The sequence below is a fragment of the Sinohyriopsis cumingii genome, chromosome 5, assembly GCF_028554795.1.
Source record: "Sinohyriopsis cumingii isolate HCF-2022 chromosome 5, ASM2855479v2, whole genome shotgun sequence".
Classification (NCBI taxonomy): domain Eukaryota; kingdom Metazoa; phylum Mollusca; class Bivalvia; order Unionida; family Unionidae; genus Sinohyriopsis; species Sinohyriopsis cumingii.
Genome location: NC_142965.1, coordinates 3,223,321 through 3,367,499, shown reverse-complemented (window position 1 = coordinate 3,367,499; position 144,179 = coordinate 3,223,321). Strand labels below are relative to the sequence as shown.

Below are 144,179 nucleotides of genomic sequence, written 5' to 3'. Positions count from 1 at the left end.
AACTCACGATTACCAATCTATAGAGCTACTTACGGAGATGGACTTGGTGATGTTATTCAGGGATTATTTACAAGGATAGCTCCAAAAGTAGCACCTGTAGCAAAACAATTATCGATGAAAGCTATTGATATTGTTCGTGATAAAGCTCCTGGTGCAATTGTCAATGTTGCTGGTAAGGCGTTCTCGGCGATCAAAGAAAGACTAGCACGATTATTGCGACGAAAACAACAACCACCAGTGAAACTGGCAAGTACTGAGGTGATGCCTGCAGATGTTAGTAAAATAATAAATCAAGCTGCAAATCAAAAACTAGCGGCGATATCTGAAGAAGCAGAAAAAAATATAACAGCAAATTTAATAGCAGGAAGCGGTCTTCGTCGACGATGATCATCATTTGAAAAATGGTAACTATAATAAAAATGTTCAGGCGCGAATCAGACCCAGCATTTGATATGGAGGCACCTGTCCTTAAGTACGAATCTGTACGTGATTATCAGTTTTATTCTTATGACGCAAGACTACCAAATCAGCGGGGGAGAATCGAATTACAGGTTCATGATACAAGTAGATATTTCTTGCCCGCTGAAGCGTTTATTGAAGTAGAAGGTAGACTTGTAACGAATGTTGTAGCTAATACGCCATATGCTGCTAATTTACGTGTTGGTTTTGTCAACAACGGGATTATGGCGTTGTTTGATAGCGCCACATACATGATTGATGGAAAAAATATTGAATCAGTTCAGAAGGATGTTGATGTTGCCACAACAATAATTGGTCTAGCGAGATATTCTGACGACTTTACAAGATCGGCTGGTCCAACAATGATGTTTGCCAAGGATATTACCAACAACGCTGATCATGTTCAGTATACCAAAATACGAACACCACAAAATACTGCAGTTAATCCACAACCAGTTGATTTTGAGCACGCAGACACACCAGGTGCTGATTTTGATATTATAGGAAGCGTTAATGCGACTTACAACCTGGGATTTGCAACACGCCGAGCAGCGCTGTCGGGAGATAATAGAAATTTTTCGTGTGCAATTCCATTATCTCACATCTTTGGATTTTGCAGAAATGTTAGAAAAGTCATCTTTGGAGCTAAGCACACAATTGTGCTCGTAAGAAAAGGTGATGATAATGATGCAATCTGGCGAGGTGCTGGTGTTGCTGATGGTAAAGTAAATATATCAAAACTTTCATTGTGGATGCCAGTAATGACTCCATCTATTACTGAGGAACAAAAATTACTATCTTTTATGGATCAAGGCGGTAAATCATTGCTATCATGGTTAACAGTAACCACAGATGCTGCTCAAAGCAATATTAATGGTTTATTTACATGGCATATAGCATCACAACAGGGTGTTTCTGCACCACGACATATTTTTATTGCACTGCAAAATATTGACCGGATAAATGATCAACAACTTTCACATATGATATTTGATAACCTTGGAGTTAATGAAGTTTCCTTACGGATAAATGGACATCAAGAACCGGCTGAGGATATATTGTTAAATTTTGATCAAAATCATGTAGCGCGCGCATATCATCGTTTAATGTCATTCATGGGACGTGATCAAAATATAGATACCGGTTTGCAAATATCACAATTAGATTTTACAGGTCTATATCCGATTTATTATTTTTCACTAGAACATCTTGATTTATCCAAACAATCTGTTGTTGATATACACTTTCGAGCTCATGTTACTACCCCGCCAGGTGGTGGTGCCTTCTACAGAGCGATCGCGGTTATACTTAGCGATAAAGCCATGTTACTTGAAGGTGCTAGTGGTCGAATGAGAGTTGTTGATGCACCAGTGGAAAATCTTTAATTATTCAGAAAAAATATTATTTATATAAAAAATGTCGTACAGTCATGTTAATGTTACTCTGACTCCCGGTCAGGTAAAAAAGCTTCAATCAAAAACCGCCAACAAATGCGGAACTAAAATATCACTAAAACGAGATCAGATTAGTGGTGGTCCAAACAAATTATCGTTGACAAATAATCAGATTAAACATTTCAATAAAGCCCTGGAATCAAAAACTGGAGTTCAATTTCATCTTTCCCCGAGCGCCATCAAAGACATGTTTAAAACAGGTGGTATATTTCCACTTCTCGCGGCCATTCCGGCATTAATAGCTGCAGCTGCTCCAGCCGTAGCAAAAGCAGCCGCGTTAGGTGCTGTTGGAACAGCTGCTGCAATGGCACTAAAGAAAGCAACAGGGCAAGGATACAAAAAAAGGGACGCGGCTTAAGATTGCCAGGATCTCGTTGGGGGAGAGGCCTAAGGTTTCCAGGATTACTTCGTTAGACGTTCCAGCATCAAATTTTGATTTACTTAATGCCGCTAAAAAATTAAAAATAAAAGCCTTTAGAGGTGTTTTTATGCGAGTACAATTACCGAAACAACCAAACAAACTAGAAACAGGTATTATTAATCTTGACGAACGTTCCGGACCCGGTACTCATTGGGTATCATACGCGGTTGATCCACGTGGAATCATTTATTTTGATTCGTACGGGTTAGCTCCACCTGTTGAATTTATCAAGTATGTTGCACCACTTCACGCAACAACCTCTGGTTGTAGAGTTTGGTATTCAACGCTACCCACACAAACAATGACAGATCCGCCAATATGCGGCCGTGAAGTAATTAATGTACTCGACGCTATATCAAAATCATCCAGGCCGCCACATAAAGTCGTGCACGATTATACAAGCAACCGATATGTTGCGCGTAAAGCGTTTTAAACAGATCTTAGATCCGAAGGATCTTATATAATGGTTGATATTTACGGAAGATCTTCTTCACGCGTTAAGAAAAAGCCCGGCTACGTTGATCTGTCGAAGTATGCGACTAAGGATGACCTCGCTGATATTATGAACCTGGCTGGAGTTGACCCAGATGAGGTTGTTATTTTTCAGGATCAACATGGTAAACTAAAAACCAGCAATATCAAATGGGATAATATAGTTCGGCGAGTACTTGGTGCAGTTACGGATAATATTCCCGTGTTTACTGACAACGGCAAAAATCAGAGATTCAAGTATATCGTTTGCAACAATTAGAAATGAAATTACAAAAAGCGTTGCTAATTGTATGAAAAGCACCGGCGACACAATGACGGGTGAACTCAGCATGAACGGAAATAAAATAGTAGTTTTAAGAGATCCAACATCTGACGAAGACGCAGCAAAAAAAAAATACGTTGACAACGTGGATGGTAAATTATCCACGTTACGGGCTGAGTATGACGTTCACGCGGGCGCTTTTGCAAGATTTCGCAGAAACCATCAAAAAACCACAGAAGAATTCTTCGGCACTCCGCTTGTCGTCAACATAAAACTCGTTGATATCAAAACCAACATTGACACGATCAAACAAACACAGCAGGATATCAAGACCAACATTGACACGATCAAACAAACACAGCTAGACATCATAGCGGGAATTCCTGAGATTGTCAATAAAACCAATTTGATTAAAATTCCAGCTGGAATAACTCCCGGGCATATCACAAACATCGTATGCACGGTATCATCGTGATTTGCAACATGGTCGCAGCAAAATAATACTATCAAATATACCGCAACAGTCACTGGCGTGTACAGGCTGTCTGTGTTTAGTGCTGCAAAATTTGAAATATTTACAACGTTTCCATGGCGTCATTCCACCGACAGGTTTTCCGGGGTTGTATCTGTTGTATTAAATAGCGCAAACGAAGAAATATTTATTCTGGAAGCAGCTGATGAGGAATTAACCGCAACATCTTACTGGTGGTGTTTGGAATTTGTAGCTGAAACACCTCAATTGGTTACTGCATAAAAATATATATGGACGGTGCACAATACAGATACAATCAAGCGCGTGAATGGCAGGCGGCGCTAAAAGATCAAGTCGATCAATATACAGTAAAAGTAAAAAAATATCGACGACGATTGGTTATCGTTGATGTGATTGTTTATTCAGTATCCGCTGTTGTTGCCGGAACCGGTGTCATATTATCAGCGTTGACAACGATGGCACCAGTAGCTGTAACTATTTGTATTTCAGCAGCAACAACTATTGCAGGTGTGCTTAATATCATCGCAAAAAAATATGTACTTGCACGAACGAAAAATTATCCGATTACATAATAAAATTACATACAGCGACGGTAGCATACTCGAACTTATCCTCGTTGTTATCAGCGAGTCTCAATGATGGAATTATATCTGATTTCGAATTTTCAATGATAACCAAAATATACGACGAAGGTATCGGTATTAAAGATACAAGTATCAATAATGACACAATTACTCCAGCAGATTGTGACCAACACAACTCCGCCAAAGATAACGATGATCTCGGTAAGTTCAATTAATCCTGAATTTAGTGTTAATTTTCCTACTGCAATTCCAGTAAAAGAAATAGCACTAGCGCAATTACGAGTATATTACAGCTGGCCAAATATCAGATCAAAATCATTTAATGGTACACCAGCAAATAATTCGCTTGTATTTGCTAACAACAACAAACCCGATGGAACACCTGACTGGGTTGTTGTTGGAATACCAACTGGCAGTTACGAGATTGAAGAGATCAGTGAGGAATTTCAACGTAGAATAAAATCAATAACAGGAAAAGAAGCAAAAATATCAATTCATGTTCATGAACCCACCCTGTCCTCGACGATTGAAATAAACTCGCTTGATTATGCCGTTGATATTTATCAATCTTCAATCAGATCCGTGCTAGGATGGCCTGAAATTATCCCGGTGTATGACGGACTACCAGAACCAACGAGGGGTGATTTTACGTCAAAGAACAGTCTTCGTCATGATATTAAAATGAATTCAGAATGGTTAGATTACATAGAAGTAAAACCAGAATGGAGGGGGAGGGCACCTGTATATGATCCTAGAGCTCTTTTTTATAATCTTAATGAACGTGTTATTGCTTTGAATATTGATTCTATATTTGCTTCAATAAACTTAGACCATGAAATACAGGTAAATAATTTACGTGATAGTTTTCAAGAGTATTTATTTGATTCAACATCTGCGCGCGATAATATTATTAGGTACATAGAAGTTTTAAATTATATAGTTAATTCTTCTGAAGTTATCTATAATAGAATTAGAGATATGGTTCTTAAGTCATCAAGCGATTATAAAAAAATCCTTCGCAGCCAAGTACAAAATACCCGAAGCTGACATTGTAACGTTTAAGTTTCCTGATTATAATCCGGTTAAATTAAGAAAATCTGTCAGTGATGTCATTGATGAGTTTTTTCCTAAAATACATGATGCATGGAGAAAACTAGCACCGTATCCAACTGTTCTTAGATATGATAATGATCCACATGGCGGCGGGAGACACGTATCTCCGGGAATCGTTAATATAACACCGACGGTCGCGGTCAATCTGGTTTGTGACGTAATCGATGGCAGCTATCAAATAGATCTCGGAAGATCAAATCAGGCTCAACAAGGATACATCCTGTACACGTTCACACCACAAGTTCCCCCTGGAAGTTTAATCGTGCAAGAACCAACTAATCCTGTGTATTTGCGGTGTCACAATAATATGTTAACACGAATCAATTTTAAGCTCACAGACCACCTTAATCGCTTAATTGACATACGTGGAGAAGAACTTGTAATAAATCTGTATGTGAAATCGTAGATCTTTGATTTTAAAGATCCAGTAATGTACCAGCACGTGAGGGTTTTTATACACTTGAAAACGCGCGTTTTCACAAAACACAGAGCAATTTAGTCATTGATGAACACGGAAACAAGGATTTCTTATTAACACAAGAACAGTTAGATGAACTCCGGCACACTCCTGCATCAAAGTCGAATAAATATATCTGATGAGGTAATTCATCTTTTTTAAAATGTTTTATTTTTTTCTGAAATTTTGATCATTTTCACATAAATCTGAGTACCAACTCACCCATCAAAATTGCAAATTGCATAAATCTGAGTACCAACTCACCCATCAGAGTTATAAATAAATAATAATTCAGAAATAAAATAATAATTCAGAAATAAATAATTTGTAAAATTAAGAAATTTGTACAATTTTGTAAATTTGATGGGATAAATGGTACTCAAATTAAGAAATTTGTACAATTTTGTAAATTTGATGGGGTAAATGGTACTCAAATTAAGAAATTTGTACAATTTTATGTTTTTGATGGGGTAAATGGTAGTCAAAATTAAGAAATTTGTACAATTTTGTTAAATTTCAGTAAAAAAAAAACAAATTAATTCAGTAAATAAATAAATTAATTCAGTAAATAAATAAATTATTCAGAAATAAATAATTTGTAAAATTAAGAAATTTGTACAATTTTATGTTTTTGATGGGGTAAATGGTACTCAAATTAAGAAATTTGTACAATTTTATGTTTTTGATGGGGTAAATGGTACTCAAATTAAGAAATTTGTACAATTTTATGTTTTTGATGGGGTAAATGGTAGTCAAAATTAAGAAATTTGTACAATTTTGTTAAATTTCAGTAAAAAAACAAACAAATTAATTCAGTAAATAAATAAATAAATAAATAAATAATAAATCTGAGTACCAAGTAGCCCATCAAAATTATGAATAAATAAATCTGAGTACCAACTAGCCAATCAGAGTTATAAATTGCATAAATCTAAGTACCAACTAACCCATCAAATTCAGAAATAATATTTCTGATCAAAGATCTCAGTCATCTTCATCGGAATTACTACTTTGGACGGGGTTACTTTCTGACATAATTTTTCTTAATAGTCTTATGCGAGTACTAATCGTTTTCTTTGCCTCATACTCGTGGGATAATAACGATTTAATTTTTTCTACGGCGGCAGAGAGAGGAACGAACTCCTTCACATGATCATCTTCTACGGTAGCTAGCGACTGAAACATTGCCGCCTGAATCCGTTTCATGAGCTTGTATTCAGATGATAGTGTGTGTGTCCCCTGGGTTTTACGTTCTTGTAAAATCTCAAAGTCAGAAACTATTTTTTCAGGATTTAGTTCATCAGATATATTAATTCCATCTTTTTTCAATTTTTTAATAACAACAATTACATCATTGATATTTTCATGGTTCATTATATAATATATAAATCTTTAAAATAAAAAAAAATATCCCTAGAACCCCTATCGAGTGTTTAGCGAGTTCGTCGGGATGTTTCAAGGACAGCACAGCCAAGAACTCGTAGCTTGCCATCGCAATCTACCAAGTTCATTAGGCAAATATTCCCTCTACGAGAGCCCCTAACCCGCCAAACAACGGTCTAGAAGGCCCAAGAGGGAGGACGGCACAATCCTCATTAAACTCGTAGCTTGCCACCGCAATCTACCAAGTTTAGAGGATATACACATAACATATAACTAAGGAAATGGATATATACAATGAAATGGATATATACAATGAAATGGTTATATACAATGAATGAAGAGCCCCTATCGAGTGTATTAGCGAGCTTAGATTATGCATTGGACGGCATAAACATATAACTTAACTAAGGACAGTACAAACATATACGCTCAGCACAAATCCCACCCACAATAATTAATCCAGTGGGTGATACGAAAATATGTATCAACCACAAGTCAATATTGTGGTTGAATTTTGCTGAGCGGGGGGTTTTGCGGTTCCCCCATTATTATAAAAATCGCAATTATGCGCGCACCACCGACAAATTGTCAACCATGGGGATTCGATCCTGGACCGCGAGCGTCACAGTCCAATACCATACTGATTGAGCTATCAAACCTTGTTACGAACATATGTTTCGGAAGTTAATATATAGCCAAGGAACCAATATTTACACTAAAACAGCGGTTTCTGAATGATAACAGTTTCTGTATTTATAACAACAGTTTCTGAATATAAAACAACAGTTTCTGAATAATAACAGTTTCTGTATTTATAACAACAGTTTCTGAATAATAACAGTTTCTGTATTTATAACAACAGTTTCTGAATATAAAACAGCGTTTTTCCTAAGTAGACTGCGAATCAATAATAACAGTGGCATGAACACACCTGCAGATCGATTACCATGACAACGGTTTCTGTTCTGTACCTGTATTACAGCTTCCCTGCTGATCAATAACATTATCATGATTTCTCGTAATGTTGTATGATGGGAAATATTTAAAAACCATAAATAATACTTCTACGAGTAATTAATTACGATGTAATTAGTTAAACTGCCTAATTACAATCATAAAAAATCAAAAATCTACGAAGAAAACTATATATTACAAAGTAATCTCCCTTTATATAATCAAAAATTCAGTAGTATACAATCAGACAGTACTGGGCCCCCTCAAATAATGATATAATTCAATGTGGTGATGATAATTATTGATACTGAAAGGTAATTTTCTGTTTATATTTTTTCGAGAAAGTAGATCTGGTTATATTTTCTGCGACGTATTTTACCACACGCGGGTCAATATCAAAATATTTAGCAGCAGCACGCATGGACTGAAATATAATTTTTTCGCCAGTTTCTGTGTTTGTGGAAATTACCGCCCTTCTAGAAACTGTCTTACATCTTCCTGTATTACCACATGCAGAGTTCACGCTTCGTGTGACAACTCGAAGGTTGTGTAGGGAGTTATTTTGAGTGTCCCCGTCAATATGATCAATAACAAGACCGTCTTTGATCACTCCGAAGAAACATTCGTAGATGAAACGATGACAGAAATAATTTTTCTTTCCCCCCTCGCATGTGAACCTTAGATAACCATGATTATTAATACAACCAACTGATCTCTTCAACTTGCAGTGTCTGATGATACCATTAATATTTGATTCATAGTTTGTTATGACAGAATGTGGGATAAATATATTTTGCTCCATATATGCAATAATATTATTTGTTTAAATCATTGTTTGTCTGAAATCTTGATATATAATCCTCCACGGATTTTATAGCGTTTTCACCGCTATTATTTTTTTTGTCATAATATCTTTTAAGTTCTCTGAACCGTTTTCCGCCGCACTTTCCACATAATTCTGTTTTTCCTCGCACTCCAATACCACACCGCAGACATGGCATTGGTCCTAGACTTCCTCGTCGTATGTTTTGTGAGTGCATCCAACAAAATTCCTTTCTGCAGGATTTGTTGCATCGATTTACTGAGCCGATCATCAACCATCTGCATTGAGACATTGTATATATAATATTTTTTATTTTAAATATTTGTTTTAATTATATGAACGAGTTTGAGAGATTATCCCAAACTAGGCCTGTTAAATATAAATTCAACCTTGACAGATTATCTTCTGACTTGCCAGTGCGAGATTTGGTTGATCCGAAAAATAAAAGTTTGATCTCGAAAATTCACGACGCCAAGAAAGAATTTTACACGGATGGTGCATCTCATACATGGTCAACGTTCAAGATCATACGCCTTGACAAAGTCACGGACGCCACAATGAACGACAAGCGAGCGGCAACTATCATTAACTACATCGCTGAATACGAGGGCAATCAAAAATATTTCTTCAGAGTAAAATTTATTGTATTAACAGAAACAGGTAGTTGGATTATCCGTGACAAATATGATCCTGTCCTTGGCAATAATAAAACTGTCATATTAAGTAAAAATTCCAGACCGGGTCTACTGACGGGTACTGACAAACCGTATTATGAGCGAGCATATCCTGTAACAGCGGTTATTTATGGAATCTATGAGATAAATAAAAAACCCAACGTTGATAAACTAGCGCCGATGAAATTTTCAAGGTTAAATTATGTAGCCGAGCGAGTAATAGAACACTTTACAAACGCGATGCGTGGAAATGGATTAACTGATCTAAGGCGTGAAAAAATAAACTCGTGGGCTGATTCAGTTAAGGATACCGGTGCTACAATAAAAGATGTTGCTGAGTTAGGAAAAATATCAAAATTTCCAATAACCTTAGCGACAATAACGGGAGAAGTACTGTACCAATCGAAATATAAATCGAAAGGAGCTCCAATAAATATTATTGATCACAACGCGCACGCATGGACTAAAGCAGTAACAATATTTCCACGTGATCGAACTGTTAGATTTTACCCCACAGATATGGGGGGAGGTATGTTTGATTTTATTAAAGAAATAAGTAAAAACGATCCTGTATCGGTATGGTTATTTAAAAGTAATGAAGAAGGTGAATTTGATCAGTTTGTCAGACCAAACGGTGAAATATATCGAACAGAATCCCTCCATGACGAGAGGAAAAATCTCGCGACGTTTTTCATGTACAAGCACGCGGAAAATACTGAAAAATTACTAACTAATTGTTTTACCGTTCCATCTGTTGCGGCTCATTTCGCCAGAGAAAGAAATTCATGGAAACCAACACGATTTGATTTACTCGAGGACGTACGCGCAAGTTGCGTCGAATATGGACATGGCGGATTATGGAATACCAAATATAATTACAATGATGTTATTTCGGTTGATATGGTTGCATGTTATCCAGGAAGTTTTCTGGGATACGGAGATTGTTCTGTGTACTTTGAAAGATTTGGTCACCCAACAAACGAGATGACGCGAGTGGCAATTAATGGACCATTACCTGATTTTGATCTGACTGGATTCGCCTGTATTGAATCATTCGAGTTTAACGAAAATCTTCACAAGATTTGTTATGTTTGGTTTGGTAGACATTTTTGTGAAAAACGTTGGGCACCTATAGTTTTGTTACGATATATGCTAGATTGTATGATACTGACATCGTTGGTGGTCAGTGAGGCAATTATATCATATCATGCACAGACCAAAGTTTGGTTGCCCATGTCAGATTCTGAAGTTATTAGCGAGTTTAAGGAAAAATGTCCTGATGTTTCCGAAGATGATATTCCTAATAAACTCAAAACCGCAAAAGATCTCGGCAGAAAAATTATAGGTAAATTTACTCAAGGTGGTGCATATGATTATAAAAGACATCACGCACGATTAATTCTAGATGATGCCGAGTACGATTTTATTACCGCTGACACAACAGCGAAAAATATATTTGTAAATCGAGAAAGTGTTTATTTATCCGACGGAACAAAATTGGGTACGATCGTTAGTTACATAAATGACGTATCCCCGCAATATACTCATCTAAGATCTTCCATGTTGGCTTATGTTTCTATAAATTTATTATCGATGATTAATAGATTTCCTGAGACCGCAGTCAGAGTCGCAACAGACTCATTTTATATTTCAAGTAAATATTTAGAACCTGTTATGAAATTTACAAGTAATGATGAACGATGGGGTTCGTGGAGAATAAAAAAGGAACTATTACACAATTATGCAGAATCAGCAGATGTTCCAATGAGAGATTTTTATCGTAAGGGTAATAAAATATCAGAAATGTCGAAAGCACCATCGTTGAGTGATCCAATAACCAGATATAAGACAGTATATCTCAATGGACCTGGTGGATGCGGCAAAACGACTCGAGCGATTAATGTTTTTAGAAATTCAGATATAATCGTGCTGACACCCACACATAGACTTGCACGTGAGATGAAACAGCGGCAAGTACAATCGTGTACGTATCATAGTTTCTTTCGGTGGCGCGGAGATACATGGACTCCTGAACGGATGGGAGAAAAATATATACCTAAAACAATTATTTGGGATGAGATATGCACGGTCTCATTGGATACATTAAAAAAGTTTCTTGATTGGTTGTTGACGAAAAATACCGCTATAATAATGTGTGGCGATCATGGTCAACCGCCGCCTTTTGTTGGACCATCTCCACATAATTGGTTAAAAAATTTCGTTGATTATTACGAAGAAATAGATGATGATCATAGAGCTCTTGATGCAAATTTGAGGGAGTTTAAAAAATTAATCAGATTACAATCAAACAAAATTCAGTGTGAAATAATACGTGGAGTGATCTCAGAGACCTCAATGAGTGATTTTTTGAAATTATGGAGACCCACCGATTTGATCGTAGCAAGTAGAAAAATAATCAGAGACGCTTTACAACAGCAGTTATTTCAGCTGCATAAAGAAAAATGCTCAGAATTACCCGTACCGTTGTGTTATAGACCATCAGATACACGAAAACAGAATATTAATGTTGATATTCCAGGACAGACAGAGTCAAGGAAACAGAATCTCGTATTAAATGATATTGTCGCCGTTGATATCAGTGTGGTTGAAGATGCATCACACGCTGACAAATCTCCATGGGTGTTGGGATACGCCATGACAATCCACTCGTCTCAGGGATTAACTATTTCTGATACACGAGTCTGGATTGTAGACGATCGCATCGAGTGGTCAAATTTAGTTTATTTAGCGGTATCGAGGGTCAGAAATATATCTCAATTACGTAGAATCATAATTCCTGAAATCGTTGATAAATTTAACATCATCGATGATGATATAATAAGAAAAAAATTAATCGGATACAAACAATCTGATAAAAAAAATAAACACGACTTTGATCTTGATGTTGAATTTATTATTGAGTTAAAACAGCAGCAGAACAATCATTGCGCCAGCTGTAATTGTATAATGTTATGGCGGTATTCGAGTAATGATTCAAGACAATTTACCGTAGATAGAAAAGATAATAGTCGCGGTCATACACGAGAAAATACCATGTTAACCTGTCTTGAGTGTAATCGACGTCGGGGTGCAGGCACCCTTAGCGCCAGCGCCTTGGGTGCTAGTTAAGTGATCGAAATCACTGAAGTGATTTTGGTGGTAGTTGTGTATCCGCGGGAATTATTTGTAGTTGTTCACGTGTAAATCCACGTTGAGGAGCGGCCGAATCTAATCTGTAGATTGCAGGTCTGGAAACGCCTGCGTTTCTCCCAGTGGATCTTGTCACGGTAGATATTTTGTGTGTGGTAACACTCCAAATAGGATCAGTCGCTCTCGCTTTACCACCTTCAAGTTCACCAGGCTCATATAAATATCTGACTGTGACATCACCTAATATTTTTTGTTTTTAACATCTTTTCGTTGTGTTGGTATATTTATTTTTGTAATTGCATTAATGGGTTTCATGTTGGTTGTTCGTGTGATCTCATTATTTAATGCAGCTATCACGCTTGGTAATCTTGCAACCCATTCGCGAGATCTTTTATCTGAATAAATTCCCTCGCGTATTGATATCCAAATAACCGCTCAGCAAGTGTTCGATTAAATCGCTCAACAATTGCCTGATCACGATGAATTGCAGTATGCCCTCGTCGTATTTTGGTATTATGTCGTTTCATCAGCGATGATACTGGACCAAGAAATTCCTTACCAGGATCAACCTGTAGTAGCTGTGGCCATCGTAGACCACCTTGTGGTCCGAGTCCTCGTTGATAAATTCGTTCAAACGCATCGGCTACTTCAGATGATGTTTTCGCTGATAGCGGCTCTGCTTCTTTATATCTACTTGCAACATCAACTACGGTTAGCGCGTATTTGTACGTTTTTCTACGCACAGTATCATGCGGTAAAAACAGAATATCAGCTTGATGAACTTCATTAGGAACACTGACATCGAAATACGCGTACTGAATTCGTTTAGGACGTGGTAGATAAATTTGCCATATTGCTTGTTTGGATAACCACGCTTTAGCAGTAGAATGTTTAACCGCTGCTGCATCAGCGAGTTTACCAATTGCTGCTTTGCCTCTCCAGTATCCAATTGGTGAATAATAAATTAATTCCATTATTAATTACCAGCCCCAAGCGCTAATTTACCTTTCATCGAGGATCTTACTAACCAATTAGCTAATGATTCTCTAATATTTTTTATTTTTTATAGAATTTAATGCATGAATTAATTTCACATCTGCAATATGCCTATCTTGTAGATTTTGACTTTTATAAGCTACATCATGAGCGTGACAAGCTCGATCAATAGCGTTTATTGGCTCCTCGCCTGGTTTTGGTTGATCTTGATTATCGAGCCTGATATCAAGTCTGGTACCAGGACCGCAATAATTATATCCCGGTAGATGTTTTTCTCCGCTGTATTTAGCCCATGGAGCACCTGGAAACTTTGACATCAAATTAGCAATATCAGCACCGCGCCTATTAGGTAAAAACGAAAATTTCTTTCTACCGCATATAGAACATTTTCCACCGTACGCTATTTTTTTATGTTTTGTTGTAACCGTAGCTAAATCAGTAGTTGGAGTTTTAACTTTACAGCGTAAACAATATAGATTCATGTTATAACATATATGGATATAATTGATTTCTCAGCAACTCGGCAGCGAGAGCCAGTTAAGCATCATCCTGCGCTACCGAACTCCATCAGAATGATTATCATAGGACCATCTGGATCGGGTAAGACGCAGTTATTACTTAATCTGATAATGAGATGGTTGAAATGGGATAAATTGTATTTAGTAGCACCATCCGCTGATGATCAACGATGTTATGATGTACTTAAAGATTTCAATGAAAACGCGCGATTACTGGATGAAGATAATGATGTTGTAGAGTTTATAACCGATATTAATGAAGCACCATCCGTAGATTCCATAGACGGATTTATTAATAATTTAGTTGTATACGACGATGTGATGCTAGATAAACAATCAAATCAAGCCAGAATATTTTCCCGAGGGAGACATAAAAATACAGACGTGATCTATGTTACTCAACGATATACACAAATTCCGAAGGTGATCAGAGACAACTGCAACATTTTAGTTGTGTTTAATGGCGTAGACACACACACACTTAGAAATATTCATCAAACTTGGTGTGGTGGTGACATGGATATAATTAAATTCAAAAATTTCTTCTCACGAGCGCAAGCTACTCCACATGGATTTATAACAATAAATTTACATGATCCAAGAACAAGATATCGTGTGGGTCTTGATAAAATATTTGAGTAACAGGGGAGCAGCAGAGAGGGTACCTACCAACGTTGGTCGTCAAAAAAATAAACAAAAATAAATAAACACGTAGAGTACTTTATTTTTTCAGCTACTATTTCGAACTGAGGTTTTATTAGTACAATCGGTCATTACAGAAATAAAACATCTCAAGGAAAAGTTCATTTGTAAAAATCTTGACCTTTCTACGAGATGATTTTATTTGTTTGTTTTATTTGTTTTGTCGGAATTCTATGGTCTGTACACCCTCTTTGCTGCTGCTCTTGCACCAGTTTGTTGAAACTGTTCAAAGTTTTCTCCTGAAGTTGAGTAAATACAAACTCTCCAGCTGCTCCATGCAAGCGTGGAAGTAATTCATCTAATTTCTCTCCTTCAGTCCATTTTCTCCTTTCTGCTACTGCTGTGAAACGATTAATCCACACTTTCCAGTTCTCTTTTCCGGTGAATGCAGGAAGTTTTGCACCATTGGTCTTCATACCAGTAGTTCTGTTTGTTGATGCATGATTTCTACTCAGATCTGATCCAGAAATACCCGAGCCATATCTTTCTTCTTCTAATTCACTCCCATCTGATGAGCTCAAATTACCGTCATCAGCATTGCCTATACTTATCTTTACATTCTAGCCCGTGCTGAAGTCAATGCTCTATCATCTTTTCTTGTCTCAGTCAATGTGTCTCTTGGCGCCCCACCAGGAGTAACTCCTCTTGACGGCTCTGCCCTAGTCGTCATCCCCTGCAACAATATCTCAATATTTTACACGGCCTCATACATCTCTCTTATAATCCCAGTCACAGCTGTGTTTACTGCAGCTGCAACACTTTCTTTTAGATCTGTAGAGTATTGTCTTGCATCTTCATCAACATTAACAGTATCTCCATAATTTTTCGATTTGTCTCCCCTAGTCTGCAACATAGCTGAAGTACCAAATCTTCTTAATCTGTGCTCTCCCTCATCAAAAGACCTACACCTTCCTGCCATTCTACTGGATTCTGCCGCTTCTCTATTATTTATTATTATGTGTGCTTCATCTTCACTCACAGGTAACTCTTCCCCCACTTTCTGGGTGATCTGTCATCCAATGTATAGTCCTTGCCAACTCCACTGTTGCTACTCTCTGACAGTTCCACCACTGGACATCTATGACCAGCATCCATTTCCAATTCAGATGACATCCCATCATCTTGAACCTGGTTCTTGTCCGTTAAAACATGGTCAGCTCCTTGGACTTGGGTTCTCTTCTTACCCATTTTTTATCAGGTAACTCAGGACTTGGTTATGTTGTGTGCAGATCTGATTCAAACTTAACCTCAAACAGCAAAATATTTCCACTGAAAAGTCTTCTCACTGTGTTGTGCTTGTCCTGGGCTTGGGTTCAAATCTCTGGATAGACTCTTTAAATTAAGTAGATCCCACCGCTGCCACCAAATACGTTGTTACGGGGTAGCGTTGGCAGTTAAATTTTCGGTGACCACTCAATGACTCCCGATGTTCTCTATGGCTGATAAGTTCTCATTAGAGTAAAGGCCCAGTTGAACTTAGACCTTAACTCCAAGAGGTTTCTGATTCTCTGATGAAGTGGGGAATCCTTTCAATAAGAATGGGACTAGTGATAAAATGCAGACTCAGATTTAAGTTTCATGTGATTTATTAAGTCACAGACTTGTATGGTTTTTAAAGTTTACGACTGAAACATCAGGTACATCACTTCAAATAATAACTCATTAATTTTTACATCACAGTGGTAGTGTGCAGGTGGACAAACATAAGTAAATTAAGCAACAGTTTTCGTTACAAGTTGTTAATAACATTTATCAATGTCAAAGTTTAGTGTTCAGATGTTATTTTAAAATTATGGTTTGCTTATAGTCTTCGAAGCATTGTCTAACTTTTCACTAAAGTCATATAGGTTAATTTCAAACATAGCTTTGAGAAACACTCAGTGGATGTAACAAAATAACTAACAACATATGTACAAAGCCTTGAGAAACACTCAGCAGCTTTACAGTTTAGCAAATAGCTATTAGAGAACTTTGAGAAACACTCATTTGCTCTCTTTTCAAGCATGCACTTATTATTATTGTTATTATTATTATTATTATTATTATTATTTTATTTGATATCATATTCCTATTGAATTGTAATAAACATCATTATTCAAACAAGGTCTACAAGAAACCCTTGACTTGACCTCACAGGATCATAAAAATACTGTATGAATACTATTTAACTGATAAGCAGATACGTAAGCTGAAGTTGCTGATTTAAAACATGACAATGGATGAATAAATATCCATAAAGGTATTTTGTACACAGATGTAGATTTCAAAACTTAGTTTTCAACAATTTAACAATTTATGTGGGAATATGAAATACACCCGAGAATCATACCAGTCGTCGTTTTGTATTGAATAACAGTAGGTATTGATGAATAAATTAATATTGTCCATCAATGCTGACAACACCCACCCACCTAGCTTTCGATGTCGTAACCCCGTCTACGAAGTAGAGACAATAGTATTAGTACTACCACTCATGCTGCTTTACCACCGAAATCTTTGCGACAAATGAAATTGATTTGTAACTGTTTTAAATAAAAATTGGAGGCTAGATTTCCTTCCCTTTACAATATTTTATCTAGGTCGTTCCAGTGGATGTATCAGTGGGTGAGAGAGGGCACGGTATATATCTTATCTAGGTAGTTCCAATGGATATATCGGTCGGTGAGAAAGAGCACGGTATATATTTTATCTAGGTCGTTCCAGTGGATGTATCGGTCGGTGCTGGTCACAGCCAACGAATTGAATTCACATATACTGTAATAAAAAAATAAATGAATACACACAAAATAATACAGCAGTATTCATATTGAAGATTTCAATGTCGGTCGAAGAACAAACCTGACAGTTTGTTTATAGTAGTATTTGAAGTGGGGCTTTTGCCCTTTGTGTCACTTTTGTGGTCATTTCACCTATCATCGTCTCTACCACCCAGCCCCGATGTGACCCTTGCACGTTAATTTTGTCCTCGGGAATTGAAGCATCCCACCCACGTGACGTGACTGAGGTCATGATGGGTGAGGTAGAGTCTTGTCCAGATGAAAGTGCTCGGAAGGGTTTCAAAATAAAACAGCACAACACGAGCCTGTGATACTATGTTGTGATTGTAGAAACGAAATACCGCAGATCCAAGCAAATGAATAAATGTAATAATTATCAACTAATGTGTTTTCGATCCATACTTGGGATTTTATTCGACTTTCTTTGCCTGCAAATCCTCGCTGTTTCTTATTTGTGCTCGTAGGCATCTGTGATTTTCCATTTCTGCCAGAACTGTTGTGAACTCAGCTGCATTGATTATTTTATTTTCAGTTGCAACCGGGTACAGTTTGCTGATCGTACTGAGACTGCTTTGTGTGGCTGCAAGTACATTGGAGCACACACGTATTCGTTAATACAGTCGCATTGAAATTAATTTACTAACACCAACAGATACACCAGTTAATATCGATATAGGTCCGACAATAATACCGATTGGTGCACCTACGATGGTTGATGTTGTCATTATTCCAGTCACACCAAGACCAACAGTCCTTGTCGCAGCAAGCCCTCAAATAGCTTCTACGACTAAACACGCGCGTTGTATATCGTGATCAGAGCGGTTCCCTTGGAGATTTCATTTCGCAGGTATTGTTCCCCTTCGATTATTTTTTCACGCCTGTAAAAATGATGGTCTGTCGTAATTCTTCTATTAATAATACAACCACATAGTTCAAACTTGTATGACAGGCAGGAGCAGTATGCACATGCACGTCTAACCATTTATTCTATTTTACTGGCACAATTGTCATGCAGCTATAAAACAATCTGCTTCAGGAAGAATTAAACCTCTGGCGATTGTGCGTTCTGGTGGTTTGGCACCCCTAGCGTTCAAAATATACCGATTACGCCTGAATCTTTTACATCTAACGATCGTCCTTGCACAATAACTGTTACAAGAACAAGTGCGTTCCTGTTGAATAGCTGCCTAGATCTTTCTTTCCTTAATTGTGTCAGTTTTGGTTTAAAATTCTCGATGGCGAACGGTACTGGGAAGGACACATCGGTGAATGCCATTTCACCATTGTAGAAACAATCTCGGAGTGTTCTTATACCTGGTGATACAGTCAGCGATTGAGCATTTTCACGTGCACATGCGACAATTCCAAGCTGACATCGAGCTTGAGGTGGTCCAAATAGCAATTTCTACTTCGCCCTTAACAAAATTATGTTCAGATGAGGATTAGGTAAAGCGATTTGATGCACAGTTTTCCTCGAGAAGTGGAGCAAAATTGTTGTCGGTGTTAACATCCGCTGCCATTATGTCCAAAGCCCCGCCGGTAAATACCGCAACCACATCACAGGGGTCCAAATCCATTATGAATAATACTAATGGTACAATTTAATCTTAAACACAACATCAAGACGGTTAAGAACCAACCAGGGAGAAATTTGAGTGCCTCGAATTGAATTTCATTTTCAATACCTAATGATTTTAAAAAGGCTCCAATACAAAATGCCATTTCAGTGCTGTCCGGCCTGGTAATTCGTGATATTTGTATATTATCGCTGCCAAATTACTGCCTATTATTTAAGAAAATTCCCGTTCAAGCACACGTACCTTTACTACTAGTTATGATACACAACTATAATGCAGACTCGTGCACCTTTCAGATAGACTTTTAGGTCTGGCAAAACCATTTCCATCAATATAAGTTAAATTAAGCTGACCATTTGCTAAAGCTCTGTTTCAATTGGTTTTTCTCTTTCTTTCCTTACTAACCCCATAATTACGTTCAAAACCTTACCACGCATGGTGGTACGAGCACCTTAGTGATATGCTGATCCAGGTATTGTTTCATTCTACCATTGCATGTATCAACATATTTCATGAAGCCTATTTGTTATTTCTTCCACATGATCGTGTCCGTGATAAGGTAGTTTACGCACCTACAAATAAGCGTTCAGCATTCTCGATATGGCCAGCATATAGACAGAGCCGCTGACACCAAAAGATTCTGCCAAATCGCAGATGCGCTCGAGCGTAAATTATGCCACTCAGATGGCCACAATTGTTACAAAGGAATCCTGGCAAAGAATTTCTCGGATCCGTGACTGTAATGTTGGCCAATCACCATGTGCGAGTACATCGTAACCAGACTACTGTGAAACGATTTAATTGTTTTCTTGCGGAGTGGTTTTTCGGTCATAAGTACGAACAATAATTCTATATGCGGCTACAGCGGTCGTAGACACTAGAGCGGTCTAAAGAATGGGTAGTACAACTTCAGTTCGTCATAGCAGCATTGAACAGTGAAGTCACACGCAAGACTGGATTTAAACCACCTAATGCGACTCGACAAAAGACTGTTACTGTTAAACAGAGAATGATTTATTTCACAGCCAGAGCTGTTAAAACCACTTGGTGACACGTTTGTTTGGTATTCGTAAGCACCTGGAGAGTTGGAAGGCGGGCAACAACGTCGTGTAACTGATGGTTCGTGTATGTGTTTACAATTTCGGAACGGGTTGATACTCCAAGACAACCTTTACCGATTGGGGCCTTCTTCACCTGGCGGATCATAACATCCCAACAGTCCATTTGTGAGAGAGAAATTGCAAGTCGTTCCAGCAAATACGGACCTGCCGCCAGGATTTGTTGTGACACGTTGATGCATTGCACTAACCAGTATTAATCGTAAGCCGGTTCACAACAGCACGATGACCACACGAGAAATTGGTGATTCCATCAGGAGTATCCATCGTTTGGTATCAAATGGGGACAAACTCAGTTTAGTGCATCGGTATACACGTATGCGATGTTTCTTGGAACGGATCGTATTTGCAATGTGTATAAATTCACGACGGTCTCGAAGACATTCCAGGTGTTTGAGTGTTTTCTTTACACTCACAGTGGAACACCTGTGACCTTTATAATGTTCGTCGGGTCCGACCACAATCGAGTACATTTGCTGTCGCAGTCCTACATTCTCTTCAATTATTTTACCTCAGCATTCGTCTTTGAACTTGCCAACGTCCTTTCTGTTAGCGTTACTAACCAATGTTTGTTTTTTCGGATACTCGCTAGAGTAGAATTCGTTGACCATACATGGTTGTGTCATGATGGTAGTGATATGCATCAGCAAAGACTCACAGACGGTGTACAGCAATCTTGACCCGATCCTGATAAAACGGTTTGATCTTGTCTTAGTAAAATTCTTTCATGAGCAACCTCGACAACTTCAGCGTGGATGAACCAACATTGGTTTTGTCAGCTTGAGTTTTGAATTTTTACTGTTAAAGGCAATAAGCCTACAATCAAAGATTTTCTGGATTCAAAGGCCGGGTCAGCGAAGAGATTTCGATGTCTATACGGCTCACTGTTATCATGTACAAGATAGAAGCGGATTAGTTTGCGTAGATTTTCTTTGTTTTCCGAAACATGAGCTTCAGAACGTCCTTCTCAAAGTCATTGGTGTCCTTTATACGTAGGTCATTGTTCATCTGAATGTACGGAGCCATCCAAACTTGCTAGCGATATCTGCGTACTCGAGGGATCTTGGTGATACGCATACCCAATCGCATGTAATACTGCAGGTTTTGCACGTGCAGTGCATTAGTTGTGTTTGGTCCAAAGACTTGGTACCGATATGGTGCATTCCGTGTATTTGCGGTCAAGCTCATAAATATGATACGGATATCATATCCCGTAGCACTGATACGGGAACAATCACGTATGAGGCACCGACAGCTCCTCTGAGACCACGGATATTCGTTGTGTGCCTCATGTACATGCTCAATATATCCCAGATAAACTTCAATGAAATATCGTTGGCTACTGTTGATATTGTGATCGTGCACGTTGTTTTGTAGATCAATTTGCGCTGGATTGATGCACTGCCCCCCCCCCCCTCAGAAGTGAATGCATCATAGTCCACTTGAAAAGCTATTCGGATGAATACATGATGTAACTGTTGAGGTCAACGGGATCATACCCGTACACGTTTGGGTTGCTGGCACGCGCGTATATGTGCCTTGACGTGGAAATAAGTGATGGCTCGATAAAAAAGATGCTGATCAATCTCAGTTAGCAATTCAAGCTAGATTTGGACAACAATGCATCTCAACCTATACCTAGCGACGAGAAGTAATGGGCGGGATCGAGCTTGTACACGTGCATGGTAGTATCAGAAATTTTTCAAACACATCGGCGAGCAACAACACATCAGTACGCAGATACAGACCGTGCTAGTTGCCTAGGATTTTGCACTCGAATGTTGGCCAATTTTTTTTTCGTGCACGTAATTTTCTTCTCAGATACCTTTACGTGACAACGATGAATAAAACTCTTCCATTAGTGGCAAGTGACCTTCAGCAAATTTGTTACGGTCTTTCAGTTGCTCGTATAGCTAGACACCCTTTTTCGTCTATAGATCTGTATTGGTTTGACACTATCGACCAGTGATTTTAAAGTTTCCCGCATTTTGATGATTCACTAACTTGTCCAAAGACTAATTCATTAACTTATCGAATCGATGTATCGCAATTGTCCAAGCGGAAACGTCATGTATTTTTCCGTGTTGTTGGGGATCACTCTTATCGGTGATTTTGATGCCGCGTTAACTGCTTGCATTATTAAGTATCCATTCTACCCATGCAAGTAATGAAGCACCACATGGATTTTGTGTTTTGGGGTAAATGCTCAACTGCAAATTACATGTTTTGTGTGCTGCACCTTCTGTATTCGCTAGTGATGTGACAGTGACCACGAACTTTGAAACTGGTACTTTTAGTTTCATCGTTGGACGGTCTTTGCTCGTCAGTGAAAGCTTCTTCACATATCCAACAGTAAGTGGCTGTGGAGAGCGTATTCATCTCTGCTGATAAACAGAGCTGCTGCCAAATCCATATTTCCGTAACTTCGATCGATCCGAGAAACACTTGACTGCATTTAACAAGCTAGTACTCTGAGCACGATAAAGAACTGGCTGCTCTCTTTTTCCATTACATCGAACCACTACATGGAGCATGGAATTTGTTCAGCGAGGTTTAATCGATGCCAGACGCATTTGTTTTGGTTTTCTTTTTCTGTTTTTGTTTGTTAACAGAGCTTGCTACTGAAATATTCAAACATTCAAACTCCGTGTAGATGATATACGGGAGTTTCATCTTTCGTTGTACTGTAGTAAATTTAACAGTGCTTTTACCAGGTTCTGACATAATTGTGCGCTGTAGTTTTTCACTAATACCAACGTACGTAGTAAAAGTCATGACTAGTAAGCAGTTCTTGAGTCTTAAATATATCCATGCTACGTATGCAAGGATATTTTTACCCTCGTGCTTGCAGTTTCGGTTAAGTAGCCGAGTAAGATTTTATCCATACATATTGCGATATCGATTCTGTTTCTTTCGTTTTTGTTTCTCTCATTTCACCCAGTAACCTCAAATCAATCTGGGTTCGTCCGTTGCCCATGGGGAGATATGACCAATGCATAAATGCTTTTGTCATCACTGAACACATTAACTGCGATACCTGGGTTACATGTTTCAAATTTGTTCAGTGTAGCTTTGATAACTTGCGCGGGAAATTCAATATCACCAAAGCTAGGTTCACCCAGGTGTTGCTGATATTTTCAGGGCACAGCTTGATCGTCAATGACCGGATATAACGGAGACTAAATTACCAATTCAAAACATGTTGTCAACTTTTTTCAACGTTTATAACTGATCTTGGTGTTACCCAGTCTGGAGTTGGTACGTAACTGGATCCACGAAACGGCTGATACGTTGAGCAATGAATCTCAACTGCCTGTAACTTTTCAAGAGTCCATCCGGATCCTACATTGGTGTATGTTTCCAGAGTTTCGAGAATCTTTTCAATGCATCTGCCAATATCATCATTAATGGCGCTGCTATCTTTGCAGTTCAGGATTACGCTGGCACCTCTGTGAATCCACGGTGTTGTAGCCTTAAATCGATCCTTGTCACGACTAAGTGACACGACCAGATGCGCACTAATGAGAATCTCTGCTTTAACGCCAGTGTCTCCTAAGTTTTGTAACACAGATACATTTCCAGGAGACGTATTTGTCCATAGTTGTCCAGGGTCTTTGCCTGCTATGTATGTGGGTGGGATAACTGCCACCTAATTTACCAACTCGCCACTAAGATTTTGAAATTTGAATCCTCGTACTTGTGATTATTTTGTTTTGTACGAACATACTCGGACGCCTCAGCAAAAATAGCAGATGAAAGAAAATGAGACGGTTTTGTTCATACTCGTCTAGAAGAATGTCGGATTATCTTGCAACATTGGGTATTCGGATACTATGCTCACGTACAAAATGTCTTAGTTCTTTAACCGTTGTTTTATTTGTGGTTTTTGCTGTTCTTGCCGCCGCAGTTTCATCAGGTGGTGGTGGTGGTGATGGTTTCATTATCAATATGGGTTTCAACAGTTCAAGTATATCTGCTTTTTTCATAGGGCTTGATATGTGTAGTCCATGTTGCTGTGAGAGCTGTTTTAGCTGTGGCGTAGTTGGGACGCTTATTCTAAGGGGAGGAGGATGAGACTTTCTAATTGGGAAATTTCGTTGATAGCTTGTTTTATTTTGGTTATTTTGTCAGGATTAGAGATCGCTTCAATCGTAGTTATTATTTCATCTATTACTGTTTTATTGTTGTTTTTGTTGTTGCTGCTGATGCTGTTGTTGTTAGATCTGTTTGTGCGTGGGTAGCCACAGGTGTTTGTGGATTAGATTTATTTATGTGCGCTTTATTGTACTCTCAAACAGATCCACAAGGCTGGCAAAGTTGGTTACCTGATATGACTCCAATTCCGCATTTAAACCAGGGTCCTGCCCCAAATCAGCATGTAATATTTGTGTCTGTGTTTTATAATACACATAGTGGCATGTTCTGCAACATGGTTAATATTTTCCAAAGCAGACAGCTTTGCACTTGTTGCGTCCCAATGCCATACAGCTTCCTAGACATACTTGCCAGAGTTTGATCTGTTTGCAAAACCTTGCTTATAACGCTGCTTATACGACCTTTGGTTACATTTTAGGTTGGATGCCATCACATCATTTTCCTCTTTTGTCAGTGAAAACTCAAGACATGTTATATAAACTGTACTGCACTGTGTAGTATTCCTGTGAAGAAAATTCAATTAAGAGATTTTGTAAATAAAGTTGTTAACTGTTATATTTATTAATTTACCTGCGTCTGTTCGCATTGTACATTACTAGTTACCATAGGGTTGCCTGAATAAGTACATACCTCTGCGGAATTTTCCTTTCTACAATCACAACAGAGTAATATCAAAGGCAGAGGTTTGTCCTTTTTACAACCATGTAGGGGAATTTCATCTGGATGAGTTTCCAACCCTAGTGACTTGCTCACTCACGTTACGTGGGTAGGGTGCTTTCACTCCCGCGGAAAAACTTAACGTGCATTGGTCACATATGGGCTAAACTATCGTCGAGAGTAAAGACGAGGCTGAGATTGCCCCAAAGCTGACGATAATGCAAAAGCCCCACTTGTATACTACTTATACACGTTATAAACGTTTTCGAAGTAAATATGATGATAGTACATTTTCGAATAAATTGAGAGAGAGAGAGAGAGAGAGAGAGAGAGAGCATTTTCTGTCTTTTACACCACGTTGTATACTAGCAGCTGTCTCGCTTGGCGCTCAGGATTAAGAGGTTAGTGTTAGGACTGGTCGACCTGGTGTCAGGATAATGTCACTGGGTGGGACATCATGCTACATGTCTGCGGCATGATGCCCCAGAGCCAGACATCACTATAAACTGTCACAATGCAGACATCGTAGCGACATGACTGAAATTTTTTTTAAAGCTACGTTAACAATCCAAATCACACACACACACACACACACACACACACACACCACGTTGTAGTAACAGATCAACAGTTTTAAATGAGGATTTTATAATCAGATTTTTGATCCTGTGTTTCCCGTAGTCCAATTATTGTTTCCTCCATAACGACCGTAAGAGGTAAATTGTATGCATACATGCAGATCTATTTGTAGCAGACGAGGACAACTTCAGCATTTAAGTTTTAAAGTTTCGTCTTTATTCAAAAAAGTATATATTGTCAGTTATGTTGAGTAAGCTGTTCTGAAACGAGCATAACAAGATAAATTGTGTATATTTATTTGCTGCAAATTGCACAGGTCAGTTCTCGTCCTGCACATACTGTGGGCACGGTAGTGAGCCACATATGGCCTCCACTCTGTGCAGGAGACGACCGTTCTCAACCCAAAAGCCGAAGGGATCCGCCTCTGGAGCCTGGTCCACACATATATAATCCGTGGACGCCTTATGGGCATGATGTCCCGCCATCAGATAGCCGTGATATTCCACATGCCAGTCACCAAAGCAACGATTTATCGCTGGAAGCATAATGGTGGAGGTCCTCAGCCTACTCCGGCAGACGACACATGGCATGTTATGATCAAAGAGTGCTTCGGCATTTGTCCGTTTGAAGAGACTTGGATCCTGGTACTCGGCGCCATACATGAATGAATAATTCTCCAGGCCGGCTGTGTAGGTGCCCCATATTGGTTCATGTGGAAGGCAAAGCGTGTTGCCTGCAGCGCCAGTGTGGTCATACCACGAGCCGGCAGAGATACCTAGATGGAAAAGAAAGCAAAAACTATGGCGTTGAAAATCATGTGTAGTAAATATTATCAATCTAGCTTACGAAATACAGATTGAAGTACAGATTGTACTGACCTGAATAAACTATTTCGATATCGATGTCGTCTGGGCAGGTTGTTCTTCCCCACCGCGTGTATACAGCGCCACCTGTGTATATTAAAGAGAATCAATGACGGCACCAAACATTTCTGGTTGGAATCTTTCTTCACACAGAGTAATAATTTATTTATAGTCTGGAATATTTGTAAATATTACTGTTAGGAGTGCATTCAATGATTACACGAGGTTATTTTTTTTAAATGCGTACATTCATGGTACGGAAATCCTCCAATCATCCATTCTATCTAAATATTTTGAAACCCGTACTGCATGTTTAGCTAAGGTATTGGGCTCACTTATTATCATGAAGTCTTCAACACTGATGTCCCTCCATTTACTTCTATCTGTGACAAAATCACATGAAGATAAGATAATGAGCAATGATCCCCAACCACAAATATGTCCGCTGTGTCATGTGTGATACCTAAAATGCATCGAAGTCCTTAAATTTGTTGCAAGAGAAGAGGAAATGGATATTCATTTACATTGTTAGTTACTAACATTGCCTTTAAATAATTATCAAGAGTAAATATTTTTTGTTTACGAGTGTCAAAATCGTGGGATTTTTAACTAAAATGGAGTACGTGACTAAAACAATTTTGAGAATGCTTTTTCCTGATATGTAGGCCATTAGATTGTCTGAACACATCCTGGTTATGAGCAATTTATTAGTGACAGACCCGAAATAATTCCAGAACTTGATCTTTTCTTGCAGTGATTACTATCAAGTACTGAATGATTAAACAGAAACATGAGCGAAGATGGGAATTCAAATTATGAGCAGCTTCCCCTAACTGATCCCGCCAAATTACAAGAATAGTTTCTGAAACTAAGACGAGGGCTGTTAGATGTAAAACCCAATTCAGGACATTTTGAAAACTGCAATAAGAGGACATAATGTTTTCGTCTTTTTATTTTTATTTTATAACATAGCTGTTTTTTCATTATAGAATTTTTCCTTTGTTTTGTTTTATTCCTTCATTTCTTCTATTTTATTCTCTTGTTGCTGTCGAACATTTGCTCAGTTGCGTGTACATCATATATATTCATAGGCTTAAATCTGGATTAATATAGGAATTCTTTGAAACGTAATCACGTAGAAATTATTAGGTCAGTGTGCCAGTTAATTATTGATTCTGAAAAACAAAGAAATCTTTCCTATCTCCTTGTAACCGGACCATTATTTTTAATATTGCGAGTACCGATTTATGTATGTTTTATTTTCAAAAAAAAATTACCTGTTATTTCGGTCTATAGTACTGATATAGACTGGAAAGATGCTCTGTAACACTGACATAGACTGGATAAAGAGTCTAAAGTACTGCCACAGACTGGTCAGATGGCCAACATTATTGATATAGTCCGAACAGATGGCCTGTAGTATTGATAGAGACTAGACAGATAGCCTGTAGGAATGACATAGACTGGGCAGATGCCCTGTAGCACTGATACAGACTGGACAGATGTCATGTGGTACTGACATAAACTGGAGAGATGGCTTAAAGTACGCATATAGACTGGACAGATTGCCTGTAGTACTGACATAGACTGGACAAATTATCTGTAGTGCTGACAAAGACTGGACATATTGCCTGTAACGCTGACATAGACTGGACAGAATGCCTGTAGTTCTGACATAGACTGGACAGATTGCCTGTAGTACTGACATAGACTGGACAGATTGCATGTAACACTGACATAGACTGGACAGAATGCCTGTAGCACTGATACAAACTGGACATAATGCCTGTAGTTCTGACACAGACTGGACAGATTGCCTGTAGTACTGACATAGACTGAACAGATTGCCTGTAACACTGACATAGACTGAACAGAATGCCTGTAACACTAACATAGACTGGGAAAAGGGTCTAGAGTCCTTTTGTAGACTGGACAGCTGGCCTATATTACTGGTATATCATGGACAGATATCATGTAGTACAAATATAAAATCAACAGACGGCCTGTAGCACTGACATGGACATGATATGGCCTATAGTACTGATATAGACTGGAGAAGATGGTCTATATTAGTGGTATAGACCGGACTGATTTCATGTAGTACTAATATAAAATGAATAGATGACATGTAGCACTGCAATATAATGGACAGATGGCCTGTGGTACTGACATAGGCTGGACAGATGGCCTGTAGCAATTACGTAGACAGGAAAGATGGCCTAAAGTGCTGATATAGATTAGAGACATGGCCTGTAGTACTGACATACAATGGACAGATGACATGTAGTACTGACATAGGCTGGACAGATGGCCTGAGGTACTAACATAGGCTGGACGGATGGCCTGTAGCACTAATGTAGACAGGAAAGGTGACCTAAAGTGCTGATATAGATTAGAGACATGGCCTGTAGTACTGACATATAATGGAAAGATGACCTGTAGCGCTGACATAGACTGGACACGTGGCATAAATTGTTGATATAGACTAGAAAGATGGCCTGTAGTACTGATATGGAGCGGACACATAACCTGTTGTACTCATATAGACCGGACACATGGCCTGTGGTACTTACAAACTAGACAGATGGCCTATAATACTGGTATATACTATACCGGTGGTCTATAGTACGGTTACAGACTAGACCAATGGCTTATAGTACTCATAAAATCTTTTCATTTAATAATAACCCAGTGTAGAGACTGACAGTCTGTAAGCAACAAAAACCATTGAGAAAAAGGGAGAGAAATTTACCATTCCCAGTTGGTGTATGTATATGTTTGTCTTCTTTATTCATGGTAGTGTTCTCTCTTGCTGGATCTATATCATCCACTGCACTGCGGCGGCGTTCTCGTTTTGGGGGCTGAACAAATTAGATTTGACTAGAATTTAATTTATGAAATATGAAGAGTAGCGTAGATTGTATACAAAAATAACCATGCAAAGACATTAATATCATAAAATTAAAATTCAGTGATTATACTTGTTTTTTTTTCCACAGGATATAGCGACTTATTTTGGGACAGTTCGAGAACATGGTTGATTTACGGAAAAATAATCTGTATTATATTCACAAAGTCTGAATGTGTCAGCAGAAAAATGAAAGTCGCACAAGCACATGATATTAATTTAAACAGTTGGTTATTTCGCAATCTGATAATTTACACGATATATATATCATACAATTATCTTATTTGTGACAGACCACAAATTTGCACCAATTCTAGCAACATGCCGCGTACCCGCAATCTCCCAATGTCTTGTCCATATACTGCATTCCTAGCAGAGCCGTAGCTATGATATTTTGCGCCCGGGGACGAACTATAAAATTGGCGCCCCAGCCCCCTCCCCGTTTAATCACATTTTTGAATATTACCCTTGTTTACTTATTATAATGTAACGTTGTAAGCCTCATTTTGGCGCCCCTGTACCTTGGCGCCTGGGGACATATGTACCCCCCTGCCCCCCCCCCCCAGCTACGCCTCTGATTCCTAGACATTCTTCCGCCTCTCCCATTATTGTCCAGATCTTTTTCAACGTTATGCTCCTCATTCCTTTTCATTGCAGCCACGGTAAATCCAAGTTCGTGTAAGTCTTCTAGACTTTTCATTTTGTAGAACAGCCAGACAAACAACCATCGCTAACCCCATAAGGCTAACCAAGCCTCTAATAACAATTATAGACATAAATAATTTGATCTGTTGTATTATATTATTCAGATGTTTTGGAGAAAGAAAAGGAATAAAACAGTTACCAAAGCAGAAAAATACTGAAGTAATGTAGCAGCCAAAAGTGTAAAATGGCCACTGACCCTTTAGAGACTGTTTTCGATTGACTGGGGATGAATAATTCGCTGCTTATGTTGGCCGCTTCCTTATGGATTTGAGCTACATGCATGCCAGGTCATTCGCTACAAACGGAAACATACTATTGTTTTCAAAAATAACAATATAAATGAGTTAGAGCTTATACGTTCTGCATCCTGATAAAACATGTACCACAGATTTAGAAACAAAAAGATTTATGAATTATCTGTTATGATGCAATCATAAAGAATTATTTCATTTCTGTGTAATACAAGCACTTTTTTTAATAGAAAATACTAAATGCTCATTTCAAATATATCTGAAAGAGGAGACGGAGAGAGTGTTAATGTATTTTGAATTTGTTTTATTTAATAAGTTCTAGTTACATGAAAAATCTGTTTTCTGGATTGCAAGAAGAAAGAAAAAAACAGCACCTCAAGCTAAAAACAAATGAATTTAAATTTAACTTTCAAAACATGTTTGCGTGACTATGTATTATTGATGCCATGCAAATCATTCGATCTCTACTAACCATTAGGTATCACGGTACCAATTGTTTTTCCATATACCTCAATGCTAATGTTTTGTGAAATAAATATACTTTCTGTCCTACTTGGGCATGCATGTCACACGCTGTCATATAGAACAATGCTAGATTGTCAATTTGACAATGACATAACCAGGTACTCCATTGCATTTAAGAGAGATAACTCTACTGGAACTAGACAGGGGTAAGAGTTATCTAGTCACAACAAGCACATTTTCAGTCATGTGTACCATATTTTAAAAAAATCATAAAAAATACAAAATATGATCTAGATAGAAATTAACACAAACTCACATGTTGCCAAGAGGCTCAACTTTTTTTTAAGCCAAACAGAAAGTACAAGTCTTACATGATGCACCAATCACAGCTAGTTTTGTTCTTTAATTCTGAATACAATGTTCCATACACCTTAAGCTCCGCCCACCTGGACTTGCGCAATTGGTACCGTTATACCTATAGCAAACCTTAATTTTTCCAATAATCTGTGAAATAGTTCGGGACTGTATAAGTAACAAATATACTTAGTCTCACTTGTGAAAAACAATTTGATGAGGTACTAACCTATGTCTTATATGAATGTGTATAGAAATGTCATTGAGCTGTTTGAACTATTGTTTTCATACTTTTGCTTCACCATCAAAATCATCTTTTGAAATAAAATGAATTCTTTCAACTATGAGTTGTATCTTATTCATATCAGCAATTATTGAACTTCACATAGGTGATATGGGATAAATCACATTTTATCATATTATGTAATAACTAGGTCAAAGGTCAATGTACCAAATAGTATGCACCTGTCCTACTTCAAAATGTACAATTCACCTAAAAGAAAGGAATTTATATTTGTTTGGTAGGTGCAGAACTTAACATCAGAGACAGGTGGACATGACCAAATCTTATTATAAAGTATAAGCTTTGACCACTTTACACTATCTACAGATACAAGAGGTCACTAACCAGCAGTCCTCACACAAAGGTCCACCTACCCATCCTCTTTGTAACACAAATAGTAAGCTTTCCTCCTTTGTAATGTGAATAAAATTGTTTCAATAAGCCAGTCAGTCACCAAATATAGTAAATCGCAGCTTCTAAGTGGTTATGTTTGGATTGGGAGGTGAAATTAGGGGAATAAAATACAGAAAAATGCCAAATATAAACATTAAGTATAGCACATCAAATGGAGTTAAAAACAGGAGGAAAGTGTTTATCTAAAAGGTAGAGGTAGCTTATGATAAAGGAATTAAAGGTGGCAAAATCAGCAATGCGAAAAATGAGAAGTGAAAGTTTGATGACCTTACCTTGGACAAATATATTGGGAAGGGCCCAACAGGTCCAAGGACAGCCCAAAGGCAACTGTGCTATAACATCCCTTACAGGACCCAAATTTCAAGTGAAGTTGTGTTCATTTCCATCTAATATAAAAGGGAGAATAATTTAGATAATATAGATACATATAAAGTATATTTCTTCTACATAAGAATTTAATAATAATTGGCATAAGATAGAGAGAAACTTATCTCAGAGCCAAGCAGAACATACCTTATCAGTTTTTAAACTTGTAAACTTTACTGTGAGAAATTATCAAATTGCTTCTACTTACATTTGCATCAAGATTGAGGGCTAATATAATACTTCACAAATCTTCTCTTTATTTTCATAATCAGTCACTGAAAATGTGAGATTTTATTTCCTTGAAATGTTATGACTGGTGTAAGGGAGATAACTGAATGATATACATAAGGTGTGGTAACCTTGAATACATTATCCATGTAATATAGATGAGTTCATCAACAACCTGTATTAACTTCATTGCAATTAAATTATCTCAAAATACATTACTGACAAAGTGAGAACCTAACATTTAGACTCCTATGTTTAGTGGAGACCTCAAGAGTCATGTAATTTTAATTTCTAAGATGACGCAGCTCTTTCATATCACATAGTTCATATTTTCTACAATGCCGGCATGTAGAGTGCAGCCTTCCATAACCATGCAGATATCATCTCATGCCAATTTGGATTCTTGCAATGGGATGCAAAGTTTCAAGAACAGTGTGGATTTGAATGGAATGAATACGCACTGTGTGACTAAAATGGTTATCATTCTGTAATGTTGGACCAAACATGGAAATTCCACAGGAGCAGCTTGACAGAAAGAAATAGGATTAATTGAAAGTCAATAGTAGATTATAATTGGGCTTATACAAGTGCCAATGGGAAATGCTGACTTAAGGAAACTGTTCTTGTTTGTTGGTATTCACTGCTACTTCAACAAAAGGGAATGCAAGAGAACTGAACTAACTACATGAACAATTTCAAAGCAGGAGAGTGTAAAAAAAAAAGGGACAATTAGAGCAGGACAATTCAAATCAAAATGGGAAGGAATACCAAATCCTTAATAAATTACCTAAAAATTACTCATGCCAGAACATCCCACATGGTACAAGTGATCTATCTACAAGTGTACTTAGAATGTTCTCTATCCTGGTTTATGGCATGCCTTACAAGAACAAGATAGTTGTTTTTGTGCACATGATTTTTCATCTTTTGCAGGTACAATAGCCAATATTTGGCCAAAATCAACTATATTATGTTTACATAACTTATTTTGTTGCATGCATTCCAATCTAGGAGGTAACAGCACATACATAAAGGCATCAGGTAACACAAGTCTATATCTATCATAGCTATAGTTATCAAAAGTCCCCATCCAAAGCCATCTTGTGCTATTTTCTAAAGATTTCATGCATTTTATTCCTAAAGAACTTTCAATATTTGACCAAAAGTGTTCAGCATACATTTGTTTTCCTACATCAAACTAGTATAGTTCATAAATGCCGCCCACATGTATGCGTTTCTATGGAAACACTGTGAGGCTATTCTTTCCTTTAGGTATCACGGTACCAATTGTTTTTCCATATACCTCAATGCTAATGTTTTGTGAAATAAATATACTTTCTGTCCTACTTGGGCATGCATGTCACACGCTGTCATATAGAACATTGCTAGATTGTCAATTTGACAATGACATAACCAGGTACTCCATTGCATTTAAGAGAGATAACTCTACTGGAACTAGACAGGGGTAAGAGTTATCTAGTCACAACAAGCACATTTTCAGTCATGTGTACCATATTTTAAAAAAATCATAAAAAATACAAAATATGATCTAGATAGAAATTAACACAAACTCACATGTTGCCAAGAGGCTCAACTTCTTTTTAAGCCAAACAGAAAGTACAAGTCTTACATGATGCACCAATCACAGCTAGTTTTGTTCTTTAATTCTGAATACAATGTTCCATACACCTTAAGCTCCGCCCACCTGGACTTGCGCAATTGGTACCGTTATACCATTAAGGTTGGAAAACACAAAGTGACAATCATATAGAATTTAAGACCAATACAAAGAAAGAGGTACACACGAATGAAAATTGTCAAATATGACAGCAAATTCACGGATCACTGCCATCTCACCTCTGTCTGCGGCGGTTCGAGTCTAGGATTCAGCCAATGTGGGTATGTGAGAAAGCTTGCCAGTAGCTTCTCGTGGGTCGGTGGTTCTTTCTGGGGTTTTCCCGGGTTCTTCCTCCACCATTAATACTGGCCACCATGTATAGCCTATCGTGTGCTGAAAAATGGCGTTAAGCCCCAAGACAACAACAAAAAAAAAAAACAACAGAAAATTCATAACCATATATGCACTTACGAATCGAGTACGTATCTAACAACTTTCATACCGTATATACTCGCGTATAAAAGTGTAAAAACTGCAAACAACATAGACCCTTATCAGCCCTCCCATAATGGGCTGGCAGATCAGGAATACTCCTAACAAAGTGCTTTGTTCAAAGGCAGATTTTGGTCTTGAAGTTTGCAGCTGAGCTCAACTTATAGGCGAGAATGTACAGTAACAAATAAATAACGGTATTTCTGAGCTTATGTATTTCTCTACATTTTACAAAATGATATTTGCAACTTCTAATGCACATCTAGATTTTAAAAAATAATGAACAGATTAAGAGGGGTACTAATAATATGTACTGATTTAAATTTCCTGTATACCCATAAAAAGCCTTCTACGTCTTTTGGAAAGTCTGAATGCAGTATCAACATTCGTCCTATAATAAGTGCATTGCTTTAACGAATCCAGCAAACCTAAAGCTGAAGAAAGGAAAACGCTATGCATTTTCAAAATATTTGATCACGAAGAAATAGCTATGATGCGTCTAATTTATGGGATTATCAATTGCGTTCTGAAAATACCAACATCAGACGAGTTCTGCGACAGTTCCACGTTCGATGAGAGGATTTTCAATGAGCATAGGTCGACAAGTATCACAAACATTGTATGAACGTTTTTAGGGTCAGCCATGCATCACAAAATGCCCAAACGTCCTTAAGTTCCTCAAGCACAAACATTGGGAGACAAAATATTAGCAAAATTTGTATCTACTAAATTGACAGCATCTTCAAAGAAGATATGGACTTGCAAAACAAGCACGAGTCATTAAGATTTTGAAGAAGTCACAATCTCGTTTAATTTACGCGATTGTCTGTTGAATCATCTGTGCTTTTCCTACAATATGTTTTTCCGTTAAAATACTACGTTTTACATTTTGACGGAAACGACACCAACACAGAAGGAAGCAGAACAAACATAATGGTAGGTAGTCATTTAGTTGACAATGTGCATTATGTATGAAGTTTTGAAGATGAATCATTCTAATATTTGCCTTAAGAAGCCAAACAATACTAATGTACTAATACTAATGTTTGACTTCCCGATCCTCGTGGTGCTTTTCATATTACTATCAAATTCATGCACACTATTACATCTGATCGTTCCTTCAAAACACACAATTACCACATCCATCCTTATTAAACTCCTAGTCTAGTTAACAAGAAATGAAAAAGTTCTTGGACTTGTTTTGCTTTTCGTTTTCTCTCAATCTGGACTACTGCTATTAAAAAGGCAGATCATGAATGCAAGACAAAGTTAAATACAGCTACAGTTATTTTCATTTCGGGAATAGCAGGTATGCATTCCAATATTGAGATATATAGAAAAGGGCATTGAAATTACCTATTTTCCATCGGTGCATGCTAAAATACAGTTGCGATCAGACAGATGTTTATGGGATTAAACACGGTGTATGGTGTAAAGTTGATTAATGTTAAGTCTTGAGTACAACTTAATTTTTTTGAGTGCTGGTTTCCTTTTCCGTAAGTACTCAAGTAAATGGACTGGTTTTGGAAAGTAACACATACATCCGCAGCACTTGCGCCATAGGGTAAACATTAGGGCAACCGAAGGAATCAATAACTTTGAAAATGAAATTAAAAATAGTGTTATATACGAAAAAAATAAGTTCTGTTATTATAATAATAATAATAATAATAATAATAATAATAATGATAATGTATACAACTTTTACTATATTTATTAACATGGCAATCCCAGACTCGGATTGGGGATTTTAGAGAAACGCACTATATGGCAATGTTAAATGCAAGAGATAAGGATTACGATCCCTTTTAAATAAAGAGAAAGTGCTTTCATTTTGCGAAGGGAAAATGTCAGTATCTTTTCCGGTCGACTTAAGAAAAAGAAGGGTCTTTATTCATTTCAACAGGCCAACCGGACTGTAAGGATATACTTTTCAATTAATTGAATTGATTGGCGGACAGTACAATACACAACAAAATAACATCATCTATAATATAGAATACACAACAAAATAGCATCATCTATAACATACAATACACAAAGAAACATTATAAGAAACGAAACTAAATACTATGTAAATGCTGATCAATGCAAATAACGTAAGCAGGTTAATTTACAAACTAAAATATCTCCACAGGAAGAAAAAGATATCTGCAAATGTTAACGTAATAATATGAATCAAAAGAAATATAATTCATATTCTTATTGAAGTAGGCATTAGTCAAATTATGTACATGTGATGTCAATATACGAAGGCATCTCCATGATTAAAAGTTATATAGTTCATATTCTTATTGAAGTAGGCATTAGTCGAATTACTTACGTGTGATATCAATATACGAAGGCATCCCTATGATTAAAAGCTATATAATTTAAGTAGTATAGTGGGGCACTTTAGCGTAAATGGGATTTGAACGTTAAAATATGGGGTTTGCACTTTGGCGTCAATGGGAATTTAACATGGGAATGTCACCTTTGGGTCAATGGGAATTGAACATTGGTGATGTCATGGGGTTTATAGGGTCAAAGCTTTTTATAGGGTGAATTGTATTTGTAGTAACAAAGGGTCGATAGGGTTAAACATAGACATACAGAAACAAACAAATACACATCCAAACACACAGAAAAGAGGACAGAAATGTTCTAAAGAAAGACTTACAGATAGAACAGAGACTCGAAAAATAAATGTCTGTTGTATGGGTTCAAAACATTCATTCAAGTATATACATGGGCTCTCTGGCCTGTGCTTTTGTCTAAGCACTATTCATTTAATACATAAACATTTGGACATGAAACAAACCTATTTACGAGTTATTTAGTTCTTGGCTATAGTAAACTACTGTTTAAAATTAAAGTTCACTCCTTTCTAAAATCACTTCATATGGAACGTATTTACAATTAATGTTCATTTATAAGAAAAAGCTAAAACAAAGCAAGTAACAACCAATCAAATAGGACAAAGTTCATGTTTCTCTCTATATCCGTCTCACACGTTGTTAAAAATCTGGTCAGGTACCATTTGTATCCCAGCGTACATGTTTCCCATCACGTACTCCCTTTCATACGTAAATCTGCTGTTATGTCCATCGTGCTAGGTACACTTATCGGTATGCAGATCAAGTGCAGTCATCATCTTCTTCCCATGGAGGTACAACGTATGCCATATTAATGGTCACTTTTCGAAGTCTTTAAATTTCACCGTGTAGGTGTAAGTTGTCGTCCTATATTTTCTCGAGGTCGCTGTCTGAGTCATTTAGATGCTAATATACTTTTTTAGGTCTACTGAATACTTTCCCTTCTTGGACGTACTTTGCTGTGACGGTATGGTGGTGAAAGAGGTCAATGATGTTTGTTCCTTCTCTTTTTTCATCTGCGTACAGTGATTCATCTTTCTTGTCGCTTGTCCTCGCAATGAAGTGTCGTTCTTGGAAGTCGTCCCTTTTTATACTGAGTGATATTAGTATGCCCATAAGGTAAAGTTTTGCGGCCTGGAAGTTGCACTGGTTGCACGTAGTTTGTCATGGTATTAGTAAATAAACAACTAAGATGTGGTACTGCATTGGCGATGTGATCGTGAGGCATAGGATCACACCTGAGCTTCTCGTTCGATTTGAGTCTTACGCTCGATACTTACTGTTTCAAAAAGATTCATTTTTGTAGATTGACTTTGGTAGTGACAATGAACTATCGGTCTTGCATATAGTACTTTTTATATCCTGACCAATATCGACGTGACCGTACGGCAAAGTGAAGTGGTTGGGAAGCCTCACTCGCTTCTGGTACACGATTTCATACAGGTTTTTCAAGGGTCGACTGGCGATTTGGTGAGTGGGTAAACGTACAATCTTGTTCGGTTCGTGGATTGTCACTTTAAGGTTTCCATCCTCTCCAGACTGCAAGGCTTCTTTCAATACGCAAAAGTTTACCACTTGACTGGTGCGATAACTGAGAGTTAATCCCTTCACTTTACACTCGGTGTGCACTTCTCCTTGTGGGTGCCGGTATTCGTAGCCGTAATTTTTAGGACCGCCACTAGCGAAACTTAGAATCTTGTCGTCGGGGTGTTCGTCTGTCCAGGCTCCTAAACGGTCTCCTTCGATGTCAGTGTGTTGCTGACCCGAGCGATCGATGTAGATGCAACTGTCCGTGTCAAAGTACAGGACGCTATCACCTAACAGTTCTAAAGATTCGTACAATTTTAAGCGAGCATGGGCTGTCACGTAAACCGCAATGATGACATTTCCAAATTCGTAGGCTTCTACAAAGTCCAGATCTTCTTTTTAACTGACTAAGATCAAATCCTCACGAACGACGTCCACGTGTTTCATGTGTTTGGTTTTGTCGTGAATCATCTGGAAGTACCGGGAAGGTTCTGTCAAATATTCCGTCTTAGGTAAACACGGGCGTTGAGCCATTTTACCCCACAAGCAATTTAACATCAGTTTGGTAAACAATCGCCTGCCTTCGTTTTCCTCGATGTGGTCTAAAGTGATGCCTTCCTGCTCCCGGTATTTCTCTTTGAATTTATATTGATCTTCGGGAGTGTGACGCCAAGAAGGATAGCCGCTGACTTTTTGTTTCAATTTCAAAAAGGCATCCACGTAGACTTAGAAAATGCCTTTCTGAATCTCGTCGCCCTTGTGGTATTTTTGTGTTTTGGGAAAGTGGTAAATTTAGTACACCTCTAACAGTTGGTATCCCATGTCCAGAGTTTTGAACAATTCCACGCTGACCCATGTTCCCGTCAAGGCGCGTTCTTCCTGGGTGTGCTGTCAAGGTTGGACTTGGTTACAGGTTTCGGCACAAGTACGGCACAAGGGAAACATCAGTTTTCCTTGGCAATGGTGAGGTAACACGGGATGGTACAAGTCGGTGGGAGGCAAAACTTTGCACTTGATCAAGCCTTCGTATTGTCGAATGTTGTCCAGATCGATGTGTTCCGTCAGCAATTGTTGGTGCCCTGCAGTAAAGCGACACTATTTGCACACGTAAAGATACAGCGAACACACGTCCAAGTATCTGATTTCTTCTCCGCTCTCCTCGTCGGCTTGGTACAACAAACAGGTGGTATTTGTCCTTCCTATGTACAAACTGTCCCTCGGGTTCAGTGGGTCCATCAACTTGTAACTTTCTACGATGCGTTTAAACTCGGGATCGGTTTTCAAACGGTGATCGTACTCGTGTTCCCACATTTCCACCACTTGGAATCCTTGCTGTTCTTACTTCAAGTGACTCCGGCAAGTGGTCTTGTACAAGTCTTACATGGTTCGTTGTAAAAACTGATTTTTAGTGTTACGTTCAGGGTAGCAGAGGAAAAAGCCGTGAAATAAGCAACCGTTAAACTCGTACACGATCTTGGGGTTTTCTAAGTCCCGGCCATCCACCGAATACATTCCAATGGTCTTTTTGCCTCCTCCGTTGCGAGCATGTTGGATCGATTTTTCTTCCTTGTCGCACAAGTAATGTAACCAGCGTAGGGCTTTGACCGAGTATTAACGTTTGACAAAGTTCGTCGTTTGAGGGCTTATGACATGCAAGGTGTTTTCGGTCATGAATCGTAAGGAACACGCTTTGGAGATGGTGCAGGCTTCTTTCAAAGAATCTACCCCTCCGTGTTCTATGAACAGTTCTCGAAATTTTCCACAGCAACGCCGTAAAATGACCACGTCGGAACGACAACACTTTAACATTTTTTCCTGAAAGTCGAAGGGGTCCGAGGCATGAGCCTGGCACCAAGTGTAGAAAGCTTCTCGTTGTTCGATACGCATGTTGTCGGGTCGTAATAGTGAGGCTCAGGCAAAGGGGATAGAACGGCATGTTGATTGGCGTCGGTATTGAAAAAGTGAGGAAAACTCGATGAGCCACGCAGAAATTAGGAATGTGAATGCCGGTCCCTTGCATGCATTCGAAATCGAAAATGATAATATTCCCTTTCTTCTGGTCATCTTCCTCTTGTTGTGTTTGATATTTTTGAATGTTGCATTGGTGTTCCAAGTCCACGATTTGGTGACAAATGTGACATCGTTTCTTTCCTGAATATAATTGTGCCTTGGCATTATTGGCAGTTATGCCTTGTCCACAAGTGGGGCACAATCTCAAGAGTTAACAAGCACTTTCTGCTGTGAACCTTGCGTTTTTAGATGTTGTTGGTAACAGGTAGGGCTGACAAAATTGCGCTGACAAGCTGGACAATACACTCGTGGTTGTCCTTCGTCGAGATAGGGTTGAGAGGCCAAACATCCTGAGCATTTCGTTCCACAATGCTTGTGTTGCTTTCGATTGGTATAGCCATAGTCACATTTCTCACAATAATAACTGTATCCCAGGAATGCAGTGATACTGATAATGGTAGCAAAATTTTCATCGTGATAATAGACGTGAATGTATTTTCCGTCTTAGAAATCTTTGCCTCGAAACAACAGAGGCCCGCGCACTTCTTGAGGGTGCATTTTTAAGGTGTAGCGTGGAGCTAGGACATCTTGCAATTTTTGCATTTCAAGAATGCCACAGGGTCTGTTTATGGACAGGCCGGCTTGTTGTACCAGGAGTTCTGCTTCACTTCGTTGTTTTGCTCTGTCAGAGTGTTGAATAGTTTTCCAGGCTCTTTTCCATTCTATCGTGTCGTTCTTGTCGGCATACGTTCGTCCCACCACAATGGCATGGGCTAAACACATCTGGTCTTGAAGGTTGTTAATGTGGACGAGACTCTTTTTGGTGCTGCGAAGGTCGTCCACCAATAACACCTTTTTGCGTCCTGTCCCTTGAGTAAGAGACACGTGGGTCATAAACGGTGTCGCTTTTCCATCGGTGATGTGAAACTTGTCATTCGAATCTTGCCGATGTCTTCTTTGGAAGGTGTAAATTCTGCTGGGCTGCCAAATTGGATCCAAACGGGTGACTTGAAACTGTCGTCATGAACGGAAAGTCTCAAGCGATCGTCTTCTTTGGCTTCACATTGTCGTTTCAGTGTGGTTAACAAAGAATCCCACACCTCGGTGATGAACCCTTCTGCTTTCTCCGGCGGTACGTCGGCCTTGAAATCTTTCGGGTGATACCGGTGGACTTTGGATTGGAATAGGCTCTCTCTGTCTGATCGCACACGTGGAAGGTGATGGTTCAGGTTCGCTCATGTCTTTGATTTGAGCGAACACTTCTTTTCGTGTGTGAGGCGATACGTCACGTCGCTGCCTCTTATCTTCTTCTTCTCTCTCGCTGAAATCGTGCGATCGTTTCATCTCGATTGCTGATTCAGAAATGATTTAACCAAGTTCGTTCTCTCTGTATATATACCCTCTCTAACTCATGTTGTGACAAGGACTTGATATATTTCACAAAGCCAAGTGAAAGCCAAACAGACTGGAACCCCTGGCTGACTTATGCGAAAGACAATGGTGCGTCTTAAACACTTCACGCATCTTGACGAGCCTTCGATTCAAACCCTACCACGAAATAACAAAATTGCACGAAAAAACCTCAGACAGTTGGTGTCCACAAGAGAACTACAGACGGTACTGTGCCGTTAGGACACGTACGTACTCCGGAAAACCACGCTACTCGGCAGCGATCTTTCCTTCTCTCAGTCAGTTCTGCTTTGTCGCTGACCACGATGTCTACCAACCCTGTTTTAACACACGTTTTTGTTTCATTTGATATGTTTTTAAAAAAAATACTAAACCCATTTTAAAAGAACTACCCTTTTTCAACAGCAGCGACGGCTTCTCCTCCTGCTGTTACCACTGTTGCTGCACAAAGGTGATTTTTCCTAAGACCAAAGTATGAGACAGAGTAAGTAAGTTGTGAAGTTTAGTGGATGCAACTAAACAACAACTTCAAGCCCCTATGTTTCACTTCTGTTTGTGATAATAACTTGTGATACTTCACATTTTCTAAAGTGGAAATGTTTACAAGCCGTACAAAAGTTACATGACTTTGGCTTTTGACACTTGCACAGACTCTTCACTTTACAAGTGTCACGAGAAAAATGTCTATCCAATTTTTTACCATTTTCCAAAATACGCACACACTTGCAACGTGACCAAAAATCTCTACTTCTTTATTTGTGGATATCCCACAGACCCGTCCAAGCATATATAGCTGATTAAGAACGTCCAGAATATCCCCTCAATTCTTCAGAAATATCAAAGCTTTTATGCTTACTTTCCCCTCTTCCACCTTGATTAGTGTTTAGGTATGTTCCAGAAACGAAAAAAGAAACAGAAATGATTTTGAAAAAAAAGAACTTTAAATTGAGGTTCCTCTCTGTTTATACATTTTGATTTTCATGTTGTTGGTGCAGGGCAGATTACATCCGCATACCTTCTCAAAGTGAGAGACATTTCTACACAAGTCATTGCCTTCGTAAATTCGGTTTTATTGGTTAGTCATCGTTAATCTTTAATTTTATTGTTTGATACATTTATTTTTGATGGAAGATTTAAGGCTTTCTATTGTTGTAACGGTATTTATGTCGTTTAGTCTGTTGCTGAAATTATTTATAGCAAAGTGCTTAAGTTTGTTCAGTATTTTATTTCAAACCCTACAAAGGATACCAAGTTTGTCAATTAATCAATCAATTAAAGGATTTAAGTCGCCTACGCAACTAGTACTTTCGCGACTGGTTAAATCTCGAAGGTCGAGATTTTTAATTGATCGGTACTGTAGGAATGGAGCCACTACAGTCCCGCTTTTATGTGCGAATGTCGCACTTTTTAATTCATGAACATGTCCGGCCGAGGAAAGGAGACAAGGGGCCAGCGGGACTCAAGTCCGGTTGTACTAGTGGACAGAAATCTATTCCAATGGTGTGTTTGTCTTGAAAGAGGGTTGAAACTCTAAGTTACACGGACGTGAAGGAAAACACCCCCTCTGTTACTACAGTTAGCTGTCGTCGTGTTCATTCTAATCATGCTTGCCGTATATCTTTGTGTTTTAGAGATCATATTTCTTCTTAAGTAAATACACGCATCAATTGACAGACAGTCTGGGTCATCATCCTTGAGGTTCACTGTACTTCAGTTTATTTACTTCATAAAAACCCCAGAGTCACAATTTTTAAAAACAAAAACAAAAAACAAACAAAAAACCATGCCATTCAAAACTCTAACACTTCTGTCTCCATTGATGTGAGTGTGCTTGTCAAAAAGTTTGAGTGAGATTAAAAACGTTTGTCAGTTTCAAAACGAGAGTCAATACTGTAGCCGTTTAATAATTGATGTGGGAAGAAGAAATGGTACATTACGCAACAAAGGGATTGTAAGTATACACTCCAGTCTGTCTACACTGCAATGGAAACAACGCTCTTGCGTTGGAATCATTTTGCCACACTACCTTAGAAAAAAACAATGCACCAGTCATCATAAACGATTTAATTGGCTATACTTAATTTCTTACCGCGTTTGCTTCGAATTGACTTCAGTAGCTTTTCGCACAGTGACAAGGTCAGACATTTTATTATTATTTTTTTTTTCTGCGGATGGCCGCTACACTACTTGCCCTGAATATTCAACCAAACAATGTGTTACACATTTACACATTGTAAGTGACTTCATTGGATAACCGATATTTTCCACCGCCTTAGCTTCAAATTGGTTTCAGTTGTTATTCGCACGGCGAGATGATTAGACGCGTTTTTCTGTACCTGACCACTAGTCACTTTTCAAACAATAAAACTAACACACAAACGATCACGCCATGGGCGACTCATGAAAATTATATTAGTCTTATTACGAAATACATCACGTCTTGTTTGGATGAACTATTCTGTTATCACTTTTTAATCACATGAGTCTTCAGTTCACTCTTGTGATATTTTTTAATGGTGTATTTTTTATGGATGTGATTATGTTATGTTCTATATGTTCTTTTATGTTTTCAATGATTTTTCTTTATATCTATATTTTAATTTAGATTCATGGACTATGTAGTCTGAAATAAAGAATTCTTATCTTATTTTACGTAAGTGGAATGAGTGTTTCTTTGAAACTTTCATAAGTAAAATATACCATAAAAACAAACGAACATGTGATATTTTTTAAAGTAGGAAATAGATTCTCTCTCACTCTCACTGTCTTCATCGTTGTATTTTTGAGTTATACCCTAATGGAATATGTTCCCGTTTGAAGATACCTCTCCAAAATTGTGGTCAGTAGTCACCATAATTACGCGAACTGTTCCGTTTGTCATGTCATTGTTTTCAAAAGTTTACATTCTAAAAAATTGTAGAACTAATTTTTTTCTTCCATCAGTAAATCTTTGGATGAAATAAAAGCTTGAGCTTGTACAATTCAGGTATCTTAACTTTATCCTATTTTGGCACTGCAATATGTCACGGAATGTTTTTTTCTAACATTAGAAATACAGTTTTCAGAAAAGAAACAATCACACGGCTTTTTCTACAATGACTCAAGTGGCATTGCACTGTATAACCCTGCATATGGTTAACTCTGAATTCTATAGCCAAAACATGGGTTCATAAAAAAATGTAACAGTGTTCGTCCAATAGTCTCTCAGTTTAGACTGTCGATAGAACAAGACGCGTTTTGGTGCTGCTGTTGTTGTTTTCTCGCCCTTAGATTTGGGAAAATTTTGCAACATTCTTGGTAGCGTGTGCTGCGAAAAACAGGACATCTTAAATTTGGGATATACAGGAAAATGTTAAGCAATCAGTCGACAATAAATATCACACTACCTTTTTATGAAATTGATGAATGAATGAAAACAATGAACATTTCTCACATAGAATGTGCGATTGTCTCAATACCTTTGTCCCATAATACCGCAAAAATAACAGACCCAAACATGGTGTCTTACGTTTTTTTTTCTCCCTTCCAAATTTGGACAAAACGTTGAAAAATGCAGCATGCTTTTGCAGAGTTCACAAGCAGTTGCTCTGCAATTAGTGAATATGGAAAGAAACAATGTATTGTTCCTCACTTACCAATGAACTTTCACATTTTTATATTTGAGATGTGCTCCAGCTTGGGCTAAACACAGCTTATGATATTCATAAAAGCCTATGCCGCCATACCTTGACACCATATCAATAATATCTCGCTCATACAAGTCTAGCTCTGGGCGCCTATCGGGATGCGCTTGACATAGGATACTCTTGTAACGCCAAATGCTTGAATAAATTGCGGCGAAGTGACAAAAGAGTTCAAGCGAGGGTCAGTGTTTTCTTTCGAAGATGTAGATGGGTCCCATGTGGTCCGACATAAGAATGGATTAAGAGGGAGGACAGGTTAACGTCGTTACCTACCTGAATTTGTTTACGCAGATTCGGACGCACTCCACGAAAGGCAAGGATTCCGCCGCGTATCCATAGGTCGTTTTAATGAAATTGGCTCTTGTCGATGAAACGATTCTGAGATTATGTTGGGACCATCACTGAATTGATGGAAGTTGTCTTCTCCTTGCGCTGCATTGTTGTCCAAGACGGGAACATCCATCAGCAATGATTCTGCTTTCCCTAAAGAATAGCCTGCCAGATTGGTCCATAATTCCTTCGTATCAATATACCTAGAGCAAATAAAGGAGCGAACACTCTCAGCTAAAGTAGTCATCGTATTTTGCAACGCCAACGCCGTCCTCAACAATCGCGTCACTGTCAAAACATTAGGCTCTGTTAAAGGCACATCCGGTCGCGCATGAGCGAAATTATCTGTTCTGAGAGCCGACAGACTACCATTTTCAATGTTGTTGAACGTTCCAGGAATAAACGAATTAGATGAGATTTCCTTAATTTCGGGCTGAAATTAATGCTTCGACCGTAAAGTTCTTCACTAAGCTTAACCAGAGACCAAATCTTCAGTAATGACACGTCATAGTTGACCGTTGATGGCGATCATCGGCGAGAAATAGGGTCGTCTCTATTATTATGGCGACCTCTTTGATTCCTGTTAGCCATGTTGTTAACATCTTCTAAGTGTGAACTAATAACGGAAACAGTCACAACAGAAATGTGAAATCAACTCAACGTAGATCACAAACTGTAAGATGAGCAGACAATTTGTTTAAACGATACTAAAAACCACCAGATTCAAATCCAGCACAAATCCATACAAATAGTGGATACTGAGTCTCAAAACACGTTGTATGTACTTTAGAAAAGCCAGGAAAGAGAGTCTTCATGATCATGCGATGCTACTTAAAGATTATCTATTTTGGTTGGCTCTCTAGATTCAACTGCCAATGCCAACCAACAGAATACGTTCTGAGCATGCACACAACAAGCCAAGAAAACAGAATGGAGTGTGACTTTTTCTGAACTTGTTACCGCTGGTGAATTACGCACACTTTTGATCGCACTTGCATCGCTGCAAGTGTAGTAAAGTTGGCCGATGAAAACAGCTTGGTGGTCCGCCCACAAACAACTCATTTGAACTTTTTGCAGGCACTGGCGCCACTTGACATAATATTTAACTTCCTGTCGGCCTTGTAGAATCGGCCAATGAAGCAATTCGATCAAGAATCAATTGTTGACCGGCAAAGACACTAAAATTTATATACGAGCCAATGAGCCCACACACGAGAATGTCATCGCGATAAAATCTCCGATTCAATCAATTCTAGATCGACTGCAAAGATTTGTTTCCTCTAGCAGCATCAAAAGCGGTTACTCTACCATCAACATAAACTATGCTACCTGGGGTTGGTAAAATCATTAATGAAGCCGCTCAACAATGATTGTCAGATTGAGTGATTGTAAATCAAGCAAATGGGAAATGGACTACGATTAGGGATATGAGTAGTGAAGCCACCAAAGTCATCATGCAAAAGGTATTATTAGACAAGATCAATAACGTATAAATAATGACTCGGTTCGAAGATATATCTGGTCCTACATTTGATATGAGCGCGCCTCTTTTAAGTATACGAGATTTTCAGTATTATTCATACCCAGCTTGAGACCCCAATCAATTACAAAAAATTTGAAAGTACAGTCACGTCTGTACTTTTCGTTCAATGTGAGGCATTCTTGTTAAATGATGGAAAACTAGTACGTGCCAACAGTGGTAACAATTACGATGCCAATGTCGAACTTAGATTTGTTAGCAATATAATCATGGCTTTATTTAACAGTGCACGTTAATCCATCGATGGAAAGGAAATCGAAAACATTGTTATACGAGAACGTCTGGCCCAATAAGGATCTTTTTTAAACATTCAACTGATAAAGCAGATAGTAGACCCTTTAAATTTGATCAAATTGCACGGGATTCTATTGTGGACACATAACCTGCTGGCATGAATACCAGACTCTTTGATGTCTAGTCCCAACCCAACTTTCAATAATGGATTTGCACAGCGTCATTGTTGATTCATTAAGGTTTTCGTGTGCAATTCCCCTCAGTCACACATTTGGGTCTTTTGAAGAAATATTCTCAAGGTTATTTTGAAGCCATATACACATTCACCTTATTCGGTAAAACAACGTCAGCTATGCCGTTTGCCCCACATATAGTACTGATGGAAAAGTTGAATTGTCAGTATTGACTTTGTTGATGCCTGGTCAAACTCTTTCACTGACTAAATGATCAGGTTTGTTATCGTTTATGCAATTTCGAACTGTCGTCAGCGCTGTCGTTTCTCGCACATACCTCAGACGCACACCCAACAACTGGTATTATGAGACAGTTTACATGGCAGATAAGTATTCATCATGGACTTACCGCATCAGCACTTGTGTTTTTGGCGTTTCAAAATGTAACGCGTGATAATAACCAAGAGCATAACAATATATTATGGCTCATAGGGTCTAGCACTACCAGTTGAAATTATTAATTATTTCATTAAGGTCACTAGCAACCTACGCGGACGACAACCACTGTTTTATTCCACCGAGCGAGTACAAACTCCGTTGGATGATCCCATATGCGGTCATCTTATTGTTGAAGCGCTGCGTGCGCTTAAATGTTTACCAACTCCTCAATTATGTATCGATTCCACATTAAAGTACGTTTAATGCAATGCAAAATGTCTATTAACATTTACAGATGATTCTCAGCCCGAAGACACTGGGTAGATGTGGATGTGAGCAGGTTTACCACTAAAATGAATTGACTGAGTCTACTGTTGTTGTTGACGTTTATCCAGGTGAACTTTAGGTATTTGAAGATCATAGTGCTAAACTTAAAAAGGCCTAATGCTTACATTCAATACATTGTTGTCAAGTTGAAAGGCACTGTCGCAAAGAAAAAGGCTGAAATCAATGGAATCGAGGATGCTGGTATGTCGACTGCTTATATCAGTGAGCAGCAGGGAAGTTATACAGACCAGGTGGCTCAGATAAAATTAACCCTCCCACCAAACATTTCTCCGTAGAAGCCTCAGATTTCAAAAATAAACCCTCCTGCGCAAATTAATCCGCAAAATTTCAACCCAAAGTGCATTTTCAGGCATAAAAAAAAACAGCATTTTTTTGGGGGGGGGTATTGTAAAATTTGTTTGTGATTGTAAATTCGGACTGCGGATATTAATTTTATTTCACAATAAAACAATATAGTTGAAAATAAGATGAGTCGAAAAGTTAGCACAGTTGGAGAGCCTCAATCTGCTAGATTAGCGCGAGATCAATTAGCGGCATTAAAGAAGCTAATTCCGACAAAACGATTATTTAAGAGAAATGTTCGTGGTTACGAAGATATGCAACATGGAATTTCAGAAACTTCGGCAAAATGGTTGAAGCCAGTGACCGGAACAATTGAGCAGGTTGTATATGGCGACGAAAAAGATCCAGATGCTAGAAAACGTGGAATTTTTCCTATGTTGAAAGGTATTGAGGATCAATCACGAACATTACCCGAGCGATTAGCAATAGCAGCAGCGGCGCAACAACTTGCAATTACTGATGGAGGAAAACCTGGAGGAGGACAACCGGGAGGAAGAAAAATCTCAATGATAAAAGGGAAGTTTAATATCGATAATTTAAGAGAAAATTTCACCGATGAGGGATGGGAAATAATATCGCAGCCCCTCTCGACATTGTATAATATAGATGAGATTGGCCAATTTGCGGAGGAATATTTTAGTAGTCGAACTGAATTTTTGACTGCAGTGGGGAAAAAAAGATATGCAACTCGCGATAATTGGTATGATATGGTATATAAAATTTACACACAAACAACATCAATAAGTAAGACAGCGGATCCGCGTTACAGAAGATTTTTAGAAACGGCAAGAGATACACAAAGATATAATAAGCAAGAAGCGGAAGAAAGAAAACAACTGGAGAAAGAAAGAAAACAACAGGAAAAAGAAAGAAAACAACAGGAGAAGAAGGAAAAAACTAAAAAACGAGGGAGAAAAGAAACATCACAGGAAGATATTCAACCACAGGAGCCAATATTTCAACCAGAGGAATTAGGAGCTAGACCAAAAGAAAGAACTCCACCTCAGAAAAAGGAAAGAAAACCAAAAAAGAAAAAAGATCAGAGTGATGAACCGATAATTGTACCCGAATATAAATCATCACCGGCTAGTATTGTGTTTAAAATTGATCCTAGTGTAACAGCGGATAATTATTTGAATACAAGCAGGTTGTATTTACTTGGTAACTATGATTCAGTAGTTCAAATGGCTGCGGATGATTCTACGGAAAATAAAAGATTCTTTTTGCGAAAAGAAATTGATGTTGATAAAGTTAACACACTTGATTGGTATGCGATGATGTATTTTGGTAGTTTAGGAAAACCAGTAAGATATTCTGATGAAGATTTTGGGAAATTTTCATTGGATGTTGGTAATTACAGAATAAAGTTATTAGATGGAAAAGCAAGAGCATCAACTTTAATAACACCTAAAAAAGATAGTCCTGAAAAGTTTAGTCCTAAAAAATTTTATAATCCCACAGAGGAACTTATTTCTAAATTAACATACCCCCCGCGTGTAAAATCACTTGAAGAAGTTTCTATTTTACAACCATATGCTCCTCTTGAAAAGGCTGCTATAAGCCCATATCTTACTATAAAGGATAAATATCCTAAACAAGATAGTCCTATAGGGGATTTGCCACCGAAGTCATCGTCGTCAGGGTTATCGTCGTCAGGGACATCTTCATCGCCGTCAGACGAAATATTTTACTCAACGCCATTGGAATCTCCAGAAACAAAAAAAACAGGAAGTGGATATTCAGTTTGTCCCGACAGTGTTGTCAATGATGTATCTCGCCTCGAAGTATTAATCGGAGGAAAGCGAGCCGGAAATAACTCCCGTGAGATAGTCAACGAAGCATCAGATATTTGTCAGCGATTATTCCGTGGTGGTATCATCGATTCTCACATTTATAAAGAGTTTGTCGATGAACTCATCGATTAAATCAATACAATTGAAATAACATGATTGTTCATAAACATCAACGCAGACCTAATCAGGTCCGCATAGTAAACTCTCGATTGCCAGTATACAAATATATTCACGGCAATGGATTTGGCGATATCATTGGAAGTCTTGTCACGCGAGTAATACCTAAAATTGGACCAATGGTAAAACAACTAGGATTAAAAGCAATAGGAAAGATAGGTGAGACTGCTGTTTCTGGTATCGGTAATTTGGCCAGTAAAGGCTTCAACGCTATCAAAGATAAAATATTAAGTTTAGTACGTAAAAAGCAACCCGTCAAATTACCCATTACCAGCGAAATGCCACCCGAAGTCAGTAAGGCCATAAATGATGCGGCAAATAAAAAAATAAATGATCTAGCACAGGAAGCTGCTATAACAAATCTAGCACAGGAAGTTGCTAAGACAAATCTAGCGCAGGATGTTGCTAGGACAAATCTAGCAAATACAAGTTTTGTTTCAGGCGATGGTCTTCGTTTTAGACGATATTATTAATAATAAATGTTCTCACAAGTGTCAAATGAAGTATTTGACATGGATGAACCAGTAGGTAGGGATACATCAGTGCGAGATTTCCAGTATTTCTCGTACGACACAGTTACACCAAATACTGATAATCGCCTGGAAATTCAAGTTCACGATACAACAAGATATTTTCTTCCATCTGAGGCATATATCGAAGTTACCGGTGAAATTACTAGAGATGACGGCGTTACTCTCTATGGAGCAGATTTTAGAGTCGGATTTGTTAATAACGGTATTATGGCATTATTCAAGAGCGCCACTTACATGATTGATGGAAAAGAGATTGAGTCAATTACCAATGATGTTGATTTAGCAACAACGATAATAGGTCTAGCGAGATACTCGGATGATTTTACCAGATCAGCTGGTCCGGGTATGATGTTTGCCAAAGATAATTCTGATCGTCCCGATAATAGACCGCTTGATATCGGACAACCTAGAGATCGCGCCGCCCCCCCAGTCCTTATTAATACTGTCCAAGATCTTCCCCTCGGCACTAATCCTGATTATAATCTTGGATTTGCCACGAGAAAATCCATGTTGTGGGATATACGTAGAAAATTCTCTTGTGCTATTCCGTTATCTCATATATTTGGATTTTGCAGGCATTTTAGAAAAGTTATTTACGGAGCAAAGCATACCGTAACATTTATTAGAAAAGCAGATAGTAATGATGCTATTTGGCGAGAAGGTGATATCAATTACCAAACGAACGTGGTAGGTGCAAATGATCACACGAATCATGGAGGTAGGGTAAAATTACTAAAATTTACCTTGTGGATGCCAGCGATAACTCCATCATTAATCGTGGAAGAAAAATTATTATCATTTATGAATCAAGGTGGTAAATCTATCATGTCATGGCTAACAACAACAACAGATTCCACAACTACTGATATTGATGGTGATTTTACTTGGCGCATTGCATCGCAGCAAGGTACCTCTGCGCCACGTCATATTTTTGTCGCTTTTTTGCATACACGAAGATATCATCAATTATATAGCCACATGATATTCGATAATATCAGCGCAACAAACGTGTCACTGAGAGTAAATGGCCAACAGGAGCCATCCGAGGAAATATCCATCAATTTTGAAAATTATTCGACAGCTCGCGCATATCATCGATTGTTAAGTTTCATGGGTCGCGATCAAAATATCGATACTGGATTGCAAATATCACAACTAGATTTTAATAAACTTTATCCTATTTATTACTTTTCCTTGGAACATCTCGATTTGATAAAGCAATCCGTCGTCGATATTCATTTCAAAGCTAGAATTCGAACAGGAAATAATTTATATAAGGTATTCGCAGTAATTCTCAGTGATAGAACAATGTTCCTGGAAGGCATCAGCGGTAGAATGAGAGTTATCGATGCACCCGTAGAGAACATGTAATAAATTCTAAATTTAGATTAAGTGATTATTAATATGCCATACGATCACGTCAGCGTAACTCTGACCCCCGGTCAGGTGAAAAAACTTCATGCAGCAACAACAGCACGACGAGGTTTAAGTTTAACCTTAAAAAGTAATCAACTTCACGGTGGACCTAACAAACTATCGTTAACTAAAAATCAACACGGACATTTCACCAGAGCCAGATCAGCAAATACTGGTATTCGCCTAAATCTCTCAATAGGAGCAATCAGAGATATGATCAAAGTAGGTGGTATTTTTCCTTTATTCGCCGCTATTCCAGGATTAATAGCTGCAGCGGCCCCCATGATTGCAAAGGCAGTAGGATTAGGTGCACTTGGTGGGATAGGTTCCGCATTAGGAAGGAAGGTCGTCGGAGGAAGATATCGCAAAAAAAAGGGAGGGATATTCCCTCTTCTCCCCCTTATCACAAAATTATTGCAGCCGCAACAAGGATCAGGCCTTTATCTAAGACGACCCCCGTACGGATCCGGTCTAAGTCGAGCCTACCAGCCTCAAATTTAGATTTAATAAGTGAAGCAAAAAAAAAGAAAATAAAATTTTTCAGAGGCGTATTTATGCGAGATCAACTACCGGATAAACCAAATCCTACCGAGACAGGAATAATAAACCTCGATAAAAATTCCGGCCCTGGCACTCACTGGGTTGCTTACGCGATTAATCCTCGCGAAGTTATTTACTTCGACTCATACGGATTAGCACCGCCAAATGAATTTATCAAATACGTGTCAAAACTAAAACTTCCGGTTTGGTATTCAACACTTCCAACACAAACATTAGCAGATCCACCAATATGCGGTCCAGAGTCAATTAACGTCCTTGATGCAATTTCAAAATCATCCAATCCTTATCGCAAAATTTTATTTGAATATACCGTAGATAAATATCATGGTTGACATTTACGGTAGATCTCTCTTCAGAAAAGAAAAAAAGGGAGCAGTCGACATCGATACATCAAAGTTTGCAACCAAGAGCGATATTAATAATCTTCTATCATTGTCAGAAGTTGATCCTGGTGAAGTTGCTGTTTTTCAAAATACCGAAGGGCGATTACAAACTAGCAACGTTAAAATAACTGATATAATCAAGCGAGACGAATACCGCGATCACATTAGTCAATTTACTCGCCAATCGGAGATGGTATTAAAATCTATTGCTGATATCGCCGATATTATAGCAAAGTTACCCCTGAAGGCCGATAAAGCATTACACGACGATCTTCAGGATAGAATGACAAAAAGACTTAATAGGCTAAATAACGACCTTAAAAAACTTGACGATGTTTTAGATAAATTTAGCAAAAAATTTGACGAGAATATAAAAACATCCAGTGATACTTCCTCCGCCGCAAACGAACTAGCAAATAAGAAAGCCGATCAAGCATCACATGACGATCTTAGCGAGAAAATAAAAAAAATCAACGAGGAAATTACTAATATTCTTGCCGAAATTAACGAAGTAAATATCTCGATGAGTCAGAAAATCGATAAAACATCAATCGACGATCTCAACAAAAAAATAAAAAAAATCAACGAGGAAATTACTAATATTCTTGCCGAAATTAACGAAGTAAATATCTCGATGGGTCAGAAACCATCCATCGACGATCTCAACAAAAAAATCAACGAGGAAATTATTAAACTCGGTAATGTTGTTGTTCCTGAATTTACCAAGGGGATTAACGTGATGCAAGGACAAATAAAATCCATCAACGATGAAATTAACGCGGTACGTGAATTGGTGCGTCAAAAGTTAGATACATCAACGTACGACGAAAAAATTCGAGATTTAAACACGAAACTTCTTGCTGCAACAGCAAAGATTGACCAATCCGTCGATAAAACTGGTCACGCCACTGACGTAAAACAATTAGGTAGGGAAATTATCGAAACAACCACAAAAATTAACAATATCAACACAAAAATATCATCGTTGGATATCCCAATATTGAAGAAATTACATATACCAAATAAATTGATAGATGTAATTACACAATTCGATCCAACATTTGTGTTAATCATAAATGATTCTATCTGGACACCCGATAATGATTCTTTTGAATTTACCGCGCCAATTGCTGGCATATATCGAGCACATATTATCTCCGATATAAAATTTAAGGTACAACCGGATCAGAATAATAAAATTTATGAATTCTGCCCTGGATTTTTTATTATTATTTCGTTAAGTGAATATAGCAAAACAACATTCACGCTAGAACCGCCAGACAGATCAATATTCACGCCAAGAACCAGTATGGGAATTGTGCATTATTCTATAATGTTCGAATATTTATCCGAACATACGCCATATTATCTGCAATTGTTATCGTAAGATACTAATAAATGACCGCATCGGATTACCGCTACAATCAGGCGCGATCATGGCAGGATTCGTTGCGAAAACAACTTGACGATTATCAGATAAAAATAAATAAATACCAGCGCAAATTAGTTATCATTGATGTTGCAGTGTACGCGGTATCTGCTGTGGTCGCTGGTGCAGGAATAATTTTATCCGCGGTAACAATGATAGCGCCAATCGTTGCAACAATAATAATCTCGTCAACAACAACAATTGCCGGTGTTCTTAATATCATCGCGAAAAAAATATCATCGTGCACAAGTGAGAAATTATCATCATACAAAAATAAACTTGCTAAGATCAATGATGCGTACTCGAAGTTATCATTGTTACTTTCTGAAAGTCTCAACGATGGTATTATATCCGATCTAGAATTTTCTTCAATGATTAGTATTTACTCGGAGATTGAACAAATGAATATTAATAATGTCCGAGTTAGCCAAGATCGTGACAAACACGACGCCGCCGACAACAACGTTAATATCGCTAAGTTCAACGAAACCCGAGTTTAGTATTAATTTCTCAACACCAATTAGCGTTAATGAAATTGCGTTAACACAATTGCGCGTCTACAATAGCTGGCCTAATGTTAGATCAAAATCATTCGGTAATTTGATGTCAAATAATTCACTAGTTTTTGCAAATAAGAATAAACCCGATGGAACGCCGGATTGGATCGTTGTTGGTATACCAACGGGCAGTTATGAAATTGATCAGCTGAATAATGAGTTTACCACTAGAATATCAAATTTAACCGGCGATGCTAATCCGGGAATAAAGATATCTGCGCACGAACCAACATTGTCATCGATCATCGAAGTAAAATCGCCGTATATTGTTGATATTTACCAATCGTCGATTAGAACCGTATTAGGTTGGCCCGAGGTTGCACCTCTAGCAGAACCAAAGAAATCGGATGTTATTATTCCAGGTTGGTATGATGAAACCCTTCCAGAAATACCGGAACCAAAAAAGGAAGATTTTACAACCGACGAAGGATGGTATGGAGATATCAAACACAAGCCTCTGATCCACAGCGCCATCAATCTCATGAATAACCACAAATTTAACCTAGTAATGTTCGCTTTCACTTTTATTAACGAAAGAATTCTCTCATGGCTGCCTCTTCCTAAAATCCCCCCAGATGTGAAAATCTTCGACGCTACCCACATTAACAGGATAATAGCCCCCATAGACGGTATCTTGGTAAGAAGAACCCTCGACGAGTTTATTCAAGAACACGAATTACAATTAAATTTATTGCGCGGATCATTTCATGAATGCATCCTAAATAAATCTGGTTCATGTAGCGAAATTATAAAGCACGTGAAAATTTTAAATCAACTTGCGAATGATATTGAATATTATCATGATATGTTTATTCAGGCGATAGTCGACGATATATCAATTGCCGAGTATGTTCTTCCTATTAGCAAATTCGAGTTGATCAAGAACTCGGGTGAGAAACAAAAATTCATGAGAGTATTCGACTTAATCGAGGAAACACTGCCAAATTTCAAATTCCCCAATTCTGATTTTGATGCGATGAGAAAATCCGTCACTGATACCATTGATGATTTATTTCCAAAATTACATGCTTCATGGACCAAAAAAATATATTCAGAATTGATTCTTAAACACAACAATGATCCTTCCAAACTCGGACGACATATATCGCCGGGTATCGTTAATATAACGGAAGTTATCGCGATTTATCTTCACGCGGATGTTGTCGAGGGTAGCTATAATGTTGATTCGTCAATGTCGAATCAAGCGAATCAGGGATTTGTATTGTATTCATTTTCACCTAGCGCATCTCCCGGTTATTTGATAATAAAAGAACCAATGAATCCGTTTTACCTGCGATGTCATAATCGATTATTGACAAGAATAAATTTCAAACTAACGGATCAGAAAGGAAATTTACTTGATATACGAGGAGAAACTGTAAGTATCAATCTTTTGGTGAAATCATAGATTTTTAAATCGCAAGTGAGATTTTCCAAATCTGTCTCCGTGGGAAAAAATGGGCGAAAAAAATAAATAAAATCCAGGGAAAATTTCAAAATTAATCTTTTTTTTTTGTTTTGCGGAGATATTCAATTATTCTTCGTCACTCTCCGAATCAAATATTATTGGTACATAGGAGAATTTGATCCACGAATCAGCATCATAAGAAAATGTTGCGTTGTATTTTCCTTCTGCCACTCGTTTTACTGAATGCGAGTCAATAACGAAATATTTTGCTGCTGCAGACATCGATGTAAACGCGATTTCCTCACCTGTTGCCTGATTTACTGATTTAACAGTCCTCGAATAATTAGGAAATCCACGGTTATTACCAAATCTTGAATTTTCACTCTGGGTTACCGCGCGCAGATTGGAAAGTTTATTGTTAAGTTTATTACCGTCAATGTGGTCGATAACAAGTCCGATCTCTATTGGTCCTTTGTAGCATTCGAACACAAATCTATGATTCGAATAACATTCTGTTCTTTCATTTCTTTTATGGACTGTAAATTTGAGATATCCCGAATTACAAATACTACCAACACGTTTCTTTGTTTTGATGTTTCTGACATTACCATCCTCAGATGCTTCGTAACCTTCGATGATGGGATGCGATTTATACTCGCATGTGATTTTCATTGTGGGAATCGCTGATTTCATTTCCATATATGATATTCTCTTTGTTTAAATCGAAATTTGCTTTGAAACGATTAATATAATCTTCTTCGCATTTTATTACCGAGGAGGATCTTTTTTCATAATATCTCCGTAACTCACGATATTTTTTCCCTCCACAGGAGAAACATAATCTTGTTTTTCCTCGAATACCAACTTGGCAAACTAAACATCGTTGTGGTCCTTTGTTGCCTCGTCGAATTTCGTATATGTGAGCACCACAGTATTCGCCTCTGCAGGATTTATCACATGATTTTGTTGATCCAACTGTTATCCATTTGCATTGCATATTATAATTTAGATATTTGTCTAAAATATAATAATGGATTTATTTGATCTTGATGAGGCAGAATATATCATTCCTGAAGTTGATAGTGCGAAGAAGGAATTTTTTGATGATGGAGCGATTCATGTTTGGTCGACATGGAAAACTAACTTTGTTGATGCTACGATGAATTTGGAGCGAGCGAAAAAGATAATCGAACATATAAAAAACTCACACAAAGAAGAGAGATTTATTTTCGGAATAAAATTTATTGCACAAATACCCGATGACATTTGGATTATTCGTGATAAACGAGATCCGGTACGCGGCGGTAAGAAAAATGTTGTTCTTGATAAAAATTCGAAACCGGGATTGTTATTGGGGATTGATGGTCCTTATTATGCTAGGGCGTATCCTTCTAGTGCTGTTGTTTATGGAATTTATCGGCTGAATAATAATCCTGATGTGAAAAATCTACCTGCGATGAGGGAATCTCCGATGATAAATTGTGTAGCTGAGCGAGTTATCGAACATATGAGGAATGCCCGTCGTGGATCTGGTCTAACTCAATTGAGATTGGATAAAATTAATTCATGGGCAAAGACAGTTGCTGATGGCGCATCAATTGACGATGTTGCTGCGTTAAGTAAGAAACTTAAATTTCCTATTACGGTTAAAACACTATCGGGAGAAATATTATATTCATCGCCGTATAATTCTCGAGGAACACCAATCGAAATTGTTGATCATAATTCACATGCGTGGAGTCAGTCGGTAATGATATTTCCGCGAGATCGTGTTGTTAAGTTTTATCCCGTGGAATCTGGGAATGACAATTCTGATGCAATGTTTAGATATATCAAACTATTAGCCAAGTCCGATCCAATATCGATTTGGTTATTTTCTAGCGAAGAAAGATACGATCAATTTATCTTACCACGCGGAGATATTTACCGAGATGAAATATTGCATGAATCGATGAAAAATATCGCGGAGAAGTATTCGTCAAATCCAGATCAGTTACTGACAAATTGCTTTACTGTTCCGTCTGTTGCTGCTCACGCTGCTAGAGAAAGAAATTCGTGGAAACCTACAAGAAATGAATTTCTCAATGATATTCAACTTAGCTGTATCGAATACGGCCATGGAGGATTATGGAATACCAAATACTATTTCGAAGATATGATTTCCGTTGATATGAGCGCATGCTATCCTGGAAGTTTTCTCGGATATGGCGATTGTGCAAATTACTTTGTTAAATTTGGCCATCCCACCAACGAGATGACGAGAGTGGCAATTAACGGACCGTTACCCGATTTTGTAATGACAGGATTCGCTCATGTTACTTCATTCGAACTTGCTGAAAATTTGCATAAAATTTGTTATATTTGGTTTGGTCGGCATTTATCTCAGCGAAGATGGGTCCCTACGGTATTGTTGAGATATATGCTGGATTCGTCGATGTTAATATCACTGACGGTAAGTGAAGCAATTATATCGTATAGAAAGCAGACCGAGGTGTGGTTGCCGACAGATTGTGAGAACGCGAAAGATATTGGAAGAAAAATAATTGGTAAATTTACTCAAGGAGGATCAGTTGATCATAAGCATAGACACGCTAGGTTATTTATCAATGATGCCGAGATGGATTTTATTATTGCTGATACAGTGTCGCGTGGAATATTTTGCAACAGAGAAAATATTATTATTGATGGAACGAAGTTAGGTACAGTGATCACTTATCTCGATGGAGAATCCGCGCAGTATACTCATTTAAGATCATCAATGCTCGCTTATGTGAGTATTAATTTGCTGTCAATGATAAATAAATTTTCTGATATCGCGGTAAGGGTTGCAACGGATTCATTTTATATCAATAAGAAATTTCAATATAGATTGGAAAATTTAATCACCGATGGTTCCTGGGGAACTTGGAGAATAAAAAACGAGGATATTCTAGATTATTGTGAGGACGCGGATGTGGAAGATTGCGATAAATTTCATAAAGATAAATGCGATGAAGTATCAACAGCAGTATCAGTGTTCGATCCAATTTCACGAAACAAATTCGTTTACCTAAATGGTCCTGGCGGTAGCGGTAAAACAACACGAGCGATAAACTTATTTTCAAAATCTGATATGATCGTGTTGACTCCAACTCACAGGTTAGCGCGAGAAATAAAACAGCGTGGCGTTAGTTCTTGTACTTATCATAGTTATTTCAAGTACAGCGGTGGATTGTGGGATCCGGCTCGAATGGGAAATAAATATATCAACAAGATTATAATATTTGATGAAATTTGCACGGTAAATTTAGTTGTGTTAAAATTATTCCTGGGTTGGCTAGAAGAAAAAAATACCGCTGTAATAATGTGCGGAGATCACGGCCAACCTGATCCTATTGATGGTGAATCTCCTCACAGGTGGCTTAGAAAATTTGTGGATTATTATGAAGAGATTGATGCTGATTATAGATCTAATGATAATTTACTAACTGAGTTTAAAAAAATGATTCGATTGCAACCTAATAAATTTCAATGTGATGTGATGAGAAAAATAATTGACGAAACTTCGATGGATAATTTTCTAAATTTGTGGCGTCCAGATCATTTGATCGTTGCTAGCAGAAAAATTATTCGTGATAATATTCAAGAAATACTATTCAAACTTCACTGTGAGAAATTTCCAACATTGCAGGTGCCGTTGTGTTATAGGCCAACTGATACTAGGAAACAAAATATCAATGTTATTTTGCCATGTGGAGAAGAAAAAATATTAGTTTTGAATGATATTATTTTCGTTGATATTAATCTTGTCAATGATGCAATAAACGCAGAAAGATCGCCATGGAAACTCGGATACGCAGCAACGATACATTCATCACAAGGATTAACAGTAGATGGTCAAGTCTGGATTGTCGATGATAGAATTTCCTGGTCAAATTTAGTTTATCTGGCCGTGTCTCGAGTAAGAAAATTATCTCAGTTAGGTAGAATTAAATTTCACATTAACGACGATGGTGGTAATTGAGTATCCTTTGGTATTATTTGTAATTCTTCTTTGGTAAATCCGCGTTGTGGCGCTAGTGAATCTAGAAAATAAATCGCTGGCCTTCCTGATGATCTTGTTACAGCTGATATTTTATGTGTCGTAACACTCCAGTTTGGATCAGTTGCTCTTTTTCTGCCACCCTCGGCTTCTCCTTCCTTATACAAATACCTTACAATAACGCTACCTAGCACAGGTGGAATAGTAGAATCTCGCTTTAGTGGTATTTTTGTCTTTGTAATTGCAATTGCGGGTTTCATTGATATTGTTCGTGTTACTTCGTTATTTAGCGCATTAATCACGTGAGGTAATCTTGTTACCCAATCGCGAGATCGTTTATCTTGGATAAATTCTCTCGCGTACTGATATCCGAATAATCGTTCTGCAAGAGTTTTATTGAATCTCTCAACGATAGCTTGATTGTGATGAACACCTACAATACCGCGACGGATTTTAACATTATTCTTTTTCATCAGTGAAGTAACCGCGCCAAGAAATTCTCGACCTGGATCAACCTGGAGAAGCTTCGGCCATGTCAACGGGGATCGTGAATAAATTTCGCTAAACGCCTTAGCAATATCTGTTGCTGTTTTATTCGATAACGGTTCCGCTTCCTTGTATCTGCTAGCAATATCAACAACCGTCAGAACATATTTGTATGTAACTCCGTCAACGGTATCGTAAGGAAGAAACATAAGATCAGCCTGATGGACTTCATTAGGGACGCTGACAGAGAAACTCGCATATGATATTTTCTTAGGCGGAGGAAGATAAATTTGCCAGACTGCTTGCCTCGATAGCCACGATTCAGCGACAGATTGCTTTACTTTTGCTGCCTTAGCAAGTTTGGCAATTGCTGATTTTCCTCGCCAAAATCCTCGCGGAGAATAATATATTTGCTCCATTATAAATTACCAGCACCTAGTACTAATTTACCTTTCATCGCGCCTTTTATTAACCAAGTTGCCAATTTCTCTTTGAAATTTTTATCAGGAATAGCATCTATTGCGTGAATTAATTTAATATCAGCGAGATGTCTTTGTTGTAAATCTCCGCTGCGATATGCAAGATCGTGATAGTAGCATGCGTTATCGATAGCGTTTACTGGATCCTCGCCAGGATTTGGTTGATTATTATCGTTAAGTCTTATATCTAGCCTTGTACCAGGTCCGCAGTAATTATATCCTGGTAAATGTTTCTCTCCGGGATATTTCGCCCAGGGAGCTCCAGGCAGATTTGTTAAGGAGGTTGCGATGTCTCCTCCGGTTCTACTTTTTTTTTTACAAATCTAAACTTAATTGTCTTGCAAACTTCACATTCTCCCTTGATTGCATTTCTGTTGTTGCGTGTAACGACTTCGATTGGATTTATCGTAACAGTTCGAGTGCGACACTTAACACAATATGAATCCATAATATTCTAATAACATGAATGTAATTGATTTTTCAGCCACGAAAAAACGCGAGCAAGTAAAGCACACCGAAGCATTACCGAATTCGATAAGAATGATAATTATTGGACCATCTGGTTCTGGAAAAACGCAATTGTTGCTAAATTTGATTATGCGATGGCTAAAATGGGATAAATTGTATTTGATTGCACCATCTGTTGATGATCAGCGATGTTATAAAGTACTAAAGGAATTTAGCGATAATACTGAGGATGGCACAATAGAATTTATAACGGACATTAATGAAGCTCCATCAGTGGAAAATTTAGACGGTGATGCTAATAATCTTGTTGTTTTCGATGATGTGATGCTGGATAAACAAACTAACCCAGCTAGGATATTCTCGCGTGGCCGACACAAGAACACAGATGTGATTTACGTGACACAGCGATATACGCAAATTCCGAAGGTTATTAGAGACAATTGTAATATTTTATCAGTTTTTAATGGCGTTGATACTCACACGCTGAGGAATATTCATCAAACTTGGTGCAATGGCGACATGGATATAAATAAGTTTAAAAATTTCTTCAGTCACGCTCAAGCGACTCCACACGGTTTTGTCACGATTAATCTTCATGATCCTCGTAGTAGGTATCGAGTTGGTCTTGATCAAATTTACTCATAAAATTGCAACCCACCATAATTCATTATGGCACACACAAATTTTACAATACCCCCCCCCAAAAAAATGCTGTTTTTTTTTATGCCTGAAAATGCACTTTGGGTTGAAATTTTGCGGATTAATTTGCGCAGGAGGGTTTATTTTTGAAATCTGAGGCTTCTACGGAGAAATGTTTGGTGGGAGGGTTAATTTTATCTGAGCCACCTGGTCTGTATAACTTCCCTGCTGCTATCAGTGAGTATGTTGATGATACTAATGCAACAACGAATCAGTACGTTGATGAACAAATCGTTAACGTTGCCAGAGATGAAATTCAGTTCGAAGGACTCAATGTTTATCCCGACGGGTACTTAACCGTCTTTGGTGTTTGTTGTTAAGATTTGATTTGTATCATTATTTTATACAAATAATCGATTCTGACCGTGGTGATGAAGTTGCGAAATTCACCGACGGAGTGTTGGCGAAATAGGTGTGTTTTTACATGAAAAAGTATTATACCCACCCACCCACCTCCAGAACGCACAATTGTCGTAAATATAAATATTCTCCAAGAAAAGATTTTCTGTAATTATATGACAGTTGTAGCAGTTTAAAAAAAAGAATAAATGGCTGGAATGTGCGTGTGCATATTACACCTTGTCGTTATGAGTCCAGAGTCTGCCTGTCGTGTACTTGTACTACGCGATTGTTTTATTAATAGAAAAACTAAGATGAACCATCAATGTTACCGACGTGGACAAAATAAGCAAGCAGAGCAAAGGCTGCGGAATGAAATCACCAAGAGAACCAGGATGGACGTAAAACATAAACGCGCGTGTTTGGCTGCAGATGATAATTTTGAACTTGCAGCAGCAACAACTGCTGATCTTTGTGCGGATGTAATCAAGGCAAAAACAACCACCATAACTGCGTTAATCTAATTCTTATCGAGGCTACATCGATAATAACCGGTATATCTAGTGGTGCTATGAAATTAGTTGCATTCATGGGTGGAGTCTATTCAGAACTGTTTGTAGAGGCAGAAGTCAGTCTCAACACGATTAGTAAACTGTATTCAGTGGCTGCCAAGGATAAAATAATTAGCGGGGCTGAAGTCGAGACTTTATTGGCGGGAATGGAAAATCACCGACTATTCCGAGCACAAATAAGGAACCGTGGGAATTTATAGACAATAAAGTTGGGTACTTTTGCTTTTAAAACAAAAAAATTATATAAATGGCAAAAATACAAACATATTTTCCTCCACAAACTGTTAAGGAAATACAACGCCTGTATGTTTCTGTTCCTGCAAAAGAAGTCCAGTAACGATATGAAATAAACTCAACCAGATCATATCTGATATGGAATGCTCTTAAATCATGCCCTTAGGTAAACACATCGGATAAAATATACAGCTTACAATTAATAGCATTAAGACTTATGAACAAGGAACTCTAAGTTATGACATATCTTTAATGATAATGGAATGAATGAAATAAAAAAAGAAATAGAAAATATGGTAAAAGGCATATCACACTTCCTCCAGCTTGTGAATATTACAGCGGTATCGTCGCACTTTGTAATAAAAATAGTAGATTATTCTCTGAAACAACGACATGTTGAAGGAGATGCCATAATGATAGCAGAAGAAATTATGGATAATATCAACAGAATACTTGAGTTACAGAATGATGAGGGTTTTCCGTACAATTGGTAACAAAACAGTAGTAGTGACAATGGCAGTTTTGCTTGAACCACTTCGCTTTCATGGAATAACAATGCTAATCATCCACGGATTGCTTACAGTATGTGACTCGCTTGCCAAATCATGGGAATAGAGGCTCCTCTGACGACTATCAGAACCCAGAAAAGGAAAGAAGGCAAAATCCCAATTATGACACTACTACATGCATGCGTATTTACAGCCGATTGAGGATACGTTCAATATACAAGTAAAGTTCCATGTTTATTCAAGAAAATATATTTTTTCAGTTGCTTTGAATTTTCTGTTTCCAAAAGAGCATAAAAAGAGAAAAAAGTTTATATTTATTTGCTGCAAAGTGCACGTCAGTTCTCGACCCTGCATGTACTGCGGACACGGTAGTGAGCCACATATGGCCTCCACTCTGTATTGGAGACGACCGTACTCAGTCCTAAAGCCAGATGGATCGGCCTCTGGAGCCTAATCCACACATATAATCCGTGGACGCATTATGTGCGTTATATCCCGCCATCAGATAGCCGTGATATTCCACATGCCAGTCACCAAAGCAACGATTTATCGCTGGAAGCATAAAGGTGGAAGTCCTCAGCCTACTCCGGCAGACGACACATGGCATGTTATGATCAAAGAGTGCTTCGGCGTTTGTCTGTTTGAAAAGACTTTGATCGTGGTACTCGGCGCCATACATGAATGCATAATTCTCCAGGCCGTCTGTGTAGGTGCCCCATATTGGATCACGTGGAAGGCAAAGCGTGTTGACTGCAGCGCCTGTATGGTCATGCTACGATCCTCTTGCGATACCTATACGCAAACAAAAAACGAAAAAAAAACTCCCAAAAAACAATGGTTATGAATACGTTGTATAATGAGCAAACAAATTGAACGGCTACCAATGGGAAGAACAGACTGGGGTATTCATAGTTAATTTATCTATATCAAATTTAATATCCCGATGTCAGGTTAGGATGATCGCATGTTAGCAAAACGCTTAGTGCTTAAAAAAAATTTGAAATCTACTTAACCAAATGAATCCCACCCATCGAACAGTTACTACAAATTACTAAAATCTAATCACACATTTTACTGACCTGAATAAACTATTTCTGTCTTGATATCGTCAGGGCAGGTTGTTCTTCCCCACCGTGTGTATACAGCGCCACCTGTGCATATTAAAGAGAATAGATGATGGCACCAAACAATTCTAATTTGAATTCTTCATAATGAGTATAATTAAATTAGACCTTAAATATTTTTTTTTAAAAAAATGCTACTCTTAGGAGTGCAATAAATAATTACAACCGGCTTTTTAAATGCTGCATTCACCGTAAGGAAATCTGACATTCGTCCCATGTGGCTAATTCTTGAGGTATCCATAATGTATGTTTAATAATTGTATAAACCTGGTCTAATACAATAAAGTCTTCAACAGTTTCATGTCAACTATATTCAAAGACACATACCCCACTTGCAGGCTTTACGATCAGTACACACTCATTTCCCTTCAAATGTAATTTGATATGAAGTGTGCGAGAAAATTAGATTAAGTACATACATACATACATACATACATACATTGAAATTTTCTTGAGCAATACTCACCAACAACTAATATACCCGTTATATCAGTTATAAATATTAAATACGTCGATTTTATTACATGTTTTGCAACTTCAAATATGATCATTGTATCAGATATAATTCTTGAAATGCATCAATGTTATTAATTTGCAACTATAAACGTACATTATTTCCGACTACAACTATACCCGTTGTAGCAGGTGTAATTCTTGAAACGCAGCAATGTTATTACATTATCTACATGTAAAGAGGGGACCAGAAAATTAAAATTACCATCGTGAGGAGAAGAACAGATAAAGGTAAAATCCCGAACATTGTCAGTTACTTACATTGTCTTCAAATATGTATCAAGAGTGCACGTTTTGTTTACGAGTGTATGGACTTTATCATTAGAAGGAATACGTGTTTGAGTGACACTATTTTTTCTGATTTATCGACCATTAGATTTTCAGAAAACTGGTTATGTGCAATTTATTAGTGACAGAATCGAAATAATTTCAAAACTGAATCTTCTCTTGAAAGGATTAATCTTCGGCAACGAACAATGAAACAGAAAACCCAAGCGAAGATGAGGTATTCAAATTATGGTGTAGGTCAGAGGCTTCCCCTATCCGATTCCAGAGCTATCTAAAGATGAAACCCCATTTACAAGAATATTTTCTACTGGTTTAGTGGATGACTGGTAAATTTAAAGCCCAGCTCAGTAGGTTTTCAAAAGTGCAATAAGAAGACATATTTGTAGTGTGGGGAGGTCTTTCTTGAACAAATACGACAAATACGATAATCATGTGATCTGAATCTTGTATATAATTATTGGACATTATCAGACGACAAGTTGATTAACCGATTCATTACAAATGGCTGTCAGAATAAAAAAGGAATTGCTTGCTTGTCCATTTTAAAGGATTTTTAAACCCTGTACACACAATATCAAGTTTAATAAGAAGAAGCACAAGAAGTTGTAAAGTGAATCATATTGTACTAGTAAACATACTAGTAACAATACTACATGGTTAATTCCCAAACATATGCATTAACAATACCCTATTTCCCACCACTGATTCTGTGATCTCTAAAACCTGATGTAGCAACAATACTAAATAGCCTTCCACCAAACCCATGTAGTAACAATACCCTATTTCTAGGCATTGATTTGTTTTCTTCAAAATCTGATGTAGTAACAATACTACATAGCCTTCCACCAAACCCATGTAGTAACAATACCCTATTTCTAGGCACTGATTTTGTGATCTCCAAAGCCTGATGTAGTAACAATACTACATAGCCTTCCACCAAACCCATGTAGTAACAATACCCTATTTCTAGGGCACTGGTTTTGCGATTTACAAACCTGATGTAGTAACAATACTACATAGCCTTCCACCAAACCCATGTAGTAACAATACCCTATTTCTAGGGCACTGGTTTTGTGATCTCCAAAGCCTGATGTAGTAACAATACTACATGGCTATCCCCCAAACACATGTAGTAACAATACCCTATTTCTAGGCACTGATTTTGTGATCTCCAAAGCCTGATGTAGTAACAATACTACATAGCTCTCCACCATACCCATGTAGTAACAATACCCTATTTCTAGTGCACTGGTTTTGCGATTTCCAAACCTGATGTAGTAACAATACTACATCGCCTTCCACCAAACCCATGTAGTAACAATACCCTATTTCTAGGGCACTGGTTTTGTGATTTCCAAGCCTGATGTAGTAACAATACTACATAGCATTCCACCAAAACCCATGTAGTAACAGTACACTATTTCTAGGCACTGATTTTGTGATCCCAAAGCCTGATGTAGTAACAATACTACATAGGTCTCCACCAAACCCATCTAGTAATATTACCCTATTTCCATGTGATATTGTAAAGCAGAGTCTGTGATCTCCAAAATATGATGTAGTAACATGCTACATTGTCAATCACCAAATTTGTGTAGTAAGATTACTTTATTTCTAGGTCACATTGTAAAACTGATTGTCTTTATTTCCAAAACTTGATGTAGAGATAATACTACATTGTTCATGTAGTTGTATTACCCTATTTCCATTTAACAGTGTAATACTAACTTATTTGATTTGCAAACCTGGTGTAGTAAAAATACTACATCGTTAATTCCAAAGCACAAATAGCAACATTACCCTATTTCCATGGTAACAGTATACCATTCATTTGGTTGTTTAAAATATCTGATGTAAGATTACTAGATCTATGCCTCACACTGCCTCCAGAATATAAAAATGATGTGTTGTTATTCCTATATGCTTGAACTTTGTGTTTAATATTAGTTGTAAATGCTTATTATTTTATTATATTACTCTACTGAGTATCAAATGTACTACCCTCCCAAGTGGAGACTGCCCATGGTAGTAATAATAGAATCCATCATATGCCTATGTGTAAATTATGAAAATTCCATCCTTGGCTCAGAATTTAAAGTGGTACACAAGGTTGTGCTGAGTGTTTGATGCAGATCTGTAATCCCAAGGGGAAAATTTCTTTCCCAGATCAAAGCACAATGATTATTATTTTCTGACACATTTGAATCAAAATGGGAGTCCATGTCAAAAAGGCATACTGTTAATATTGCAGCAACTTTGAAACTTTCATTACCTAATGATAGAGCTTAAAAAGTTAGATTTACACTGAACTATTCGGTGGAAACTTTCAGTGATGTTCCTTTTAGCTTTCAAAGAACACAAACACAGTAGTTAAATGATACACATATGAAGAGGTCACAAAAATAAGTCCACTTTTATTGATAAGATTAATCAAGATGGACAAAAATAATGACATAGTTCTCATTCAACTTTGAGATACAATTGATTTAGCCTTCAGAAAAGATACAATAAGAATGTATATTTTATAAACAAAACAACATTTACAGCAGCAGCTTTTTTAGCTTAAAATGCTTGTTTATGCTACTGGAAAAATACATTCAGGTGATGATGCAAAAGAAGACATATTTGATATTTTGTGTGCTCCCAGTAAATGTGTATATGAATGTGATAATATCACTATATTGCCAAACATACCATATACCTAATTAAATTTTAATGTGATTCCTGAATATATTTACATATCATTTGATATTTGCTTATACCAAGAGGTGCTAATGTTAAATGTGACTAGTTATAGATTTTATTGTGGAATAATATCTGGATACAAAGAAAGATGTCACCCCTACATCAAGTTTGTCATCCTGAAGATCATGCTAAGCCTTCTTTCTATGATCAGTGCACAGATATATACTTGACAAGTGTGTCACTTTAAACTGAATAATGAACATTTGTTCCAGATAATAAGGGCTGTTCCATTAAAACATACATTGGACAAAGGGAAGGCACTTTGAAAGTGGGGTACTCACCCATAGATGCTATTTAGAAATTTCTTATAATTTTAATATGAACTCGTTGAAATCAAAGTACCATGGCATATATTTTTAAAAACTGCCTTCCCTGGGTACCATGTATGTTTAAATGGAACAGCCCTAATGGTTATAATAGCGCAATCATATCTTTGTAAAGAAGCAAACAGTAACAAGTGTGCACAAAATAGTACAAAATACTTCCTATAGAGATTGTCATAAGTTTAATATTTTAGCATTAAAGATTGAAAAAGTTTGTAAGTTTTGCTCAAAACTGTGATGTCTTGAAAGAATCAAATCGGTCTCAAAAGGAAACTAAATCACACAGATCGTACAGCAATTTACTTCTGTCATATGATTAATATCAATTTTGCAGTTTTGTGCCACAGTGACAAGATTGTTAGACTTATTTTAAATAATTTCTTATTCTAGTTTCCAGCCACTTCTTGTTAATATTTTTCATTGAAATTATATCTTTGGTGACATGTCCAAACAATTTACATGCTAGATAAGCTGTATATATAATATGTTTGCCTTTTTTATCAAGCTTCATTGACATTTTACTGTATGCCAATTTCTCTTTTTGCACTTTTGCTATTGGTTCTTTACAAAATATAAAGTGTTTTCATCTGAAAAAATGGCCAGATACAAAAATTTGTGGGTGTATTCAACAAGAGCTAACTCTTGGTCTGTGCTTTCTGATCCTTTTCCTTCCTGCAATCAAAGATAGAAAAAAAATAATTTGTTACTTCTAATCTAAAACCCAACTGCATAAAATCTGTGAAGATGAAATAATTAAGGATATAATCTTGAGAAACATACACTTTCAAGCATATAAATGTTGAATTTTCGGTCACAAATGTCCTAAAGACAGAAGGCTCATATACCCACTACATGAATGAGTAAACCTCTGTAAACTTTACATCGGCATAAAGATACATATCAAGGGGATAAATGTTAGGCCTTATTGATTTGTATTGAATTGTACAATGGAATTTAATAAAGTTAGTCTGAATCATGCCGAAAAATCACTAACATTTATTTGCAAAAATATAAGCTTAATAATAAGTGTGCATTTGGAATTAAGCTAACAAAGTACACCGCTCCCTCGATAACTCATGCCCTGATAACTTGCAAACCCGCTTATTATTAATTCCAATTAATTAATTCAAAACACGTGATAGGTTGTTGAAACCAGTTGGAACGGTCTTTCATATGTTGGACATTTTGAAAATAAATGTTATTTAAACAGAATAACGAACAACTTCATTAGAAAAAGCACGTTATTAAAAATTAATATCGACATGATTGTAAAATGAGGAATTGGTCAATAAACAGCACAGTTCCATAACGCCGCTCCCCCCCCCCCCAGCTTTCTTGATATCAAAGGGATTTTTTTTCCTCAATTTTTGGAGTTCCCTTGGTAACTCACATCCTACTTATAGTGTGGTCTATGTTTGTGGACCTCGTTATGAAGTAAGGACTTTTATAATCAGTTATCCAATATATATAAAATTGTGTCTTTTGTATTCTTCCTACCAGTGTCCAGTATTCATAGCATATATTGTAGAGGTTCTTTTTTACTTAATTCTCCACAAACGCTTCCAATATGAATAAATATATGGTCGAAGTATTTAACATTACCGGACATGCAACCATGTATCTTTCATAATGACCAAATGGAGAATATCTTCCAACTCTTATTACCCAACCTAATGATGTTATTGTCTTTTAGACTAAAGGTCTGCTTGGGTTATTATTGTGGTACTAGTCATAATACATCAAATTTGTATATAAAATACCTTGAAAGAATATTTACTGATATCTATAAGCTTAAACTCAATCTGCAACTCAGTTAAAGCCAACACATTTTACATACATAACTGATATAGCTAATCACATCTACTGTATAAATTGAAAACAAAAAGTATGACTTGGAAAATCTCATATAAAATATTCATCCATCTTTAAAGGAAAGTAATTTACTAGTTTAGAATTAACCAGTTTGATGTCATTTTGTTTATGGAAATTACATTATATAAGATTAAAAAGTCAACTGAAAATATAACTATCAAATTAAAAGAAATTATTAAATCAATTGTCAAATATCATGACATTGAAAACATACCTTTGCATGTTGTCTGACTGCTATTGCAGATATCTGAAGTATCTTCTTTTCTGTCATCAAGACATCTTTCAAAACAAAAATATTGTCGTTTATTGGACTGGAGGACATGAAGGCTATCATATTTCATATTATCAATGTCAGTTTGTTGGAATCCAATTGACTGTAATTGCTACAAGGAGAAACCTGTTGATATGTGATTCTGCAGCTGTTCCCCTGTAGCTGTGCAAGGTCACCTGAATGGGGAGTTTTCAGAATTAGATTTTGAAAATAAAAACATTTTAACACAATTAAGCAAAAACAATTGAGGAAGACAGATTATATATATATATATATATATATATATATATATATATATATATATATATATATATATATATATATAATTGACCCAATTAGATGTTCAGGACATCATAACTTCATTGTATTTTATACTTTCCACACTTTGTAACACTTTGTACTTGAACATGCTGTCTTACAACAATTCCAAGTACAAGAAATTCACGTATTCTGTCTATATCATTATTGGCTATGTATGTATTTATGTAAATGTGTTGTAACTGTGCAAGGAAAAGACTATATGTATGTATGTATGTATGTATTTATGTATGCGTGTGTGTGTGTGTGTGCGCGTGTGTGTGTGTGTGTATGGATGGATGGATGTGTGTGTGTATATATGTATGGATGGATGGTAGGATGGATGGAAGAATGGATGGATGGATGTATGTATGTATTTGTGTATGTATGGATGGATGGATGGATGGAAGAATGGATGTATATATGTATGTATTTGTGTGTGTATGTATGTATGTATGTATGTGTGTGTGTGTGTGTGTGTGTGTGTGTGTGTGTGTGTGTGTAATTTCACCTAGTAAAGCAACCTATGATAGCTCATTTCATAGGGAATCAGACCCATAATCCTAACATTCAAGCTTTGACAGGCTGGCTCAAGCCAGCATTGGGCTAACCGCTTTGGTGTGTCCTTGGGAAAAGTATTTGGTTATACTGGTTCTGACAAAACCAACAAAAGCAAAACAAAAAATCCGGCTCTGTGGGTCAACAATATAATAACTAATGAAGCAGATTCCAAGAACAAATGCTTACATTAACAAGGAAAACAAAATTAACCTCTGGGTTTTTATCAACTCATTATAGTACCTACCTTGATATATAAAATCAAGTTATTGTATGCCATGCCCTGTCTTATCACTGTGAACTTCATTTCATTGTCAAGATAACTTGTATATGAATTTTTCTACTTCATAATTCTTGTTCCCAATTGCTTCTAGAGATTACTTTTCTAAAAGATTTGCAATGGTAGTTATATTGATTATTCTCTGGCTCATGTAAAGTTACAAATGGTTACATTGTTCAAGACCGCTCTCATGGCCTAGTGGTTAGAGCATCTGCCTTGGATGCGGGAGGTCATGGGTTCGATCCCTGGCCAAGTCATACCAAAGACTTACAAAATTAGTACTAACAGCTGCCTCGCTTGGCACACAGCATTAAGAGGCTAGTGTTAGGACTGGTTGACCTGGTGTCAGGATAATGTGGCTGGGTGGGACATCATGCTACATGTCTGCGTCATGGTGCTGCAGTGCTAGACATCACTATAAACTGCCACACTGCAGACATCATACAGTATAGCGATATGACTGAAAAATTGTTAAAGCTACGTTAAAAATTCAAATCACACACACACATAATTTGTCACACCAGCATAAGTTGTCAGCAGAGTGATATACCATACCTTTATTCAATTCATTGTAATTAATAAACTGCATAGAAAACTGATCATCTTCATTCTATATTCAGAGTGATGCTCTTTTCAAAAGGAGAAGGTTAACATTGGAGGCAGCATGGTTCAAACACTGACTGTTCAACACTGACCCATGGGAATTAGTTAATGAAGATATCCTTGACACGCAGGGTGTTAGGCTGAAAATTATTTCAGCTGTTAGTACAAGTATCAACCACAGTTATCTCTAATCTGTGTTACTAAATATATTTGCTGGTCCTGATTTTCCAGTGATACATAAACCTCTGTTAATTATCAGAGCACCTGCCTTAATTGCATGGCTTTCAAAGTATCAGTGCTTGTAGTTCCCAGTCAGCCTTTGTTTAGAGAAGATGACAATAAAGATCTAAACATAATCAACAATTTCATGTGCAGACTCCCCTACACCTGTGTAAAAGTGTACAATAAATAACAGATTGGAACTTGCTGTTTAGTAAAGGCATTCAAGTAAAAAAAAGTAGAAAAAGCTATCAGAACCATATTGAATTATTTTCAAGCAAGTATGTCAGGCATAACCACTTACATACAGAACCATGTCTAATCTAATATGATTATCATACCAAAATGAATTTCAAGCCAAAAAACATTCAGCCCTCACAAGTTTTGTGTACCCATTCCTCTCTCTCTCTCTCATTGATTTATGCTCCAGTATAAAAAAATAAGCATTGTACTCAAAGCTATAATGCTGTAGCTATTATTTTTTCAAAGTGTATGACATTTTCTGCATCAGTGTGCTTATAGCAAACACTCTTGCAGACAACAATATCTTGCTACAATAAATTATTATGTATAGTAACAATATAGTAATTTTGATTGGTTCAGTTTATTTAATGCAATTACATGTAGCAAACAGTATCTTTTCCTCTAAACAGTGCTGATGTCATAAACTACCCTAACAAATAGGTTTAAGATTGTGTCTTGTCAGTTTTGCAAACAAATCATAGATCATTTCTCTATCCAAATGTAAAAATTATATGAAAATACATCCAAGAAGGTCAGTCTCATGATAGCTTATAACTATGTTTAAAAAAGTGTTTTTTTTTCTGATGCATTTAAAGGTCTGAACCGAAATCTAATCTCAATTTCCTCTAATCTCTCTATCTTGAACCCAAATAACATTCAATTCTAAATGTTTTGGGTTTTGTGATGGCTATTTTATGTCATATGTATTAGTACTGTATCGATTACCTGGAATGACTGCTGATCATTCAGATATTATTGCTAGTCATATAAAAAAATGGTAACAGTGAGTTACCCCTCAACCTTACTTCATAACACTAAGCATATTTAGCTAGCTGTACAAATTGTACATACAGATTGAAAATTTGCATAAAATGTCTCATTCACAGTCTGTATTTCTTCAAAAGCAAGCTTTAAACATGAACTGAAGCAGTCTAACTAATATATCTGCCATGGATAAAGCCAAATGCATTACATGTCCCACTGTCTGCTATTCTTAGATATAATACAGATTAATATTAATACTGTCTTTGTTCATACTGTATGCAGTGGTAACATGATATCTTATGGTTTGTGTCTACTAGTCATTTTAAAACTAGACAGGCACACGTTTTAAAACTTTGCAGTGATTCTGAAAATCACGGTATCATTGTTACTTATTATTGCAAGCAGCAGAGAGACTGAGCCCACCAACTATTCCGTCCAACAGAACACTCTATCGAGAACACTTTTGATAGAGGGTCTTATTTCACAAAATAAACCCTCTATTCAGAAAACTATGATAAATAAACCTTCTCTGCTGACTAGAAGAGTTATTTCATGAAAAATAACTAACTATAAAAATACTTCTTGACTCCCGGGTCTACTAGACGAAACATTCGGTGGCCTAGTCTCTCTGCTGCTAGAAATGTAAATATTCTAGGATTTCTGCTGTGAATTAAAAATTTAAGTTAACAATAATGGCCAACATTGAAGAAGCACATTCTGCTAGACTAGCTCGAGAGCGACTAGAAGCAATAAAAAAATTTATTCCTGTGCGAGACAGTGTAAGACAAAAATTACAAGCGCGGAAACAAGCACAAATTGAATTTGCAACAGGTGCAGAAGAATTATTTAAACCAACCGTTGAACCAACCAAAAAGATCGCTGAAGCCACAACAGCATCACAGCGAGTTATCACGGAATTACCAAAACAGATCGGGGCCCCGAGTGGCCGAGTGGTCTAAAGCGCTCACCGTTACGGATCACTGCCATCTCACCTCTGTCTGCGTGAGTTCGAGTCTCAGCCTCGGCTAACGTTGGTACGTGAGAAAGCCTGCCAGTAGCTTATCGTGGGTCGGTGGTTCTTCCCGGGGTTTTCCAGGGTTCTTCCTCCACCAATTATACTGGCCGCCATGTATAGCCTATCTTGTGCTGAAAAATGGCGTTAAACCCTACAACAACAACAACAACAACCAAAACAGATCAGCGAAGCAATGGAGTCTGCTAACAAAACACGTGCTGAAATCGAAGACGTTAAAAATATTGTCGAGGATCTATCTACTAAACCAGAATTAAAAACTAGATATTTTTCTCAGCAGGGTTATGCAGAAGTTATAGCCAATCCTGTTGCGGTCGCTGCAGCGGGATATCAAATGCGTCATCAGCTTCTAAAGCCAGAATTTCGTAACACTCCAGAACACGAGTGGAACGCAAGGGTATTTCGTGAGTATAAAGATATTTCACAGATCAGCAAAAAATATAAGCGCGAATATGATGAGTTTGTTGATCGAGTTAATGAAATGAAAGGGGGTATTTCAACACCAACGAAGCAGCGATCTCGACCACGAAGACAACCATCGCCTGACCCGAGTGTAACCGGTAGTGGTTTGGGGGGTAATTTTATTCCCTGTCCTGATAACATCATCAATGATGTATCACGGCTAGAAGTTCTCTTAGGAGGAAGGCGTGCCGGAAATAACTCATCAGAAATAATTAATGAAGCGGCTGATATCTGTCAGCGATTATTTCAAGGCGGCATCATGGATACTCACATCTATCGAGAACTTATTGATGAACTCGTGGACAGCGACTGAAAGTCGCCGCGATTGAAAGTCGTCGCGATTAGATAAATAACTAATTAAATAAAATGTTAGTACACAATTCTCATCGTAGACCAGTCATGGTCAGGGTGGTAAATTCACGAGTACCCGTATACAGGATGACTTATGGAAACGGATTTGGCGATGTTGTTCGGGTTTTATTCGCGAGGATGGCTCCTAAAGCAATACCGATCGCAAAACAATTATCGATGAAAGCCATTGATGTTATTAAAGATAAAGCTATTGGCGCTGTTGGTAGCGCTGCCGGTAAAGCATTTATGGCAATCAAGGACAGACTAGCACGACTGATACGTAGAAAACTTCCGCCGGTAAAATTACCAGCCACCGCAGACATGCCTGCAAATGTTAGTAAAGTAATAAATGAAGCCGCAAATCAAAAACTAGCGGCACTGATAAATCCTGAACAAATGAATACAAGTTTGATTGCGGGAAGTGGTCTTCGTTTTAGACGATAACTTCTATAATAAAATGTTTAAACGGGAATCCGACCCAGCATTCGACATAGACGAACCGGTTCTTAAAAATGAATCAGTGCGTGATTATCAGTATTATTCTTATGACGCACGAGAACCAAATAAACGAGGACGAATTGAACTTCAGGTTGAGGATACAAGTAGATATTTCCTGCCCGCTGAAGCATTTATTGAGGTAGAAGGAGAAATTATAAAAACAGATGATACAGAATACGGACCTGATGTTAAAATCGGTTTTGTCAATAACGGAATTATGGCCTTGTTTGATAGTGCTATCTACATGATTGATGGAAAAAATATTGAATCAATTCAGAAGGATGTCGATGTTGCTACAACAATAATTGGTCTAGCAAGATATTCTGATGATTATACAAGATCAGCTGGTCCATCAATGATGTTTGCCAAGGACACTTCTAATTTTCCTAACAGTGATCAGTACAATATTAGACGACCAAGAAACTTCGCCGGAAACGCTGACGCTGATGTGACGCCGGTGGTTCATGGTGCTAATACAGAATTTAATTTAGGTTTCGCTGCACGTAGACAAATGTTGAAAGGTAATCGTAGAAATTTTTCATGTGCCATTCCGCTGTCGCATATCTTTGGATTTTGCAGAGATGTCAGAAAGGTGATTTTTGGAGCAAAACATACAGTCGTGCTTGTTAGAAAAGCCGACGAAAATGATGCTATATGGCGACCTCTAGGTGACGCTGGTAAGGTAAACATAACAAAATTATCACTGTGGATGCCGGTAATGACTCCTGCAATTACTGAAGAACAGCGACTGCTTTCTTTTATGGATCAAGGTGGTAAAGTGTTGTTATCGTGGCTTACAACAACCACAGATAGTATTCAAAGCGCCATCAATGGTTTATTTACATGGCATATAGCATCACAGCAGGGGGTTGCCGCGCCGCGACATATTTTCATTGCTCTTCAGGATGCTGCACGGGTGGGTAATGAAACACGTTCGCATATGATATTTGATCAACTTGGTATCACTGACGTTTCTCTGAGATTAAACGGACATCAAGAACCATCCGAGAACATAATGCTAAATTTTGCTAACAACCATGTTGCACGTGCATATCAACGATTGACAAAATATCTAGCGCGTGATCTAAATATCGACACTGGTTTGCAAATATCACAATTGGATTTTATATCTCATTATCCAATCTATTACTTCTCGCTGGAGCATCTTGATTTAACCAGACAGTCTGTCGTTGATATTCACTTTCGGGCTACCGTGAATAGAGACGCAGGAGTTATAGCTAATTACAGAGCAATCGCGGTCATACTTTCCGATAAAGCAATGTTGCTTGAAGGTGCTGGCGGCCGAATGATACTCGTTGATGCACCAGTAGAAAATATGTAACAATTAGATCAATCTCGTATTAAATAAAATGTCATACAGTCATGTTAATGTCACTCTGACTCCTGGTCAGATCAAGAAATTAAAATCAAAGCAAGCATCAGCGTCAGGAACGTCAATAACACTTAAACATGAACAACTAAGTGGTGGTCAAAATAAGCTATTAGTTACTCAAACACAGCTTAATCAAATCAACAAGGCTAAATCGACAGGAAAAGGAATCAGACTTGATTTTAGTGCCGCAGCAGTTCGTGATATGATTAAATCCGGTGGAATATTTCCACTTATTCCAATAGCACTCTCAGCGTTAGGCGCAGCAGCACCAGCAATAGCAAAAGCTGCAGCGTTAGGCGCAGTCGGAACTGCCGCTGGAATGGCACTAAAGAAAGCAACTAGTGGAAAATATAAGAAACAAGGAGGAAATATACTAGCAGCACTTGCATCAATGCCACCAGGTCAAAAGGTAGCTGTTCCACAACTTAATTTGTCATCGTTGCCGCCTCAACGAGCTGAAATGGCCCAGTTTATATTAAATATGGCAGGAAAAGTGATTCCAACTCTTCCTCACGTTGCAAGATCACTACTAACCAAATCAGGATCTGGATATAGAAAAAAAAACAGGCCGAGGTCTCAGACTTCCAGGAACTCCGCCATCGTGGTACCCAAAAAGGTTTTGAAAACACAAGGTGTTTCTGTTTCACTTCCAGCGTCCAACTTTGATTTACTTGATGCCGCTAAACGATTACGCGTAAAACATTTCAGAGGTGTCTTCATGCGAGATCAATTACCAGCACGACCGAATAATCCAGAAACCGGAATTATTAATCTTGATAACAGCGATGGTCCAGGAACTCACTGGGTTGCTTACGCGATCGATCCACGTGGAATTATCTATTTTGATTCGTACGGGCTAGCACCGCCAATTGAGTTTCTTCGATATACAAAAAACATCCCCCTGACAGGTAAGGTTTGGTATTCAACGTTACCAACACAAACATTAACCGATCCTCCGATATGTGGCTGTGAAGTATTAAATGTTCTTGATGCAATCTCGAAATCAGCGAGTTCTCCTCACAAAGTCGTGCATGAATACACGTTGAAATCACAGATGTGATTTCCAAATTTAAACAACCCCATAACTAATAATGGTTGATATTTACGGAAGATCAAGCAGAACAAAGGAAGAAAAAAAAGATATCGATTTATCAAAGTATGCGACCAAAGATGAAATTGATAATCTTTTAACGTTGACCGGGATAGACCCAGATGAGGTTGTAATTTTTCAAGATCGACATGGCAAGCTAAAAACCAGTAACATTAGGTGGGATGACATAATTCGCAGGGTTATTGGAGCTACCACGGACAACATCGTTGTATTCACTGACAGCGGCAGAATCAGAGATTCGCTGATATCAATCGCGGCGCTTCGAGATGATGCACGAAAAGTCGCAGGGGAACGTGTAGCGAAGACCGGTGATACAATGACAGGTGAACTCAATCTCGGCAACAACAAAATAACCGCGTTAGCGATTCCAACCTCGCCGGAAGATGCCGCAAACAAACAATATGTAGACACCATTGACGGTAAACTAACCACGTTGCGGGCAGAGTATGATGTTCACGTGAGCGCGTTTACAAGACTTCGAAGAAACTTCGCAAAAACTGATGAGGCGGTGGATAAGTTCTTTGGGACTCCTCCAGTCATCGACATGAAACTTTCTGAAATCAAACATAAACTTACTGGTAACGCCAGCGACGTCAATGCGATTAATACCCGGTTAGGTGTAGTCAGAACAGATAAAAGTTTTTCAGATCAAATCGCGTTGATACAAAATAGCATTGACACGATCAAACAAGCAGAGCTGGATATCGTATCGGGTATTCCTGACATCGTTAACAAAACCAGTCTGATTAAAGTCCCAACTGGAGTTACCCCCGGGCATATCACCAACATCGTATACACGGTATCATCGGGATTCGCAACATGGTCCCGACAAAATAATACTATCAAATATACAGCAACAGCCACTGGCGTGTATAGACTGTCTGTATTCAGTGCCGCTAAGTTTGAGATTTTCACAACATATCCCTGGAGACATTCCACTGACAAATATTCCGGGGTTGTGACTATCATACTAAACAAGGAAACCGAAGAAACATTTATACTGGAAGCCGCAGACAAGAAATTAACCGCAACATCTTACTGGTGGTGTTTGGAATTTGTAGCTGAAACGCCTCAATTGGTTACCGCGTAAAATAATAAAATGACAGAGTCATTAAACACTCAACAATACAGATACGATCAAATACGTGAATACCAGTCAGAGTTAAAAAATATCATCAACGAGTGTACGGTAAAAGTAAAAAAATATAAACGTCGAGTAACCGTGTTAGATGTGTTAGTGTATTCTGTTTCTGCGGTTGTTGCATCAACCGGAGTAGTATTATCAGCGTTGACTCCGGTTACAGCAGCAATCGCTGCTACCATTGCTGTTTTAGTTACAACTACGGCTGCCGGAGTTGCTAGCATCATCGCAAAGAAAATATCATCTTGCGCTGGTAACAAACTCCGTGAATACACAACTAAATTAGAGCTTACTCAGCGGGGTTATTCAAAACTTTCTAACGCGTTATCGGAATGTGTCGCTGACAGCAATATATCCACGGCGGAGTTCACCGAGCTCACCACGATATATGAGGATTTAAAAACATCACTGATAAATAATGACAGAACCACTTCAGCATCGAGCTTTACTCGACATAGCCGCAAACACAGCTCCGGTAAAAACATCAATGATAACAATATCTTCGACGCAACCAGAGTTTAATATTAATTTTCCAACTGCAATTCCAGTAAAGGAAATCGCGTTGGCACAATTACGAGTATATCACAGTTGGCCCAACATCAGGTCGACATCATTTCACGGACAGTTGCCAGATAATTCATTTGTATTTTCGTATCAGGATAAACCTGACGGTACCCCCGACTAGAACGTTGTCACGTTACCAACAGGGTCTTATCAGATAGAAGGAATCAACAAAGAAATACAGCGTCAAATAAAGCGTATCACGGGAAAAGAAGCAAAAATATCAATAACCGCCCACGAGCCAACGTTGTCAACGACCATCGAAGTCGCTTCACCGGGTTACGCCGTAGACATTTATAACAGTTCAATCAGAACAGTATTAGGATGGCCTGAAAATCCACCACAGACATCGCCGATACCACCAGAACCTAAAAAGTCTGATTATATCACTGACGCGCAGTCATATCACGGAATTACACCGTCATACAAACAACATCTGGATGATATAAAACGTTCATTGTATGGCCGGATTACCCCCTTTAAAGATGGCGACGATATTGAGTGGTCCTTTGTTATCTCAGAATTTCCAAGGGGGGAAGTACATGAATCATCTCCTCGTCGTCTAAGCGAAATTACTGAATATTTTAAAAGTATTAATATGTCACATAGAGAACAACTAACATGGCTACGGCAACGCTTCCAAGAACATCTTGGAAGCGCATACATTTCCGATATGAGTTCACGCAGCGAAATTATTAAACAAATTGAGATATTAAATCAACTTGCCGCAGATATGGAATATATTAACCAGCGAGCAATTCAGGTAGTAATTTACAGTAACCCCGTCATTAAACAACTATTTTTGAAAAAGTACTCGCTGACCGAAGCTACGTTGCGAATTTTAAATTACCAGGATATGTTTCCCCGGTCATCTTGAAAAAATTTGTTACTGATATCGTCGATGAATACTTCGATGACATACTTGAACACCACAAGCGAATATTGCCATCGCCAACTATCCTCAGACATGATAATTCCACAGCGAGCGATGGCAGACATATTTCTCCGGGAATCGTAAATATCACTGATGTCGTCGCGGTCAATCTTGTGTGTGACGTAATCGATGGCAGTTACAACATAGACACAACAGTATCAAATCAAGCCCAGCAAGGGTTTATACTATATTCATTTACTCCTAAAGATCCACCTGGGTTTATGATTGTACAAGAGCCAATTAATCCAGTATTTCTGCAGTGTTTAAGTCCAATGCTGACAAGGATACATTTTAAAGTCACTGACCAACAGGGTAGACTTTTGGACCTGAGAAACTATTAGTATTAATTTGCTGGTGAAATCGTGAAACGATTTTCAAGTCCTGAAAAATCTTCGATTTTCAAAGGACTTTCAAATCGTGAAACGATTTTCAAATCCTAAAGAAATTTCAATCAATAATATCATATTATAATAATGTCCAAAAAATCTTCGATTTTCAAGTCAAATACTTCCCAGAAATGCAAAGCATTTCCGAAAAAATATGATGATGATGATGAAAATGTGTCTGACAGTGAAACACAAAGTGTTTCCACCGACAGTGATTTTATTGTTAGTGACAGTGATGAAAATGTTTCTGACAGTGATTTTATTGTTAGTGACAGTGATGAAAATGTCTCTGACAGTGACGACACCGACAGTGATGTCGGCAACAATAACAGTGCCATCACCATCAATGACAGCACTGTCACAATAAATTATATTAAATGATAAAAAAATATAGCATGTATCAGCACGTGAAATGTTTCATATACGACAAACAAACACTTGAGGAATATATCAGGAAAATATTCAGCGGAGTGTCGTTGATTTCATCAATGATGAAATTAGGTGAAGTTAAAATAGTTATTGATAAATACGGTAATGATGATTTTTTACTGACAGAATCGCAGTTGAAACAACTACAAGAAAATCATGTCATAGCGATCACATGTTTTCCAGACCAAATCATGAATTATGCTCACTTGTGTTTTTCACGGGATCATCTTGATAAGATACTGCAGTAAAAACGCAAGCACTTTTGAAAATCCTTTAGGATTTTCACTGACAGCGTCCTTGACTTTGTCAACGGGGGAAAAATCACAGAAATCGGACGATTTCACGATAATATTATTTTTTTGTGCAGTAAAAATATTTGAAAATTCTAAAGTATTTTTACTTTATATATATATTTTTTACAACACGGACAATTTTACTGATTTTGATAGGGTATTTGCTAGTAAAAACCAGAGAAATTGTCCAAGTTGCTGATTTTGATAGGGTATCAGCTAGTAAAAACCAGAGAAATTGTCCAAGTTGCTAATCCTGATAGGGTATCAGCTAGTAAAAACCAGAGAAATTGTCCAAATTGCTAATCCTGATAGGGTATTTGCTAGTAAAAACCAATGAAATCGGACAATTGCATAATTTACGCAGAAAAAAATATTACTTTTTTTACTTTCGATTTCACTTCCAAGTATTTGACTTCAATGACGAAATCAAGGTGAGGTATTTACTTCCTCGTCAGTGACGAAGTCAGCGGACATACAATGCTTTAATTTTCTAACCCGATTATTTATTATCTTTTTAGTTTCATATTCGGCTGCCAGTGCCAGCCTGATCTTTTCAATTGCACGAGACAATGGAACAAATTCATTTATTTGTGCTTCTTCTACGCTGGCCAGATTTATACAAATTATTTTGAATCATCTTTATGAATCGATATTGAGCAGGAAGAATATAACGCCCTGCGCATTTAGATTCATATAACGATTCAAAATCAGACAGAATTGTTTCAGGATTTAGTGATAAATTAAATCCTTGTTTTTCTAATTTTTTAATAGCATCAATCACATTATTGATATTTTCGTGATTCATATTTATATTTATTTTTATATATTTAAAATTAAAAAAATAAACAGCAGTCATTGATGAGCGGTTAGTCTTATACTGGCTTATGGGTCTCCACGAGGTCCTTTCAGACTTGAGATTTTTTACTTCCTTGATTTTGTCATTGACTTTGTCAACACTTTGTCAAGGTCATTTTTTTATTTTTCAGATTTTTTTATCTGAGCCTTACAGAGCTTTTCTTATAGCTTCTCTGCAGCCTCGTGATCGGTTCTTTTAGCCATATTTTGTTTTTGACCGTAGAGCTTATGCATCTAATGACTGCTGTTTATTTTTGGGGGCTCCAAGCTAAAGTGAAACTGTCTATGTACATACCCCCCAAATCGAATCCCAGGGGTAAAACGTACCCCCACGATTCGACGTGGAGGAGATATGTACACAAAGCCCCTGCTGGAGCCCCCAACTATTATAAAAAAAACCAAATGGGCCCGTCGAACAATATGTCCGTGACGAGGATTCGAACATGGCATTTGATAGCGTCGGGACGAAAGTCAAACGCGTTACCACTGTGCCACTGTCTAATCTGATAATATAGGATTTAAAAATTATTATATACCGATCTACCTGCTGTGAAATTTATACAGGTGGGTTATTTACTTCCTTGTGCAGAAAATCGTCTGCTCGTTGTGTTACCTGCAAAATAATATACCTCTGTAGTGGTAACAAACAGTTAACAAATTCTGAATTGAATTTCAAACACTGAATTTAAGCTCTGATTTATGAAAATACTGACAAACGCGAGACTGTGACGCAGTGTGTATACAGTTGGATGTAAAAAAAAACCGCACTGGATAAATTTACCTGTCAAGGAGTGTTGCGCAACACTTCCTGACAAGGGAAAATAATTGTATCATTGACTTCAAAAATCCTTCGGATTTTCACACAGTCGCTGTAGAGTTATCTACATAAGAAAATATAATCTTCTGATTATTATATTTTTTTGACAACGCGGATTTATATATTTTTTCTGCGACTTTTCGTACTGAAGCCGCACAAATATCAAAATGCTTACTGGCTGCATTCATCGATTGAAATATTATTGTTCATTCGTATCTAAAGTTATGGAAACAACTGCCCTAGACTCTCTCTTCCCCCCAGTATTACCAGCTTTACAATTTTCGCTCTGCGTCACAGCTCTCAGATTGGATAAATTATTATTATTAAGTTTCTGTCCATCAATGTGATCAGTTACAAGACCATCTTTGATCTCTCCGCGGAAACACTCGTACACGACCCTGTGAATGTGATAACTTTTACCCCCAGAAACCCTAAAATGGAGATAACCAGCATTAGTAACAGCACCAACTGGTTTTTTCAATCTGCAATGTCTCACGATTCCCTCGCGAGATGCTTCATAATTCTTAATTGTTGGATGTCGGACAAATTCTTGATTCATATATACTTCATGTATTTGTCTAATTTATAATTTGTCGGAAAACTTAGTTATATAATCACTCTCGGATTTCAGCGCATTTCCATTATTTTTTTTATTGTAATATCGTTTGAGTTCACGGTATCGTTTCCCCCCGCATCCCGCACATAATTGTGTTTTACCCCTGACACCAATGCCACATCGCAGGCATGGGATAGGTCCTGTGCTTCCTCGTTTGATGCTTTGTATATGTTCACCGCAGAATTCCTTCCTGCAAGGCTTATTACAGACTGTTACGGATCCAACTTTTAACCACTTGCAGTTATTCATTGGATATATATATATATATATATATATATATATATATATATATATATATATATAATATTTCTTATTTAAATATTTGTCTTAAATATAATCTAACTGATCTATTTAATATTATCAGGGATGCCAAAAAAGAATTCCGCGACGACGGTGCTTCTCATGTATGGTTGTCATTTAAAATTATCCGCGATATTGACGAAATCATCGATGACAGCATCGATGTTGACGAAGTCATCGATGCTACAATGACTGATGCCCGAGCAAAAACAATTATTGATTATCTATTTGATATTCATCAAAGCGGTGAACACAGTAAGAAATATTTTTTCAGAATAAAATTTATCGTCAACGTTGAAGACGATGAATGGATTATCCGTAACAAACTCGACCCTGTTCTTGCTAACGGAAAGACCATTCTGTTAAGTAAAGATTCCAAACCAGGAATGCTGACCGGGATCGATAAACCATATTACGCTCGAGCGTATCCTGTAACCGCAGTCGTTTATGGAATCTATCTGGTAAAAAAAAACAAAAATTGATAAACTCGCCCCGATGAAGACGTCATCAAAATCCGAAGGATTTTCAACGCTGAATTGTGTAGCCGAGCGAGTAATGGAACATTTTAAAAACGCAAAGCGAGGAAACGGTTTAACCGATCTGCGACGTGAAAAAATAACAGTATGGGCTGAGCAAGTCAAGGATACTGGGGCAACAATAAATGATGTTGCTGTGCTATCAGGTAAATTAAAATTTTCAATAACAGTAAAAGCACTAACCGGGGAAATATTATATAATTCCAAACATTATAAAAAGTCAGGATCACCAATTTAAATTATTGATCATAACTCTCATGCCTGGACTGATGCAGTTACAATATTTCCACGAGATCGTATTGTCAAACTTTATTCCGGAAACATATTTGATGTTATTTACACACTGAGTAAAACCGACCCTGTGTCAGTGTGGTTATTTAAGAGTTCCGAAGATTCTGAGTATGATCAATTTGTAAAACCCAACGGTGAATTATACCGGACGGAGTCGTTACAACAACAAATGAAAAAAACTCGCAGAGAAATATGTGAGAAACGCAAGCGTTTCTGAAGACATTGATCAGTTATTGGTTAATTGTTTTACAGTTCCAAGTGTTGCTGCTCACGCCGCCAGAGAAAGAAATTCGTGGAGACCAACCCGAAGTCAGCTTCTTTCGGATATACAATTGAGTTGTGTCGAGTATGGACATGACGGGTTGTGGAATACCCGGTATGACTACCGGGATATGATTTCCGTGGATATGATTGCTTGCTACCCAGGAAGCTTTCTCGGGAACGGCGAGTGCAGCGAATACTTTAAGCGATTTGGACATCCCACGAACTCGATGACACGAGTTGCTATAAACGGTCCTTTACCCGATTTTGATTTGACAGGATTTGCTCTTGTGAATTCGTTTGAATTTGCTAAAGGGCTTCATCCGTGCTGTTATGTTTGGTTTGGCAGACACTTCAGTGAAAAGCGCTGGATACCAATAGTGTTACTGCGATATATGCTTGACAGCCGAATACTGGTATCGTTGACTGTCAGTGAAGCAATCATATCATATCAACCGCAGACCTCAGTTTGGTTGCTAACACCGGAGCGTGTCAGTGTAGATGAAGTTGTCGGCGAGTATGCATGAGAGAGTCCAAATACTTCGATGGATGTCATTGTCAGTGAGGTTCCTAAAGTTCTCAAGATCAAACTCAGCAATAGTGAAAAAATAGCAAAAGATCTCGGACGAAGAATAATCGGTAAATTGACTCAGGGTGCAGCATTTGATCATAAAATGCATCACTCGCGACTGATTATCGATGATGCTGAATTGGATTTTATAATTGCTGACGCTGTTGTGAGAAATATATTTTGTAATTCGGAGGATGTGTTCTTGTCCGACGGGAAAAAGTTGGGCACAATTGTAAGTTATATCGACGGAGAATAGCCTCAGTACACACATTTAAGATCTTCAATGCTGGGTTATGTTTCTATAAATTTACTATCAATGATAAATCGATTTCCTGACACCGCAGTTAGAGTTGCAACGGATTCATTTTATATCAATAAAAAATATTCAGAATCACTGGCTCGTTTTACAAGCACTGATGAATCATGGAGTTCGTGGAGAATAAAAGCGGAGATGTTACACGAATATTGTGAATCCGCTGATGTTGCAATTAAGGATGATTATTGTAAATTATCAGAAATGTCAGAAATGTCGAACGCACCATCTGTATATGATCCAATCACTAGACACAAAACCGTTTATTTAAACGGGCCGGGCGGGTCTGGTAAAACAACTCGAGCGATTGAATTATTTGGAAAATCGAATATGATTGTGCTAACACCTACACACAGGCTTGCCAGGGAGATGAAACAACGAGGAGTCAGTTCTTGTACTTGGCACAGCTTTTTCAAATACAGCGGCGGTGTATGGACGTCAGATCGAATGGGAACAAAATATATTCACGAGAAAATAATTTGGGATGAGATACGGTACGGTGCCGCTGGAAACATTAAAAACATTTCTTGATTGGCTGCTAACGAAAAATACTGCAGTGATTATGTGCGGCGATCACGGTCAACCACCTCCGTTTGTCGGCGCATCTCCGCATGATTGGTTAAAAGATTTTGTTGATTATTACGAAGAAGTGTCTGATGATCATAGAGCACTTGATGCAACGTTGAAAGAATTTAAAACATTAATCAGATTACAACCGAATAAAATTCAATGTGAAATTATGCGCGAGATGATTCCTGAAACTTCGATGAGGGACTTTGGGATGTGTGGAAACAAGACGATTTGATAGTAGCAAGTAGAAAGATAGTCAGAGACACACTTCAACAACAGCTATTTCAATTACAACAAGAAAAGTTTCCAATGCTGCCAGTGCCGTTATGTTATAGACCAGATGATACGCGGTTACAAAATATAGATGTTGATATCCCTGGAAAGACAGAGAAACAGAATTTAGTATTGAATGATATTGTGTTAGTTGATATTAATGCTGTCAAAGATGCACTAAAAATTAATAAATCCCCGTGGACGCTAGGATACGCAATGACAATTCATTCATCTCAAGGACTAACTATCAGTGATACAACTGTCTGGATTGTTGATGATCGAATCGAATGGTCGAACTTAGTTTACTTAGCTGTGTCCAGAGTCAGAAGAATATCTCAACTGCGAAGAATTGTCTTGGATGAATCAAACACTGATAAAATTAATAATGAAAACAACAGCGATGGTGATGTAATAAGAAAAAAACTCGCCGGTTACAAGCAGAGTGACAAAAAAACTAATCGCGACTTTGATCTTGATGTTGAATTTATTATTGAGTTAAAACAACAGCAGAATAATCACTGCGCGAGCTGTAATTGTATAATGCTATGGCAGTATTCGAATAAAAATTCAAGACAATTTACCGTAGACAGAAAAGATAACAATCGCGGTCATACACGTGATAATATCATGTTGACCTGTCTTGAGTGTAATCGACGTAGAGGCGCCAGTTAAGTGATCGAAATCACTGAAGTGATTTTGGCGGTAATTGTGTGTCCTCGGGAATTACCTGTAGTTGCTCACGTGTGAATCCACGTTGAGGAGCAGTTGAATCCAACCTATAGATTGCTGGTCTACCAGTGGATCTTGTCACGGTGGATATCTTGTGTGTGGTAACACTCCAGATAGGATCAGCTGCTCTTCGTTTACCACCTTCAAGTTCACCCGGTTCATATAAATATCTAACTGTAACATTACCCAGTATTGGCTGTGCTGAAGAATCACGTCGTACGGGTATATGATTTTTTGTAATTGCATTAATGGGTTTCATGTTGGTTGTTCGAGTTATTTCATTATTTAGCGCAGCTATCACGCTTGGTAATCTTGCAACCCGTTCGCGCGATCTCGTATCCTGAATAAATTCCTTCGCGTATTGATATCCAAATAACCGATCAGCAAGAGTTCGATTTAATCGCTCAACAATTGCCTGATCGCGATGAATTTTAGTATGTCCTCGTCTGATGGTGACGTTATGTTGCTTCATCAACGATGATACTGCACCCTGAAATTCTTTGCCAGGATCAACTTGTAATAGATTTGGCCAACGTAGACCACGTTGATAAATTCGATTAAACGCAGAAGCAACCTCAGATGCTGTTTTAGTCGTTAACGGTTCCGCATCTTTGTATCTACTCGCAACATCAACTACAGTTAACGCGTACTTGTATGTACGTCTTCGGATAGTATCATGTGGCAGAAATAATATATCAGCCTGATGAACCTCATTTGGTACACTAACATCGAAATGCGCAAAGTGAATTTGTTTAGGGCGCGGTAGATAAATTTGCCATATTGCCTGTCGGGATAACCAATTTTTGGCAGCAACTTTTGTAACTTTTGCTGCTTCAGCGAGTTTACTAATTGCTGCGCTACCTCTCCAATACCCGCTTGGGGAATAATAAATCGACTCCATTATATACTAGTACCTAGCGCTAATTTACATTTCATTGCGGATTTTATTAACCAGGATGCTAACCTTTCGCTGAGAGATTTATCAGTGATGGCATTTAACGCATGAATCAATTTCACATCCGCGAGATGGCGCTGTTGTAAATCCTCGCTTCGGTAAGCTACATCATGAGCATGACACGCCTTATCAATAGCGTTTATCGGATACTCACCAGGTTTTGGCTGAACTTGGTCATCAAGTCTGATATCAAGTCGGGTTCCAGGACCACAGTAATTATATCCTGGAAGATGTTTTTCTCCTGGGTATTTAGCCCACGGAGCCCCTGGTAGCTTGGCTAACTTGGCTGCGATATCACCTCCCTTTTTTTATATAATAAATTTGAACTTTTTTGTGCCACATCGTTCACACTTGCCTGTAAGCGCTTGTCGATTATTTTTTGTTGTAATTGTTGTCATATCCGAAGTTGTGGTATATGTTCGGCATTTCACACAATATAAATTCATATTATTTTTATAATATATCTAATGGAGATTACTGACTTTTCTGCGTCAAAGCGACGAGAGCCAATCAAACATAACTCAGTGCTACCAAATTCAATTCGAATGATTATTATAGGCCCATCTGGGTCGGGTAAGACGCAGTTGTTACTTAATTTAATAATGAAGTGGATGAAGTGGGATAAATTATATTTGATAGCACCATCAGTGGACGATCAGCGATGTTATCAGGTATTAAAAGATTTTAACGAAAGTGCAAAATCGATAAGTGAAGAAGATGTTGTTGATTTTATAACTGATATTGATGAAGCACCGAGTATCGATGATATTGATGGGAGTATTAATAATTTAGTTGTGTACGATGATATCATGCTGGACAAACAATCAAACCCTGCCAGGATATTTTCACGCGGCAGGCACAAAAACACTGATGTGATTTATGTAACTCAACGATATACACAAATACCAAAAGTGATCAGAGATAACTGTAACATTCTCGCGGTATTTAACGGCGTTGACGCACACACGTTACAAAATATTCATCGAACTTGGTGCAGCGGTGACATGGACATAAATAAATTCAGAAATTTCTTTAGTCGTGCTCAGGCAAAACCACACGGATTTGTAACGATAAATTTACATGTACCTCGGATACGGTATCGAGTTGGGTTAGATACAATTTTTAGTAAGAAATCCTGAAGGATTAAAAATATTTACATTAAAAATGCTTGCATTTTGAGCAGCAGAGAGACTAGGCCACCAAGTGTTTCGTCTAGTAGACCCCGGAGTCAAGAAGTATTTTTATAGTTAGTTATTTTTCATGAAATAACTCTTCTAGTCAGCAGAGAAGGTTTATTTATCATAGTTTTCTGAATAGAGGGTTTATTTTGTGAAATAAGACCCTCTATCAAAAGTGTTCTCGATAGAGTGTTCTGTTGGACGGAATAGTTGGTGGGCTCAGTCTCTCTGCTGCTTTGCATGCAATGGTGGATAAAACGGCAAACTAATTCTTAGGTATGATACAGAGTAATATTAATAACATTAATAACATATTTGCTCTTACTGTATGCAGTAGTATGTAGTAATATGATATCTTAAGGTTTGTGTGTCTACTAGTCATTTTAAAACTAGACATGCACAAGTGGTATAACTTTGCAGTGATTTTGAAAATCATGGTATCATTGTTACTGATTATTGAATGCAATGGGGGATAAAACGGCGAACTAGTTAAAGGTATTATACATGCCTGAACTTCATGCAAACACAAAAGTATATTACATTTGTGTCAGCAGGAGTAACATATATGTTTCACTTGATTTTAGAAATTGAATTTGCTGTAATTCTCACCATTTCACAGTCTGTACATGTTTTGTAGATTGCAATTAACCGTTTATTGTTTTCTAGTGAATTATGGACTTCCTGTTAAGTAATTTACTGCAAGCTGACTGTTACTCTTAGTACAATGTGACTCACTCTTTACTGCACACTGCTCCGATGGCCTAGTGATAAGAGCATCCGTCTTGGATGCAGGAGGTCATGGGTTCTATCCCCAGCCAAGTCATCCCAAAGACTTACAAGAATGGTTCTAACAGCTGCCTCACTTGGCTCTCAGCATTAAGAGGTTAGTGATAGGACTAGTCGGCCTGGTGTCAGGATAATGTGACATGATGCCCCAGTGCTAGACATCACTATAAACTGCTACACTACAGACATCGTAGCGGTATGACTGGAAAATTGTTAAAGCTACATTAAAAATCCAAATGACACACACACACACACACACACACTTTAGTGCAATGTGACTTTCACTCTTTACTCCAATGTGACTGTCACTCTTTACTTCAAGGAGACTCGCCCTTTACTGCAGTTTGACCATCACTTTTTAATAAGTGTGACTGTCACTTCTGGTGCAATGTGACTGTCACTTTTTACTGCAGTGTGACCCACACTTGGTGCAGTGTGACTGTCACTCTTTACAGCAATGTGACATACACCCATGGTGCAATGTAACTGTCACTCCTTGCTGTAATGTGACTGTCACTCTTTACTGTAGTGTGACTGTCAATCTTTACTGCAATGTGACTGTCACTCTTGGTGAAATGTGAGTGTCACTCTTTACTGCAGTGTGACTGTCACTCTTGGTGAAATGTGAGTGTCACTCTTTACTGTAGTGTGACTGTCAATCTTTACTGCAATGTGACTGTCACTCTTGTTGAAATGTGACTGTAACAGCGATATCGATTTTAAGAAGATTCCAATTTTATTGTAGAACATGGGGTACGGTCATGTTTTGAAAAAGTTAAATTCATTGGTGCATTTCCTCTTTTGGGGGCTGAACGAAATAGAGATGACTAGAAATTGATTTATGATATATGAACAGTAACCATGAGTCTATACGAAAAATAGTCAAGCCAAAACATTTATTTTCTAAAATTAAAATTCACTGATTAAACTTGGATTTTTCCACAAAATATATCAGTTTACCTTAGGACAACTCAAAAGCTTGGATGATTTACGAACAAAATAAACTGTGTTGTATTGCTAGGTCTAAAGGTAGAGATAGTAAAAAGAAAGTCGCACAATCAAGTGCTGTTAGTACAAACAATTACTTTTAAATATACTTTTGTCTATCTTTATACCTCTCTTTCTCCATATGTATGTGTGTCTAGCTATTAATGTTACACTAGTATATTATTATGGGCAGCCCAGAAATTGCACCAATTCTAGCATCATGCCACTTACACGCAATATCTCAATGTCTTCCCCATATACTGCGTCCCTGGACATTTTTCAGCATTTCCCTGTCTTATCCAGATTTTTTTTCAACGTTATACTCTTCTTTCTGTTTCATTGTTGCCAAGGTCAAACCGAGATCTTGTAAGTCTGCCAGACTTTTTATTTGTAGAACAGCCAGACAAGCAACCATCGCTAACACCATAAGGCTAACCAAGCCTCTAATACCAATTTTAGACATAAATAATTTGATCTGTTGTATAATGTTATTCAGAAAGATGTTATGGAGAAAGCAAATGAACAAACAGTTAGCAAACTAGAACAATACTGACCCAATATCGCAGCCAGAATTGTCAAGTGGCCATCGACAGTCTTGAGTTTCTCTTAATGGGCTGGAGCGAACAATTCTTTCTTTAATTTGGGTGCTTTATTGTTGATTTGAGCTACTTACGTGTATGCGATCATACTTCACAAATGGGATGCATTCTTTGCTCAGATTCAACATTTACTTTTGTGTCTAATGATATACTTTCTACAGCCTGAAAAATTAGGTTTTACAAATGGCAGAAATGAAGAATTTGATGACTACGCTGTTATGTTACTATTAAAAAATCATACTTCATTTATGTGTAGTACATGTACACATTGTTATAGAAAGTACTAATTGCTAATTTCAAATGCCTCAGAGTAAGGAGACTGAGAGTGTGATAATATTTGCCTAATTTATTTTATTTAAAAAGTACTAGTTACATGAAAAATCTGCAAAACAAAACCCTTTAAATCAATTCTAATTATTAACTCTTTAAGTTTCAAATCATTTCTGTGTGATTATATATATTGAAGCTCATTTCTATTGATCTCGGGTAAAAGGTTGAAAACCTAACAACCAACTAAGGGTAAAAATAAAAGTGACACTTATACAAATTTCAAAGAGATAGATTTAAAAACAAGATATACAAAGAGCTAAACATGAGTATGGATTTTCATATAAAACAGAATATTCATAACCACGTATGTATTTATAAATCGACTTCGTATCTAATAACTATCATGCCGTATATACTCGCTTATGAGAGTGTCCAACTGCAAACATCATAGACCTTTATCTTCCCTTGCATGATCGCCGGCAGACCAGTGCCTGTGTTATTCGTTCTAATGATTACTCCTAACAAAATCCATTGATCCAGATCTGCGTCTATGCAGTCTGGAGTTATAAGCGAGAATATACAGCAACACAAATAAATAACGGGATTACGTAAGAGTTTTGTAAGTTATGATTGTTCTAATTTGTGAGATAGATAAATGATTATATTAACATCAGACCATTTATGCGACAATTCTACACTCCAGTAGAGAATATTCAACGAATATATGTTGACAAATATCACAACATTAAATAAGTGTTTCTTTTCGAAGTAATGTTGTTAGACAAGTTATTTTTAATCGAGAAGCCATACATCATAAAATACTCAACTCAGTCAACCATAAAATACCCAAAATTAGTCAACCATGAAATACCCAAAATTCCTTAAAGTACGCACAGCTTTTAAGATTAAACCCGCTTTAAATGTGACAGTCTTGCAGACAATGAGACATAACTATGTTTTGTTTTATAAGCTGGCGACATACTTAAAGCACGTAAGTATATGCTAGCCACACAGTCATTTCTGATTTTTAAAGGTACCATACACTTTTACTATAAAGGTTTGAGGCAGTCTCTTAATAATCCTATAGTATATCTTCTTAAATGCTTATATTTACATTTCAACAGAAACGCCGCCAATACAGAATAAATTGTATAAAAAAAATAATCTAAGTAATTCTTTTAACTGACAATGCACCTCATTTATAAAATGAATATTATGAACCTTTCTCAACTGTGTGTCATGGAGCCAACGATAACTACTGTTCGATTTCCTGATCGTCTTGCGTTTTTTCTTTTTTCTTTTTTCATATTACTAAGAAGATGCACTAACACTTTCAAAACAAGATTATTCCTGCCTTCAGTACAGGTAATCAGCAAATGCGTAGTCTTGTTAACAAACAAATTAACTAAAGGTATGAAAGGTTCTTGTCTTTGAACTTTTTTATGAAAGGTTCTTGTCTTTGAACTTTTTTATGAAAGGTTCTTTTCTTTTTCCACTCTGGATTTCTGCTGTAAAACGAGCAGCACATGAACACAAAACAAAGTTTAAAAAATACCACTACATGTATTTTCGTCTTGGGAACAGCATGAGTAATTTTGAACATAGGAATAAATATAAAAAGATTAATTAAATTAGCAATATTTCATGTGCGGACAGTAAAATGCAATTAGGGTCGGCAGCTAATTTTGGAATTGTACGGTATAATGATTAATATTGACACTTGAGTACCATATATATTTTGGAGTACTTCTTTCCTTTTCCTCAAGTACTTCGGTAAGATGTGGAAATGAAATAGACTATCCTATTATATCTTCCTTGTTCTTGATAAAAAATCTACATACATTACATCGTCCATTCTCTGAATGCTAAAAAAAATCTATTTATACATTCAACCACACCAAATTTGCCTATTTGTTTTAAAGAAACATGCATAGAGGCACCATACTGGCGCGCAGAGTAAAAATATAGGCAACATGAAGAATCGATATAATTAAATATGGAAACCCACATTCAGCAATAATAATTAGACAATATCCAAACAATTAGGAGTATATTTATTAATTAAGGCGCTATTCGACTTAGACTGAGTTTTAAGGGAACGTACCGCATGTCTTTGTTAAATGAGACGAATAACGATTACTTGGATCTCTTTTTAAAGATGAAAAAAGTATTTATTTTTCCAAGGGGAATTGTTAATGTCGTTTTTATTAGGCTTAAGTAAAGCTAAACGTTGTAGACTGCAGCCATACACAAAAGTCATAATAGTGGAGACCACACACAATAGTTCTAGCTTGTATATTTCATATCATGGTGTTTAGTATATCTATATTTTTCGCAACCCTCGGTTCATGACTGTATCTATAGTATCTTCATGACTATAAATTGCAATGATCGGGTATAAACTTCTATTTTAAGATATTACGAGTGTAGTTTGCTTAGGATCTATAAATAAATTGTCAGGTTTCTAATAATAAAACCTGCTGACAACTTTGGAGTAATTTCTCATTGGCTGGAGGGTTTAGGTCAGGTGGTTTCTTAGAAGAATTATGTTATTTCTCGTTGGATGGGTTAGGTCACATGAATATGAATTTTGACATATTAGATTAAGTATTAAGAGATGTCACGTGGGTATGTTTCGACACATTGACGTAATATACTCTTGAAGGTGTGTATAAGGAGAGAACTGAACAATAAGATTCATTCCTATTTTGGATTCAATCCTATATCGGATTCTTATTCCATGTGTTGAAATCAGTCTGCAGATGTGTTTGATGTTGTGTTTAGAAAATTTGAGAGGAGACATTTGTTAGAATTATTCATTGGAGCTACAAAGTCCTCATTGGACTAGAATATTCTTATTGGCCTATTGTGAATTATTCAAACGATTTTGGACAATGCCATTGTGATATGTACCTTCGAGGATCCAAAATTTATTCCCAACATTCCATTCATTTGAATATGAATATAACTTTCTTAGGATTATTACGGCTTGACTTCATAATGCTATAAGTTCCTCTTACAGTTTCATTTTATTTCTTTGATAACATTATTTGTTAAGTTTTATAAAACTTGATGTCTTTGCTTCTTTTTATTATTTAGTCTAAGACTATAGAACCGTTACATTTAAAGGAAAACATAAGAAGAATAGAAGATTCCAAAGCCCAAACAAAATACAAGTTCGAGTTTCTTTAATCATCTCAAAATTTCTTCTTTAACCTCATATTCTTCGTATCGTTTCTATTGTTTGGTTTGTAATACTTATTTTTCACAAAACATTCAACAGGCACCAAGTATCAGAATAACAATATTTGCCTCTTTCTAAAACAAGTCTTCCTTTGTCGCTGTGGAAATTCTGAGGCATTATTCAGCCCTTTTAACAAAAAGAAACATTTTTATGTGCATGGTGTGAAAAATAAAGAGAGTTTTTGCATCCTGTCCTGTATCTAACAAAAATATTAATATTACCAGAAATACCAAAACTAGAATAATTAAAACACTCATCTGGTGAAGAAATTGTGACAATGTTAGTGAAACATGGACCTGGGCCTCTCAAATAACTTCCTATGGAGACAAAGCCCGTCCCACAAGGTGCGTGCAATCAAAGTCATGTAAATAACACGGGATCTTCGACTTCATATCAATATTGTACTTAAATACGATTATATATCCTTTCGGATTATCAGCTATCAATGGCCAAAAGTCCACCATAGATTGATTGTCAAAATTTAAAATATGCACTGTCAAGAAGACCTAGTAAAAATGTCTATTTATTTTGAGTTTTTCTAAGATAAACTGGGTCTAGAATGTTAGTCCGACAAATCCAGTTTTACTAATAATCAAACAACTGCCAAAATGATAAAGTTCCATAACCAAAATAATACAAGATCATTTCAAAAATAACATTGAGGATAACACTTAAGCCCCGCAAACGTACATGCACATCAGCCGCAACGTAAGGAAACATAACTAGGGACAATCTAGGGACAATCGGATGGCATGATCTCAGATACATTTGGAATACAAATGTGTTGTCGGATTCATACATCAAAATGACATCTCTCCGTTAATGTTTCTAAGATCTGTATGAAATCAGCTGTATTGCATTAAAAAAAGACGGTTACATTAACAGTGTGTGTGTGTGTGTGTGTGTGTGTGTGTGTTGGATTTTTATCGCAGGTTTAAAAAAACTCAGATCACTATGATGTCTGCAGTATTTTAGTTTTATAGTGATGTCCGACATTTGCGCATCGTGTCCCACCCAATCATTTTATTCTGACACCAGGCCGAGCAGTCCTAATCTCTTTATGCTGAGTGTCAAGCGAGGCAGCTGCTAGTACCATTTTTAAAGTCTTTGGTATAAATCGGCAGAGGTTCGAACCAGGTACATGCCGCATCCAGAAGTGGGCGATGTAACAACATAGGCCACCGGGACAGTCAAATTAACAGAAAGAGAGAGACAGAGAGAGAGGGTGTGTGTGTGTGTGTGTGTGTGTGTGTGTGTGTGTGATTTGGATTTTTAACGTAGCTTTAACAATTTTTCAGTTTTCAGTCGTATCGTTACGATGTCTGCAGTGTGACAGTTTATAGTGATATATAGCACTGGGGCATCATGCCGCAGACATGTAGCATGATGTCCCACCCAAACACATTATCCTGACACCAGGCCGACCAGTCCTAACACTAACCTCTTAATGCTGAGTGCCAAGCGAGGCAGCTGTTAGTACCATTTTTGTAAGTCTTTGGTATGACTCGGCCGGGGATCGAACCCACGACCTCCCGCATCCGAGGCGGACGCTCTAACCACTAGGCCACAGGAGCGGTGAAAGAGAGAGAGAGGATACACATACATACATACATACATACATACATACACATGCATACATACATACATACATACATACACACACACACATGCATACATACATGCATACATACATACATACATACATACATACATACATACATACATACATACAGGCAATTAAAAATTCTCTAACCTGTATGATAGTATTATTTGTATTAAAATATTAATTCTGCCTACTATTATCAAGCATTTTTGTACTGAATCTAGGGATAGCACTTTCTGTTCTGTCTGGTGTACATTTATAATTCTCTATAATTAATTCTATATACCTTGATTTCTTTCATAGGAATCCGGAATGACTGTGTTGATACATGAGAATTAATTGCTAGGTCGTCATGCGAGTGTATCTGCTACACACGAGTGCATATAACACCGACTGAGTAACATCATTTTTGGTGATTTGTGCTAAGTCGTGAGGGAATATAAGCTCGTGTGTGCAGGCAAGGCGATGGGTGTCGTTTACCCGCGGACCTGGGTTCGAATCTCCGTAGAGTACGAATTCAAAATTCTCTAACCTGTATGATACTATTATTCGTATTTGTATCTACTATCTACAATATATATATATATAATTCATTGAAACTACTTGCAAATCCTACATTGTCTTCTTATTTTCGTCTTTGCATGTATAATTTCCATTCGGTCCCGATGCATTATTACATCGATATTACATCGATATAAAGCAGTTCCTAAACATTGCTATAAATTGCAGACAGCGACGTCTTTCCAAATTTACTCTGTATATTTAATGCTTCTAATGGTGCATCAGTCAAATAAATAACTGTATCGTGGGAAAATGTAGACAATTTGACTCTTGTTAACACAATGATACTGTTTGTGGGCGAGAGGGATTGTAGAAACAACACAGAGATGTTGCATCTGACAGACTACACAGCGTAACGTCTTAAAACAAAAATCGTAATGATTGTAAGTTTTCTCGTATGGAATTTCGTTCTTTCTTTTGTTTATATCTAATTTCAAGCATGCAGTCTAGTTTGGAATCAGATAATGCACCCAAATTTTCAGTGCTACTAAGGACGATTTGCAACTAAGGACGATTTATCTATCGTCTTCAAATACGATTATCATGCTTAAAAAAATTACTATTAAAAATGTGTTGCTCAATTATATCACAAGGTTTTTGTTTTCTTACAAATGTGTACCGTATGTGGTTGAATATTACAGATGTAGAATGCTGCATGGGTTTTTGACACATATCAACAGGTAATGTTTTTTAAGTCATTGAGATTTTCCATGATTTATTATTACCAATTATAAAAAGTTCATACTTGATTTCAACTTTGTGTCGTTTGGACCATGTATTCGTGCATTATTAAAGATTACTTCATTGATGCATTAAGCAACGGAAGAATAAGAAAAATGAAATTTTATCTATCTATCTATCTGTGTGTGTATATATATATATATATATATATATATATATATATATATATATATATATATATATATATATATCCTAGAAAGGTAAATTAAAGTATAGTTACAGATACGTTGCATTTAGTTTTCCATATCGTATTATTGAAGGAGTATTATCCTCAGAAAATCAAGTTATTTCTATTAGCATTAGGAGTAGAAGTATACATCCATCTATCCATACATCCGTCCGTACGTACGTACCTACCTATCTACCTACGTACATACGTACATACGTTAGTAAATACATACATAGATACGTTCGCACCTACCTACCTACCTACATACATACATATACGCCGTGGCATATACATAGCTGACATGTAAACAGGACACGTGAAAAATTATCATGTAAAACAAACCTAAACACATGAAAAGACCTAAGTTTACAATTTATGATTAAAACTCTACTATCTACAAAATATACATAAACGTCAAAACTAAACACTTAAATATCTTGGATACAGTAGCCAATCGGTTGTTTCAATTGTCATATTTCAATTCAGCACATCAAAATCCATAATAAATAACATATTTTATCTCTGAAGCAGACGACTTCTAAAAAATTGCAGCCGATCAGTGTTGGCAATCACTGAATTTTGAATATGTTCTTTTGAATTATTAAATGATTAAGTCGCCGAAAACAGATTGGCATCTATAAACACTTACTTACGTGGGTTAGCAACATTTTAACATCTTAAGACCCTGTATTACATGAAATACTGTGCTATTGTTTTAATAACCAGTAGATGCAATAGTTTCATTGCCAATCTATCATCTTCAGCTGTCATTGCCCCTAGCACCTCCATTATATTATCATCATCATAGTCCTTGTTATCATCACAGTCCTCGTTGTAATCATAAGTTTAAAATATATAATTAAGTACAATAATAATCATCAGCATCACTACTATCGTCATGAATTTCTTCGAAGTAGTGGTACACTTAGTGATAGTTGAACAAGTAAAATCGCTGATGATTTATCAAACGCAACAACATAACTCTTCGTTCTCATTATCATCAATCTATTATCTGATGACGATGAGATAATTATTAAAACTGGCATTATTATTATTATTATTATTATTGGAGGGGAAAGAGAACCTTGCTATGATAGGTCAGCCTTCATGGACAGATGCGACATGCTAGCCTGCACGGAACTGATTTATTTTTGCTGTTCTCGCACATAAAGCTGGCATTATTGCAAATACAAGTGATTGTTAACATATCACATCTAATGAGTATATATACAGTCATTTTCAAGTTAAGATTGAACAGATTTATATTTAGTTACAAGGTCCAGTGCATTGTACGACATCGTCACTCTTTTATTTCTTCATCAAAGTTCAACATTCACAAATGTTACGAATCTGTCGTAATAAATTAAGTAAACACAGGTAAAGTAAAGAATTAAAACCAACAAGTTTTGTAAAACTTAAGCACCAGTTTAATTACCAACGTTATGAAATGAAAATATAAGAGAAACTTGCAGTCTTATGAATTTAATCCAAAGAATTCCTGAAAACGTTATATTAAAGTCCAAAAGAATGAAAAGTTCCTTATAAATTTCAGATCCACGAATATACTGGTCCGCCAACAGTCCTGACGTGACAAGATAACGTTGTCCAGAACTCATTTGAATGATTTTCAATAGTCCCAGAATAATATTATGGGTGAGCTCATCAGTTGTGATGTACGTTTAAGAGAGTGACCTATGTAAGGTAAAGCCGTTTGTATTATTGTTTGCAATATGCACACTAGAGAGAATGTTAGCACACCTAAAATATTAATTTCATGTACTGTGTCTGACAATTCTTTGGATATTGTACTTGTGGAAAGTATACATTCTTGATGCTAGAACTTCATAACAGGAGACAAAGATATATTTCTTGTAAATAATTACTTTTTTTTTCTTCACTACTAGTAACTTGATTGTCTGCAGTGTGGCAATTTACAGTGATATCTAACACTGGACATCATGTCCCAGACATGTAGCATCATGTTCCACCCAGTAGCATTATCATGACACTAGACCGACCAGATCTAACGCTAATCTTTTAATACCGATGCCGAGCGGCAGCTGTTAGTAACATTTTTATAAGACTTTGGCATTACTCTCCCGCGACATTCCGCACCCGAAGCGCACGCTCTAGCTTCAAGGCTACCGTAGCGGTTGATGCCAGAATAACATCTGACGGTAAGATAACGTTGAACACTAGAATAACACTGGAAACGATGATAACAGTGGAGACTAGAATAATACTAGAAACTATGATAACACTGGACGCTAAAATAACACTGGACATTATGGTAACATTTGATACTAGAGCAACACTTGGCACGACGATAACAGTGGCGACTAAAACAGCACTTGACACTATGATAACATTGGACACTAGAATAACACTGGACACTAAGATACTATTGGACACTATAATTAGCACTGAACACTGTGACCATCGTTTTCATAATCAGCCTACGAAAACTGACAGCAATTCTGTCTCGTTACCCTACTCATCCTTTCCAACAGTAAAAATCTCACGTGACTGCTTATCTTTTCATTTTTGTTTTCACATTATCCTCCCTTGTCTCGTGTAGCTAACGTTGGATGCTACTACTCCGATAGGGGCTTTTGTTGTTCTTCTATTTGTTTTTTTCTGAGATCAAACTAAAACACACATTAATAAAGAACATATGTTTTCTTTTTCTTCCACAAATTACTTTAAGTATGTCCTCTTCCCATCTTCACAGCATGCATCCTCTTCAGCGAGGTTTTGCCATGATCCGTTGCAGTCATAGAGAGGTTTGCTCATGATCTGTTGCAGAATCATGGCGAGTTTTGCCCATGATCGGTTGTTGAGTCAAAGCGAGTTTAGACCATGAGCTGTTGATGAGTCAAAACGACTTCTGTTCATATTATGTTGCAGAGTCATATCGGGTTTGTCCCTTGATATGTTGCTGAGTCTAAGCGAGTTTTGCCCATGATATGTTGAAGTCATAGAGAGTTTTACACATGATCTGTTGCTGAATGAAGACGAGGTTTGCCCACGATCGGTTGCTGAGTCAAAGCGAGTTTAGACCATGACCTGTTGATGAGTCAAAATGACTGCTGTCCATATTCTGTTGCTGAGTCATTGCGAGTTTGTCCTTTGATATATTGCTCAGCTTGGTCCATGATCTGTTGCTGAATCAATGCGGAGTCCTATGAAACATTTTTTGTTTTTCTGGACTTTGCAAATGTTTAATTTGTATGGCATCTATTTTTTTTTTATCTCAATTTAAAAATCAGTTTCTATACATTTCAACAACTAATCTTCGTAACAAAGCCATGTATAATCAAACATACCTAATACATTCATTGAAAACGCATCGGCATTGATTTTGAAATGAAGACAAGTGTTATATTTTATTTAATTGTTTGTTTGTTAGTTTTAATTATTTTATTTCATGTTATCGTAAGGTAACATTGTTTACTGGACTTGACCTTGTCCAAAACTGAGTTCATTTCTGCTTGACCTGATTGTAATTTTTTATCTTTTTTTTCTATTTCATTTATGTAATCAACTAATAATAGCTAATTATTCACTATGTGTATGAGCTTATTATTAAGGTAAATAAGAAGGACTAAACATTTGATATGGGTCAGGGATTTCAAGATTCCTAAGAGAATTTTATAGGCTATTGTGTTGTAAATAAACAAAGCCTATTAGCTCATTCTAGAAGGTTACTTTCCATTCGGTAATGGTTCTTTTTAGAAATAGCTAATTGTGACCTGACGTCAAGCAGAGAACTATATTATCTTGTGACTGTGAGGATTTTACCAGTCGTGCTTTAAAATCTAGCACCATAAGTTGTATTATGTTGTGACCAGTTTGGGCTGAATTTTATTTTCTTCAATTTGTTGAATTCAAGTGATTATTTTCTCTGGAAGTACAAAAGTGCTCAGACAAAATTCTTGGATAAAGACATTTGTTGCAATTTATACTGAATTCAAACCTGGAATATTATTTCTTTGATTCGCAAGAAACTGTTACCGCTCCGGTGGCCTAGTGGTTAGAGCGTCCGCCTCGAATGCGGGAGGTCGTGGGTTCAATCCCCGGCCAAATCATACCAAAGATTTATAAAAACGATACTAACAGCTGGCTCGCTTGGCGCTCAGCATTATGAGGTTAGTGCTATGAATGGTTGGCCTGTTGTCAGGATAATGTGATTAGGTGGGGCATCATACTAAATGTCTGCGGCATGATGCCCCAGTGCTAGACATCACTATAAACTGCCACACTGCAGACATAGTAGAGATATGACTGAATAATTGTTAAAAGCTACGTTAAAAAAAAAAGTCCGAATCACAATCACAAATTACACAAGAGACTGTTGACACATCAGCCCTTCGTTGACCACAACAGACGCGTCATAGCCTTCAATTCTGGATCTCTTCGATACTTGAACTGAGTTTTATTTAGGACTTTTCATTACTAGAACTTGTGTCTTTAATTCTTGGATTATTTTTTGGATTTAATTCGCAATATAGTAAGTTCTCTTTTGTCATTTTTCACTTTGTATTCAAGGGAAATAAATTATTTATTAAATTTTACAACGTTTTTTTCTGTTACTTATTTTAAGAGCAGAGACTCGTAACACAAGCTTAGTATTGCAAAATATGAAAGACAATAATTTCAAATATCTCAAGTAAACGCTCTATGCACATGTACGTGTTGGTGTACAAAATGTATATCCATTATATACGTGTATATGTTTGTGTTCAAAATACATTTTAATCCGGATCAAAATTGTTCACCGACTTTACAAATATCAAGGACTTGTTTCCTCCCTTCACGTTTTATTCACAGTTACCGTGAGAAATGCCTCGTTATTATTTCATTTTTTGAAAATTCTTCTTTGCCATATCACTTTACATCAGTTATCAAGTATGAGTAATGTCATGTTCTATGAGCCAAACGTCTGTTTGTAATAAAATTTAAGTCTGTACTTAATAGTTTTTCTTTAAAAAGAAGTGTTACGAATATTTAATTTGCTTTGTTTGTTAGTTTTATTTCATCTTATTTCATTACATGCATTGTAACATTTTATGTGGGACTTGACCTTGCCCAAAATTGAGTTCATTTCTGATTGACCCTAATTGACATTTTTATTTTATTCATTGTAAATAACTAATATATAGCTAAACTATTCTCTATATGTATGGGTTCAAAATCATTATTAAAATGAATAGAAGAAGTAAATATGCTTATTTGGGTCTAGGTTTTGGAACTCGCTAAGTGAATTATACATAATTCAGGTTATTGATTTGTAAACATCGGGATAATTACAGAACTTTTTTTTTCATTAAGTAATTGTTTTTTTTCTTTCGAAAATGCTAATTGTGAATTGAGGTCAAGTTGAGAACTATATATACATTGTAGCTAAGAGGATTGTATCAGTTGCTTGTAGATCTAGTACCTTAAAATTGTATTATATGTTGTGACCAGTAATTTTGGGCTGGAATCTTCAATACTTAATTAAAATGTTTGTCTCTCTCTGTTGGGGAAACTCACAGGCTAGAATCTGAATTTGCAATTCTATGATGATTCCCAATCAATGCTAGCTAGACTGATCCCAGCATTACAGTCTATTAGGGGCTGATCCTACCTCAAGTAGAATTGGTGCAAGGCTGGTCACAGATCAAATAAAATCTGTGTTAGGCTGATCCCATCATTCGAGTGTATTCTGGGCGGATCCCATCTTAAGTATGCTAAGCGATAGGCTGTTCCCAGCATAATAGTTTATTCTTGGCTGATCCCATCTTCAAGTATATTTATGCTAGGCTGATTCCAGCATTATTGTGTATTATGGGCTGATCCTAGCTAAAGTATAATTGGTGATAGGCTGATCACAACTTTAGCGTATATTCTGGGCTGATCCCAGCTTCCGTAGACTGTGCTAGGCTGATCCACGATCAAGTAAAATCTGTGCTAGGCTGATCCCAACATACTAGTGTATTCTAAGTTGATCCCATCTTAACTAAATCTATGTTAAGCTGATCCCCGCATACGTGTATTCTGGGGTGATCCCAGAATAGTGGAATAGAGCTATTCTGATCCCAGCATGAAGAAAGTATTATTTTTATCTATTTAAAACTGTAAAAGAAATGTATTAAACAGGCGTGGCCTTTACATATTTTTATAGCACACGAGTATCCTATTGGGAAAATACCAAAATGAATTTGATATCAAAATATATCAAATGAGAGCCCCCAAGAGGATGCAAGTTTGAATGTGAAAATCCATTTGGAATGAATGGTGTCCAAAGTACATGACACTAAATGTAAGTACACAACCGTTCCTGTGCAGTATTAAGTCGGTTAGGGTGAACTCTGATGTAGCGCATATAACATGACGATGCAGTTGTGGCTGATCCATTATGAAAAAATGACCAGAACAGTTTTGAGAATCACAGCCCAGGCTCATCAGCAGGAGCTTCAAGTAAGACAAAAAATGTTTCTACTAAACGGAATTTGCCATGGCATCAACAAATAAAGGAGTATTTGCGCCATGACCTCCAGCCAAAGCTTTCTGCCGCAGCTGAATTAAATAAAGTTCCATACAAGACACGTGACTCAACCGCGAGTTCCTAAAGAATGAAATGTTGACAAAAACTCGAAATAAGTACATTCTTGAAAATGGTAATGTGAGTATGAACATATATTTGTCCGTTGAAAATGTCACATCTTGAATCCTGGGGTAGTTGCATGAGGAAATGTTCTGTAATGATCGAACCATGAATGAAAAAATGCCACCAGACACATGCAAGGCAGCGACCTGTCCGCAGCCGGTGAAAGAACTCTCTCTTGTAACATACCAGACAAGTGCATAACAACCTATATGTAACAAGAAATCTGGGCTTACTATTTGGAATGTTGTTTCTTTTAATCCCAGGAAGTAATCACTTAGCCTGCCGGACTCCTGGAAAGGGTTGCTATGACCAGCTTGTAGGCAATGGAATCTAATTCCTGCAATGTACATATTAATTGTGGAGCACTGCAGCTTCAGCGTGGTGTGACAGTATGTGACGAAAGAAAATCAGAACATATTCTGTAAGGACGAGTAAAGAGTGAGCATCTCGTTCTGAAGTAGAGAAAGAACGTCAACGATAAGGTTATCCATACAAGGTAAATGACGGGCCTGAATAACGAATTGTCCTCTGGCAGTACACCAAATAATTCTTCGAACAAATTTCATTACGATAGGTATTTTGGATCAGCCTTTATTAATGATTTCCACGGTTGCAGAATTGTCACAGTTCACCAGGATTCCTTTCTTTGTCCACTGATTTCCCCATAACACTTCCGAAACTACAATTGGATACAGTTCTAATAGAGCAATAGATGCAGAATTTCCTTGTGGAATGAGAGTTTTAGAAAAATGGCACTGAATCCACTTCCCATTGAAATATCCTCCGAAATCTGTTGGGGTAGCGTCTGTAGAGAATCGAATACTTTCAGCTGGGGTCACTGTGCCATTTAAGAGGAATGAAACCATTCCGTTATAAAATAAAAATAGCGCCCACATTGTCAAGTCTGATCTGCATTATGTAAGACTGGAACATTCGGTGGCAGTGATTCTGCTTCCTCTAAATAATAGCGTGTCGGATTGGTCCGTGCTTCCCCCGTATAAATATTCCAAGAGTGAATCAAGGAGCGAACACTCTCAGCTAAAGTAGCCAACGTATTTTGCAATGCCAACACCGTAGAGTCTCCAAATCCATTGTCTGGACCTTCGAAGGGCCAGAGAAGTGAATGACCACGTGGTACTCTACATGATCTTGCGATGTTACATACAGATTACCTACTTTGGTTGGCTCTTTGAATTCAGCTGCCAATGTCACCAAACTGGAAGATTTCTGAATGTGCACACCACATATGATCCTCCAACAAACTCCATGTAGACAGCGAGTAGAGAGGCTAATAATAGCTTCTTGCACAATTCCCTGTCTGCCTCACAATTTAACAATACATGTACAACACCTCTACGCAAGAGATAGCCAGTGACTGAGCCTCATAATTCGACATGACATCAGCTTACCACACGACCAATTTCTCCCGTAATGGTCATTATCATGACAAAGCCTATTAGAAAAGTGGCAACATGTACCTCAAAAAAGTCAAGTTCATCAAGTTTTGCATAAGCTAAAAATTAATAAATTATAATTTATGAAATTATGAGAAACATACTTAATAAAAATAAACAAATCTCCAGGTCCTGATCGATAACTAACTATCAGCGCACGAATGAAAGGATCTTACGCTCTATTTAACAAAATCTTTGAATCCGCCTCTATTCCTAATTAGTGTGAGAAGAACATTATCTGTCCTTTGTATAAGTGCGTTGACAAGAGTGATGCAAACAATTACAGAGGTATATCTGTTATTAATATTATATGCACGATCTTTTCTGATATACTGAATAATCGTATATACACGTGCTCAGAAGACAATGGTCTAATAAGCGAAACACAACCAGGATTTAGGAAAGATACTCTACGTACGACATTATGTTTATATTCCTAAAACTACCAATAATGCGATTGTGTTAGTTACCCACTTTGAACATCGCATTTGCATGATGTATTAAATACTGGCTGAAGGTTGTAAGGGCGCCTTCAACTCGCTAACCACACAAATGCTATTTAATAATGAAAGACTAGATGAAACAAACCGTGTCACCTGGGCTACCGAAGTTAAAGACTGGGTTTGGGTATATCTGGCTAAATAAAGATGATTGGGTCGAAAAACAATATACCACTTTCGCGTTTCGACATCATACTATTAGAACAACTTGCAATTCATTTTGCACTAATGCCCAACACAAATTCTCACACGGTGTTTGGTCAGCAGCAAATCAACAGATCCGAGAAATAAGTTACCAGGGTCCACTTGTAATAATCATTGCCATGCTAGCAATTAACGTGCATAAATGCTTTCGAGTGCATCTTTGATAATTACGTAATATTTTGGCTTTGCTTGTTTGCATGGGCTAGCAACATCGACTATGGTTAACGCATACTTGTAGGCACGGCCCTTGACACGATCATTTGGAAGAAGTAAGAAATTAGCCTGATTTACCTCATTAGGAGTTTGCACATCAAACCAACCACGTGAAATCTTTATTCAAACTGGTAGGTAAATTTTCCACAGCGCTTGTTTTGATGACCACGTTCAAGCAATCTTATGAGTGACCTAACTCATCCTGGCGGCTTCACGTCTCCAACACCCACTCGGACTGTAGAATATGTTTGATAACGTCCGGGTTTTTGTATCCTTTGAATATTTATATTACTTATAATGTGAGGACTTTTATCCGCGAGAGTTATAGTCTCAATTGAGTGCAATCTGAACCTTCATACCCGATTTAATTATTGATCTTGCTATACTTTCTCCTGCTCCAGTTCTCGCTATCTAAATATAAATCTTGAATGGGATCGACAACAGCGTGTTGACATGCACGAATATCGTGTGATGCCTTATAAGCAAGGTTACGCCGGTAACACTCAGTATCAACACGTTTTACAGATGCTTCACCAGCCTTATGGTGGTTGTTAAGATCAGGTCCTATAGCCATCCGCGTACCGCGTCCACAGTAATTGTATCCATGGAAGTGTGTTCACTGGGACATTTACTCCAAAGGTATTCCTGGTAATTTTGTTAATGCATTTGCGATATATCCTCCTTCTTTATTTTAAACCGGACTCTGTCCGTTTCCATCCACCGATCAGCGTTAATATCTCTGCTCCACATCGAACACATGTACCAGTAATCGCTTCTCGTCCATTACATGCTTAAACTCGAATTGAATTTGCAGTGCGTGTTTTGTGAGACATCGTACATAATATGATGGCATTGTTGTTTTATATGCTGCATTATTTATTCAATAACATCACGAAAATGGAAATTCGCTGAAATTTTCGGTAAAGACAAAACCTTTAAAAGAAATCAAAGATGTCACCGTCATCTACTTCTCTGCAAAGGCAACACCTAAACTGTCCCAGCATGGTGATATATTTCCAAATTCAGTTCTGTCACTGATCATTGGGCTTGAGTCCAGGGTCAATCCTTCACATTTTCATAAGGTCTGCATAATAACACCGATGTCTTTTTTTTTACTCAACCATACACATATGTAATTCGTGTCAACTGTACCATGATGATATTTCCTGGCATTGACGTGCATGGTCCTGGAAATATTTATTGGGCTAGATATGCCGCCGATCACGCGTGGGACGAATTTCAAGTTTACGCGGATCAATAGGGATCAGATTAGTCAGCTCAAGATTTATTTGACTGAAACTTGCAGGGCTAAATATCTTGCGGATCTGGATCCAAATGTGTAGCAAGCGTCAATTTAACAATCGTAACAGTCATATAAAATGTCTGCCAGTGATGTCTTAAAAGAGTATGGAACGCGACGCCGTAAATCTGTTCGTGAATACACGGAACTAGTTCGTAATGTTATAGAGGCACCAAAAACGTCAAAGATATGTTTCTCTCGCTACAGACTACACAAGAAGACCTTACTGTGGGCATTGAACAAACATTTGCAAAGCTGATTAAACCCACAAAGGAAATTGGCAATCGTGCCGAGGATATATAAAGAAGCAGCAGAAGCAACAGCAGAACAAGTAGCAGGGCTAACGGAAGCATAGGAAGATCCGGGTTCAGTACGTAAGATAGCTAAGCGCATCAACGATATAAAAACCACTCAAAAATTATTGCACGCTTGCCAGATATGGTGGCTGAAGTCAAAAAAGAAAAACTTGAAGATCGAGCCATCAAGGACTCTCTTTCATCACCATCCAGGTACAGTCAATGATGCAAACACAACAACAATATTTTATTGAAGAAGGTCGTCAGTGGATCTTTGAAGACCCCATATGTGCGGTTTTGCTTTTATCCCCAACTGGAAAGATTTACTAATCAAAGAACCATCACAAAACATAAAAAGATATTACACTTACAACTGAAACAAGAATATTCCGATCATGCAGCCGCACCTCAACCGAAATGTGTATCAAATATGCCTCCTCTAGTAAACATTATGCAGAACACATATGCAAAAATACTAGAAGAACAACCTACACCTTACATTCGCGTAATGGAAGAAAAAGCAGAATGGATAGACGAACAAAAAAAGGTTGGCAAAGCAACATTTACTACATCGTACATCCACAAACAATGGAGAAGGCCTTGGTGGACAATATGACTCTAACGACCTTGCTGATTGATTGAAAACACTCGTGGTCTCAGTTCATGCGGGCAACAAAGCACCATAAGTCATTAACGAAGCCGCATTGATTTGTCGGCAGTTGCTCACCAATAACATTAAGGACTGAAATACTTATTGTATGTTAATGAATAAACTTGTTGAAGATATCAATGATGTATACGACGAATGAAAGGTCGTAAATCGATGATAAGGTCTGAAACTATTAATACCCTGCGTGTGCTGAGAAATTTTTGCTGCAGTGGAATATGCTGATGTAAATACAACTCTCCTCGATGATTATAATCTCAAAGAAACCAGAATGCAGTGTGACTTTTTCTGCACCTGTTACCGCTTGCGAATTATGCTCACTTGAGATTGCTCTTGCGTCGCTGCAAGCGTATTACAGTTGGCCAGTTGGACACTCTCATAAGCGAGTACATGCGGCATTATAGTTATTAGATATGTACTCGATTCATAAGTGCATAGATGGTTATGAATTTTCGTTCTTATATGAAAATCCTCACTCGTATTTACCTCCTTGAATATCTTGTTCTTAAATCTATCTCTTTGAAATTTGTATAAGTGTCACTTTTATTTTTACTCCTAGCTGGTTGTTAGGTTTTCAATCATTTACCTGAGACCAATTGAAAAAGAGCTCCAATATATATAATCAAACAGAAATGATTTGAAAGTTAAAGAGTTAATAGTTTAGTATTGATTTAAAGGGTTTATTTTGCAGATTTTTCATGTAACTAGCACTTTTTAAATAAAACAAATTAGGCAAATATTATCACACTCTCAGTCTCCTTACTCTGAGGCATTTGAAATTTGCATTTAGTACATTCTATAACAAGGTGTACATGTACTACACATAAATGAAGTATAATTTTTTAATAGTAACATAACAGTGTAGTCATCAATATTTTTTCTCACTTCTGCCATTTGTAAAACCTAATTTTTTAGGCTGTAGAAAGTATAAACTTTGAATTATTGCTCGCTTTATTATTAGACACAAAAGTAAATGTTGAATTTGAGCAAAGAATGCATCCCATTTGTGAAGTATGATTCCATACATGTATGTAGCTCAAATCAAGAATAAAGCACCCAAATTAAAGAACGAATCGTTCACTCCAGCCATTTAAAAGAAACCCAAGATTGTCGATGGACACTTGACATTCTGGCTACGATATTGGTTCAGTATTGTTCTAGTTTTGTCGATTTGCTTTCTCCATAACATCTTTCTGAAAAACATGATACAAAAGTTCGAAATATTTATGCCTAAAATAGGGTTTAGAGGATTAATTATCTATATGGGGTTAGTGATGGTTGTTTGTCTGGCTGTTCTACAAATGAAAAGTCTAGCAGACTTACACGAACTCGGACTGACCGTGGCAGCAATGAAAAAGAAGGAAGAGTATAGTGGGGAAAAAGATTTGGATAAGACAGGGAGATACGGAAAAATGTCCAGGGATGCGGTAATGTACAGAGTCGAGGCCATATGTGGTTCACTTCCCTGTCCACAGTATATGCAGGGGCGAGAACTTACCTGTGCAATTTGCAGCAAATAAATATACACATTTTCTCCTGTTTGAAAACACACACACACACACACACATATATATATATATATATATATATATATATATATATATATATATATATATATATATATATATATATATATATATATATACTTTCCTGTATAAAATTGAACTTTACTTGTATCCTGAACGTCTTCACAATATGTAGTCAATACACATGCATATAGAAGTGTCATAATAAGTATTTTGCAATCATTCCTTTTCTGGATCTTGATTGTCCTCACAACCTCTATTCCCCCATGGCATGGCAAAGAAGCCACATAATATGTGCATGTGTGGATGCTTATTATTATTAATCCACGAAAGTAAAGTGGCTTAAGCGAAAAGGCCTTTGTCGCTACTACAGCTTTGTTACCAATTGTACGGATAACCCTCGTGCTTCTGAAACTCACAGTTCGGTGTTGATATTATTTTTAATTTTCTCTGCTATCCGGTTGCATTCTTCTTCTCCATGTCTCTGCTTTAAATAATATTCTACTAGTTTTATTACAAAGTGATTGGATACCGGTGCAATTTTAGCAAGTTGGAGGAAGTGTGATATGCTTTTTACCATATTTTCTGTCTTCGTTTTAATTTCATTCCATCCCATTATCATTAAAGATATATCATAACTTATAGCCAGAAGAGTTTCTTGTTCGTGAGTCTTAATGCTATTAATTGTAATCTGTAGATCTTTGTTTTATTGATATCCAATATTTTTACCTAAGGGCAATATCTGAGAGCATTCCACATCTGATATGATCTGGATGAGTTGATTCCATATCTTTATTACAGGAACAGAAACAAGCAGGTATTGTATTTCCTTAACAGCTTTCGGCAGAAAGTATGCTAATATTTTTGGTATTTATATATCGTTGTTGTTTAAAAATCAAAAGTACTAAACGTTTATTGTCTAAATCCGCACGGTTCCTTATTTGTGATCAGAGGTGTCGGTGATTTTCTATTTACGCCAACAGAGTCTCGAATTAAGTCCCGCTAATAACTTTAACCTCGATAGCCACTGAATACAGTTCACTGATTGTGTTGAGGCTGATTTGTGTCGCTGCAATAAGGTCTGAATAGATTCATACTCATGAAAGGAATCCTATTGAAATTAATTTCTTAGCAACACCTGAGACGCCGGTTACTATCGATGTAGCCCCGACAATAATTACGATTGACGCACCTACGATGGTTGTTGTTGCCGCGATTCCACCCACGCCACAAGTCAATAAATATCATTTACAGCCAAACACCCTCGTTTGTGTTTCACGCTCATTCCAATTCTCTTGGTAAATTTCAAGTCGCAGCTGTTTTTCTGCTTCGGTCATTATTTTTCTCTTAATAATACAATTGCGTAGACCAATTACATGACACACTGACTCTGTCCCGATTCTTCACTTCAGGTGAATATGCACACGCACATTTTAGCCAATCAATCTTTCTTTTTCTTCTACAATTGTCATACAATTATAAAAAAGTCTCTTGTTGGGTGATATTTAAATTTCCGGCAATTTAAGTTGATGGGGAGGAGTTGTCGCCATTTTTATGTAAAAACACACTGATTTCACCCATAGCTTTTACATCTGGTGATCGTCATTGTCCAACAACTATTACCCAAACAAGTGCATTCTTGTTACATAACAGTCAAGGTCTTAATTTTCTCAACTGAGTCATTGTTGGATTGAAAATATTTGCGGTAATCCTAGCCGTGATCGTATTGTGAATACCCTTTCGCCATTGTATAAATTAAACCCTAATGATTGTACACCTTGTAGTGCAGTCAACGTGTGTGCGTTTTAACGTGCACGTGCGATGATTCCAAGCTTGCCTGAAGTTGGCATTGATACATCAATGTGATTGAAACCACCAATTTCTACTTTCAAGCAGATATTCATGGAAAAAGCAAAATTGTTATCGATGTTAGTATCCGCTGCCAGTTGGTCCAACACCCCGTCGGTAAATTCGGCAACTTCATCACCGCGGTCAGAATCCATTACTTATATAATAATGATAAAAATCTGATCTTAAAGCAAAAGGCCAAAGACGGTTAAGTACCTGTCAGGATAAACACTGAGTGTTTCGAACAGAATTTCATCTCTGGCAACTAACGATGCCTATAATTCAGATGTGTTAAATTCGATAATTGTGCCGCTCTCCCTGTCAATTTGTGATATGACTGACACGAAGTCAAAACCAAGATTCCGCTTGTCAGTAATCAACATTCCCATTTGAATTCCAGTTATGATAAATAAGTATGATCAGAATCGCGCACCTTTCGGATGTGACTTTTAGGTCTATCAAAATTACTTACGCCAGAACTTAAAACAAGCCGAACATTTGCTAAGGTTATGCCATTTTTTTCCCACTCCTTTTTTGATTAATATTCCTTGAATATGGTGTTATGAAGTTGCTACCCATGAGATATGGTGGCACGTGACTGATCTGTTCATCCACGTATTGTTTTGTTCTTGCATTAGTATCAGCAACATTATCACTGATATAATCAATCGATACTCCGGCGTCCCCTATACCACTGATTTCAGTCTGGTTTTTTGTAAAGATGCCCTTCATACTGACAACAAGATTTTGAATTACAGCATTAGGCCTTTTAAGTTTAACACTCTGATCTTCGGAAATCTCAATCTCACCTGGGTCAACGTCAACAACAACAACAGTAAACTCAGTAAAATTCACTTTGGTGGCAAACCTGCTCAGATCCACATTTACGCCATGTCTTATGACTGAGAAACGTGCGCAAATGTTAATAAGCATTTTGTATAATATTAAACGTACTTTAATGTGGAATAAATAAATGTTTGATAGTTGGTAAACATTAAGTGCACGCAACGCTTCAACAATACAATCACCGTTTGTGGGATCATGCAACGGAGTGTGTACTCGTTCAGTGAAATAAAACAGTGGTTGTCGTCCGCGTAGGTTTTTAGTGGCCTTTCAGAAATAATTAACAATTGCAACTGGTAGTGCTAGACCCTATGAGCCAAAATATATTGTTATGCTCTTTTTATGATCTGGCGTTACATTTTGAAACTCCAAAAAGACAAGTGCTGATGCGGTAAGTCCATGTTGAATACTTATCTGCCATGTAAACTGTCCCATAATATCAGTTGCTGGGTCTGCGTCTGTGGTATGTGCAAAAAACGACAACATCGGCTTTGGTTCTGGATTGCATAAACGATAAGAAACATGATTCTATAGTGATTGAAAAGGTCAGGACATGGCATCCAGAAAGTCAATGTTGACAATTCAACTTTTCCATTTATACCGTCTGCACCAACCTGCATCTTTGACATTGTTTTACCGAATATTCTGACTCTGTGTTTGGCTATAAAATAACTTTGAAAAGATCTCTTTAAAAGCCGCAAATGTGTGACTGAGGGGAATTGCGCACGAAGACCTTAATGAATCAAGAATGAGTCGTGACTGATGCTTTTAAATCCATGACAAAAATTTGAGTTAGGCCTAGACATCAATGGGTCGACGGCAGCAGGTGTAACATCTATGCCAGATGGTTGTGGTGGGTCTACAATAGAGCCTGCACAATTTGATGAAATGTATAGAGTCTAATGTCTGCATTAGCAGATGAATCTTTGAAAAAGATCAATGGTGGGCCAGCTGTTCTCGTGTAATCGTGGCTGTATCTTTTGAGTCCAAGAAATGTAGTGGCTATGTTCACGTTTTCAAGAATTTATTCGATTTCCTTTCCATAGATGGAATACCGTGCACCGTAAAACAACGCCATCATTATATTGTTAACAAATCCAGCTTGGACATTGCCCTTGTAATTGCTGCCACTGTCGGCATGTTCCAGTTTCCCCTTAATTTACAAAAATGGCTCACACTGAATGAAGAACCTCGACGTGTCCTGCACATGCAATTCTATTTTTATTGATTGGGGTCTCTAGCTGGGTATGAGTAATACTGAAAATCTCGTATACTAGAAAACGGCGCGCTCATCTCAAAGGCTGAATCAGATATATCTTTCAACCGAGGCATTGTTTATACATTATTGATCTTGTCTAATAATACCTTTAGCGTGACGGTTTTGGTGGCTTCACTACTTACATCCTCAACCGTAACCCACTTCCGATTGCTAGATGTGCAATCACCGAATCAGATCATCGTTATTGCGCGGCTTCATTAATGATTCTACCACTCCGATCACAAATAAGGAACCGTGCGGATTTAGACACTAAACGTTTAGTACTTTTGATTTTTAAACAACAACGATATATAAATGCTGTCAATATTAGCATACTTTCTGCCGAAAACTGTGAAGGAAAGACAACAACTGCATGGTTCTGTTCCTGTAATAACGATATGGAATCAGCTCAACCAGATCATATCAGATGTGGGATGCTCTCAAAAATTGCCCTTAGGTAAAAAATATCGTATATCAATAAAATAAAGATGTAAAGCTTACAATTAATAGCATTAAGACTCACGAACAAGAAACTCTTCTGGCTTTAAGTTATGATATATCTTTAATGATAATGAGATCGAATGAAATTAAAATGAAAATATGGTAAAAAGCCAATCACACTTCCTCCAACTTGCAAAAATTACAGCGGTATCCCATCACTTTGTAATAAAACTCGTATAATATTATTTAAGGCTAAGACATGGAGAAGAAGAAACAACCTGATAGCAGAGGAAATTATAGATAATATGAACACCGAACTGGAGTTTCAGAAGTATGAGGGTTACCTGTACTATTGGTAACAAATGAGTAGTAACGACAATGGCTGCTTGGGTTAGGCCACTTTACTTTCGTGGATTATTAATGATAATTATCCACACCATGCATATACTATGTGGCTTGTTTTTCCAAGTCATGGAGGAATACAGGTTCTGACTACTATCAGGATCTAGAAACGGAAAGATGTCAAAATCACTATTATGACACTTCTATATGCATGTGTATTGACGGCAGATTCAGGAGACGTTCAATATACAAGTAAAGGTCGAATTTTATTCAGGAAAATATGTATGTTTAGTTGCTTTGAGTTTGCTTGCTGTTCTCATACAGGAGAAAATGTGTATATCTATTTGTTGCAAATTGTACAGGTCAGTTCTCGCCCATGCTTATACTGTGGACACGGAAGTGAACATTACATTACATTACATTACTGTACATTAAAACACCGTACTCTGTCCGGAACCCGGAGGGGTCGGCCTCTGGAGCCTCGTCCACACATATATAATCCGGGGACGCCTTATGTGTATGATGTCCGGTCATCAGATAGCCGTGGCATTCCACATGCCAGTCACCAAAGCAACGATTTCTCGCCGGAAGCACAATGGTGGAGGTCCTCAGCCTACTCCGGGAGACGACACATGGCATATTATGGCTTGAAAGTGCCTCGGCATTTGTCAGTTTGAAGAGACTTGGATCGTGGTACTCGGCGCCATACATGAATGCATAATTCTCCAGGTCGTCTGTGTAGGTGCCCCATATTGGATCATGTGGAAGGCAAAGCGTGTTGACTGCAGCGCCTGTATGGTCATAATACGACCCTTCAGCGATACCTATATGAAGACAAAAGAACATAATGGCGATGAATATTTTGTGTAGTGAGCACAATGCCAATAACAATGGGAAGAACAGACTGTAATTTTCATTGCCAAAGATAGGTAATTCTATCTATATCAAATCTAAATAAACGAAATCAGGTTAGATAAGAATGGTCACAGTCAAGTCTTAGAGAAAAGCTTGATACGTGAAAAATTTTCAGTTCTGCTTAACTAATGACTCCCCTCCCACGTACATTTACTGCAAATTACTAACACCTAATCACAAATTTTACTTACCTCAATAAACTATTTCTGTATTGACATCGTCAGGACAGGTTGTTCTTCGCCACCGTGTGTATACAGCGCCAGCTGTGTATATTAATGAGAATAGATGATGATACCAAACAATTCTGATTTGAATTAGTCTTTATAATAATCATAATTTAATTAGACCGTATATATTTATAAAATACTACTGCTAGGAGTAAAATACATAATTACAACAGGTTTGTAAAACGTTACATTCAATGTAAGGAAGTCTTCCACCCATCCCATGTAACTAAACCTTGAGATATCCATGATGTATGTTTGATAATTGTATAAGCCTGATCTAATACAATAAAGTCTTCAACAGTTTTATTTGTCAACTACATTCAATGACACAAATCCCACTTGCATAATCTACATTCAGTACACACTCATTTGCCTCCAAAGTTAATTTGTTTTGAAATCTGCGCAGAAAAAAAGATGATTAAGGCTTCTACATTAAAATGTTATTAAGCAACACTCGCCAACTACAAATACATTCTTATATTAGGCTTAATTTTGAAATGCACCTGAAAATATACCCATTGTGTCATATGTAATTCTTCAAATACATCGATGTTATTACTTTGCAATTATAAGCATACGCATTGTATCGGGTGTAATGCTTCACAAGCATCGATTTTATTAATTCGCAACCTTAATAATACCCATTGTATGAGGTGTAACCTCTTGAAATGCATCGATGTTATTATATTATTTGCATGTGAGGAGGAAGCCCGAAAATAGAAATTCCCATTTTGAGTAGGGGGACCAAAAAAGTGAAATTCTCAGACATTGTCAGTTGCCTACGTTGTCTTCAAATATTTATCAAGAGTATTAGTTTTGTTTACGAGTGTCAAAATGTATGGACTTCATACATACGAAGGAATACGTGTTTAAGATTGTTTTGGAAACACCTTTACTGATATATAGGCAATTAGATTTTCCGAAAACTGGTTATGATCAATATAATAGTGACAGCATAGAAATAATTCCAAAACTAGATCTTCTCTTGAAAGATTAATCTCAAGTAATGAGCAAAGAAACAGAAAACAAGAGTGAATATGAAATATTCAAATTACGGTGTACGTCAGAGGCTTCCCCTATCCGATTCCAGAGATATCTAAATATGAAACCCCATTTACAAGAATATCTTCTCTTTGTTTAGTGGAGGACTGGTAAATTTAAAGCCTAACTCGAGATGTTTTGAAAACTGCAATAAGAAGACATATTTGTATTATGCTGACGTGTTTCTTTTGTATTTTATAATACATTTGTTATATAATGTGGTTGTCTTTCGAATTAATTTTGTTATTTTGGGGTTTTAAAATATGGTATGGTATCGAGGGTCTCACAGTCAGCAATCGGTGAATAAGTAAATAAGGACACTGACTTTCAAAATATTGTCTAATTGTTGATCTTTGTTCTGTATTAATATACATTTAATTTCCAGTTTCAATCAGACGATTGCGGAAAAAGATCTATAAACAGACGCCATGTAGATTCCAGGTTATGCAAGTGGCGTTACTCTGATAGCGGGGTAATATAAAAAAAAAATATTTTTAACGATGACGAACTCTATTCCTAATGTTACAATCTTGATGTATATGCTGCACAAATTGTAAATCACTTTGAAAATTGGATGCCATTTCAATGGCTCTCATTCTTCACATGCACCATCCAACACAGAAACGTATCTGAGAGAATAAAAACAATGCATATGAAACCACTTGTGAAGGGAGATGTGTGGCGCCAGAATTGTCGGTGAGAATGGGCACACCAACATGAGCTTGTAAGTACATGTTGACCACAGACTGTTTAAACAAAACCAGGAGTTACAATGAAAAGTAATAAATTGTGTACAACAAAGTTTTTACGTCAAAACATGTCAATTCAGAAAGCCACCAGAAACCTAGCACATTTATACGCTACTTTAGTTTCGATCTCTTGGTTCTTGACAAATGGGGCAATCATGTGACCTGACTCGACTATACTATCATTGGACATTACCAGACGACAAATTGGTTAACCAATTCGTTACAGTGATATCGATGTTAGAAGAAATAAATTTTAGTGTAGAACATGGATACGATCATGTTTTGAAAAAGTTAAACTCATGAGTGCATTTTTAAAATAGCGTATTCGCCAGCAGTTCCGACATTGTCCCCAAACGAAACTGTGATTCAAAACTAGTAACTTATGTTCATCCATTGTAAATGAGATAAACGCACAATAGTAGGCGATTTGAAGAACATTACCAAAAACATCGAATACCGCGATACTGAAGAACCCACGATACCGTAGGAAGCAATTTGATTAAATCAGATCTCCACTGTCTTACGTGAAGATCTCACAGTTTTGGGGTCATGTTCTCGTGACTTAAGGTCTTACCCTAACGTTAATTTTATCATCGAATCAGAGAAGTCATATCTTTGCGTTTGGGAGATTGAGCAGTATGGCTGAAGAGCATCGATGTGTGACGAACGATTTGATTCACTTTCAAATTTCCGAAAGCTGCATTTCCATTGGCTAATTCAAAGGTTACAATGTGACCCTTAAGTGATAGCTTTCAAATCTTCACGTAGAACAGTGGAGATCTTATTTTGATCAGATTGTCGTAGGAAGTTACCATAATTGCAAAGAAAATTTAATTCAATAGGCCACTTCGACTTGCATGTTGTAGAACAAAGAAATCAGCTCGATAGTATTTAAATTAACATTTCTTTTAATAACGGAAAGTGCAGAGACTAATAGTCGGAGAGCAAGAAGTGCTTACAAGTACCTGTTGTAGATAATCATAAATAAGGCCCATAGCGGGAAGAGGCAAAATGAGAGAGAGAGAGAGAGAGAGAGAGAGAGAGAGATGTACCAGTCCCAGTCGGTGTATGTATATGTTTGTGATCTTTATTCATGGTAGCGTTGTCTATTGCTGGTCCTATTTCATTCACTGCTCGGCGGCGGCGTTAATTTATGAAATATGAATAGTAACCTAGAGTCTATACGAAAATGGATATGCCAAAACATTAATTTATAAAATTAAAATTCATTGATTGAACTTGGATTTTTCCACAGAATAGAGCAGTATATCTTAGGACAGCGCAAAAGCTTGGATGATTTACGGAAAAAGTAATCTACGTTGTACTGATAGGTCTAAAGGTATAGATAGTTGAAAGAAAGTCACATGATCACAAGCTGTTAGTACAAACAATTATGTTTGAATATAATTCTATCTATCTATCTCTTTCCTTCTTCTTCCATGTGTATGTGTGTGTGATTATTAATATTACTCTAGTATATTATTATCGACTGCCCACAAATTGTACCAATTCTAGCATCATGCCACTTACCCGCAATATCGCAATGTCTTCCCCATATACCGCATCCCTGGACATTTTTCCGTATCTCCCTGTCTTATCCAAATCTTTTTCAACATTATACTCTTCTTTCCTTTTCATTGTTGCCACGGTCAGTCCGAGTTCATGTAAGTCTGCTAAACTTTTCATTTGAAGAACAGCCAGACAAACAACCATCACTAACCCCATAATGATAATTAAGCCTCTAAACCCAATTTTAGGAATAAATATTTCGAACTGTTGTATCATGTTATTCAGAAAGATGTTATGGAGAAAACAAACGGACAAAACAGTTAGCAAACTAGAACAATAATGAACCAATATCGCAGCCAGAATGTCAAGTGGCCATCGACAATCTTGGGTTTCTTTTTTTAATTGGCTGGAGTGAACGATTCGTTCTTTAATGTTTGGTGCTTTATTGTTCATTTGTGCTACATAGGTGTATGGATCAAACTTCACAAACGGGTATCATTCTTTGCTCAAATTCAACATTTACTTTTGTGTCTAATAATAACACGAGCAATAATGCAAAGTTATACTTCCTACAGCCTGAAACATAAGGTTTTATAAATGGCAGAAGTGAAAAAAATTGATGACTGCACTGTTATGTTACTGTTGAAAAATTATTCTTCATTCATGTGTAGTACATTTAAACTTTTTTATATAAAGTACTAAAGGCTAATTTCAAATGCCTCAGAGAAAGGAGCCTGTAAGTGTGATAATATTTGCCTAATTTGTTATTTTTTAACAAGTAATAGTTACATGAAAACTCTGCAAAACTAAATCCTTTCAATCAATACTAAACTATTAACTCTTTAAGTTTCAAATCATTTCTTTGTGATTACACACATATATATATATATATATATATATATATATATATATATATATATATATATATATATATATATATATATATAAGCTCTTTTTCAATTGATCTCAGGTAAAAGGTTGAAAACCTAACAACCAGCTAGGAGTTAAAATAAAAGTGACACTTATACAAATTTCAAAGAGATAGATTTAAAAACAAGATATTCAAGGAGGTAAACACGAGTGAGGATTTTCATATAAGAACGAAAATTCATAACCATCTATGCACTTATGAATCGACTACATATCTCATGACTATAATGCCGCATGTACTCGCTTATGAGAGTGTCCAACTGCAAACAACATAGACATATTTTCCCTTGCACGATCGTCGGCAGATCAGTGCCTACATTATTCATTGTAATGATTACTCCTAACAAAATCCATTGATCCAGATCTGCCCACCCATTCTTCGATGACAGATCTGACTCTATGCAGTTTGCAGTTATAAGTAGGAATATACACCAATACAAATGAATAACGGGATTACTTAAGACTTTTGTAAGCTTAATTACTTTTCTACTGCAAAAAAACGATATTTGCCTATTTTGATAGCAATATGTACTAAATTAAATTTGTCGGGAGCTGCTCACCAATAACATCAAGGACTGAAATACTTATTGTACGCTAATGAATGAACTTCTTGAAGATATCAGTGATGTATGCGACGAATGACAGTGATGTATACGACGAATGAAAGGTCGTAAATCGATGATAAGGTCTGAAACTATTAAGACCCTGCGTGTGCTGCGAAATGGTTGCTGCGGTGCAATATGCTGTTGTAAATACAACTCGCCTCGATGATTATCTCAACGAAACCAGAATGCAGTGTGACTTTTTCTGCACCTGTTACCGCTTGTGAATTACTCACACTTGATATTGCTCTTACGTCGCTGCAAGCGTATTACAGTTGGCCTAACATCCGATCACAATGGTTTGATGGTCTGCCCAAAAACAACTCATTTGACCTTAAAGCAATCACTGGCGCCACTTCGAACAATATTGAAATTCCTGCCGCAGCAAACACTCAGACAATGAAGCAATTCGACCAAGAATCAATTGGTGACAGGCGAAGACACTAAAATTTCTATATGTTCCAATGATCACACACTCAGTTCTGTCATCGCAATATAATCTCCGATTCTAGCAGTTAGTGACCCGAGCACCATCAAAAGCGCTTACACTACCATCGACCGACACTACGCCACCTGCGGTTGGTAAAATCATTAATGAAGCCGCGCAACAACAATGATCTGATTCAGTTATTGCACATCTAGCACTGGGAAGTGGATTACGTTTGAGGAAGCAAGTAGTGAAGCCACCAAAGCCGTCACGCTAAAGGTATTATTAGACAAGATCAATAATGTATAAACAATGCCTCGGCTGAAAGATATATCTGATTCAGCCTTTGAGATGAGCGCGCCTTTTTCTAGTATACGAGATTTTCAGTATTACTCATACTCAGCTAGAGACCCCAATCAATTAAAATATAATTGCATCTGCCGAATACGTCCAGGTTCTTCATTCAGTGTGAGGCATCCTTGTAAACTGAGGGAAAACTGGTACATGCCGACAGTGGTAACAATTACAATGGCAATGTCCAAGCTGGATTTGTTAACCATATAATGATGGCGTTGTTTTACAGTGCACGTTATTCCGTCTATGGAAAGGAAATCGAATAAATTCTTGACGACGTCCATATAGCCTCTACATTTCTTGGACTCAAAAGATACAGCCACGATTACACAAGAACAGCTGGCCCAGCAATGATTTTCTTCAAAGATTCATCTGCCCATGCAGACATTAGACCCTATATATTTCATCAAATTGTGCGGGCTCTATTGTAGACCCACCACAACCATATGGCATGGATGTTACACCTGCTGCCGCCGACCCATTGATGTCTAGGCCTAACTCAAATTTTTGTCATGGATTTAAACAGTATCAATCACGACTCATTGTTGATTCATTAAGATCTTCGTGCGCAATTCCCCTCAGTCACATATTTGCGGCTTTTAAAGAGATGTCCTCAAAGTTATTTTGGAGCCAAAAACATAGTCACCTTATTTGGTAAAACAACGTCAAAGATGCAGTTTGGTGCACAGACGATATAAATGGAAAAGTTGAATTGTCAACATTTACTTTCTGGATGCCTGTCCTGACCCTTTCACTCACTATAGAATCACGTTTGTTATCGTGTATGCAATCCAGATCCGCAGTCAACGCTGTCGTTTCTTGCACATACCACAGACGCACACGCACCAACTGGTACTATGGGACAGTTTACATTGCAGATAAGTATTCATCATGGACTTACCGCATCAGCACTTGTGTTTTTGGCGTTTCAAAATGTAACGCGTGATAATAACCAAGAGCATAACAATATATTATGGCTCATAGGGTCTAGCACTACCAGTTGAAATTATTAATTATTTCATTAAGGTCACTAGCAACCTACGCGGACGACAACCACTGTTTTATTTCACTGAACGAGTACACACTCCGTTGCATGATCCCACAAACGGTGATTGTATTGTTGAAGCCTTGCGTGCACTTAATGTTTACCAACTATCAAACATTTATTTATTCCACATTAAAGTACGTTTATTATTATACAAAATGCTTATTAACATTTACGTACGTTTCTCAGTCCTAGGACATGGCGTAAATGTGGATCTGAGCAGGTTTGCCACCAAAGTGAATTTTACTGAGTTTACTGTTGTTGTTGTTGACGTTGACCCAGGTGAGATTGAGATTTCTGAAGATCAGAGTGTTAAACTTAAAAGGCCTAATGCTGTAATTCAAAATCTTGTTGTCAGCATGAAGGGCATCTCTGCAAAGAACCAGACTAAAATCACTAAAATCAGTGGTATAGGGGACGCCGGAGTATCGATTGATTATATCAGTGAGAATGTTGTTGATACTAATGCAAAATCAAAACAATACGTGGATAAACAGATCAGTCACGTGCCACCATTACCATGGGTAGTAACTTCATAACACCATATGCAAGGAATATTAATCAAAAAAGGAGTGGGAAAAAATGGCATAACCTTAGCAAATGTTCGGCTTGTTTTTAGTTCTGGCGTAAATAATTTTGATAGACCTAAAAGTCACATCCGAAAGGTGCGCGATTCTGATCATACTTATTTATCATAACTGGAATTCAAATGGGAATGTTGATTACTGACAAGCGGAATCTTGGTTTTGACTTCGTGTCAGTCATATCACAAATTGACAGGGAGAGCAGCTCAATTATCGAATTTAACACATTTGAATTATAAGCATCGTTAGTTGCCAGAGATGAAATTCTGTTCGAAACACTCAGTGTTTATCCTGACAGGTACTTAACCGTCTTTGGCCTTTTGCTTTAAGATTAGATTTTAATCATTATTATATAAGTAATGGATTCTGACCGCGGTGATGAAGTTGCCGAATTTACCGACGGGGTGTTGGACCAACTGGCAGCGGAAACTAACATAGATAACAATTTTGCTTTTTCCATGAATATCTGCTTGAAAGTAGAAATTGGTGATTTCAATCACATTGATGTATCAATGCCAACTTCAGGCAAGCTTGGAATCATCGCACGTGCACGTTAAAACGCACACACGTTGACTGCACTACAAGGTGCATAATCGTTCGGGTTTAATTTATACAATGGCGAAAGGGTATTCACACTACGATCACGGCTAGGATTACCGCAAATATTTTCAATCCAACAATGACTCAGTTGAGAAAATTAAGACCTTGACTGTTATGTAACAAGAATGCACTTGTTTGGGTAATAGTTGTTGGACAATGACGATCACCAGATGTAAAAGCTATGGGTGAAATCAGTGTGTTTTTACATAAAAATGGCGACAACTCCTTCCCCATCAACTTAAATTGCCGGAAATTTAAATATCACCCAACAAGATATTTTTTATAATTGTATGACAATTGTAGAAGAAAAAGAAAGATTGATTGGCTAAAATGTGCGTGTGCATATTCACCTGAAGTGAAGAATCGGGACAGAGTCAGTGTGTCATGTAATTGGTCTACGCAATTGTATTATTAAGAGAAAAATAAAGACCGAAGCAGAAAAACAGCTGCGACTTGAAATTTACCAAGAGAATTGGAATGAGCGTGAAACACAAACGAGGGTGTTTGGCTGTAAATGACATTTATGGACTTGTGGCGTGGGTGGAATCGCGGCAACAACAACCATCGTAGGTGCGTCAATCGTAATTATTGTCGGGGCTACATCGATAGTAACCGGCGTCTCAGGTGTTGCTAAGAAATTAATTTCAATAGGATTCCTTTCATGAGTATGAATCTATTCAGATATGATTGCAGCGACACAAATCAGCCTCAACACAATCAGTGAACTGTATTCAGTGGCTATCGAGGGTAAAGTTATTAGCGGGACTTAATTCGAGACTCTGTTGGCGTAAATAGAAAATCACCGACACCTCTGATCACAAATAAGGAACCGTGCGGATTTAGACAATAAACGTTTAGTACTTTTGATTTTTAAACAACAACGATATATAAATGCCAAAAATATTAGCATACTTTCTGCCGAAAGCTGTTAAGGAAATACAATACCTGCTTGTTTCTGTTCCTGTAATAACGATATGGAATCAACTCATCCAGATCATATCAGATGTGGAATGCTCTCTGATATTGCCCTTAGGTAAAAATATCGGATATCAATAAAACAAAGATCTACAGATTACAATTAATAGCATTAAGACTCACGAACAAGAAACTCTTCTGGCTATAAGTTATGATATATCTTTAATGATAATGGGATGGAATGAAATTAAAACGAAGATAGAAAATATGGTAAAAAGCATATCACACTTCCTCCAACTTGCTAAAATTGCACCGGTATCCAATCACTTTGTAATAAAACTAGTAGAATATTATTTAAAGCAGAGACATGGAGAAGAAGAATGCAACCAGATAGCAGAGAAAATTAAAGATAATATCAACACCGAACTGGAGTTTCAGAAGCATGAGGGTTATCCGTACAATTGGTAACAAAGCAGTAGTAGCGACAAAGGCCTTTTCGCTTAAGCCACTTTGCTTTCGTGGATTAATAACAATAATCATCCACACATGCATATAGTATGTGGCTTCTTTGCCATGCCATGGGGTAATAGAGGTTGTGAGGACAATCAAGATCCAGAAAAGGAATGATTGCAAAATGCTTGTTATGACACTTCTATATGCATGTGTATTGACGGCAGATTGTGAAGACGTTCAGGATACAAGTAAAGTTCTATTTTATACAGGAAAGTATATATATATATATATATATATATATATATATATATATATATATATATATATATATATGTTTTCAAACAGGAGAAAATGTGTATATTTATTTGCTGCAAATTGCACAGGTAAGTTCTCGCCCCTGCTTATACTGCGGACAGGGAAGTGAACCACATATGGCCTCGACTCTGTACATTAAAACACCGTACTCTGTCCGGAACCCGGAGGGGTCGGCCTCTGGAGCCTCGTCCACACATATATAATCCGGGGACGCCTTATGTGTATGATGTCCGGTCATCAGATAGCCGTGATATTCCACATGCCAGTCACCAAAGCAACGATTTCTCGCTGGAAGCATAAAGGTGGAGGTCCTCAGCCTGCTGCGGCAGACGACACATGGCATATTATGGCTTGAATGTGCCTCGGCATTTGTCAGTTTGAAGAGACTTTCATCGTGGTACTCGGCGCCATACATGAATGCATAATTCTCCAGGTCGTCTGTGTAGGTGCCCCATATTGGATCATGTGGAAGGCAAAGCGTGTTGACTGCAGCGCCTGTATGGTCATAATACGATCCTCCAGCGATACCTATATGAAGACAAAAGAACATAATGGCGATGAATATTTTGTGTAATGAGCACAATGCCAATAACTATGGGAAGAACAGACTGTAATTTTCATTGCCAAAGATAGGTAATTCTATCTATATCAAATCTAAATAAACGAAATCAGGTTAGATAAGAATGGTCACAGTCACATCTTAGAGAAAAGCTTGATACGTGAAAAATGTTCTGTTCTGCAACATCTAATCACAAATTTTACTGACCTGAATAAATTATTTCTGTATTGACATCGTCAGGACAGGTTGTTCTTCCCCACCGCGTTTATACAGCGCCACCTGTGTAAAGAGAACAGATGTTGACACCAAAACAATTCGGATTTGAATTCGTCTTCATAATCATAATTCAATTTGACCTTATATATTTATAAAATACTACTGCTAGGAGTGCAAAAAATAATTACAACAGGTTTTTAAAACGTTACATTCAATGTAAGGAAGTCTTCCACTCATCACATGTAAGTAAATCTTGAGATATCTAGGATGTATGTTTGATAATTGTATAAGCCTGATCTAATACAATAAAGTCTTCAACAGTTTTATTTGTCAACAACATTCAATGATACATATCCCAATGCATAATCTACATTCAGTACACATTCATTTGCCCCAAAATTAATTTCATTTGAAATCTGCGCCGAAAAATAAAGATGATTAAGGTTTGTACATTCAAATGTTCTTGAGCAACACTCGCCGACTGCAAATAGATCCTTCTATCAGGTATACTTTTGAAATGCACCTACAAATATACCAATTGTATTATCTGTAATTCTTGAAATAAATCGATGTTATTACTTTGCAACTATATCCGTTGTATCGGGTTTAATTCTTCAAAAAGCATCGATGTTATTAATTCGCAACCTTAAAAATACCCATTGTTTGAGATGTAATTTCTTGAAATGCCCCAATGTTATTAAATTATTTGCACGTGAGGAGGAAACCCGAAAATAGAAATTCCCATTGCGAGTAGAGGGACCAAAATAGTGAAATTCCCAGATATTGTGTTACTTTCATTGTCTTTTTATATATTTATCAAGAGTATAAGTTTTGTTTACGAGCGTCAAAATGTATGGACTTTTATCATAAGAAAGAATACGTTTTTAACATTGTTTTGTAAACACCTTTACTAATATATAGGTAATTAGATTTTCAGAAAACTGGTTATGAGCAATTTATTAGTGACAGAATCGAAATAATTCCAAAACTGGATCTTCTCTAAGATTAATCTTCAGCCATGAGCAAAGAAACAGAAAAAACGAGGTGAAATTCGCATGATATTGGACATTAGCAGACGACAAAATTGGTTCAAACTTAAGGTCTTACCCTACTCGTTAATTTTATCAGCGAATCAGAAAAGTCATATCTTTGCGTTTGGGCGATTGAGCAGTATGGCTGAAGAGCATCGATGTGTGACGAACGATTTGATTCACTTGCAAATTTCCGAAAGCTGAATTTCCATTAGCTAATTCAAAGGTCACAATGTGACCCCTAAGTGATTGCTGTCAAATCTTCACGTAGAACGGTGGAGATCTTATTTTAATCAGATTGTCATAGCAAGTTACCATAATTGCAAAGAAAATTTTAGTTCAGTAGGCCACTTCGACTTGCATGTTGTAGAACAAAGAAATCTGCTCGATAGCATTTAAATTAACATTTTTTTAATAACGGAAATTGCAGAGACTAATAGTCGGAGAGCAAGAAGTGCTTACAAGTACCTGTTGTAGATAATCATAAATAAGGCATATAGAGAGAAGAGGCAAATTGAGAGAGGGAGAGAGAGAGAAATGTACCAGTCCGAGTCGGTGTATGTATACTTTCGTGATCTTTATTCATGGTACTGTTGTCTATTGCTGGTCCTATATCATCCACTGCTCGGCGGCGGCGTTCCTCTTTTGGCGGCTGAACGAAATAGAGATGACTAGAAATTAATTTATGAAATATGAATAGTAACCTAGAGTCTATACGAAAATGGATATGCCAAAACATTAATTTATAAAATTAAAATTCATTGATTGAACTTGGATTTTTCCACAGAATAGAGCAGTATATCTTAGGACAGCGCAAAAGCTTGGATGATTTACGGAAAAAGTAATCTACGTTGTACTGATAGGTCTAAAGGTATAGATAGTTGAAAGAAAGTCACATGATCACAAGCTGTTAGTACAAACAATTATGTTTGAATATAATTCTATCTATCTATCTCTTTCCTTCTTCTTCCATGTGTATGTGTGTGTGATTATTAATATTACTCTAGTATATTATTATCGACTGCCCACAAATTGTACCAATTCTAGCATCATGCCACTTACCCGCAATATCGCAATGTCTTCCCCATATACCGCATCCCTGGACATTTTTCCGTATCTCCCTGTCTTATCCAAATCTTTTTCAACATTATACTCTTCTTTCCTTTTCATTGTTGCCACGGTCAGTCCGAGTTCATGTAAGTCTGCTAAACTTTTCATTTGAAGAACAGCCAGACAAACAACCATCACTAACCCCATAATGATAATTAAGCCTCTAAACCCAATTTTAGGAATAAATATTTCGAACTGTTGTATCATGTTATTCAGAAAGATGTTATGGAGAAAACAAACGGACAAAACAGTTAGCAAACTAGAACAATAATGAACCAATATCGCAGCCAGAATGTCAAGTGGCCATCGACAATCTTGGGTTTCTTTTTTTAATTGGCTGGAGTGAACGATTCGTTCTTTAATGTTTGGTGCTTTATTGTTCATTTGTGCTACATAGGTGTATGGATCAAACTTCACAAACGGGTATCATTCTTTGCTCAAATTCAACATTTACTTTTGTGTCTAATAATAACACGAGCAATAATGCAAAGTTATACTTCCTACAGCCTGAAACATAAGGTTTTATAAATGGCAGAAGTGAAAAAAATTGATGACTGCACTGTTATGTTACTGTTGAAAAATTATTCTTCATTCATGTGTAGTACATTTAAACTTTTTTATATAAAGTACTAAAGGCTAATTTCAAATGCCTCAGAGAAAGGAGCCTGTAAGTGTGATAATATTTGCCTAATTTGTTATTTTTTAACAAGTAATAGTTACATGAAAACTCTGCAAAACTAAATCCTTTCAATCAATGCTAAACTATTAACTCTTTAAGTTTCAAATCATTTCTTTGTGATTACATATATATATATATATATATATATATATATATATATATATATATATATATATATATATATGTATATAAGCTCTTTTTCAATTGATCTCAGGTAAAAGGTTGAAAACCTAACAACCAGCTAGGAGTTAAAATAAAAGTGACACTTATACAAATTTCAAAGAGATAGATTTAAAAACAAGATATTCAAGGAGGTAAACACGAGTGAGGATTTTCATATAAGAACGAAAATTCATAACCATCTATGCACTTATGAATCGACTACATATCTCATGACTATAATGCCGCATGTACTCGCTTATGAGAGTGTCCAACTGCAAACAACATAGACATATTTTCCCTTGCATGATCGTCGGCAGATCAGTGCCTACATTATTCATTGTAATGATTACTCCTAACAAAATCCATTGATCCAGATCTGCCCACCCATTCTTCGATGACAGATCTGACTCTATGCAGTTTGCAGTTATAAGTAGGAATATACACCAATACAAATGAATAACGGGATTACTTAAGACTTTTGTAAGCTTAATTACTTTTCTACTGCAAAAAAAACGATATTTGCCTATTTTGATAGCAATATGTACTAAATTAAATTTGTCGGGAGCTGCTCACCAATAACATCAAGGACTGAAATACTTATTGTACGCTAATGAATGGACTTCTTGAAGATATCAGTGATGTATGCGACGAATGACAGTGATGTATACGACGAATGAAAGGTCGTAAATCAATGATAAGGTCTGAAACTATTAAGACCCTGCGTGTGCTGCGAAATGGTTGCTGCGGTGCAATATGCTGTTGTAAATACAACTCGCCTCGATGATTATCTCAACGAAACCAGAATGCAGTGTGACTTTTTCTGCACCTGTTACCGCTTGTGAATTACTCACACTTGATATTGCTCTTACGTCGCTGCAAGCGTATTACAGTTGGCCTAACATCCGATCACAATGGTTTGATGGTCTGCCCAAAAACAACTCATTTGACCTTAAAGCAATCACTGGCGCCACTTCGAACAATATTGAAATTCCTGCCGCAGCAAACACTCAGACAATGAAGCAATTCGACCAAGAATCAATTGGTGACAGGCGAAGACACTAAAATTTCTATATGTTCCAATGATCACACACTCAGTTCTGTCATCGCAATATAATCTCCGATTCTAGCAGTTAGTGACCCGAGCACCATCAAAAGCGCTTACACTACCATCGACCGACACTACGCCACCTGCGGTTGGTAAAATCATTAATGAAGCCGCGCAACAACAATGATCTGATTCAGTTATTGCACATCTAGCACTGGGAAGTGGATTACGTTTGAGGAAGTAAGTAGTGAAGCCACCAAAGCCGTCACGCTAAAGGTATTATTAGACAAGATCAATAATGTATAAACAATGCCTCGGCTGAAAGATATATCTGATTCAGCCTTTGAGATGAGCGCGCCTTTTTCTAGTATACGAGATTTTCAGTATTACTCATACCCAGCTAGAGACCCCAATCAATTAAAATATAATTGCATCTGCCGAATACGTCCAGGTTCTTCATTCAGTGTGAGGCATCCTTGTAAACTGAGGGAAAACTGGTACATGCCGACAGTGGTAACAATTACAATGGCAATGTCCAAGCTGGATTTGTTAACAATATAATGATGGCGTTGTTTAACAGTGCACGTTATTCCGTCTATGGAAAGGAAATCGAATAAATTCTTGACGACGTCAAAATAGCTTCTACATTTCTTGGACTCAAAAGATACAGCCACGATTACACAAGAACAGCTGGACAAGCAATGATTTTTTTCAAAGATTCATCTGCCCATGCAGACATTAGACCCTATATATTTCATCAAATTGTGCGGGCTCTATTGTAGACCCACCACAACCATATGGCATGGATGTTACACCTGCTGCCGCCGACCCATTGATGTCTAGGCCTAACTCAAATTTTTGTCATGGATTTAAACAGTATCAATCACGACTCATTGTTGATTCATTAAGATCTTCGTGCGCAATTCCCCTCAGTCACATATTTGCGGCTTTTAAAGAAATGTTCTCAAAGTTATTTTGGATCCAAAAACATAGCCACCTTATTTGGTAAAACAATGTCAAAGATGCAGTTTGGTGCACAGACGATATAAATGGAAAAGTTGAATTGTCAACATTTACTTTCTGGATGCCTGTCCTGACCCTTTCACTCACTATAGAATCACGTTTGTTATCGTGTATGCAATCCAGATCCGCAGTCAACGCTGTCGTTTATTGCACATACCACAGACGCACACGCACCAACTGGTACTATGGGACAGTTTACATTGCAGATAAGTATTCATCATGGACTTACCGCATCAGCACTTGTCTTTTTGGCGTTTCAAAATGTAACGCGTGATAATAACCAAGAGCATAACAATATATTATGGCCCATAGGGTCTAGCACTGCCAGTTGAAATTATTAATTATTTCATTAAGGTCTCTAGCAACCTACGCGGATGACAACCACTGTTTTATTTCACTGAACGAGTACACACTCCGTTGCATGATCCCACAAACGGTGATTGTATTGTTGAAGCGTTGCGTGCACTTAATGTTTACCAACTCATCAAACATTTATTTATTCCACATTAAAATACGTTTAATATTATACAAAATGCTTATTAACATTTGCGTACGTTTCTCAGTCCTAAGACATGGCGTAAATGTGGATCTGAGCAGGTTTGCCACCAAAGTGAATTTTACTGAGTTTACTGTTGTTGTTGTTGACCTTGACCCAGGTGAGATTGAGATTTCCGAAGATCAGAGTGTTAAACTTAAAAGGTCTAATGCTGACATTCAAAATCTTGTTGTCAGTATGAAGGGCATCTTTGCAAAGAACCAGACTGAAATCACTAAAATCAGTGGTATAGGGGACGCCGGAGTATCGATTGATTATATCAGTGAGAATGTTGTTCATACTAATGCAAAATCAAAACAATACGTGGATGAACAGATCAGTCACGTGCCACCATTACCATGGGTAGTAACTTCATAACACCATATGCAAGGAATATTAATCAAAAAAGGAGTGGGAAAAAATGGCATAACCTTAGCAAATGTTCGGCTTGTTTTTAGTTCTGGCGTAAGTAATTTTGATAGACCTAAAAGTCACATCCGAAAGGTGCGCGATTCTGATCATACTTATTTATCATAACTGGAATTCAAATGGGAATGTTGATTACTGACAAGCGGAATCCTGGTTTTGACTTCGTGTCAGTCATATCACAAATTGACAGGGAGAGCAGCACAATTATCGAATTTAACACATTTGAATTATAAGCATCGTTAGTTGCCAGAGATGAAATTCTGTTCGAAACACTCAGTGTTTATCCTGACAGGTACTTAACCGTCTTTGGCCTTTTGCTTTAAGATTAGATTTTTATCATTATTATATAAGTAATGGATTCTGACCGCGGTGATGAAGTTGCCGAATTTACCGACGGGGTGTTGGACCAACTGGTAGCGGATACTAAAATCGATAACAATTTTGCTTTTTCCATGAATATCTGCTTGAAAGTAGAAATTGGCGGTTTCAATCACATTGATGTATCAATGACAACTTCAGGCAAGCTTGGAATCATCGCACGTGCACGTTAAAACGCATAAACGTTGACTGCACTACAAGGTGCACAATCATTCGGGTTTAATTTATACAATGGCGAAAGGGTATTCACACTACGATCACGGCTAGGATTACCGCAAATATTTTCAATCCAACAATGACTCAGTTGAGAAAATTAAGACCTTGACTGTTATGTAACAAGAATGCACTTGTTTGGGTAATAGTTGTTGGACAATGACGATCACCAGATGTAAAAGCTATGGGTGAAATCAGTGTGTTTTTACATAAAAATGGCGACAACTCCTCCCCCATCAACTTAAATTGCCGGAAATTTAAATATCACCCAACAAGATATTTTTTATAATTGTATGACAATTGTAGAAGAAATAAAAGATTAATTGGCTAAAATGTGCGTGTGCATATTCATCTGAAGTGAAGAATCGGGACAGAGTCAGTGTGTCATGTAGTTGGTCTACGCAATTGTATTATTAAGAGAAAAATAATGACCGAAGCAGAAAAACAGCTGCGACTTCAAATTTACCAAGAGAATTGGAATGAGCGTGAAACACAAACGAGGGTGTTTGGCTGTAAATGATATTTATTGACTTGTGGCGTGGGTGGAATCGCGGCAACAACAACCATCGTAGGTGCGTCAATCGTAATTATTGTCGGGGCTACATCGATAGTAACCGGCGTCTCAGGTGTTGCTAAGAAATTAATTTCAATAGATTCCTTTCATGAGTATGAATCTATTCAGACCTGATTGCAGCGACACAAATCAGCCTCAACACAATCAGTGAACTGTATTCAGTGGCTATCGAGGGTAAAGTTATTAGCGGGACTTAATTCGAGACTGTTGGCGTAAATAGAAAATCACCGACACCTCTGATCACAAATAAGGAACCGTGCGGATTTAGACAATAAACGTTTAGTACTTTTGATTTTTAAACAACAACGATATATAAATGCCAAAAATATTAGCATACTTTCTGCCTAAAGCTGTTAAGGAAATACAATACCTGCTTGTTTCTGTTCCTGTAATAACGATATGGAATCAACTCATCCAGATCATATCAGATGTGGAATGCTCTCAGATATTGCCCTTAGGTAAAAATATCGGATATCAATAAAACAAAGATCTACAGATTACAATTAATAGCATTAAGACTCACGAACAAGAAACTCTTCTGGCTATAAGTTATGATATATCTTTAATGATAATGGGATGGAATGAAATTAAAACGAAGATAGAAAATATGGTAAAAAGCATATCACACTTCCTCCAACTTGCTAAAATTGCACCGATATCCAATCACTTTGTAATAAAACTAGTAGAATATTATTTAAAGCAGAGACATGGAGAAGAAGAATGCAACCAGATAGCAGAGAAAATTAAAAATAATATCAACACCGAACTGGAGTTTCAGAAGCACGAGGGTTATCCGTACAATTGGTAACAAAGCAGTAGTAGCGACAAAGGCCTTTTCGCTTAAGCCACTTTACTTTCGTGGATTAATAATAATAAGCATCCACACATGCATATATTATGTGGCTTCTTTGCCATGCCATGGGGGAATAGAGGTTGTGAGGACAATCAAGATCCAGAAAAGGAATGATTGCAAAATACTTATTATGACACTTTTATATGCATGTGTATTGACGGCAGATTGTGAAGACGTTCAGGATACAAGTAAAGTTCTATTTTATACAGGAACGTATATATATATATATATATATATATATATATATATATATATATATATATATATATGTTTTCAAACACACACACAGGTAAGTTCTCGCCCCTGCATATACTGTGGACAGGGATGTGAACCACATATGGCCTCGACTCTGTACATTAAAACACCGTACTCTGTCCGGATCCCGGAGGGGTCGGCCTCTGGAGCCTCGTCCACACATGTGTATGATGTCCGGTCATCAGATAGCCGTGATATTCCACATGCCAGTCACCAAAGCAACGATTTCTCGCTGGAAGCATAAAGGTGAAGGTCCTCATCCTGCTGCGGCAGACGACACATGGCATATTATGGCTTGAAAGTGCCTCGGCATTTGTCAGTTTGAAAAGACTTGGATCCTGGTACTCGGCGCCATACATGAATGCATAATTCTCCAGGTCGTCTGTGTAGGTGCCCCATATTGGATCATGTGGAAGGCAAAGCGTGTTGACTGCAGCACCAGTATGGTCATACTACGACCCTCCAGCGATACCTATATGAAGACAAAAGAACATAATGGCGATGAATAATTTGTGCAATGAGCACAATGCCAATAACAATGGGAAGAACAGACTGTAATTTTCATTGCCAAAGATAGGTAATTCTATCTATATCAAATCTAAATAAACGAAATCAGGTTAGATAAGAATGGTCACAGTCACATCTTAGAGAAAAGCTTGATACGTGAAAAATGTTCTGCTCTGCAACATCTAATCACAAATTTTACTGACCTGAATAAATTATTTCTGTATTGACATCGTCAGGACAGGTTGTTCTTCCCCACCGCGTGTATACAGCGCCACCTGTGTAAAGAGAACAGATGTTGACACCAAAACAATTCGGATTTGAATTCGTCTTCATAATCATAACTCAATTTGACCTTATATATTTATAAAATACTACTTCTAGGAGTGCAAAAAATAATTACAACAGGTTTTTAAAACGTTACATTCAATGTACGGAAGTCTTCCACTCATCACATGTAAGTAAATCTTGAGATATCTAGGATGTATGTTTGATAATTTTATAAGCCTGATCTAATAAATAAAGTCGTCAACAGTTTTATTTGTCAACTTCATTCAATGACACATATCCCACTTGCATAATCTACATTCAGTACACATTCATTTGCCTCCAAAATGAATTTGATTTGAAATCTACGCCGAAAAATAAAGATGATTAAGGTTTGTACATTCAAATGTTCTTGAGCATCACTCGCCGACTGCAAATAGATCCTTCTATCAGGTATACTTTTGAAATGCACCTACAAATATACCAATTGTATTATCCGTAATTCTTGAAATAAATCGATGTTATTACTTTGCAACTATATCCGTTGTATCGGGTTTAATTCTTCAAAAAGCGTCGATGTTATTAATTCGCAACCTTAAAAATACCCATTGTTTGAGATGTAATTTCTTGAAATGCCCCAATGTTATTAAATTATTTGCACGTGAGGAGGAAACCTGAAAATAGAAATTCCCATTGCGAGTAGAGGGACCAAAATAGTGAAATTCCCAGATATTGTGTTACTATCATTGTCTTTTTATATATTTATCAAGAGCATAAGTTTTGTTTACGAGCGTCAAAATGTATCGACTTTTATCATAAGAAGGAATACGTTTTTAACATTGTTTTGTAAACACCTTCACTAATATATAGGTAATTAGATTTTCAGAAAACTTGTTATGAGCAATTTATTAGTGACATAATCGAAATAATTCCAAAACTGGATCTTCTCTAAGATTAATCTTCAGCCATGAGCAAAGAAACAGAAACTACGAGGTGAAATTCGCAGATATTGGACATTAGCAGACGACAAAATTGGTTCAAACTTAAGGTCTTACCCTACTCGTTAATTTTATCAGCGAATCAGAAAAGTCATATCTTTGCGTTTGGGCGATTGAGCAGTATGGCTGAAGAGCATCGATGTGTGACGAACGATTTGATTCACTTGCAAATTTCTGAAAGCTGCATTTCCATTGGCTAATTCAAAGGTCACAATGTGACCCCTAAGTGATTGATGTCAAATCTTCACGTAGAACGGTGGAGATCTTATTTTAATCAGATTGTCATAGTAAGTTACCATAATTGCAAAGAAAATTTTAGTTCAGTAGGTCACTTCGACTTGCATGTTGTAGAACAAAGAAATCTGCTCGATAGCATTTAAATTAACATTTCTTTTAATAACGGAAAGTGCAGAGACTAATAGTCGGAGAGCAAGAAGTGCTTACAAGTACCTGTTGTAGATAATCATAAATAAGGCATATATAGAGAAGAGGCAAATTGAGAGAGGGAGATAGAGAGAAATGTACCAGTCCCAGTCGGTGTATGTATACTTTCGTGATCTTTATTCACGGTACTGTTGTCTATTGCTGGTCCTATATCATCCATTGCTCGGCAGCGGCGTTCCTCTTTTGGCGGCTGAACGAAATAGAGATGACTAGAAATTAATTTATGAAATATGAATAGTAACCTAGAGTCTATACGAAAATGGTTATGCCAAAACATTAATTTATAAAATTAAAATTCACTGATTAAACTTGGATTTTTCCACAGAATAGAGCAGTATATCTTATGATAACTCAAAAGCTTGGATGATTTACGGAAAAAGTAAACTTCGTTGTATTGATAAGTCTAAATGTATAGATAGTTTTAAAAAAGTCGCATGATCACGTGCTGTTAGTACAAACAGTCATTTTTAAATATAATTCTATCTATCTATCTCTTTCCTTCTTCTTCCATGTTTATGTGTGTGTAACTATTAATATTACTCTAGTATAGTATTATCGACTGCCCACAAATTGCTCCAATTCTAGCATCATGCCACTTACCCGCAATATCGCAATGTCTTCTCCATATACTGCATCCCTGGACATTTTTCCGTATCTCCCTGTCTTATCCAAATCTTTTTCCACATTATACTCTTCTTTCTTTTTCATTGTTGCCACGGTCAGTCCGAGTTCATGTAAGTCTGCTAGACTTTTCATTTGAAGAACAGCCAGACAAACAACCATCACTAACCCCATAAGGATAATTAAGCCTCTAAACCCTATTTTAGGCATAAATATTTCGAACTGTTGTATCATGTTATTCAGAAAGATGTTATGGAGAAAACAAATCGACAAAACAGTTAGCAAATTAGAACAATACTGAACCAATATCGCAGCCAGAATGTCAAGTGCCCATCGACAATCTTGGATTTCTTTTAATTGGCTGGAGTGAACGATTCGTTCTTTAATTTGGGTGCTTTATTGTTGATTTGAGCTACATAATGTATGGGATCATACTTCACAAATGGGATGCATTCTTTGCTCAGATTCAACATTTGCTTTTGTGTCTAATAATAACACGACCAATAATTCAAAGTTTATTACTTTTACAGCCTGAAAAATTAGGTTTTACAAATGGCAGAAGTGAAAAAATTGATGACTACACTGTTATGTTACTATTTTGAAATTATACTTCATTTACGTGTAATACATTTACACTTTTTATAGAAAGTACTAAAGGCTAATTTTAAATGCCTCAGAGAAAGGAGACTGAGAGTGTGATAATATTTGCCTAATTTGTTTGATTTAAAAAGTAATAGTTACATGAAAAATCTGCAGAACAAAACCCTTTAAATCAATACTAAACTATTAACTCATTAAGTTTCAAATCATTTCTGTGTGATTATATATATTGAAGCTCTTTTTCAATTGATCTCAGGTAAAAGGTTGAAAACCTAACAACCAGCTAGGAGTAAAAATGAAAGTGACACTTACACAAATTTCAAAGAGATAGATTTAAAAGCAAGATATTCAAAGAGGTAACACGAGGACGGATTTTCATTGAAGACAGAAAATTCATAACCATGTATGCACTTATGAATCGACTACACATCTAATAACTATAATGCCGTATGTACTCGCTTATGAGAGTGTCCAACTGCAAACAACATAGACATGTATCTTCCCTTGCATGATCGCCGGCAGATCAGTGCCTGTGTTATTCGTTCTAATGATTACTCCTAACAAAATACATTGATCCAGATCTGCCCACGCATTCTTCGATGACAGATCTGAGTCTATGCAGTTTGCAGTTATAAGCGAGAATATGCAGCAATACAAATAAATAACGGGATTACGTAAGACATTTGTAAGCCTAATTACTTTTCTACTGCAAGAAAACGGTATTTGCCTATTTTGATAGCAATATGTACCAAATTAAATTTGTCGGCAGTTGCTCACCAATAACATCAAGGACTGAAATACTTATTGTACGCTAATGAATGAACTTGTTGAAGATATCAGTGATGTATACGACGAATGACAGTGATGTATGCGATGAATGACAGTGATGTATACGACGAATGAAAGATCGTAAATCGATGATAAGGTCTGAACTATTAAGACCCTGCGTGTGCTGCGAAATGGTTGCTGCGGTGCAATATGTTGTTGTAAATACAACTCGCCTCGATGATTATAATCTGAACGAAACCAGAATGCAGTGTGACTTTTTCTGCACCTGTTACCGCTTGCGAATTATGCACACTTGACATTGCTCTTGCGTCGCTGCAAGCGTATTACAGTTGGCCTAATATCCGATCACAACCGTTTGATGGTCTGCCCAAAAACAACTCATTTGACCTTTCAGCAAGCACTGGCGCCACTTCAAATAATATTTAAATTCCATCCGCAGCAAAGACTCAGCCAATAAAGCGATTCGACCAAGATTCGACTGGTGACCGGCGAAGACTGTAAAATTTCCATACGTGCCAATGAAGCAATCCGACCAAGAATCAATTGGTGACCGGCGAAGACACTAAAATTTATATATGTTCCAATGATCAAAACACTCAGTTCTGTCATCGCAATATAATCTCCAATGCTATCAATTTGAGATCGACTACAACGATTAGTGACCCGAGCACCATCAAAAGCGCTTAAACTACCATCGACAGACACTACGCTACCTGCGGTTGGTAAAATCATTAATGAAGCCGCGCAACAACGATGATCTGATTCAGTGATTGCATATCTAGCAATGGGAAGTGGGTTACGGTTGAGGATGTAAGTAGTGAAGCCACCAAAACCGTCACTCTAAAGGTATTATTAGACAAGATCAATAATGTATAAACAATGCCTCGGTTGAAAGATATATCTGATTCAGCCTTTGCGAGATTAGCGCGCCTTTTTCTAGTATACGAGATTTTCAGTATTACTCATACCCAGCTAGAGACCCCAATCAATAAAAATAGAATTGCATGTGCGCTACACGTCGAGGTTCTTCATTCAGTGTGAGCCATTCTTGTAAATTGAGGGGAAACTGGTACATGCCGACAGTGGTAACAATTACAATGGCAATGTCCAAGCTGGATTTGTTAACCATATAATGATGGCGTTGTTTAACAGTGCACGTTATTCCATCTATGGAAAGAAAATCGAATAAATTCTTGACAACGTCGACATAGCCACTACATTTCTTGGGCTCACCAGATACAGCCACGATTACACGAGAACAGCTGGCCCACCAATGATCTTTTTCAAAGATTCATCTGCACATGCAGCAGCAGAGAGGGCGAACAGACCATAGAATTCCGACAAACAAATAAAACAAACAAAATAAAATCATCTCGTAGAAAGGTCCAGATTTTTACAAATAAACGTTTCCTTGAGATGATTTTATTTTTTGTTGAAACCAACCCCATCAATAAAACCTTAGTTCGAAAAGGTAGCTGAAAAATAAAGTTCTTTACGTGTTTATTTATTTTTTGTTTAATTACTCGACGACCAACATTGGTAGGCGCCCTCTCTGCTGCTATATTAAT

General features: G+C 37.2%; 1 protein-coding gene, 2 long non-coding RNA genes and 2 pseudogenes across 6 annotated transcripts; all 5 read right to left on the bottom strand.

The window, feature by feature from the left end:
- Positions 1-25,991: 25,991 nt before the first annotated feature.
- On the bottom strand, positions 25,992-132,527 carry LOC149798536 (uncharacterized). Its single transcript, XM_089957348.1, has 4 exons — positions 132,195-132,527; positions 131,676-131,784; positions 26,677-26,748; positions 25,992-26,573 (listed from the first exon to the last, which is right to left on the bottom strand). The coding sequence occupies exons 1-4, from the start codon at positions 132,447-132,449 to the stop codon at positions 26,116-26,118; spliced, it is 894 nt and encodes a 297-aa protein (XP_089813474.1). The 5' UTR covers positions 132,450-132,527; the 3' UTR covers positions 25,992-26,115.
- LOC149798539 (uncharacterized) lies at positions 69,284-94,544 on the bottom strand. Its single transcript, XR_016420825.1, has 3 exons — positions 94,484-94,544; positions 72,278-72,510; positions 69,284-70,863 (listed from the first exon to the last, which is right to left on the bottom strand). It is a non-coding gene; the product is annotated as an uncharacterized LOC149798539 (long non-coding RNA).
- LOC149798538 (uncharacterized) lies at positions 113,231-123,449 on the bottom strand. Of its 2 annotated transcripts, XR_016420987.1 has the most exons (5): positions 123,123-123,449; positions 122,645-122,722; positions 119,767-119,838; positions 119,106-119,484; positions 113,231-113,595 (listed from the first exon to the last, which is right to left on the bottom strand). It is a non-coding gene; the product is annotated as an uncharacterized LOC149798538 (long non-coding RNA). The 2 variants fall into 2 exon arrangements; XR_016420986.1 differs by lacking the exon at positions 122,645-122,722.
- LOC149798537 (uncharacterized) lies at positions 128,762-130,222 on the bottom strand (annotated as a pseudogene). Its single transcript, XR_016421401.1, has 2 exons — positions 130,093-130,222; positions 128,762-129,854 (listed from the first exon to the last, which is right to left on the bottom strand). The product of XR_016421401.1 is annotated as an uncharacterized LOC149798537 (transcript).
- Positions 132,528-137,823: 5,296 nt separating the features above from the next.
- On the bottom strand, positions 137,824-141,555 carry LOC149798535 (uncharacterized; annotated as a pseudogene). The gene is made up of 4 exons (XR_016420985.1): positions 141,202-141,555; positions 140,683-140,791; positions 139,099-139,170; positions 137,824-138,860 (listed from the first exon to the last, which is right to left on the bottom strand). The product of XR_016420985.1 is annotated as an uncharacterized LOC149798535 (transcript).
- Positions 141,556-144,179: the final 2,624 nt, after the last annotated feature.

Excerpts from the sequence above, each read along its gene's own strand:
- LOC149798536 (XM_089957348.1), bottom strand. The coding sequence starts at position 132,449 with ATGATACAACAGTTCGAAATATTTATTCCTAAAATTGGGTTTAGAGGC. Across the intron at positions 26,749-131,675 it reads ACATACACCGACTCGGACTG|GTGGCGCTGTATACACGCGG; the intron begins GTACATTTCTCT and ends TAATATACACAG. Across the intron at positions 26,574-26,676 it reads TATCGAAATAGTTTATTCAG|GTATCTCTGCCGGCTCGTGG; the intron begins GTCAGTACAATC and ends TTTTCCATCTAG.